Below are 121,896 nucleotides of genomic sequence, written 5' to 3'. Positions count from 1 at the left end.
GGATCAATAGCATACCTGGTGAAAAATGGTGGTTGAATAAATAGGAAAGGACTTTGCCTTTAGAAAAAGAACAGGCACAAAAGTTATTTGAGGGTGAGTTTTCTGTTTTTTCTCTTTCATGCATGTGCTGGAGACCTTCACCTGAGAGAAATTTTTTTTTTATTTATTCTATTTTATTCTATTTCATTTTATTATGTTATTTTTTAATGTGGCTTTGGACTGGAATATTTTGCATTATACTAGAAAACACAATCCCAGCCAATCTGAAGAATCTGTGATACTAGAGAACCGGTGCAGTGATCACTTTATACAAACCCAGAAACAGACAAATAAAGTATAAGGAATTTTAAGTCTAGTTATATAAATGGTTATGTATACACGTGCTCTTTTGTGTTTGTGAGAGACAGTGAGAAAAATCCCTATTTAATTACAGTTACTGGTTTATATTTTGCAGGAAAAAATGCCTTTATTATGAGTCAGAACACCTCCTTAAATTCAAGTTTAAAATGGTTATGCAACATATTGCTATGGACAGCTGCTATGTACACACATATATATTCATACTTCACAAGGAAGCAAAAGAGTGCATATCCAATTAAAAACAAGTGAAAGCAAAAAATGGTTTTTTCAAGGTCCCCTTTAAAAAGCAATCTCTGAAAATGTCTTACTGTGAGTTCATACATAGCTATTTGTATAGCTGTACAAACAGACCTCAGTCCCCTGACAAACAAGCCAGCCCAGACAATGGAAAGCCCTTCTCCTCCCCTCCGATAAAGACTGGCACAACAGCGAGATTTTGGTGTGACGCCACAGTGCAAAGTTGCCTTTCCTGTGACTTCAGGAGTAGGAAATCCAGGCTGGCTGTGTTCCAGTCTTTTGCAAATTGTTTACTTTTCAACTGGGAGAACTCCATACATGTTTCTCAAGGAAAGGGCGTTGACCTTGCAGATGTTGCTTATTTTTTTTCCTATGTTTTATTTGTCTGGAGCAAAAATAAAGGACCAAATCATACTCGTTTCTTGCTCTGTTTTAGTGACTTAGATTGCTCACTGATTGCATCAGTCCCAACCTTGGACAGCAGCTGCGTGAGACCTAGCAGTGGAACTGTCTCTGAAAATGGCAGAAGCCTTAGCATGCGCCACAGCTACTGCTGCTCTTCATTAACTTCCCCCATTATCTTCTCTTTGTTCATGCAAGAGTGAGAAGTCCTTATTTTACCAGCTGCAAGTTTAACAAGCCTCTTCTGCTCCCCAGAGAAAGCATGAGCCATGTTCCCAAGAGAACTTCTTCCACAAAACCTTTGCCTTTGTCCTGAGCACAGACCAGCTTCACGGTGGAAATCTCTACTCTTCCTCACCACCTAGCTTGGGTTCAGGAGGCCAGAGGCCCTGAGGAAAGTGATGTAATTTTGGCATGGAAATAAATCAGTTTTGTCAGTGCATAATTGCAGAGGGAATGAGAGGGTGGGGACGGAGGGCAGAGTGAAAATAACTCTGGTCTTAAGAGTTCCCATTTCTGATCTCCTGTAAACATCTCCCAAGGAGCATGGACTCGGACCCTGAGGATCCACATGTACCTTTCCTTACCTTCTCCTGACTGACTGACAGCTGAAGTGAGAGTGGAAGCCAGAAGAGGAAAGGTGAAGGCAACTCATTTTCTCTTGGAAAAGACCTATGCCTAGAGCTGGCAAAACCTAGCTTTTGCTGAGTGAGTTTGAAGCCAGAAACATTCTTGTTGCTACTGCTGCTGGTATTTGCTGTGACCACCAATGGTCAGAAAGTACTTGCCACCCATCTGTTTTGTCTCAGACGGAGCTACCACACTTGTGACACAAGTAGTGTAAAGTAGTGAACTGGTTTGTTGACACCTTACACCTTCTTCTCTTCCCCTACCTCCTTGTCTTGAAGCAGCTTTTGCTGGAGCTGCTTATGTCTGAAGAGCAAGGCAAGGGATGTCTCTTAGGCAAAAGGTGGGCTGAGGTGGAGGTCCCTTCACCCTCACAATGCAACATGACTGTGGGCAGTGAGCCGCTGCTGTGAGCATGAATTCACCTTACAAATAATGGAGTGCTGATTTAAGGCATCCATGGCTAATAATTAAAGACACAGATCAAATGTGGTGTGTTAAAGGGCAGTTTATCCCCCAGAATTTGTGGGCAGCCACGTGATCATTTCTGGGATTTGACCTGCCTGTAAATCAGATGGGCATTTTTCCATTCCAATGAGTCAACAAAATTATGTTTGGGAGACGACGATCCAGTAAAGGCTTGCAAAAATGAGACCTGATGAGAGTTTCAGTTTGTTCTTTCATTTGCCTTTGATCAAAATTGGTTCCTGCACAGACAGTTATTCCTCAGATATATATTTTTTTCCTCCTGTTTTTGAATATCCTGCCTTTTGCGACATTGTGTGTCTTCCTTGCAGTCTGGAATGCCTTCAGCTGATGAGTCATCTTAGGTGTTTATGCTAAGATGAGACTAATTACCCTCTGGAAAAGCCTTCTGTCTTGACCATAAAGGAAAATTGGGCTGAGTAGCTCAGAGACATCCCTTTTGTTTCCACTTAAGTTAAAGCAAGTAGATGAATGCCTTCAAGCAACACAGCTTGGGAGGGCGTTGTACAGACAGATTTCCAGCACAGCTCCTTTGGTGCTATCTGCACCAGAAGGAGGTTTCTCTCACTTTTGCTGGACTGCAGAAATGCCTGGAGTTAAGTGATGGCATAGAGAAGGGACCTGTCACTTGCATTTGTCCCCATTTAGAAGTGCTTTACAGGCACTCTTTTGACTATGGTGTCTTCTTTGATTTTGGGACTGCCTTTACAGTATTTGTGAACACTTCTCTCTGCACTTGACTTTTAGTTGCTATCATGAAAATATTCAAGCTGGAAAGAGAATGAATGAATAATCAAATGTAAAATTGTGACTTAGTCCAGAATGTCTCTCCTCAGGCTATTAATTTGTGCATTACTAGCATGTGCATCATTAGTGGTTGCACGGTTTTGCAAGTTATTAATAAATAACCAGGATAAGTAATGTTCTTTGCTGCAGTGTGCCATCAGCCCATTTCTTACAACCTGCACCTCAGGGGTAGATTGACAGCGGCTGTTTGATATTTCTGTTTTGCAGATGCTGTAGAGTTTTCCAATGGGAAGGCTGGTATTTTTGATGAGCTTTTGTTCGCTGTTGTCCAATACACAGCAAGCACCATCGTAAGTACATTTTATTATTAATTCTTCACTAGAGAAAGTAGGAAATGCTAATGGTCTTGATAGAGATCAACAAAGCCTGTTTCTTGGACCACTGAAAATTTGTGTAACCTTAAATAGGTAAAAAGCTTAAAGCTGTCCTTTTAAGGCACTTCTAAGGGGAAAGATCTCCATCCAGTAACAAATAGTTGTAAATGTCCTACTAAAGCATGATGTTCATGCTGTTATTCCTGCTTGTTCATCTTTAGTTTATGACATTTACCAGACTGGAAAACCTTTGGAAAGAATAAGTCTCCTTTCTGTAATTGTTTTATACACTGCAGAAAGCAAAGGTTTCACATTTGGGAGAGCTTCAGGAATTTTCTGTACTTACCCTCTATTTGAGGGGTGATTTACATATGTTGATACTGGTTCTTCTAGTAGGACAAATACCTGGACTTGGGAAATAGATTTAACTCTTTGATAAAACCAATGGTGCATGTTAAAGGTCCTTCAAATTGACCTTTATCTGTAGGGCAGAGGTACAGGAGAAGAGATTCTTGCTTTGTTCCCACCAGGATCAAGTGTATTCAAGTAGTTCCCATAGCCAGAGGAGACCATTGATGAGATATTTGGACAGTCAGGTCAAAGCCTCCTCCCCTTCCATGTCAGCCTACCTTTGAGATTATCTCCAGCCCCAAATACTTATTTCTCTTCTTATGAGGTTTTAGCCAGGTGCAGACTCCTGCCTGCAGTCTGGTGTTGACCCCCAGTGTCCACATCAGCATGAAAACTACAGCCCCATAGAAACTTGATATTGGGGTACCTATGGCGCATCTTGAAGCACACTTCATCTTCACAGGTTTTTGTCACACAATAGCACAGGCTTTGTCATCTGTGATGAAATCTCAGTGGAAACAGGGAATGAGATAGTTTTATTCTGAGGTAATCAGATGTGGGAAACACAAGGTGCTGGATGTATTAGGTATATGAAACTGAACGTTATGTCAGTAAAATATCATCACGATGCTTAAAGACCAGATCTGGCTTGTGTCTGGCTAGCTGAGATTATGGGCAGTGAAGGCTAGTGACTATGTCTGTCATGTATTGCATAGGTAAACTTTTAAACAGGTAACTATACTGCTGTAAAAAAAAGAAAGACCCTAGATTTCCGTAGGCTGTGGCAGAAAGCAAGCATTGCACTCTCTTTTCCATATGTGAAGACAGGTCTTATGTAACCTTTAGCTAGAGCCAACAGACTCAGAGTGGGTGATGCAGTGACACTTTTAGAGTAAAACCCCTCCAATGCCATTGAGAAAATACAGTTAACACAGCTGAAAATGAAAACTTTCTCCTCAACATTCAAATGTTTGAATGTACATAGATGCCAAACCTGCCTGACTAATGAATTAGAGAAGACAGTTAATAAAGATCAGGATCAAGCATTGCATAAAGGTAGATGTAACTGAAAGACAAGTTTCATCATTCATTGTAAACTAGTGTCGTGGTTTAACCCCAGCCAGCAACTAAGCACCACGCAGCCGCTCACTCACTCCCCCCATCCGGTGGGATGAGGAAGAAAATCGGGAAAAAAGAAGTAAAACTCCTGGGTTGAGATAAGAACGGTTTAATAGAACAGAAAAGAAGAAACTAATAATAATAATGATAACACTAATAAAATGACAACAGTAGTAATAAAAGGATTGGAATGTACAAATGATGCGCAGGGCAATTGCTCACCACCCGCTGACCGACACCCCGCCAGTCCCCGAGCGGCGATTCCTCCCCCCACTCCCCAGTTCCTAAACTAGATGGGACGTCCCATGGTATGGAATACACCGTTGGCCATTTTGGGTCAGGTGCCCTGGTTGTGTCCCGTGCCAACTTCTTGTGCCCTGGCTGGGCATGAGAAGCTGAAAAATCCTTGACTATAGTCTAAACACTACTGAGCAACAACTGAAAACATCAGTGTTATCAACATTCTTATACTGAACTCAAAACATAGCACTGTACCAGCTACTAGGAAGGCAGTTAACTCTATCCCAGCTGAAACCAGGACAACTAGAAACATTAGAAAGTATTTTCACACATGTATAGGTAAAAACTATAAAACTTTTAAATGTTTATTGAAGACTGTTCTGTTTATCTTTGCCAAGATGCCTGTGTGTGCATGAAGACTCAGACCACCTAAGATCCATTTCACTAATCATATGGAAGGAGAGAGATGATTTTTATTCTGTTTTCACAGTACACCATTATTATTATCAGAAAAAAAAGTAAATTTGAGTTTCATTTGAAAAAAACATACCAGTTTTATTCCCTTATTTCTATACCCCACCTTAAATTTATAAATATAAGAAAGAAGAAACATTTTTTTAAAAAAAAAGTTAAAAAAAGAGAAAGCTTAGCCAACCCATTCTGATAATGGTAAGATCATTTACCTTTCATTTTAGAAGTCTTCTGCAGAATAATAATTTTCCAAAAGCAGCTTTCTTGAGCTCAGAACTGTTCTTTATATGTGTGCCATGATAACATTAAGACATAGCTCTTCACACAGTCGTCTGATTTTTGAATGTAAAAGATACTTGAAAAAAAGAGGGCAAGAATGATGATCTACATTTTAAAGGTCATGAAATTAATTACCAAGAAGCACCTGAGCAGACTTAAGAATAAAGGAAAGTAATAAAGAGAAAAAAAACTAAATCGCAACCAGTTTAGCCTCCAACACAGCCCTTGGTCTCGCCTTCCATGGTCTCTCATTACAAGCATTTCACAAACAGTGACATCTGAATGAAGATCAGCTACTTGAAACCTCATACATATGGTTGTATAGGAAATTGATACCTCCTGACATATTAAAGCATAAGCTGGCATAATATAGGTGCTAGTACATTAAGATACATGACTTTGTAGCATCAGATAGGTATTTATGAATATCCATTCATTGTCTCTTAATGCATGGCCTGGTTTTGTTTCCAGAATGTTGAGTTTATAGAACTTTCTCTGAGTTAAACAAGGCTATAAATGTCATTGGCAATCCCTGGGATATATTGCAGGGTTTTTTCTCTCCTATCTAAAGGGTCTGATCTTTTGTAGGACCTAAATATGATGGGTCAGAATTTGGGGATCAGTCGGACAGAAACTGTCTTCTTTTAACCTCTACTCTGATTAACAAGAGGGATGGACTAGGTGATCTCCACAAGTCCCAAGCTCAACTATTCTATGAGAGTCTGGTTTTTCTTTAAAATTTGTGTTGGTTGGACATTCTTGTGTTATGCAAAAATGAGCCTACATAGTGGACAATCTGTTTCTATGTTGTTTTAGATATCTTATTACTGCCCCAAATGTGGTGCATCTGGGCACACACGAGACAGTAACAGTTCAAGTCCATGGAGCACAGCGCCCTGTGCAAGTTACTGCGTACTTCAAAGATGAGGCAAAAAATCAGCTCCTATCAGAGAGGATCATCTTTAACCTTAACCAAAATAACAACTACCAAGAGATTAAAAAAGTAATGGTGAGTCTACCATCATAATGATGTAAATGTTTTAATCTGGTGATAAAAGACACATAATCTGTGCTAGGAATATGTTGGAACAGAGACAACACTGATCCCTAGAGATGGATAACAAAACACCAATTCCAGTGAGCAGCACCCTATTCACCCAACCAGCTAAGAAAACAATGCCTAGTATAATTTCAGTGGTGATTGTAAGTGCTGTTTTGTGCCCAACAAGCAAGCTCAAGTTTTTGTCACATGGTGATGAAAGATCTTTTCATTGCTGTAGATGAGTGATGAAATTAAAAACATTTAATTGTTTTATCACTGTTTGTTGTTCTGCTTCACTTAAACTAAGACTGCATTCATGCCTTCGGCATACTGGCCGTTTTTACAAAACAGGAGAAACCTTTAAAAATGCGCAGTCTCTCAGACCAAAGCCTGTGGTGTTTCTGCAAAGCTGTAAGTTGATTAATTCTTCTCTACGTCCTGCTTTGCATCATTTACTTCTGACAGTTTTCTTTGAAGTCTAGCAGCTTTTAGTTCAGGAGTACTAGTTTGGACTATTTGGCTGGAAAACAGCATACAGCAAGACTCAGTTTAGCTCTGATTGATTACTCCCAAAGCTAAAAGCTGAGCTTTCAAATCAGGGTCTTCTTGAGCATGATGTTTAGAAACATTGTCTTAACCTGCATGAGGTAAAGCTTTAATCTCATAGCCAAGATTTGAGCAAGTGAAGGATTACAGGATGCTGCTAGAGCTACCAAATGACATGGTAACTGGAATTTAACATGCATGTAGACTGAAGAAAGTCACTGGGCTTGACTTATTGCCATTAGACAGACGAATGTGTATTTCTGTGTCAGAAAATGGGGGATTAGATAGTATTTCTACTTAGAAATATTCACCCAGTAAGAAAGATATAATTGAGTATCTTCTATTGAATGGTGCTAATAAAATTATTTTAGCACTTCAGCTGTTTTTGGGCCTCAGCTGTGTGGCTCCGAAGTTACCAGGTTCATATCTGACTCTGTAAGGTTTTTCCTTTTGCCCTCTTCAGGTCAATCCAGGGACTCTGCAACAGGATCTGTTCAAGAAGAGTAATCAGCCATATGTCCTGCTAGTCACCGAAAGCAGGGACCTTTATAAGGAGACCGTTCAAAGCACTCGCATCCTCCTGTCTTCCAAGAAAGGCTACATTTTTATTCAGACAGATAAGCCTATATACACACCGAGTTCCAAAGGTTAAAATACAAATGCTGCATTTCAGATGTTGAATATAGACATTACAAGGGCATAATTAGAAAAAGTAATAATGACTTGATCCTTCCTAATGTAAATCCTTCTCATTTAACCCCAGCTATCTCTGTCCTTACCAGCCAGTCCAGATTTTAAACTTGCCTTCTGCAGCCAGGGCTTCTGCAGGGTCTGCACCACACATTGCAGCAACCCACGTGGAAATGCCACTGGAGTAAAGAAGTCATTCTGTCTTCTAACAGGAGCCAGATAAAATCTGCTCCTTTTTGTTCAAAAAGCTTAATAATGACTTTCCTTTGGAAAACAAAATTGTGAGAAACCTGCAAAAAACCTCCTATTGCTTTTGCTTACAACACCAGCAGTAAGTATCCTTTGCACTTTAAGACGGCTGTTTTGTTACTTAACAATTTAGTCAAGCAACAACAGAGGGAAGTCAAAAAAGTTCTTGAGTTTGGTTGCAGGCCTTGACTGCAGAAGGAATAAAAAAGTGAGTGAAGCTCCCCGAGTATTTTTCAGAATTTCCTTCAAAAAGGTATGTTTGGTCATTTAATATGCAAAGCCTATGGAAGAATGCAATTCTGTTTTGAAATTTCTCACATTTCTTTTCATTAAAAGAAAGTGGTTTATCCCAAATTCAGTAACTCAGTTTAGAGTTTGTAATAATTACTATCTAGAAAGGCCAGAAATAAATATATGAACACATTTATTCTTCTGTTAAACAGTAAAATACAGGATCTTCATTCTGGACAATGCTATGAGGCCAACAGATGACACAGTTACAGTTGCTGTGCTAGTAAGTATACAAAAAACACTGTTAATGAGTGCTTCTCAGCACAGGAACTATGAAAAACTTCCACAAAAGATCCAAGAGTAAAACTATAGCTATGACTCCTTTCCAGAAATCAGTATTTACACATTGTGAGATATGTCTAGTCATTTTTGGCCAATGTCAGGGGCACGGAAGGAAATGTAACATGTGAGTATTAAAGTAGGAAAGTAAGCAGAGCATTTTCTCTTCCTTAGGACTAGTATATGAACTTGAGCTTTTGCATGTAAATATTTGACACCTGGTGCATAATTTTATGTTTGTTTTCTCTCTCTCAACAGAATTCAAAAGGAATGGTGGTTAAAAAGTCAGACCGAAAAATAAAAACAGTGTTCAGTGAAAACTTCGAAATACCTGACATTGCCGAGTACGTTACTCTCGTGCCTTGTGCATTAAAACAGTTCACATGTCAAAATGTCTCTTGCAGCAGAACTATCTTCAAGCTAAAAACAAGAGTCTTGTCTGTCCCTTCCCTTCTTTCTTCTCTGCTTCCATGTTTTCCTCTCTTCTCTTTTTTTCTTACTGTGTATTGTCTGCTTTACCATTTCTTTAGAACGGGAGGTGCACTAAAGCAGACAGTTTTGCTCTAATCACACCTGGGAAGCACCACAGCACGCTGTCAGAGTGTGACAGCAAGGAACCAAGTATGATTGCTCTGGAGCCATCCCTGGAGCCTCCTGTCCTGCTGGGGTCTACACCTGAGCCAGCCACCCCACAGTCCCTTCTCTGAGACTGGAAAGAAAGTCACATATTTAGGCTGTGATTCATCTGACCTGTTTTAGACGCCTATGTCAGGATGAGATGTACCATGTCTCAGCACTGTCTGTTTCTCTGCATTGGCTGTAGAGGAGCCCAAGGGGACCTACGCAAGTGAAAGACCTCACAGTGTAATGTCTAAAGTGAGGAGGACTAACCCCACCACCTATTAGCAGGATCAAACCATCCAGATTCATCCCCCTTACCTGTTGAAGTACTTAAGATTTTTAACTGCTTGAATTACCATTCAAAATTGTCTTTCTCTCACCATGGAGCACACAGGTTGAACCTATGGTTAATATGTTTTTACCTTTAAGCACCTCATCTTGGAGAGATAAGCCCAGAATTTAATGTTAGTATGCTACAATTAGCAACATTTATCCTGTTAACGAATAATTTAGCAAACTGCTTAAATATCTGCTAAACCGTATGACTACATGATTTCAAACTGTCAAACTTAATATTCAGTGTGTTCCTGCATGCTAGATTGATTTTGACATCACACTGAAGATAAGCTGTAAGGAAATATATGATGAGTTCTCTATTTCTGAGGGCTTTTCAAAGGCAGTGCACGTTACATGTGGTTTGCAAAGAAGTTATCTTGCAGTTCCTCATAAAGTCTTCCTGAGTGTTTCCTAGGTCATTTGGCAGTAGGTTGCTGGCTCCTCCCAGCAAAGAGAAAGCCATTAATAAATTAGTTTGGGATGAGATCAAAGCAAGGAAAATATTAGCATTTAGGGATAATTTAAATATATTAGCATCATAAAAGATCTGAGGAATCCTAATGAATTATTTTCTGCTGAATCTGAACTTTAGGCCTGGGACTTGGAAAATCAAAGCCTGGTTTCGTCAATATGAAATGTCTAATGTTTCTGCTGAATTTGAAGTTAAAAATTATGGTAAGAGACTATTTAATTTGCATTATAAATACGTGAAGTCATCACTATGTGTTAAAAGGTATAATGCAGTGATTAAACCTGGCTGTAGTTAGGTACTAAGGACAAGATTCACAGAGTTTCAGTGCCTCATTGCTATCTCTGATGCACAGAAGGAGAACTCTGGTTTTGTGTGCCTTCCACTTATATTTGAAAAAAAAAGTTTTATTTATATACACACTTAGTAACTTTAATATTTTTCACAAAACATCCTTTTTTGGAAGGGCCCTCCTGCTGCAGAAGAAAATGGAGATGAGCTCCATTTTAAAATCATTGCAATTCTGGCTAAAGTTTTCAGTGAAAACTAGAATGGAAAAAAAAGCTACCTATTTTCTTTCAGTAGAATTCAGTTTAGAAGTTGATTAGCGTTGTTCCTATACTCAGAGAAGCTTTTTTAAAAAAGATAAGGGCACTGTGGAAAAAGTAAAAATGTAGAAATTTAACAATATGGGGTAAGAAATGGCTTGATTCATTTGTGCTGACATTATGCTTTCTTGTAAAATTTTGTGGGGTTTGTGGTTTTTTTTTCCTTAAAGGCAAAAGAAAACCTCAAGATTATATGAAAAATCTCAGTTTAATGAAAGTGATTTTGCCTTAACTAGTAGATGTAACAGAATAGTGGTGACTACTGCATTCTCTGCAAACACCTATATCCAAGAGCAAATTACTCTGGCTATACTTGCAGTAGCAAATAGTCTGGCTTTATAGGAGTGAATTACAGAGTGACACAGCTGATGCTGAGGACCTCATGTTCACTCTCAACCCATTTCAGGGTGGGTTTAGTTCAGACTGGTTCTAGTCCAGGGCATTTAATGCCCATTAGCAGTTAGGGCTTATCTTCTGGCTTATTTTCATTGTAAATAAATCAATTTTGTGGGCTCAAAGACAGGTCCATAATGTGAAGCAAAGCAGAATAAGGGACAATGATCAGGAGATTTGTTTCAGAAGTGCACTGCTGATTCAAACTAAAACATCCTCTCGGTGCAGCTGCATCCTCTCAGTGGGTGTTGCCACATACCAGGAGTTTAAGGTATGTTTGAAACTCACAAGTCATGCCTTTTTGTCTTCTTTTTTTCATGCAGAACTTCCATCTTTTGAAGTCAAACTCATCCCACTTCAGCCATACTACCACATCTGGGATGAAAACTTTGTGTTTGATATTGAGGCAAAGTAGGTGTGCTCACAGCGAGCCTGTTTTAGAAGGCAGATAAGTAGATAATTAACTTTGCAGCTTCTTTCTTTTTCTTGTCATTAACAGTTAACCAGCTTCTGGCTTTACTTGAATCTGACTTTAATCTTATATACTCTCTGTTTGCACTACTAACTTGAGACATCAGTGTAAAATGCTACCTGGGTCTACGTGGTGGTGATCAAAATGGAACAAGATTTTCTGAATATTATAGTTTGCTAGTAAAAAGGTGACTATTTAGGATTCTCCTTTGTGTTGCTAGGTAAGGTTCCAGGCAAACTGATAACTTGCTTTTCTTTATACTTTTGGTTTAAACATTTAGAAACATTCTAAAGCCTCAGATGTTGCTATTTAATGTAACTCAAGTGGAGATGGATACAAGTTTGAGTATGAAATTTTCTCAAAGCTAATGACATTTGGAAGTAATAAACTAGTGCTTATTTGAGAGTAATGATTTTATGCAGAAATGCTTTCAGGTGAATAAATACAGTTAATCGGAGGAGTTTCCATGACCATCACTACAGACATGTGCATTACTGCACAGTAGTGCAACACTGATCTGGATGAGACATGGCTACAAAGCTCTCAGACTGGCCAGACCATGAGGCAGGGCTCAATAGAGAATAAAGCACACCTGATCCCATATCAAATTAGAATGGCATCAAATATAGAGTAACTTAGAAAGTCAGACAATGAAAATTTAACCCATCAAAATATTTTGAATACTTTAGAAGAATCAGACTAAACCTAGATTGAATAAGTATTTTGTGCTCTGGTGTTTTTGATCCCACACTGACAGATCTGAATTTGCTGTATGATCTAACAGTGGCTTATCAACATATATCAAGCCTTCTTGGCTGAATTTTCAAGTTTCTTAGGAGTGAAAATACTAACAACTGCTTGTTAGGAGAATGTTCTTCCTTTATTTACTACTCAGCTGGAATCCAAAATGACTACAAGTACCTTGGCCACCTTGCACATTGGGAAAACGGAGAGAGAAATGAAATAGTTCTCTGGAGCCTCAGCATGTATTTCCTTTTCACTGAAGTCACCACTCATGCAACTAGAGTTGATGACTTTGGTAGGATATATTTATATGAGATTTGTTAAGTCCAGGTTCTACATGCCAGTCATTTAAGTAAAGTGGTTCAGTGTGGCATTAGTTCAGATGTTACAAACTTGATTTAGAGTTAGATTTTAAATCTGTTTTAAAGATGACTTGGTGCAAAAAAAATCATGTTATGAAAACAGTATCATATTGATGAAGAGTATGCGAAGTTCCTTCATGAAAAACAATGTACTAGAAACTGGCTAAAACAAACTTAATACTGCACTTGAACAGAAGTTTATGTTTTCTGAAGTCAGAGAACCTCTGTGTGAAAAGTTAGACATCTGAATTAGTCTCCCTATGCTGACTAAATTAGAGCTTGATACCTTTTTTTTTTTTTTTTTTATGAAGAGGAATAAATTTTATGGAATGAGAACAGGCAGCTGGAGGCAGCTGGCCTTCTCTCATAGTTGAGAGAAATCTTTTCAGTTTCAAAGGAGTGAGGAGACTGACCACCTTTTTGCTCATGTATTATTTTCTTTGTTTCTGTGGATTCCTGATTTTTTATATCTTTAAAGATCAGAAAATAATATTAGCAAATACTATCAAATTGAGTAGGTTTTTAGGATCTTGCCAAACATACTGGATAGTTGATATGGAAGAAATATATTTCCTGAAATGAGGTACTCTGCATTATCTAAATAACACTGAAATAGTTATTCTGTTTATTTCTCCCTATCTAGACAAAAGCTCAGATATATTTCAGGGCAATTTTGATATGTCAGCAGATCGTTGAACACACAGTATCAGCAGGTAATGTCAGACCTTCACTAAGAACAGCTCCTTAAAAAAATAAGTCAACACCTCTTGGCTTTTGAAGTTGATTCATCATGTTCCTTAAGATTCTTTAACACGAAACCACAAATAGGATCACACAGAGTTATTGTAGCTAGTATTGTTAAATAAATACATTTAGTGTTAAACAATGGGCAAATCTTCTGTACAGTGATGATACCCAAGATAGTGGAAAGTTAACTGTGTATATTTTATTAAATAAACAGTATTTATTTTTGAAGCCTGTAAAGCTTATTGTATCTGTTCACTTTTAGTATTTTTACTAATCTCCTCTTGATAACCTTCACTTCTTTATTTGCTTCTATTGAATAATTACTAGCTTTAATCATGATTACTTGATATTGTGATATGAAGGGATATCAGATAACTGACTTTAATATTTTAATCCTTTCTAAAGTTTTCTCTGTATGTTATTGCAGCACTCAATTTTGAGTTTATGGACTGTGCAACTCCTTCATATATACTTTACTACTCATTAACATCATAATTATTTAAGAGGAAAAAATGGGTTTGAATAACTGGATACCGCTCTTTTGTCTACTGGAAAAGGTCCTAGTGATGCTACACAGGCCTCCCTGACTTTCGTCAAAATCAACATATGGAATTCCTGATAATTGAACTTATTCCTCCAAACTGGTCATGCATGTAATGAACAGTTATTTGTTATATTGACTGTTGTTTCCCACAGTTATTACTTCTGGCATTTTAAGCAGTTTTCATAAGAACTGCCTCTCAGTTAGTTTCATTGGTATAGATCAGTGCTGCTGATCAGGTCAATTTGAAAGAGGCTTTGTTGAAACAAAACTAAGCCATTACAGAACTGAGATGAAGCAGGATTTCCACAAGCAAAAGACAATACCATGGCCATGACAGGTCTCATGTAGCATGTTACATGCTGTGCTACAGGAGGGTGCCATCTGCCAGGGTTTCCGTGAGTAAGGAGCCTGCCAGGTGCAAAAACATGCCCTATCCTCTCTCTCCATGACCTATATGGAGATTTCAGGGGTGTTCTGGCCAGATATCTATCTGGCAAATATTTCACTTACAAGAGGTCCCTATGCTATACTGCCTAAATCCACAGAAGAGATGTGGGGTGGAGGTTGTCTGCCTAACGCAGGTATTAAGATTTCGGCAGGTAGGATCTGTCTCTGGAGGTCTTCAGAGGTACCAAATACTTCATATCGGTCCCTGAGACAATTCTCTGGCTCCCTATTTTAAATGCTCTGCTCATGAGGTGTCTTATACAAATGAATTAGCTGTTCACCCAAGCTAAATAGACTGGATACCTCCCTTGCTCCCTGTGAAGGGGATGAGTTGCATAAGACCTCACTGTGCAACTAAGGTTCTCATTAATTTGTAAAAAAAAAGTTTCAATTACTCTGGTGTACATTTTGTCAGATGATGTTTCCACATGTGATTCTGCCAATGTGATTTACTCCATATATTTCTCTGCACTTGAAATTACCACTTTGTACACAGACCAGTAAAAGTCTTCAGTTTGAGTTATCAGTGAGTGGGACTAATTTTTGGTTTCAAGCTGTTAGTTACAGATGGGATGCCTGCAGATATCCCAATTTTATTTCAGCATAAAATGATCAGTCTGATTTATGCTTGCTTTTTATTAATGTTATGATTCAACTCCTCACTATTCTTCCTTCCAAAGACACTCATATGGGAAAGGGATTCAAGGTGCTGCATATGTGCGATTTGGCATAATTGATGAAAACGAGAAAAAAGTCTTTCTTCCAGGCCTGGAACAACAGCTATCTGTAAGTACTGGAGTTCAGTGGAACTGTTCTGATTTATCCCAGGTGAGCTGAATATTGTCAGAAATTATCACAATATAGATCCCCGTAATACCATAGTCATGCTATAAGCAACAATTTTTTAATTCTAGTGGCAACAAACCGGTAAAGTGTTGTCACTTTTTTTTTTCCCCACTTTTGTTTTAGATTCAAAATGGAAAAGGAAGAGTTACTTTAAATACACCACTTCTGGAAGAGAAATTAAGAAAGAGTATTTCCACTCTGGAAGGGTTTCATTTATATGTGGCTGTTACCACTGTAGAAACTGCAAGTGAGTACACTATGCTTTAGCTGATACAGTCTGTAATATTTACATTGATTTTTCTCTAGTGTAATTCTTTGTGTGGGAAATCTTGTCCTGCTGGACCAATCTTCACTGCAAAGCTTTCTCTGCTATAGTACATGACCACCTCTTTCATCTGACCCCCTTCTGTGCACAAAATTAATCTCGGGTGGGATTCACTTAGCTGAACACTAATGTCCAGTACCATTTTAAATGCTCTATGTAGTCCTGTGTGGTCTTGCAGTGCTGGTCCAGAAGTGCTCAGGTCTCCTCTAAGTACTCCCCTATAGAGTCTGTGCCATATTAAACAGCACTGTGAGGATACCCTAGTCCCTCTGAAGTGGTACCAGACACCTGTATGAATGCAAATAAATTGGCTCTCCTTGAGATCTTGTTTCAGCACTTGCCCCAGCCACATCTACTCCTTCCATACATACAGTTATTAGCTGAGCTTGGTATCTTAGCTTGATTTATACCTCAGGTGGCTAAGCTGTCAGTCTAAATATAAGGCATATGTATTACAGCTGCAATGTGATGCAAGGGAGGATCTAGCCCTTGTGAGTCCTGCTTGTCCTGTTATGCCTTCCCACAGTTTTATCAGCCTGTGATACTTGCATGTGCAAAAGTACAATATAGTCCAAATAGCTTGGTCTTGCTGTTCGTCTGGGACATAAGCCTTGAGCATGCCTGTCCAGAACATTTTCAGTGGCTGTTTGCCTTTGTTTTCCTAGAGGACAGCTATTTATTTCCAGAGCTCATTACAGGGGATTTATGTAGATATTTGCTCACAGCAGTGCTAAGCATGTCGAGTAGGCCCTCAGATATCTTAGAGCTACCCACAAGTGAGCACTGCATTGAATTAGATGCAGTCATTAATGGGTTATTTGGGTTGTAGCAAGTGCTATTGTTAGTCACAGGAGGCTGAAGTGAGAGGTGCAACTTCAGTGCTGACCTCTGAAGTTGAATCTGCGACGAAGCAGACTGTTCCAACATGAGCAGGATTTTTCTTGTTCATAGGGAGACTGATCCCTTTTAATTTAGGTATCTGGAAGTAAGGTATCTAGTCAGAGCTCAGGCACTTTGTATAGTCAGTATAGGGAATGGATGGGTTAAACTGCACTCCAGAGGTGTCCCCATTGGTTACAGGAGTCTAGTTACATAGCTTAGAATTACTAGAATGCTAAAAAATCCTAAAAATCCTAAATACTAAGTAGGATTCCTTATTAAGTCACATGCATTGCAGCTGTGCAGTTCTTTAGTATACTCTACTATAGGTACTTACATGCACTATTGCTGCAACGTTTATTGCAAGAGCAAAAGGGGTTGAAAGACATCCTGTTACCACACCAGCATGGTGGATATAAGATCTTGTGGTGTGACGTGGTCTCTGCCACGCTGCGCACGCTTCTTTCCGCCACAGGCAGGCTGCCTTCACACTTGTGTACTTGCTATGTTTGGTATTAATTATATGCGTGACAGGGCAAGGCTGGTGGGCTTTAACTGACACCTCTCAACCTTGGACTGTTAAAGTGGAAAATAAGGATGTTGAAACTATGTCTCTAAATGCACTTAGTTTCAAGCAAGCCATGTAACTGGTTTTTTTTAGAAGTAGTTATGGGTAGTGGTTTAACTAGAACTTAACTAGAAGAATAAGAGCTTTAACTAGAAGAATCTTAGATGGGAAGCAGATGCTCAAGTTGTCTTGTAGGTGCAAAGTTGCAGAAGATGATATTAGGTAATATTAACTCTCCCCAGCAGTAAAAAATTAAAAGAAACCCTCTTTCAGAAAATTAGAGATCTAACATCCAAACCCCCCTACTGATTCTGGGTGACTTTTATGTTGGACTTTGATGAAGCCTTCCCCCAGGAACGAAGCCCCAACAGCTTGGAAAGGGAGGTGCACGGTCGCAGTGGCTCCTCTGGTACCAGCGTGCTCTGTGATTGCAGGCACCTTGTTCTGATTGATGTGTTAGAGGGGAATTTTTACATTGTGAGTAACAAACCACTTTGCAGGTCTCCGTGTCTGAGCTGTTGAGAGCACACACCTGGCAGTGCTGGCTCGCTGGAGCACCGTACACATCACACTGCCCTTGCACTGACCTGTCTCTGGTTGTGTTCCCCATCTGCCTGCACCCATCTCTTCCTCTTCTCAGGGCTGAAGCTCTTTGGGGAGAGATCATATTTTAGTTTTCTTTACATATACTGCTAAAAATCCAGTTAATTTTGGAAACAAATTATGGATGCTACTCCCATAGCAACACATACTGTTTGATATTAACAGGTGGTGAGATGAGGGAAGAGGAACTCGGCAATGTGAAGTTTGTGAAATCTCCTTATGCTGTTGATCTGTCTAACACCAAAAAGTATTTTGTGCCTGGAGCCCCCTTCACTGTTGTGGTATGTAGAATTTAGCTGACTGTGTCCCTTTGCCTCCATAACAAGGGATTTATATCTGCACTGTTTATAAAATCCTTATTTGATCCAGTCAGAGCTCTGTAGGGCAGAGACCTTCAGGAATGAGTCCAACAGGGAGCTACTGTTTGTGTCTGGTGTGTCTTGTTTCTGTACACACAGAGCCTGAGCAGGGAAACTGAAGCCAGAAAATGCTGGTTTTCTGTTCTGGAAGTCATCTGTGCACTGTTGCACTACAAGGTTTTATAAAACACGTAGGAGTCTCTTCCTCACTTCCATATCAAAAGATTAAAATGTATCAAATTAATACCACATCAAATTAAAATTCTGAAAACTAAACCAGGGTATTGTCTTTTTTAAAAACAAAAAGTATTTTAAGTTTTTGAGTTTTTAAACTTCATGCCTTCATGTTTCTCTACAAAGTTTTCCACAAAGAGTTAAAGTTAGAAATTTACATTATAATAGTTAAAGATAAATATCTCTGGGGTTGGCTGAGATCTAATAGATGCTGTGAAAATCTGGGGCAGCTGTTAATCTGTGTTCACAGTTTTTTACCTTAGCTGGAGTCCAGACTGAGACAATTGCTACCCCCTTTTCTCAAAGCTCAAATTGTCAAACACTAATGTGTACAGTTTTGTATTTCTTCTCAGTTTATAAAAATAATTGCTTCTTGTTTGTGGGCATTTTTTAAACCCAGGCATATCCTTGAAGTAACAGAAAAACATTTTTTTCCAATAGGCATCTGTCACTTTGATTGATGGCTCTCCTGCTGCCTCTCTACCTGTCACTGCTACTGTTAACTTGTCTGGAAAAACACCAATGAAGAAGACTGCATTTTCTAATAAAGACGGTCTAATCCCCTTTACATTCGACATCCCTGGAGATGCTCAGATGCTTCAAATAATGGTAAAGAAAACCCAAACATCCATGTTTAAAAATTTACTGCTGAGAAGAGTTCATAAGTCAATTACAAATGACTGTGAAGATCATCAGTTTTCATTAAATTAGCACAGAGGGTGGAACATGATTTCTTAGACCAACTGCACAGCTTTGTCCAGATTGTGTAAGATATGTTAGAAAGACCAGGAGCCTGAGGGATGTCTTACTGAAGTGGAGGACACTCGTGTACATCGGAACTTTGGGAGTACATACATTGGTGGTAGTGGTGCTTTTTGGGGGGTTTGGATGTGCATTTTCCTGGCATTAAAGATGGAAATGGGACTGTAAGGAATATTACCATGAGAAGTGACAAAAAAATGATGAGAAGAAGGTGAAGTAAAAGGTCCTGAGCAATGCAGACAGTAGGCTACATCTGGACGCCCAGAGGTTTCAATTATGTGCACAGTATAAAAAGGGGAAAAAAGCTGCCTAAGTACAAAATCACTTTGTGATTTTGAGCCATCGATTCTTATTCAGAAAGAGCCAAGGCTGAAAAATAGTAAGTGCAAATACAGCAAGAGACAAAATAGGGTGAGAGAATAAAGTAACTAAAATCCTGGGGTTTTATGCCAGGTTCTGCTAATGAGGTTTCAGCAGTGTTGCATCTAATTTCCCAGCATTTTCTGAATAACCTGGCAAGATATGAATTAAGGGTGACCTCTGTACTGTCTCCTAAAGGACACTTTACTCTGTCTTTTTCTTCCCTGACAGGTAAAGGCTGAAGAGGGAAAAGAAAAATTAGAATCACCTGAAACCAGTATCAGAGCTGAAAGATACCAGTCTGCTTCCCCAAACTATCTCAGCATCAGCATCCCACATACTGTTGTGGCACCTGAAGATACCTTACGCATCACCTTGAATGATATTCATCAGTCTGGCAGTGGAAAGATTGACTATTTCTATTATATGGTAAACAGAATAGTAGCATATCAGTAATTTCTTTTAGAAATTATATAACCTAGAACATCTATCTAGTTACTAATACATGGAAAACCAGAGGGGTCCAACAAAGGGCAACTGAGATGATCAGTGACCTAGCACACCTAACCTACCAGACAGGCTGAGGTAAATGGGCTTGTTCAGTTTGGTGAGGAGGCTAAGAGTGAGTTAACAGCAACCTAAAATTACTTGAAGAGGAATTACAGACATAATGGAGACAAAGTTTCCTAGGTGGTGCCAAGCAATATAACAAGGGACAAAGGCTACAAATTTTGTGGAAGGTTCATTTTGGAATAATCTTTTCACTAGTGATGAATGCACTACTAGAAGAGTTTCCCCAGAGAGTTTAGGGAATTGCCATCCTCAGAAGCATTCAACACTCAACTACAGAAAACCACATCTGGCTTAATCTTACACTGGTGATAGCTCATCTTAGAGCAGGCAGTTGAACTAGAGATCTCCACAGGTCCCTTCCAGAAACTACTTCTTTGATTCTATTATTTTTATATATTTGCATATATTTGGGGGCATGTAATATACAAATCTTTGTAAATTTTTCTTCTGAAGAAGGACACATAAGTACAAATTTTAGTCTGCAGTTTCTAATACAGTCTAGAGCAAATAGGTCCGTATGGGCTAATGTTTGTCTGCATAATTATCTGGAAATTTTTGAAAGATACTAAACTAACAGCCTTGAAAGCTGAAATGCTGGAGAGAGAACTTCTATGGTATCTATGACAATTTGATTTCTCATAATCCAGATCTCGTTCTTTCCCACTCCTTCCAATCTGTATTCTTTCCTCATGATAAGCCAATATTAAATATTATTTTTATTGGTCCGATTCCAGTAAATACCTTTGTTTCAGCTATTACAGAGCTGCCCACCTTGTTGTGGGCAGGTCATACATATACATAAGATTTCTGCAACAAGAAAACTTAGTCATATTCTAGGAGACCTTGAATATCTCAGAAAATGCCTTTTATAGTTAACTATTTTTTATGTAATGAATAACACATGATTCTTATATTACCATGGCTCCATATTACCTGCACCCAATGATAGTTAACAGATAGGTCAGTGTTTTCTCCAACAGATAATGTCATGAAGGATCACTGAAGGCATTGCCTGTTATGGCCCTAAATAGCATCCTGAAACTGGGTCTGAAAAGCAGTTCTACAGGTAGAAAAGTGAGGAACCAATCCTGCTCAGCCTGGGACCAAGAATGCAAAGTATTTATTTTGCTGAAGGATACAAATGTGTTCATGGATATATTCCAGTAATGAATCTGTTAAATATGTTTAATCCCCTTCTCCCTCTCTTCATCCTAATTTCCCTTGGCAGCTTATATTTCCCAGGATGATAAGCACCACAGGCACCATTCCCATTTATTTTTAATAGGACTCTGATATGTTGGAATAGTTGTATCCCTAGGAGTTAAATTTAGGTTTGGGGGTTAATTTTCATTGGATGACTTAGCGTAGGGTTGGAATTGCCGCTGCCGGGCTCTGGGAAGGCGCAGTGCTGGGCAGGCAGGGTGTATGGGTGGGGTGGTAGAAGACACTGCAGGAGCTCAGTCGTGAGGCTCTCTCCCAAACTTTGGACACCTAAACTAAGGCAGTGAGGATTTCAGACCAGGCTGCTTTCAGACCAGACAGGCTTTCAGACCATGTCTTTATTTCTTCCTGAGGCCCATTCATTAGGTGTTTGGGAAAGCTGCATGTATTTTTTTCAAGGAAGAGCACTATCAGTCCTGCCACCATGTCTGTTTTCCACTCCTCTCACAACCCAGGAATATAATTAACATAACGCATGAAGAAAGGAATTAAATAGTGAAAGATGAGCTGAAATCAGTTGAGGGCCAGTCTGTGATACTTTATCCTGAGTAATAGTTTTTGGATGAAACCTCCTGCCCCAAGACTTCCATAGCATCTGAAAGATTCAGTACTGAATACACATTAAATAAAGCTGGTCTCCTCCTGGGGGTGATGACCTGTTACTGTAGAAGACAAAAGCAAGACTGCCATCTGGGACCCCCTTTTCAAGCTGTAATACTGAGTGGAGCGTGATAGATTTGTGTTCAAACCCAGGCCACAAGACCAGTGTAGCAGAGGCTTACCACCACACTCCTGCGCTAGAGGAACTGTGTGCTGATCTCCTCTAGGCTACTTATATGCAGGCTGGGAATTGAAACTATTAAGTGCCATTAGAAGAGAATAAATTTTAAACAGAAATGTCCTCAGAAAATTCTATATAGGTATATAAAATTATGCAACATAATGCCCAGTCTAGTGTGTATTCACAATATTCTGTTTGTTTCTGCTTTGCAGGTTGTGGCAAAGGGACAAACTGAACTTTTGGGAAGGGTCCCCTCCTCAAACAAAATAATAAACCTTAAAATCACTGAGAAGATGGTGCCCGCCTTTCGCTTTTTAGCTTACTACTTCATTGAGATCAAGGGCCATCAAGAGATTGTTGCTGATTCTGTATGGGTGGACGTTATGGATGTCTGTGAAGGAAAGGTACTTTCAAAGCAAGTAGCTTCTGTTATTGTATTCCAAAACAAAAACAGAAACATGGGGTATCAGCAGAGCAAGTGCAGGTCTTGTACCCAGTTACGTTCAAGTTGGCACTTCTATTAATAATTCCCTATTAATTTCATAATCACCATGGCTACTTCCTTGTAAACCACAGAAGTGTCTACATTAGATATGCACCAGATCTGAACCCAGTCATGCTGAAGAATTCAAATGTGAGATAGAAAGGAGGTAGTACTATTACAGAGTGGTTTAAGTCAGTTAATTTTGTATGTTAATTAGTCTTTTGCTGTATTTCATGGTGATTTTGTTTCCACTGGAAAATAACAAAATGATGTTGAGGGCCCTAGTTCAGCAAACCCTTTACGCATACTTTTAATTCCCATTGGTACTTAAGTGTTGCTGAAAGGCAGTGTCCAATATCCTGTACAGACACATCTTTTAACCCTCCATGTTCTCATCTAGTGGGAGCTGTCTGCATCTATGTCTTCCAAAACGCAGGATCCCAGGCAGAAACACCACAGAACAGGAACATACCCCAGCCTCTGACTGCTGACAGTCATGGCTGACAGTATTCCCAGCCCAAAGAGTCTTCGCTTTTTAACAAACACGACATTTTTGTTTCAATCTTTTCTATTTAGATTAAAGTGAGAACAGAACAAGAGATATACGAACCAACAGACAACATCAATTTACTTATTGAAATGGACCATGCAGGAACAGTTGCCTTAGCTGCGGTTGATAAAGCAGTTTTTATTCTGAACAAGAAAAATAAGCTTACAGCCAAAAAAGTAAGATATCTGTAAGAAGAAAATACCATATCTACTAGTCAAATGGAATTTTCCATGACTAATTAGAGGATCAAAATTTAATTAATAGATATTAATTGCTTAATCAAAGCTTTGCTAAGCTTGAAAATGTTTTTGCTTTTGCAACTCAGGATGTATTTAAGATTAATTATATATTTAAGATGGGGATTTCCATGCTACAGCAGACAAGTTTGTAAATTAAAAAAGCATTACTTGAAAGCACTCCCCAATTAAAACATCGTTCAGCTTTAATCTCAGTTTCCAAATGCAGCTTGTACCACCAGTTTGTCTTGCTTTTGCGAGTCAAAGGCTACAAGAATTTTTTTTAATATGTATTAAAAACAACACTTTTGCAAGTGTGTACAGTCTATCTACGTTCTTTTATTTGGCAGGTATTTAATGCTATGAATTCGTACGATCTTGGATGTTCTGCAGGTGGTGGTGCAAACAGTGTTCAAGTTTTTACTGATGTTGGTCTTGCCTTTTTATCAGATACAATTAAATCCAAAGCTCGGGAAGGTAAGTGCAATCTGCCCTTTACTTAAGTTGTTTGTACAAGACCACTATAGATCTGGGGAGGCTGATTGCTTGAAAATCAGAAACATTTTATCATGATGTCGTAAAATCTCCCTGGCCTGTGGATTTTTCTTCTTTTGTTCTTCCACTGGGTGCTGGCAGCTCAGATAGCCCAGATCGTGGCTGTTCATCCTCTGGTATGCAGCTCAGCTGAGACAGGCAACAGTGGGCTAGGGCTGTAATGTAACTCATTAAACTGTGGGTCTTATGTGAATGAGATGGGTCCTAAGATGGGTCTTCCATGAATGACCTGAACGATCAGGCTGTTACTGTTACAGTATCATAACCAAGCTCTTCTCTTCCGCTTTCCCAGGCTATAAATGCTTCCAGGTTACCAGACGGCAGAAGAGATCTTTAGATTTTCAGAAGAAAATGGCAGGAATTGGTATGTCTGCTCATCTGGGTGGCCTGAAAGGCATAGCAGCGGGAGGCAAAGGGCTCTGGCTGGAATCTAGGGGGCAAGAAGTGATGGTATAGTAAAGGATACCAAGATATTCATAGTCCTGGTTCTTGCGTGAAGTGCCAAAACCTAGCTTGAGTGTGTATACTATGCCATGTGACCTGATGCATCATCTATCAAAACAACTCAAAAAACAAAACCAAAGAGTAGCCTGGCTGCAAATGGAAATTAATTCACCAGCTTATAATCCCAAATATGAAGTACTTCTTCTAAATATCATGCCATAGAATCAGTCATGGCTTTAAAGTTTTTCAAAATTATTTGTATGGCCAGAAAATTTTTTAGAGATCCTATTTATATCTTGACATTCTGCTTTGAAGTTGTGCCAGCTTTGGTACTTTGTGCTCCAATTAAGAGAAGAGCTAGTATAATATTCGGTCTAAATTTAAAAAAAAAAAAAAAAAGTTTACACAAATTGATATTTCCTTGCCAGAAGACATGATGGCCTGAAGCTGGGATCCTCCTTGCTTTTGAAATAGGTCTCTTTATTCAAGAATGAGAACACTGCCATGGCTATTTCTACCAAGATATCTAATTCCAGTCTGCCAATGAGATGTTTTTAATTCACAGTCTGAATTTGATGAGAAAACTTAGAATAGAATATCTAGGATGCCACAGGGCCTGTGCTTTCCTCCTGTGTTTGTGAACTGCTTTTAGGATGGAGAACAGGTCCCCAGCTGAAGTTAGACTGTTGCAATAGCAATTCACATTAACTGCAAAGAATTACAGGAATGAGCATGATGAACACATTTAATGCTTATTGCTACTTCCACAGCGCTAATTCTGGTCTTTAATTATATTGCAGCCAGCAAATATCAAAACACTGATCTACAAAAATGCTGTGAAGATGGAATGAAATTAAATCCCATGAGGTTTTCTTGTGCAAAAAGGGTAACAAAGGTGGCTGGCTCCCCCAAATGCAGAAACGCCTTCCAGGACTGCTGTGAGAAAGCCACAACCCTCAGAAAGGAGTCAAAGCGGAGGATCAGAGTGGGCTTGGCACGATGTAAAGAACAGTGGCATGCAACTGTCTACAGAAAAATACCCTTCATATGGTGGCAAGGGAGGCTTAAGGGGCATTTAATGCTGTGTGGCTGGGGAGGAAGTTTTCACATCAACATTTCAGTGAGCCCCAGCATAGTGCAGCACCCACAGGCCATTCACAACTGTACACTGTGAAGGTGGAAGTGGGATAGGATAACTTCTTGGTTTGAGAAAAGGCAGGAATCACTTTAGCCACTGTTGGCCCCACAACAGCCTGATGGAGGGGCTGTTGGCCCAGGCCCGCACCCCAGGAGGCTGCAAACAGCAGAGCAGAGAAGGGGGTGGTTGTCTGCGTTCAGGACTCTGAGTGACCTCGGATTCATGACTATTTCATTAGTGGTACTACTGTTATAACACCTGAATACCTCCAAAACACTACCTCATGAGAAGGGGCCACTTCAGCCAAAGACAATTTTGTTTCTTTTTTCCTTCCTTCTTCCCAGAGTCTATCTCTGATCACACAAGAGCTCATGTTACATATTTTCCGTTGAAAGTGACCCCATTCTAAGTGTAATTTCTGCTGCCATTTTTCTCAGAGCTCCCCTTTCATGCTCCGTCACAAATATGGGATGGTGGGAACATCTTTACTATGCATTCCTAAAGGAGAATGTTTTCTTGTTTGGTAGCATGTAGTTACTGAACTTGGAAAGAAGAATTATCCTTTTGTTCAATGACAATCTTTGGTCATTGCTTCTTTTTTTTCAGCTTTTTTTTTTTTTTAATGCACAAGATGGAACCCAGATAGGTCTTTTCATTCAAAGGATTTTTCATGCTGCTTTCTCTCTGACAAACTGACTCCCTGCAAAAGAGTGCAAGGTCAGCAGCTAAAGACTTCTGCTCTTGTTTTACAGACTATGATGACCATGAAGAATTGTTTGATGAAACCTCTGTCAACTTGCGCAGTTATTTTCCTGAGAGCTGGTGGTGGAATTTTGAAGAAGTGAAAAACCCTGGGAACCATAGGTACTGTATTACCTCACTAGATGAATATGTCTAAATGTGTACAGTAAAATGTATATAAATATCAGCTTTATGTGTTATCTGATACAGAGGACTTCAGAATATTTGCAAGTACTTTGTCTCCACAACTGGGGGAATATTATTTTCCCTTACAACACTCAAACTTCAGCAAATGACAATGTTCAAATTTTATACATCTTTCCTAATACATTTTATTTTGTGTTTCTTAGTGTAGAAAATTTTGCTCCTGACTCTATAACTACCTGGGAAGTTCAGGCAATAAGCATATCTCCCCAAAAAGGTATAAGTATTGGGTATTTTATTGGGTTTCTTTGTACGGATGAATAGAGAATGTATATTTTTTAAAACAGAAATACAGTATTATGTTGACAGAGTGAAACGGTCTGTGCTGGAAAACACAAAGTCTTTTGATCATGAGTATACTCCTCTCATTCATGCCATATTTAAAGCCCAGCTAGAATTTAACAGATAGATACATATTTATAAAAACAGCATGAAGTGGGCTCTGAAGGAGGATGGATTATACAGTCAAAACTGTCTCTTATTCTTTCCAATCTATAAACCATCTCATTTTAGCTTCCATATGGCCAGGAAGCCACAAGAAAGGTAGCGGTAATTACACTGCTTTTATTTGAATATTTCTGGGAGCAAGTTCTGGCCTGCTCAGAGAAGCATGAGGGTCTGTGGTCTCTGGAAAGCCAGAGAAGAGAAGAGCACCAGAAGACTAGCAGAGGATCATCAAGGCTGGACACCAGAGAGCCCATGTTCCCAGGTGCTGCTCTCTGGGAGCTCCTGGGGGTTGACCAGGATGATGCAGGAGGGACAAAGGGTCCACCTGGTACTGCCCACTCCCCTTTAGTAAGGGAGGCTCATCCAGGGGTGCAGCAATGGGCATGGAGTGTATTTACAGAAAGTGAGGACAGGTCATTGTGTTTTAAACATGGCCTTTGCAGGAAAGCTGGGCCACATTTCTCTCACAAAAGCTACAAACACCCCTGCCAAATTTTACCTATCGAAAACCATGGCAGTGACTCCAGAGGGCAAATAATCTACCCCTGAGATAGATCTCTCAGGGAAAGAGTTGTAAAGTTTTCTGGATCTGACTGTCTTCCTCTCCTGCCTCTCCTGCTCTTGACCCCAGGGGAGCCCAGACAATGAGTTTTGATTAGACATTTAACTTTTTATCAGCTGATGTTAAGTGTGTAGTTCTAAACTCTGTTTTTTTCTCATCCCAGGATTTTGCATAGCTGACCCCCACACCTTTGAAGTTTTCAAAGACTTTTTTGTATCCCTGAGATTACCATACTCAGTCAGACGCCATGAACAACTAGAAATAAAAGCAGTGGTTTACAACTATCTGCCCAACGATCTCCAGGTAGTATTACCACCAACTGCTGTGCTATACACATCTACCTAGCTAGATGCATGGCTATGTAATAATGTAAATGACCCAGCCACTTTTCAGTGACCTCCTGCAGCCCAGACATCATGCTCCTGTTTTGAAAGTCTCCCCAAGGACAGGATCTGGTTCTACTTGCTAATCAAACTTACTATATAAAACAGATTTTTATTTACCATATTATACAGCCAAATTCTTTGTCTTCTACCCCTTCATTGAAGCAACCAGCTACTTTTTTGCTGCCTGCCAATCTGGGCAACACCCAGCTGCTGATAAAGGAGGTACACAAGATACAGAGGTAAATTATGAGCACACAATCCAATAAGCCACAAAATTCATTGTGCATACAATGCAAAGCCACTTTTTGTCTGCCTGTGACACCTGTCCAGCTCTGCATATGGCCACAGTTGTCACTGGGCTTAGGGCCTCCGTCATCCTCAGGCTGATATTCTTTTTTCATTTCTTCCCATCTCTCAGCGAGCTCTGCTTGACCAGCATCTTCTGAACCGTGTTGAATGGCGTAGAGCTGGAATGTATAAAAATGTACTATCCTTCTTACTTCCCTGTGGCTCAGGGATAGGCCAAAACTATAGTGCGAATTTAGTGTAATGAAGAAATACTAGCTGATTTACCTTCACAGCCCTAGTCAATGAATATAGATGAACAGACCACAGGGTCATAGAACAAATTAGGCTGGAAAGGATCTCCAGAGGTGTCTAGTTCAACGTGCTACTCAGAGCATGTCCAGTTAGAGCAGGTTGTTCAGGGCCTTGTCCAGTCAAATACTGAATATCTCCGAGGAGGGAGACTCAACAAACTCTTTGGACAAGCCATGCCAGCATTTGATCACTTCTTGGTGAAAAAAGTTTTCCCATTTTATAACTGGACAATAGTAAATTCAGGGAAGCAAAATGAAAAAACACTTTCTGTTTTGCAAAATGTCTGCATTGCTATTTCCTTTTTAAGCAAAAGCTAGTCTCCTGTTATACCCATTTGTCATGTCATTTCCCATTCTTATCTAGACATGATGGAGCTGGAGTATTTTTCCTGCGTGGTGATGCACTAAGCCTGATCGCAGGCATTGCCTTGTCCCTGCAGGTTACAGTGACGATGGATGCAGTGAAGGGGCTGTGCACCGCAGAGGCAACAGAGAAGGCTGTGCAGCTGACGCTGGTGGTTAAGGGGAACTCTGCAACACCAGCCTACTTCTCAGTTGTCCCTCTGACTGTGGGAGAAATTCCAATTATTATTACTGCCTTTGACACAATTTCTGGACACAGTGATAGTATTAGGAAGAACCTCAATGTTGTGGTAGGTATAACTAGTTGAGGGCAGGCACTTCATGAATATATGTTTCTCCTCAAATATAACATTCACTGTGTGTGGAGCTCTTGTCAAGGGAGTGAAATCATAGAAACATAAGGATGGAAACAATCTCAGGAAACCTGTTTCTCAGCAACAGTAGAGCTAGAGCATGGGGAAGAAATTTAACCCTGTGGTGGGCTTGTGTATAGTGTACATGGAAAGAATTGTTTTCTGCAGCAAAAAGGCATCCTTCTATCCATGACATAGCAACAACTTCCTTCATGCAGTCAATGCCCATCTTGTAATCTTTAACTTCCACCTGCTTCATCAGCATTTGTAAAAATTCTTTTTCTCTTATGAAGCCAAGATTGAAGGTGTCCATCTAGCAATATTTTGAGAAGGAAATACTCTCTGCTAGTCATAAAGTTAAACCCTATTTTATTCTTTCTAGTTAATGGATCTTCAACCTTAACAATTGCATAGGTAAAACACATACAGGCAAACAAAGATGTTGTATTGATTATTTAATACCTTGGTTCTCTTTCAAAATGATGAAAAGGAGGAGCCTTTTAGAAAAGATGACTCTTGAAAAGTCATTACACCCAAATAGCCCATTGAGGCCTATTTTCAATCCACACAAAAAGAGCAAAATATAAATCCTTGCAGCATTAATGTCAGGGGATAGCCATGCAGCTAAAGATAAGGCATGGGATGCCAGGAACCTGCTGTTGTTACAGACCATAACTTTTCTAGAGATAGACACAGTCTCAGAGTTCAATGGTACACCAAAACACTAAAAGTGTCTGTAAAAATACCTTTATTAAAATAGAAACTGTAGGAAGAGGGGTGTGTGGAAATCAGAAGGGAAAAAAGTTTTAAGTTTCACCAACAAGATGAATGCAGAACTTGGTGGTTTTCACAGATGAGAGGTTTATAAAAGTGAGTCTACCTGTGAACTTCACTTGCACACCTCACAAAGCTGAGAATAAATTTTGAAGTTCAATTTTTCTGGGTTAGTTTTGGCTAAAGGAATTTCATCCAGGGAAATATGTCAATAATAACAAAAATCAGTAGAGCTTATTAGCATTTCAGTTAGGAGACTGTTTTTACCTGGAGAGAAATCTCACTCCAAAATAACTTATTTCTGCCGCTTGCTGGTCTAGTGCAAGGGCAGAGATTGTGGCTTTCACAGCTTAATTTCAGGTGTGAGTGCTTGCAGAAGTTTTTACTTTTCTTTCCTCAATTGTACAGGCTGAAGGTGTTCTACAGAGAGAAGAAAAGACCATTTGCATTAACAGTGGCTGTGAGTTACACAAAAGAATTAGATACAGATGAGGTTTGAGGCAGGGATGGGGGGTGTACAGCCTGGTATGAATATCTGATGGGTGCAGTGAAATACTTCTTAACATACAAACGTTGTTTTGGTTGACCAGAACTTGTCACAGATCTCTTCATCCAATACATAGCAAAAGACTCAGGAAAGAAAAATAATTTCATTCTAAATGTTTAGAATTGATTTGTATTCCTTCTGTGTTTCAACATAGCATTCTTTAAATATTGAGTAGGCATCTGTTTCATTTACTAATGGGTCTTAAAAGGTATTAAATAAAAGCCTCATTTCAAGACAAAAAATATTGCTAATGATTGAAAATGAAATCAATTTAAGAAAGATGAGTATATTTCTTTTCATAAATTTCCATTAATGTTTCTGATAACATTTCTGTTATAATTGCCATCAACTGTGAGATGTTGAATGAAAAGCATGTTCTAAAATTACATTGTATGTTTTTATGTTTAAAGAGTATGGATGTAGATCTCTATTTGCTATTTATTTACAGTAAAGTCCCATACACTGGACCTGAACAGACCATCTGATATGGTACCAGGTTCTGATAGTCACGTGTTTGTTAGCCTGAAAGGTAAATGTAATTTTTTGTCAATAACTTCTCCACAGGTGAGAGACCTGCCCCTTTGTGCTGTTCATTCCTCAATGTCGAATTTCCATTCCCTTCTAGTTTTTCTGTTATGACTCAAATGTTCTGTGCTATATGCCCACGTCATAAAACAAAACGGCCCCAAGGCTGATCCAGTACCTTACCCCTTTCTAATTACTCCTTCTCACTTGTATTGCATATAATAGCTTTATGCGGATCATCCTGCCTCACTGTGCCCAGGCTAACTTTATGGGAAGGCCAGAGAAGGGAAGACTTCACCTTCTCTAACAACCCCACACTGCACGTAGGTCTGTAGAAATCTGCTTTAGAAATAAGGATGCCTGACTCTGATGTATAAGTTCTGGAAAGTTCTGTTTTTCTAAAGAGAAGATTTGTACAATCCTATATTCATTTAATCGAATAATAGTATACATATACGTATACTCATGCATATGTATTTTAAAAACATCTATTAGCAAGTATTCTTATTAATGATAGAAACAGTTTTTCCCAGAAAATGTAAAATATTTCTTGACACAAAGGCTATTGGCTTCCATTTCAAATCCCGGTTCTAAAATATGGGGATGCTTGAATTCATCAAATGAGAAAATTACAGAGAGGGAAAAAAAAATAAAAGTCTGCACAAAATGTTTGGCATGATTAAGGCATGATCTTTTTGCCCTCTGTGGGAGGATCAGGTCTGGTTTGACAAGACTTTTTCAGCCTGAACCTGAAGCATCAGTCTTTCCTCCTTTCCTTGCTTACCTGCCTCCAGTAGCCTCAGAACTCTTTCTCCTCCATGCTTCTTCACTGTCCCAGCCTCCTTTCTTCAGCTTTCCCAGGGCCTGGCACCTCTTCCTTGTTCTTCTCCAGCTTTACAAAGTCTTAAGTAGCTGAAAACAGCGTTTAATAATGAGAAGTATCAGGCTATGCTGGAATGTCAGCCTACAGTTAGTATCACCTTTCTTCATGTTACACCAACCAGGTTTAAATACCATGTGTACTATAGCTTGTGTTTTTTTACAACAGGGAGTATTATGGATGAGCCTGTTGAAAATTGTCTTAGTCTCACTGGAGTTGAGAAACTTATTCAAGTGCCCACAGGCTGTGCAGAGCAAACAATGGTGAAAATGGCCCCTGCAGTCTACGCAATTGAGTACTTGGATGCCAGTGAGCAGTGGGTCAACTTTAATCCTGAACGGAAGGAGGAAGCCATTAACATGATTGAAAAAGGTATGCAGAAGAAAAAACCCCAGAGACCAACTGACACAGTCTTTGTTATCCTTTTGCATTGCACACTAACCATTTGGCTAAATGCCAAAGGAGGGAGCACTGTTTTAACACAGACATGCAGAAATGCCTCTGACAATCTGCAGACAGACATGAGAAACAGAACTGGTGAGGAGGATTCAGGTCACTAATTGCCTACATCTGACATTGTACAGTATTGACATTCACAGTCCACTCTCTCTGTTGCCTAATTTAGAGGTAGAAAGTAAAATCTGAGCTGATCAATGACAATTCTTTTCAGAGCAAATGGACAGCAAAGGCCAGTTGATCATTTTCTCCTAATGTAGATGTGCAAAATAGATCAAGATGAATCATGTGCTAAAAATGCTTATTTCTCCCCGTGGATAATAGACAGTGCTTAGGATGGCCAGTTGGGATGTCAGTATCTCTGCTGGAGGTGTCTATCATTGGCAAGTGGAGTATCACTAAGAAAACTCCCAATGGTAATCATGATATTGACACTTTCTCTTCCACACTCCTGTATTCATTACATGAGCTAGAATGACTCCAACAGCCTTGGACCAACCCAGGGAGGGAGAGGTGTGACCCAAAGCTGGTGTTAAATATACAGCAAAGCCAGGAAGTGGGGGTACATGTACAACATGTGGAAGTGGAGGTGTTCCAGTTCACAGGCACTAACACAGTGCCCAAGAGCTATCAGTATTGTAGCAGGTACAGCTGATCTTTCTAACTGTAGTGGTGTGCACATAGTATGAAGCAATATAATGCACTGGTCTTCATGACCTTCAGAAAACATGTGTCACACGTTTCATCAAGAAAAATAAGGGTATAAATAGCGATTAAAAACATGCTAACACTTGCTGAATGGAGGTTTTGCCTCTTTATCTAAGATAGCCTAAAGTGACATGAGATCCTGCTGATGAGTATTTGGTATTATCAGCAGCATTTAGTCCCTATATTATGCTTTTATTGATTCTCATCAAAGTTCACCAGAGTAGAAAATGAGTTGTGTGGCTATGATAAAGACTTTATCAAGAAAATAGCAGTCAAGATCAGAGGTCACAACTCATGATTTCTAAGGCGGTGTCTGACCCAAGCAATGATGTTTTGTATATTTTTTGATTCCATGCACCATAAAGTCAACAGCTTGAAAAGTTATCAGTAATGGGAAATAAGTTTCCCAAGATTCACTACACAGAAAATGCCTTTTAACTATAGACACATGCAGTTTTCAGGTTATTCTCATGGCTCAAATAAGTCAAACAAGACAGAGCACCTTCTAAGCCTAGTGCCTTTTCTGTGTCAAAGGCCTGCTGACCCAGACATTTCCTCCTTAATGACCCAGTGAACATGTCCATGTACTCTTCTACTAGTCAATACTGACCATGTACATGTTAATATAAGTGATGTAAGAAAATGCCCAAGAAATATATCTATTCTCTGAACAGTTATGTGCTGTCCTGTTCATGCAGGTTATACTAGACTGCTTGAGTTTCAGAAAGTGGATGGATCCTATGGAGCATTCAAAACAACCCCCAGTAGTGTATGGTAAGGTATTTTTCAGTTGTTCGTTTGTTGGGGTTTTTTTCCCAAATACCTCTGTTATCCTTTGATGCATCAGAAGTTTTTCTGGGGGGACGGATTTTCAAAATCTGGTGGCCATGGTGTTACCTACATACTTTTGTCATGGATAGTCAGCCATGTAAGTCTCTGAGCATGTTTAGTCCTTGATGAAGGAGATCTGTACTGAGCCACTGATTATTTTGCATTTGCCACAGAGCAGAAATGTTCATGCTGATGTCGAACGATAACTCACTAGGTTCCAGTGAGTGCACTATATTCAATATGAGTCTATGTACAAAATTAGTATGTTTCTTTTCCTGTCAATATACTCTCCTATAAATATATGTCAGCACAAGTTTGGAACATTTTCTTTTGTGCAGGTTAACTGCATTCATTGTTAAAGTACTCATAAGGTGCAGAGAATACATTAGTGTCCAAGACAGTCACATACGCAACTCGATTTCCTACTTGATTAATCAACAGCAGGCAGATGATTCATTCCACGACCATCACCCCGTATTGGACAGGAATATGCAGGTAGGTCATCCGTATTTAGAAGAATCTGTTGCACATTTAAGGCTGCTAGGGATTCAAAGGAATATTGTGAGTTGTTGAGTAACAAGAAATGTATCTAAAGAAAAGAAATATTTAATGTAAGAAGTGGGAAATCTGTAATGTAAAATGAGGTTGTTAAAAGGTCTGTTATGTCAGAGACACATAGCTAGCACTTCACTACCGTTATCTTTTGTTCCAGTCTTAGATAATTTTGCAGCTGACCTATGCCTCTAGAGCACTTAGAAAATTAATTCTGAGATCTTTGTGCTTGGTAAATCTTTATGCCTTTTATTGCCAAAGGCAATAGAGCCATAGAATTGTAATTTAGTTTTGAAGGGACCTTCAGAGCTGATCTAGTCCAACCTGTGGTCAGAACAGGTTTAGTTAGATCAGGTTGCACAGAACCATGTCCAGCTGAGTCTTGAGTATCTCCAAGGATGGGGATCCTACAGTCTCTCTGGGTAACCTGTTTCAGTATTTAACCACTCCCATGGTGAAAAAAAAATAAAAATCTTAATACCTAATCAGAATTTCCAATTGCATACGTTAGACTACACATCCCCTATAAGTGTCCAGAAACATGAAATCCTTACACCCTCCATGCAACTAGGATATAAAAACAATATGCATCTTCCTAAATTCATTGAAAATGCAGATACCTTTGTAGTGATCTTACACGAAAAAAATCTATTAATTTTATTAATGATCATTATCAAATCACTAGTGAGGCTTTCACCCTCAAAGCCAGTTCCACAGTTGATGCAACATTGTTGGGAAAAAAAAAAGACAGCTCAAGAACTGGCCAAAGGTTTTTTTGACCTGTGTTCATGCTGAGTTACTTATCTTCTATTTTACATTTGCTTCAGGAGCTGTGCCTGATAATTTTGTACAGAGACTTAAGTCTTTCCAAGCAAACAACCTATCTTTCTCCTAAGGATAAATATTTGGGGCTGAGTGAAGGAGAAGGTTGTTGTCAAAGGCTGTTGAAGATCCTAAGGTTGTTTTCAAAGGAGAGCATGAGCAAAAGAATCACAAAGAAGAATAGGAATTAAAATGCAGATCTTCAGGGTATAAAGCTAATGAGGGCACTGTGTTTAGTTTATCAAGAAGAGGAATAAGAAATTATTCTCGTAATGGTGTATAAATACCTTTACAGAAAAAAAGTTCTGTGTGTTAGAGGGCTCTTTATAGGGAGTAGCAGAGAAACGGAAAAAAAACCCAAACACTAGTGTTTGGAAATTGAAGCCATGAATATTCCAATGAGAAATTGTAGATTTTAAACTAGAATTTAAATAATTAAATATTCAATTACCAGCTGAAGGACTTAGTGGGTTCCAAATCTCTTAATATTGCTTAATGCAAACTGGCTGCCATTTTAGAAGATATACTTTAGGCGGACACGAGTTACTGAGCAAAATTAAAGGGTAAAACTACATGGTCTGTGGTCAGGTGGTTTGACAAGAAGGTCATTGACTTCATGAAAAGTGATTTTCTAAATTTAATCATAAGCACATACGTGTACATTTAACTTTTCCTTTTCATGTTTTATCTTTCAGGGTGGCATTGGGTCAGCAGAAGAGGATTTGGCTTTGACAGCCTTTGTAACTATAGCACTGCAACAGACTTTACAGGTCTACAAGTCACCTGATGTGGTAGGAAGCCTGACTGTTTAAGTCTGAAGGCTATTGCACAATTGCATGTCCACCCTACTACCTTAAAGTACTACAAATGAGGAGGTGAAGGTCTGTTTACATCTGTGGTGGATAGAAAAAGATGCTGTGGCCTAATATACAACAAGGTGTTTCAAGCTACGCACTCCATCTTCAATGGCTTTAATCACTAAGCAAAAATTATTAAAATTGTCTCAAAAATGACTGAAGTATTCTAATTTCCTAGTACTCTCACCAGCAGTAACAGTTAGTCAGTCTGAATGACCTTTTCAAATGGATCCATTCTGTTTTCACAGGTACAAGCAATTAGAGGAGTAGTGGCTTACATGAAAAATCAACTTTCAAGAAATACTAACTGCTATTCTACAGTTATTACTGCTTATGCTCTGACACTTGTGCAGTCTGATAGTGAAGTAACCCAGTTTGCTAAAGAAAAGTTAAGGAGCTGTTCTGTTTTTGATGCAGGTACTGGTAATCATTCTTAAAAATTCAGCTAGAAAGTACTTTTCCTAATTAAAGCACTTTGAGCACTCTTACATGAACAAAACATATTCCAGTAAATGAAGACCATTTAATTTTATAGAAGCTTGTATGTATATTTGTAATATACTTAATTATTTAAATTACATAATTAAATATGTCAGTGTTGAAATTGTAATATGTAATTTGCATAATTAATATCACTATAAAGTAACAACTTAGCATTGTGAAGTTTGGATCATGATCTTACCTGATACTGGAATTGGAACAAAACCATGGTAAATAGTCATTTACCTCTTCTGCTTCCCTTGCTGCCTACCAAAGTTTCCAAATCCCTAAAATGCATTAAAAAAAACAATTCCAAGCCAGCTGAGAAAGAAGAAATTTTGATGAATAAATAGGAGTGAACAGCTACATATGGGAGTAGTCCAGACTGGATTTGTGATCAAGAGGGAAATGTCTTTTCAAGCCCACCTGCCCCCCCGCCAGTTCTGAGTGCTTTTTTCCAGCTCCACATGGATGTCACCTCTTCCCCCCACGTGTGTGGCTGTGCTTAATGCTGAGTCAGTTCCTTGTGTGGCTGCGCTGCCGTGCTACTAATTTCTCCCAACTCGTATGATAAATACATTGTGGTTTAATAGCCATAATTTAAGCATAGGGAATATGCTTCTCCTTAATCAAGACTGGACTTATGGGCATAATTAATGATATTTTCTCTTGGGGACCACCAGACACAATGCTACCACTCCATCAGATGGACATTGCTGTACAATGGGGTCATTAGACTGTGATGGTTGGATAAGTCAAAATTGAAAATTGTGTATTCCTTTTTCCATTATCTCTGCTTCCCAACTGATTTGTTGCTCTCATGACAGCATCCATTTCTTGTGATTCCTCAGCTCTATGACATGAAGTATCTACTGTGTAGAACAATAGTCATTTCTGGCAAATGTCTTTACCAAGGGGATTCAAGACTGAGTTTTTCTTGCAGCAAAGCAGCAGCGCTACTGGGGAAACGGCAATGATGCGGTCTCAGTGGAAACCACTGCCTATGCATTGCTTCAGACATTGCTTCTGAAAGACATGGAGTACGCAAGGCCTATTGCTACATGGCTGACGGAAAGAAGGAACTATGGTGGAGGATACTGCTCTACACAGGTGCCTGACCACCACTCCTGGAGGAGTTTCAGGGGGAGGGAAGAAAGCAGAAGGCCCATAAAGACATTTTCATTTAGAATTGAAGGCATCATAACAGTTAATCCTGAACTTCTTCGGTGTATGAAGCACTAAAGATTTTGGCTCATTAATAAAAAATGGGCCAAAATAAAATGGTTATAAGCCAGCAAAGATTCTTTGTCTTTATGAAGACATATGATAATCGAAGGTCAGAACTCCAGTGGTTTTAGGATTTTAATGCTAAAAGAAGAAGCTGGGAAATGAAACAAATAGTCTGCATAGGTAGGAATAGGCGGATACAGGAAACTTCAAAGCAGCAAAAGCCATAAAACTGAAGAATAGCTCCCGGTGACTGATCCTGTCATCTTAGATATTGTTGAAGTAATCTGGCATAATTGTTATGGTTTTTTTATTTCTTTCTCACCTAGGACACAGTGGTGGCCCTAGAAGCTCTGTCAGCATACAGCATACAGACATTGAACACTGCTTCCACCAACCTGACTGTAAAACTGGGAACACCTGGAAGACAAGAAGACTACAGTATTACTCTGACTGATACTGATGAAGCGATTCAGAAGGAGCTAGAGGTACACAAGTTTCAAGGTTTTTTTCCTCAAACAGGAGAAACATTGGATCATCTGCCCTAGGCTTTCTCATGTTAAGCAATTATGATGTAGCTGGTTTATAATATTTTTTAATAATTTAATCTGTAAGACAACAGACTCTTTTTAAATTAAAAAAAAAGTCAACAGATGCTTAGCAGCACACTTTAGAGTCCCTTTCCTGCTTCTTCAAGGACTTTGATGACGTGAATCTCCCCCAGTAGCGAAGAGCAGCCAGGAGCCCAAGTCTTGCTAGGGAATGAGGAATAAGGAGAATATTCTAATATTCAGTGTGTTGGGACCTGTGAAAATGTCAAATCCAGGCTACAGAGGAGAGAGTGAACTTGGAAGAAAATGTATCCTGGGTCCCAGAACAGCAGAGTAAGATGCACCAGCCCAGCACATTAAAAATCTTATGAAACTTGAGGTCTCATAACTGCTTCCATAGCTAAAGGTTTTTCCTACACCAGTTCTGAGGAGTAAAGGCATAGAAGACCGTCAAGATCACAGGAAAACAATAAATCAAATGCTGAGCACAGACTAAATTTTTTTTCTCTCTCTTTGGTTTGCAGTTTGAACTTGGGAGAAAACTGAAAGTGTCTGTACACGGCAGAGGAAATGGGACAATGAGTGTAAGCTGTAAATCAGAAATTTAAAAGTCCAACTGGAATTCTTTTAATGCCTTTTTGAAAACAGATGAGAAAACAGACTGAGATATTATTTGCCATGGCTTCATCCATTGTGTTCCTACCTCCAAATTTCTAAAATTCAGTGCCTACAGACTGCCCTGAGGGGCAGTCAATTTTTCCTGTTTTTAACTTTAAGTCTATGAAACGTCAATGCTGATAGAGGCAGCTGGAGTTTGAAAGACCCCTTTGTGGTTGGGAATGGAGAGTTTGCTCAAAGGTACCACACCGTTTGTGATTTGCACATGGGAACTCTCCAGCTTATACCCACAACAGTCCTCCGTGACTAGTCTGTGGCTCTGGGAGACTGGTGTTTCTCTCTGCACTCCCATGTCCCATCAACATCTGCTGAAGTCTTGGAGAAGTAAATCTCTTGTCATTTAAATGATATTTTTAGTGTTTTGATGTTTGTGTGTTCATCTTAGATATTAAAAGTGTACTGGTCTTCTGAGCTGAAGAACAACACTTGTAACGATTTGATTTTAACAGTGGAAATGGAAGGGAGCCTTAAGTACTCTGGTGAGTGAAATTGGGAAGTGGTTGGGTCTCAAAGGTGACAAGTTTGGCCAGCTGCTAATGATACTTAATGGCTTTCCAGCCTTGGGAAGTGGGAATAAATGAATGAAACAAGGAAAGAGAGAGGCCTCTGAACTCTGCCTACTTATTGTTTCGTTCAGCTTATTAATATTTTTAAATAGTTTAATAACTATCTGAGTGACTGTAGGTACAGTGAGTACCTAACAGATACACAGGTACTAACAGTAACGCTTCTTTGTTAATTGGGAGGCAAGTGAGGTAAACTCCCTTCACGGTGTTCCTGGCTACCATGAGGTGAAACCCCAGTGCAGTTCCCTGGCTAGTAAGGGACCTACCATGTGGCCTTAAAAATTCTTTGGGGCAGATCCATCATAAGATTTTCATACGAGCAAGACTCTGTTTTCCATCCCCTGAAGCGTGTATTCATCATCCTCTCTGCCTATGTCTGCATTTTTTTTCTGTTTGAATAGCTAACTTCTGGAGGCAGGGATTGTCCTTTACATATGTATGCATAGCCTAAACCCCATTCTTAGCTAGATCTGCTGGTTATTCTTACTACAATTATTCCTAAAATTTTAACTCTGAATTAATTAGAAATACTGAGATGGTGTACAGCAGACTTTTATAAAACCCATAAAAAGGCCATGACTGCCCTCTGGTATTTATAATTATACAAAAAGGAGCCAAATTACCAGGTCTTCAGTTAAATTTGTGCATGGCTGATTGTGTCTGTCACCTCCAGAAGCTGCATACTCTGATGAAAACGAAGATTATGAGGACACATTTGCCACAGAAAACAGCGCATTTGAGCCACTGTCTGAAATAGAGTGGTTTGATATCCACAGCAGAAGGAAAAGGGATGTGATCTCTCCCAGTAAATCAGAATCGCTGCAGTACAAGGTCTGTGTCAGGTAGGTCTTTAAGATCAGCTCCTCATTAGAAAATGCATTCATTTTTGTTTGTAATTCTACTCAGTCACACTCTTCATATCCGCAAGCTTGGCATCCAACCTGGTGATCTCTGAGTATGCATACATGGTGAGTCTGCATCCTCTCTCCCATGGCAGGAAAAAAGGTTTCCACACAGTGTATTAGGTTTAGATGGTTTACATAGACCTCAAATGTCCATTGCAGATTCTGCCCCATCAAACTCTGGAGAGACTCTAAAGCACCTGGCTGGCTAATCATTTGAAAGAAGTCTTTTATTAAATAAAGTAGATACAATTGGAATACAGTAATAACACATTTACAGTTTCTGGAGAGATGCTGTTACTTCCTTCATGGTCACACTCTGGCCTCATAAAAAAGAAAAGATGTTTACTACTGTTTGGGGAAGGAGAGGAGGCAGAAGGGATATCCTGTTGTGGCAATCAAGAAGTAAGCAAGGGCAGAGCTAGTGAAAAATAAATCCTCCCATGCAGAGTAATACTGAAACATCTGCTTTTGCTCCCTTTTACAGTGTGGTAAGGGTCACAGAAGCACAAAGTGGTGGCTGTCCTGAGTTCCCCTTCTAGAGAGGTGCTAGTGGCAGAAGCAGGTTTTGCTCCCCAGTATAATTTAGCTTTTCTGCTGACTTTTGACAAAGCCTCAGAGGCAGTGGTTTTTATCCCCCCTCCCAGACAGTGGAATGAACAATGGCAGGGGAGGGCTGGATTTACCCTAATTCCCAGGTTTCAGTCTCCCTAGTTAAACATGTATTCAGTGAATTGTGTTCTGGCTGAAGCATCATTTTCCCCATTAATTGCTATGTAACATTTATCAACTATCAGATCCACTGTTCCGCAGGACACTGCTGAGTGTTAGGGTGAGGCTTAAACAGTAATGTGAAGATCCCTTTATTGTAGTTAAGACACAGGAGAAAAACTGAAAGCACTGACTACCTCACCATACTTGTTCCCTGCACCATGGTACATCCCATATGGGGAAAGGAGGGTGCCAAAATAAAAGTTTCTGAAGTACTGCTAAGTGTATGTAGAATATCTTAGGGTAAGGCAGTCTATGTGAGTGCAGAACAACTTCATTTTCCAGCAATGACACAACTACCTGATTTTTGAGAATGTGGAAGTAGAAAAGATTGGAAGTCCAATATATATACCTAATGGATAGTTAGAGTGATGAGGATTTTTGCCTTGGACAGCAAAGGTGATGTAAATTTGACTTTGTCCATGAAGACTTTGGATAAACTCATTTCCTATCTCCACTCTCTAGTAATAGAGAACCAGACACTTTGTCACTGCTGTTTGCCTTCCCTATCTTCAACAGGGCTTTTATGGGTGGGATGAACTGTCCTTTGAAGGTGATTGTTTCTGCCTGTCAGCTATAAAGAAAGCCTAGACGACAAGCTTAGGCAAGACACCTGGGTTTTGGATGACCGTTTGACTAGTTTAGATGACTAATTTTGCCTCATGACTCTTAATGAGGTAGGCAGCTAGTTTTCAAATTAAAATCCACTTAGGAAAGTTAAATGGAGCAAAATGTTTTGTTTCACCATTAGCAAGCCTGAAGAGCCAAACTCTTCAAAGCAAGCTAGCTGTTCAGAGCAGATGTTCACTGCTGACAGTCTCCCTTATAAAGGTCCACAGGCTCCAATGCACCGAAGATGTCCCTGGTTGATCTCTCTCTGCTGAGTGGCTTAGAGCCTGACACAAAGGATCTCGAACAGGTTAGAAACACACTTGTCTGTGCAATCTTTTATAGCTTATTCTATAGAAAATTTGTCTTTCAAAACCTTTCCAAAGTCCACAGAATAAAGAAGGCCAAACAGAGTTTGGATAGATATATTTTCATTATTCTTGTTCTGATAAAATATTTGCTGAATATATACAAGAAATGAAAAGCTTGTGGTGAACAGAGCTCAGCCTTCTTAGTCCTTTGTAATAGAAATTAGGGCAAGGCTCAGCAGGGCACTTAAATATGTGCCTGTTCTTAACACATATTGCTGTCCCCACCGACACTGTTGTCCCACAACATGTCAGGACAGTGTGTCCTATGCTTGTAAGAGGGAATGCAACCACATCTTTTAGAGGCAGTTGCTGGTAGGGCACAGTGACAGGGAGCTGGGGCACAGCACTCTGCAAATGTGGCAACAGAGTTTTGGGTTCTGGAGCCTGCTTTGTTGGGGGAGGTTTGCCCAGGTTCATGCTCTCAGGGACTGTTTTTTTCAGGGAGGAAGAAAGAGGGCAGAATAAAGCAAACAGCTAAACAAAGCAAATGAGAATATAGAGGGCAGTAGCAAAGGTGTTCCTATTATGCTAGGTTTTTGTTCTGATTTTTTTGTTTGTTTGTTTTCCTGCAGTTGGTGATGTCTTCAGACCAATACATTCAGCACTATGAGTACAAGGAAGGAAAGGTTTTGCTCTACTTTGGTGAGGTAAGCCAACTCAATGATATTCCAATCTCTGCCATTTCAGATAGCATATATAGACTTCTTTTTACTCCTAATTATTATTTTTCACACTCCCATTACCTTCCTGTGATATTTTATTATTGATATACTCCTGTGATATATTATTCCTGTCATATATTATTATTGAGCAGCTCAGTTGAAAGAGGGAGGAGGAGGGGAAGAAGAGAAACATGCATCTTCGTCCTCCACCTTTCTGTGTTCCAGGAGATGTAGTCCATGTTTGAGATTTGGGCTTTGGCCAAAAAAAAAAAAAAAAAAAAAAAAAAAGAAATCTTCTCTAGCCAGAAGAGATGCTTTTCATCCAAGATTAACAAAGTGTTAACTGTTGGTCCTGTAAATTCCACATGGACACCTTGCATGTGAAGTTCAGTATTTCTGGATCAGGATCCATATAGTGACAAACAAATGTAAACATTAAACCCCTAGTTTCTGTGTATATTTCCCCATATTTTGGATAATGACTTCACCCACCTGAGCTGCTTCACCTGCACAGCCAAAGCAGGAGGGTCCCTGTAGAAAGCACACAGAGGGCAATGATTTTTTAAAATATAAGATAATAGACAAATTAAAAAATATAAATGTTATTGCTGTTATGACTGTCTTAGATAATTTGTGTATTTTACATAGGTCAAAAGCTGTCCCTGACCTTAGCATTTTACTAAGGAAAATGTGTATACTGGCAGCCATCAGTACAGGATAGGCTGTGAACCTATATTACACCCATTACTCCAGTGCAAGGTGGCTTTAGGCAAAAGCTGAAAAGTAAACCCCAAAGTAGTGATGATGGAGTAAGTCTGGATCAGACAGTTTCAGGCAGAGAAGACCTGCACACATCTCACAAAACTACCTTTACCAGTCTTAACTCATCCACAAAATCTCCCAGTAAAGTCATGAAAGGAAATGCCTTCTTCAAGTTGAGGATACAGCTATCAGGATTAACTCACCTATGCCATCAGAAACAAGCATTCAACAGCTAGTACAGGCACAAATGAATAAGGAACTGACTGAGGAGAAAGAGTTAGTTGACTCATCATAACTATTGTTCCTTCTTCCTCCAGCTCACAAGCGGACCAGAACCAGATTGTATATCATTTGGGGCAAAGCAGATCAATCCCATGGGCTTGGTTCAGCCAGCAAATGCCATCCTTTATGATTTTTACAACCCTGGTAAGGGCACAGAAAAATTATATATAACTGATTGAAAGAAAGAAAAAACTCCAGTCTATAGAAAGGTGGTTTTGATGTAGTGTGTGAAACCATGTGATTTTGTTGAGTGTTAAAATAACCTGCCTTGAATACTGTCTTCTACTACCATGGCTTAAGATCATCTAAATAGAGATCCTCAGGAAGGGTGCATTATTCCAAATGGACTGAAGATACAAACTTTTACACTCATGGATTTTTAAATCAGGTTTCCTGAGTTCCTGTTTCTCATAGTGCTTTTAAGCACGTTCCACTCACATTATCTTTTTGGTCAGGCTGTCTTTCTATGCATCTAAGATAGGCAGCCTTAGAGGTTTGGCTTATGCACTGATTGCTGGGGGAACCAGTCTCATTCCCTGTTCAAAGAAGGTTAAATGCAAATCATCCTCATTTGCCAGAGTTATGTAAACAATATTTGAAAATTAGGTCAAATCTCTACTTTGCCTGAAGCTGAGGGATCCAAGACAGTTTACACTAGGTTTAAACTGCTAACTATTGGTGATCCTATCTCATTATTCTGAAACAGTGCAGTGCTCACTGTAGCTCTGTGGTCTAAAGATGCTTTTAAGATGGATGTTTTTCAGAGGAAAGGAAAAAAAAGGGAAAAGTGTAACTTTTAAACTCACACACACAAAAAAAAACCCAAAACTGTCATGTGTATGTCCCCAAAAAACCCCAACCCAGACCCACTACAACCCCCAAAACCCAGAAGCAAAAACCCAGGTTGTTGCCCAGCTGAAAGGCAAGGTGACCCCTGTACTCTACGTGCCTTGGCTAAAGGTCTTTTTGGACTGCTGATGTGCATCTAACCCCTTAGTGCTCTGGTTTCTCTGGTCCAGGGGAGAGTTGATCTGCAAATGTAGTTTCTACTGCATAGGCTTTTCCACTTGAGCACTCTGAGACAAGCCATTTTGTTTCTTCTCCACAGACAGAAAGTGCAGTGTATTCTACACTGCTCCTAAGCACAGCGCCATGCTGTCAAAGGTGTGCCATGCCAATGTTTGCCAGTGTGCAGAAGGTAAGGCCAGTCTAAAAGAAGATAATTACTTCTACAAACCATTAACATGAGAATTGTTAAGCCCAGAAAGGACCATTACAATTATCCTAATGCATAATACAGGACACAAAGCATCCTCTAGTATGTTCGGTACCAAATAGAATATTTTTTTTTTTTAAGATATCCAGGATTGATTTGACAGTTGAATGTAATGTATATATACATGTGCACACGTATGTAAAAACCCTCTACCGCACCTCTAAGAAAGTTGTTCTGCCTTTTTATTTTATTCTCTGTTATAATGTTGAGTGAATGAGCTTGTGTAAACTATATCTATCTAAATATCCATGCCTACAGAGACAGATATATTATTTATTTTCTTCACTCTAGGTGCCTGCCCAAGACAAAGATCAACTTTCAGTAAAGCCATAACACAAACCACACGCTTTAGTTTTGTCTGCTACCACCCTATTATGGATTATGGTAAGGCAGGAAAGACAACTGTCAATTTAGTTTAGACATAGTTCTTTTTAATAAAGATAAATTTTGGGGTTTTATATGCCCAGACCTCTCCTGAAATGAGTTGGGTTTTGTATCTGGCCTAGGGGCTGAGGAGATGAAATGAAGCTGTGTGCTATAGCAGTCATCAGGGGGGTGACAAGGAAAAGGAAAGGCCTCAGAAAGATGCAGTGGGATGCTGGGAGAAGGAAGCATGGACAACATTATGTTACATGGTTTAGAAAAGACCTGTGGTGTGAGCACCACCATCCCCTACATCCCTAATGTTACAGAATGGAGATAAAAGAGTAGGCTTTGCATGGCATGCCATAGCTCAGCAGCTCTTTCTGCAGAGCTAGACAAATATTTTCTCCTTTGTTAATTTGCCTTTCTGACCTCTTCTTTGGATGGAAAGATGGAAGAGCTACTGAAGAAAAAGTGGTTCAGCAGCTTTGGTAAGTTAGGTGCTAACAGAATGACAGGAAAAAAGTGAAAACGTAATCATATAGGCACTTCTTTTAAAACAAATACACAAACAGTATACAAATCTAGAGGTTGTTGATTCATACCTGACTTTCTATAAGCATATTAGGCATACAGGGTTACTATCCTGTTGTCTTTCATACCTCCATGATTTGTGAATAGATGGTACACCAGCCTTTATATAGACATGTGGTAAAAGCATTCCCATTTTTCAGTTTTTTGGATGAAATTTCATGTTTCCATTTGGCCTCACACAGTTGTTGTCTGTTGCAGCATATGAGGTGGAGCTTCTCAATAGTACACAGAAGAATGTTTTTGATTACTATGAGGCCAAAATCCACAGAATCCTTAAAGCCAGTAAGTATCAAAGTGTTTGGCTCCTTTTATTCACCTGCAGGAAAACTAGGTTGATTAATGTTAGCCAGTACGAGCCATGCAGATGCCTTCTCTTGCTGTAGAAAGTAGGGCCAGATATACTTCTACACTAGGCTTGCAAGAAGACTGATTTCTTGCATGGTTCATTTGGTGCAGCTACCTCACTGTTCAGTTCAGCTCAGGGGTAGGTTGCTTTGGTTCACATTGTGGAGCAATCGCAGAGTCCATGAGCTTCAATCCTTTCAGATGAAAATAAACCAGAAGACACATTCCAGATGCATTCCGTCCATGGCTCCAAACTGGAGCTAGCCTAAGATAAACCCTCCAAAAACATGCATAGTGTGGATGTTAGGTCTTCTGCATCAACAGTTTCACTTTATAGACTGCTGTTATTCAGTCAAATTTTTTTCTACTGTGGACATATCCACTGACCTCTGTTTTGATATAAGATGAAGAGCTGAAGTACTTGTTAATTAATTATTAAGCACTTGCAACCCTTGCAGAACAGGCTAAGAGTTGTCCACAATGACTTGCCTGAAGCCAGTGAACAAAGGAAAACTAGAACTTTGATTTAATAATTGTGATAACAACATAAAGAGTACTTTCTGTTTCTTTAGATGCAGTGTACAGATTTGCACTGCTCTCACACAACATCCTGTTGCAGGCCTGCCATCCCAGCTGTCCCCATGTCAACTTTACTTATCACCAATATCAGTGAACACTGATGTTCTTCAAAGTAATTTCTGGAGAGGCTGTCAGATGACATCTCAGACTTCAACCACTGTGGTATCATGTGGTTGTCAGTATTGAGTTTGGCAGCCAGATATTGCCTTTAAAAAGCAACTTCAGAGATTTCAAAATCTTCCCTCTGCGGAACAGAATAATTATCTCAGTCCTTAGATCTTTGCCCAGGGGACTGGCGATGTCACCCAGTACTTCATGCCATATAACTTGTGATCTGTGCCCAATGTTCAGTTCCTGTCAGAAAATCAGGTCCACGCTTTGTGAGTCCAGAGACAGCATTGGTCATACCCAGGATGTTCCATAAGCAGGGAAATGATAATGTACTTACTGATCAAAACACTGGCTTTGGGAAGATTACAGTACCATGATGGAAAGTTTCATTAATCCCTCCAGAAAACCTATAGGATCTAAAAGGATTTAGAGCTCTGGGCCACAATGCATTTTGTACAAACAACTTGCAGGCAAGCACTGGAAAGATTTTGTTTCTTGGCAGCCGAGAGAAACATCCTTTGAATCTGAAGTTGAAGGAAAGAGATTACTTCTCCCATTTCCACCTCCTTGGTTTTGGCCCCTTTAAAATGCCCTTTGGTTTGTGCTGTATGAGGCAGTTTATGAGCATCAGTAGGCAAAGAAGAGCATTTCAGCAGGCTTGGGAAAGGCTGAGAAGAGGCATGAAGCCATGATGATGAAGAAAATGCAAGGCATTGCATCCAAATCAGCTCATGACTGAACTACAGTTGCTATCTTTTGTATTTTCTGGGGCTGTTTTGAAAGAGGTTGGTCTTTGTTGCCATCACCAAGGATAGGTGAGAATTAGTAGGGTAAATTACCATTCTCTGGACCCCTGGCATTATTTCAGTATCAATCCTTGCAAATAAAGGGTTGGTTCAGAAGACAGAGGGACACACTCATTTGGGTTTGGGAGTCAGCAAAAGAGAATCTTGCAGATATACACTGCTCAGATTACTTTGATTATTAATAGAATTAGTGCATGCGTTTTGGATGGCTAATGTTTATGCTGTCCAATGAGTTCTTTAGGGGAACAGCATGGCCCATGCAAAATAGCACAGAATCCTCCCCCTCTCCAATAGATTCTAAAATGTGAAGTAATTGGTTCCCTTCAGTTCTGCTTGGATACATTAGAATATTATATTTTATATTTATTTTTTTTAATTGGAGATTTCGAATTGGAAATTACACAATAACCTATTAAAGTAATAGCTGCAATGCTTATGATCCCCAGAGTCTGAACTGTGTTAAGCCATTCGTGAAGCATATGAACTGAGAGACACCATGGTAATTTAAGCACAATGAACCTGAGGCATAACACCATCATTTTCTCAAGTAATTCTCATCCATCTTTGCATTCCTTGAACAAAATGAAAATTCAGTACAGCATGTAGCATAGGAACAACAGAAAGGTCTTGGCTTATATGAGAAAACCTGTAATACTGTATTATTCTTTGGAAGAATGCAAAACAGCATACAATACTGAAGACTGACTTTTCTCTGGCCTATGTAAAATTAATGTAAAATTAATGCAAGTTTTAACTAGGAAATAGATGAGGTTCTTAGTGCTAGGTTTCACAGATTAGCACTCTACATCAAATTTTCTGAAATCTTATTAGTGTTAAAATATCCTACTTCAGGTTTTTATTATACTTTTAGGATTGAATACTAGACTTTCCATACTTGTAATATAGTACTTTAGAAAGCAGAGGCTGCACAAGGTTCTGGACTGTGATGTTTTACCTGTAATTTAAGCTGGTTTAAAGTTGAATTTGTCACCACAGTTGTGCATGACATTTCACATTATAGTTAGAGAGTAAGAAATTAGAATACTGCTGTTATCTGCTTTTTATTTTTAAAAGGACTTTGAAAACTGTTGTTCTCCCCAAACAACACAGTATCCTCATGACATGCATTAATGCAGTACGTTTACAACTCACCAATACTGGTGAGTAAGCCTCTTTCCAGCTCTCATGTCATTGCAGTATGTGAGTACCCTTCTCCTCTCCCTTGGATGCCCACTTCTGTAACAGGCAGTGCAGCTCTTAAACGAATAATCCTCTGGGCCAGAATCCAGACCAGAATCTTCAAAGTTATTTTAATGTGGAGATCACCAAGCACGTCCTACATATCAGCTTCAGAGGAAATAGCATAAAGGCTACATCAGTGAAGTTCAGGTCAGGTGCACTAAGGAGAGTGAGGTTTTAGTACTACCTGCTGCATTGTTGAGCCTTAACACATTTTAATTTAGTTTGCTAGCTTTTAAGACCTGAGAAATCTGAAATGTAAGATAGCATGTTTTCTTTCTCCTTTGACTTTTTTTTCAATCTCTTGGATTTAAACAAACACCATAAAGCCTGAAAGATCTCTATAGCAAAACAGCTCCTTCAGTAACTACTGAGGAGGCCAAGACAACCAGCTAAGACAGAAGTGGCTTTTTGTCAGGTAATGTTAAAGGAAATATGTCCTACCATAGCATGGTTATTTACTCTGGTGTCAAGCCAGAACTCTCAACTGAAATATTACCTTGGCTTAGCAGTGGAGTAAATGACCACAAGGTGTTGTGTCCTGCGGGCTATGGTTCTACTCTTTATTAGAAAAGTTCATGGGGTTTTCTGTTCTCATGCCACAGCCGCCGATGAAAGCATCCAAGTGGGTGCCCACCGACAGTTCCTAACGCGCTCCACATGCAAGTTAAACATGGTTGCTGGCAAACGGTACCTCCTCATGGGGAAAGATGGGCAAACGGTTGATTGCAACAACAAGTAAGTGCAATGGTTTCTGAGCCGCAGCGGCTGCTATTGCTATTTGTGGGACAAATTCCTTAGGGACCGATTCTCCTGGCAATACTAAAATGCGAAGAGTAACTTAACTAACTCTCTAGGCAAAAGGCAAGCTGTGGGGAAGAGCTCAGCCACCCAAATCCATCAGCTCATCTATATGTGCAGAGCCTGGTTCCCACACTTTTCGGAATCAAAATGTAGCCATCACTCCACTGGGTTAAAAACTCACAGCTAGAAAAGGAGAATGGGAACTGCTACACAGTTCCATCTACTGCAACTTAGTTCCATCTAACACAACTTGTGTTTGCAAAAGAAATGGGTGGGACTGTGGCTAAAAGCGGCTCTCAAAGCTTCTGTTACATCATGCATGTAAATACGTCATTCTTCTCATTTCTTATTGGGAATTTATCTTCTCAATTCTCAAAGAAATTTATCTGAGGAGGAATTCAGTCTGACTATTAAGTAATCAGTGAGGAAGCCATCTTAAATGTTTAATTTCCCTGTGAACTGCAGAAAGGTAGTGCCTTTGGAAGGTTCCAGGAGGAAGACCTTCTCAGTCAAATTGTAAACATAACTTCCTAAAACCATAAAAGGTCCCCTCTCTCTGTCTTTATATGACACCAATGTGAGTGTTTAGGTCAGGATGCCTGCTTCAACAGATGCCTACTAAAGACCAAAGACTCCATGTGGAGGTGTAACCTCTAAAGTCTTCTCCAGCCCAGCCATAAAATGCCAGATGCTACATGGCCTCTCACCACAGAAAATTAGGAAACATTTTGAGATACTCTGTTGTATCTAAACACCCCTTCACTGTGTCCCATTGGTGTTCACTAGGGCTTTTTGTGCTCCTCCAGAAAACTCCAATAGAAACTTAGCCCAAGATCACCTGGTGTCACTCAAAACACAAGTACAGCCAGGTTTGTCCCAGCTTGGCACTGACTCTTCCTAAACTTTATTCAAAGCTCAGTTAACCTGCTGGTAAAACTAGGTTTCAGGCAAGTTTCTTGGCTAGTATAACTCATCTTGATCTCAGAGATGCTTCAGTGAAGGGATGTGACCCCACGAGGTTTACACTTTCCTCTTGCTGCAAGTCAGCAGTAGTGTCTCACCTCCTTTACCCGTCCCACTTGCACTCAGGATGCAGTACTTCCTTGATGCACAAGCCTGGGTAGAGAAAATTCCTGACGACAGCGAGTGCCACACCACCCTGCACCGGCAAGCCTGTGCTGACCTGCAGGACTTCATGAACATCCCTGACAGCCTGTGCCTCTTCTGAAAGATTGCTCTGCTCCCCACATACTATCCAGGTGAGTGCGACTCAGCCTCTGCCTGAATTTTTCTTGCAAAGTCTGTACATCAGAGTGGCACTTGAAACATTGCAGAGCTGCTTCTGTTGCTATCTGTTTTGCTGACTGGGGTATTTTCTTGTAGATGGGAGGGGAGTAATATAACGAAAATTGCAGTTACTCTACTAGTTATTGTGGTTTTGGTCCCTGACACTGGTGAAGAGGGAGCAGGAATTTGTCTCCCTGATCCATTATACAACAGTGCATTTATCCTGCAGGGGATCAAATGAAAAAAAATATTGTGCTTGCAGAGCTGCTTAATTGCTGCAGTCATTGTCACTGTACATTAAAGAGGCCAAGAAATTTGCATGGGTCAGAAAGAACACTCGGCATTCATGGGCTTACCAAGTATAGCCTGTGTTATGCTGCTGCTGAAAGAAAAGAGCTCCTAACGCTCATGCTTCAGCACTTCAGTGAATTTCTGATTTTACTTGTGAGTGCTTATGTAGGGGAATGAATGACTCCACTTGTACCATAGCAGGATTCCCATACATGCTTTTGAAGCTGGAACTGGAATTGGCCCAGCATCACGGATGGGCAACTGGACTGGACGTGTTTTGTGCCTGACCCAGGAGTCCTGCACAGGCTAGTTAGTGCTCATAGCTCTCTGGTGGCACAGAATTGTGTTTTAATTGCCCTCTGTAGTCACATGTTTTTCAAGCTTTTCTTTTTTTTAGAGTTTAATTAATTTGCATTACTTTAAAAAAAAAAAACCCTGACACAATCTGTGGTTGCATTTTTCTAAAGCACTGCTACTTCTGTGGCTATCCAAACAGTTCTGTAGTGGAGATGCAATATTTGTCAGGGAAAGGTGGGGGGTTTACTGCCACAGTTATAAAGGCTTCCACAAATGGCAAACTAAGTTGGCAAAGAAAAATAACCCCCAAACTCAAAACGTCTTTTTTCTTAGGATAAGAAAGAGTCTGTAAGAAATGTTTTGATAACACTGTTACGTAGATAACTTGCCAATATGGGGTTTACTTCTTTAGATTGCCAGCAAAATTCCATTTGGCAGTCATGTCTGAAGGAGAGAAGAGCTGCAATAAAAAGCTGTGTTTGCTGAACAGGTCACCATCCTCAGATGCTCATACCACTGTCTTCTTGCCAGCAGCTACTGAGTGCAAAAATTTGCCACCTGGACTGCTTGTGTTACACTGTAGTGAAAATAAAAAGGGCCTGTATCAACAATATGATAATTAGTAGGTCCATGCTGATCTGGTTAATCTGGAGTCAAATGACCCTATTGCATAGGAGGGGCAGCAGTGACCCTTGTGTGGAGAAGACACTACACAGCACCAGCACCTACCAGAACAGCCACTCGAAAAGAGCCTTCAGATTCACAGCCCGTCACTGCCCAGCTCTTTTTGAAGGCTGTAAACTCAGGTGTAATGGCAGCTGAACTCAGCTATCAGGCATGTCCCCTGCTCAGCTGCCAGGCATTGCATGGATGGAGGGTGGGGAAGGCTCATTTTATGAAAACCTGCACCACTGCTTCGTGACATCTGCATGGGAGGACAAGAAACCTCCTGAAAGTGAAAGACACACACTTAAATTAACATAGGACAATTTGTTTTCCTCAAGGCTTGCCGCAGCTTTCAGATTTAGGAAATGTGACTGTAATGCATGAGCATATATTCTCTTCCTTTTATTACTGAGCTTATAAAAATGTCAGTGATACGGCAAAATCCAGCTGAGGTCAGTAAAGCAAGTACTAATTTTTACTCATATAAGATAAAGAATAGGGTGTTCCACTGATATACCAATTATCCAGTAATTCTACTAATAGTTGAAAGAATACCTCTAAAGTTAGAGGCCAAATCCTTCTTTCCACTCCACAGCAGGACTTGAGTTAAATACCAGCATCTGACCCTTTTGCTGTGTGGACTACATCAATTGCTTAGAGGTTCTTGCTTAGCAGACAATTCACCAAATAATTGCTACGCTCAAGACTCTGTAAAATGTGGTAAAAGCACCATTAAAATTTCATATTGGGTCAAACATGCATCTTTACATGTTTTGTTCCATTTCACTTGGAGATGAGTCTATGCTGAAACTGCTTAGTGGCTGAACTTTGCAAATGCAGTCTCCTAATGTGAGAGCTATGTGAGGTTATTAAACTATTTTTACTCCTAGTTTTGGTACGGAGGACCCAGGCATGCTTGTACTTTAATTCTGGTAATGTGGAACCCCTTGCTTCCTAGGAAACCCTTTAAACCTCTGCCCAAGGAGCCAGCACAGAGCAGTCTCTATCCCCCTCTATTTTTCTGCCCCAAACTCTCAAGCACATTTATGGGGAGAGGAAAGACAATGGTGGAATTATTCTCTGCTGCCAAGGTTGTTAAAGTTTGCAGGTAGTGCAGCTGAAGACCTGCTGGAGACTCAGCCAGCACCACGGAGACCTGCTTGAGGGCTTTAGAAGCATTCTTTTTCCCTCTGCTGCCACAACCTGCAGAGTAAGAGAAATAGAAATGGTGCTGTGATGCATAGTGGTGAAAATCCACCTTTACTAGAAGGAGAAAACAAACAGGCACCTGGATGCCTGGGACAAGGATATGGGAGTTTGAGGGGGTAGACATTGCTGTCGATCACACCTTAGCTTTTGCCTCTCAAGCAGAACTCTGCTTCAGCTGCCATTGGCCTCTGCAGGGCCATGGGAATCCTGACATCTTTGATCTCTGCTTGGGCCATTTTGACTGGTGCTGCTCCATGGTGCTGTCGAGGATAGCCTTAGGGACAAACACAACCCACCACGAAGAGCACAGTGATGGCAGAGAGTACGCTGCTGCTTGGACAGAAGGAAAGGCAGCATGCAAACCTGCATGTGGCAGTACATTCCCCCCCCCCGCCCCCCCCATCCCGCCAGAAGGAAACCAAACTTCCCCAGGCAGGGAGAAGGGGAAGGAAACCCTGGAGGCCGCAGGCTGAAATTTGAACTGGCCAATCGAGACGCGCCAGGTACACCGAGGTGACCCCTCCTGTCCAATAGGGACTAAATGCCCACAGGTGGGATTCGACAGGGGTATAAAGGGGGTCCCGCCGGAGGACATGTTGGAACCAGTCCTCCTCGGAGCGGCGGGTCTGCCCTTGGGGACTCCCCCTCGGGTCAGGGCACCGCCCGAGGTAACTCCTCGAGGGAGAGAGCCCTCAGCTTTTCGGTGAGTGATACGTGCGTTTTGAGCCATCACTTTAAATCTTGGGGATTCTTAAGTCGGCCGTGTAGTATTAATTCTCTTTACATCATTGAGCCCGTGGTTTTATAAAATGTTACCAGACTTCTAACTAGCTTTTGCTGAAGAATAAATCTGAGTTTTAACACCTGTTGGATTTGGTTAGTCGTGCATCTGGAACACTGCACAACAGAAAGACGGGCCCTCCAGGGGCACCAAGATCCAACGTGTGGGTGTACAACGGGTACCGCAACTTGATGACACTCTTGCTCATCAACACTGGTGTCTCCTGTGTGGCTTCCCTACTGCCTCCTAAATTATGATACCCATTCTTTCTCTAGGTGGGCACTTACCAAACTTCTCCCTTTTACACAGTAATACTACAGCAACTTCCTAAAACAGCACAACACTGTAAAAGCACACTATGGGTGAAAGACACAGCACAGCCCTGCAGCACTGGCATGCTCTTCTGGGCTTAGGCTCCTGGGCACTACTGCAATCCACGTCACCACCATGACCCTGGTTCTGCTGACGGCTGCTCTCCTGCCTGGAGAGGGGTACAATCTCTCTTTGATTTGGCTATGCCTTGTCTCTGACTGAAAAGAGCAAATCAGGTGTTGGATTTCTTCTCTGCTCTCTCCTTGGCTGCCAAATAAAATAAAAAACCCCAAAACAAAACAGATGGCATTTTAAAGCATAAAACAACTCGCTTCTGTACTCTTAGTTGTTATTACAGGAGAGACAAGCCTTGCCTTGATTAAACCTCAATCAAGGGTCTGCTCAAGATAGAGCTTCCCACAAGCAGCAGAGTTCTTTCTCACCACTTGCAGCAGCCTCTGAGCAATGACTAAACTGATTTATTCAAGACACTGGATAATTTCAGAATCTTCATTGCTTTTTGATAGGAAATAAGTCTTCTACAAGAACATGGGGAAATACCTTTGGAATAACTCCTCCTGACTCTAAGCAGTGAGATGCATAATTGAAAAAAACATAAAGGAAAATGTTATCATTGTTGAAAAAAGAAAGAGAGATTATTTCTAATTTGCTACTCCTCCGAACACATCTCCGTGCTTCTCAGTGAATTTTGAGGGCCAGAGTTACCTGGATACTGTGTGCAATCTCCTCCTGACTTGCCAGGAGCAGAGCCAAACTCTGTGTACCCAGAGTGTTTCCTTAGGGTTGTCTGTGCCAAGAGGAAGGTAGCTGAGTGGACATCAGTGATGCTAGCAATGGCACTGACAGCACTGTGGATCCTGTAGTACACAGCCCCATTGACAGGTAGTAATGGCACCTTTCGTGAGAATCTGCGTTCCAGAAATGTACAGAATTAGAGAAGGATCCAATAAGACATCCTTTGTCAAGGAAGGGGAATAATTTTTTTCTCCCTTAGTGAGGCAAAGGCCCTGATAATTCAAGGAAACTAAGAATTTCTTTTGATTTCTTTGTCATTCCTCCGAGAAATTACTTCAAGGAAGCTATCCAGCATCACCAAAGTTTAAAATGGGGGAAAACGTTGTATAAAGCCTTTAAACAACTGTTTCAATAGGAAGTGAATCTCATAACTTGAATTAATGTCTTCTGCAATAATAAATGATGGCCATCCTCTTCCTTTCTTGTAGAAAAGGCCATTAATGTTTTTATACATTGCATGCAGTTTGGAAGATCTGTGCTACTTCCCCTTAACTGTGTATTTGTAAGAAACACCAGAAAATTATAACAAAAATTAAAAGCAAAGTTCAAGAAATTGTGAGAAGAAACTCTGAAAAATATTTCAGTATTCATAGAGGTGTCATCTTTTGCCAGACAAGTCCCCTGTGCTTCAGCAGGCAGCTGGCCTCAGCGGAGCGCTAATGGTGCTCCACTATCTCTTCCCTCCTCAGCATCTTTAGCCTCCAAGTAAATGCTTCACAGAAGCCCTGCCAACCACTGTAGAAGCTTTGCCAAAAGCTGCTAAGCCTTGTAAAGCACAAGTACTGCAACCACCTTCCTTCCAGTCTCCCATTTCAGGGGAGCCATTTTTCATTCCACCACATGCACCCCTGCAGCCTGCACTCTGAGAAAAGGCTCTTTGTGATTACAGAAAGATAATGGTTCAAGAAACAGCTCCTGGGGAACACAATGGGCAATCCTGGGGGCCAAAGGGATCCTGGGCCCATCTCCTCCTCCTCTGCTCTTCCTGTAGGGAAGGGCACAGCAGTGCCAACTCATGAGCAGAAGCATTGTACTGCAGTGGGGCTAGAGCCACATGGAGCCAAAACTTTATCTGGAGGACAGGAATTGCTCAGCAACTGATTCTTCAGATTAAATTCCTCAGTCAATATTTGTCAGTAAAATGCCTAAAGATACGCCCCACCACTCCTGCTTGGATCCGAGTTTTGTGGATGATTGCTAATTCCTGTTAGTTTAAGGAGATGTTGCTTAGGTGCCCAGAGCCACACAGAAGAGCTCTGCACCTGCCCTAGCTGCTCTCTGGACTACATGGCTATTATTCAAGAGGAAGGACAGTCCCTGAAAAGGACTTTTTCCTTTTATTTCAGCTTCCAGTTTGCCCAGTTTCATTGCATAGAGGTGGTAGCTGCACTGATGCAAATACCTCATGTTGTTGGGTTTGGTTTGTATTTGTGATATGTAACCTGATCCTAGGTGACTCTAACAAACTCTGTATCAATGCAGAATGTCCCTGCCCTGACACATTTACTATTTTCAGAGCAGAAGACATCTAAAGGGCTGGTAGCAACAAGCAGTGCTGTAAGTGAGGTGCAGGGAGAGTGGTCACAGTCACTCAAAAAAGTCTGTGGCAGACCTCAAGACTGCATTTAAACCTCCCTGGTTCCCTGCCAGTGTCTGCAGCATGAGCTCAACCTTCCGTTGTCCAACCTACTCAACAGCAAAGTCATACATGGTATCAAGGTCCTCAACCTTCTGTGTTGTGCTGTGATAGGGGGGTGGCTTTATCTTCTCTTCGGAAAAATTAACAGCCTGCAGGTAAAGGAACTGCAGCAGAGAGGACTATCTCATCTCCCCCAGTGCTATGAAGAAGGATTTCATGGATCTCTGCAATTCTCTATGTGGTTAGAGTGCACCATAATAAAATAAAAACAGTGCATCTTAACAGAATAAAACTGCATGCATTCACCTAGTCCCTTTGCTTTCTTAGACAGTGTATGTCCCAGACAAAATAAAACAACATGTTCATATTCTCTGATAACGTAGGAAAATATTTTAAATTTAGAATTTTACAACTAATTCTATTGCCTCTCTCTGGTCTGATTTTTTTAATCTTTGGCATCCATATTAAATGTGAAAAAAAGTACAAATAATATAGGAACCAAGAAAGCTGCAAATCACTAGGCATTTTACATCTTCTCCTCACCTTATGCTTTGCTGGGAAAACTCAGACCTTGGCCCTGCAAACAGGTTACAAAACAGATCAAGTATGAAAGAGTTGCCACTGATCTAATGAGGCTACCCACAACTCTCCCAACATCAGTACTACACTCAGAGGAGCTGTAGGCAAAGTATGTCTCACCTCAGATTAGCTAACTACTTCGGTTAGTGTATCAGGACTACTCAAGGCCTGGTGTTCAGGGCAATCACCCTGGTAACTCATCCCTAAAAATTGCTTTAAATTAATCACCTTATGCCCATATCTTGAAGGGGCATTTTGTGGGTTTAGGTTATACAGTCACTCAGCGCAGGGACCCATGTTCCCATGCACTCATGTTAATCACTAGTGTTGGCAGCATCCAGTATGAGTTCTGCAGAAAAGTTTGTAGATTTATTCTCCCAGTGTTGTAAAGCAGGGAATTTTAACTGATGATGGAAGTTGAGATTGGAAGAAATTAAATTATTAAGTTGTGGTGGTACAGAAAGTCAGTGGAAGAACATGGATCTCGGTCCCAGATCACATCTTCACTACAAGCCCTTATGATTTCCAAAAAGTGAATGTGAAGTGCCTTGTCTTAACAAAATCAGTAAATCAATAAAGATAAGTAACAGTGATGATAATAAAGCACTAGCTTGATACATGCCCAGATGGAAATCGGAAAGGTAATAAGGACCAGGAGGAATGAAAGGGAAACAAGGATCCAGCCACAGACACCAATTCCTTCCTGCCTGTCAGCTATAAAAAAAAATAAGGAAGAAGAGCAATGAATGCAAATTTTGAAAAGAGTTGCCTGAGGGATGTAGACCTAGCCCAGTGCAATCGTGAGGGACTGCAAAGTCCACAGAGCCTCACTCCTTCTTCCTCCCTCCCATCGCTCACAGAAAACCACAAAAGGCCTAACCAAATATCCAACCTTACGGCCTTTCTGCCCACAAGGTTAAAAGGTTCAGAAAGTACATTTTGTAACAGGAAAGAAAGAGGAAAAATGAAAGGCATTGCCAAAGCTGGGGGCTGTTAAGGAGAAATAAATCATTGGGTGGAATATCCATGGATATGCATCTCTGTCAGTGTGCCATGGCTGGGGCAAAAAATGTAGTTTGTATGGAACAGGTATTAAGGAAAATGAGAGAACTCCTGCTGTCTTTAGATGAACATTTTGAGGAATATGGATGGACCAGTTCATCCACTGGGCCATAAACTTCAAAATCAGTGCTTGTCAAGATACACGCCCATGCATTTTGAGCAGTTTTCTCACTGCATTCAGCTTGTCTCATCCCAAAATTTCACTATAATGAAATTTCATTATTTCATTATAATCAAAATATATCAAAATAATTTCATTATTTTAGTGCCTGAAGCAAGGCAGTAGTGAGTTGTTGTTCAAGTACTAAAAGTTTGGGAGGCTCTTTGCAAGGAAAAGGTGATCAAGGAGCAACTGCCCTTTGAAGAGAAGGACAGGTGGAGCTGCTGAGGTCCTCAAAGAAGAGGCACAGAACAGACCAAGGAGTGAAAACAGGACAGTCCTGTCATCAGGACAGAGTGCTGCAAGGTCAACTGAATTTTGCTAAATGCAGAAATGCCTTGGATCAGGAGAGTCACGGGAAAAGCAGAAGCAGCAGGCATGCGGGCTGGACTAGCCCCAAAGGGCTGCCTGGCTGCCACATCTGGGCCAGAAGAGGATTTTTGCAAGCATGAGCATCAGCAGACAGGAAGCTGAACACCACAGCATATGTTTTCCAACACAAGGTGAAGAGGCAGGAGAGAGGGATGAAGGCTCAGAGGTCTCCTCAGAGAACCTCCCCCATGCTGATGGAAAGATGCAGGGTGTTTTGGATATGCTGATTCAAAGGTCTAGGGTAGCACTAGGAATTTCTGACATCAAATAAAATTCATATGCAGATAAAAACTGATAAATAGAAAACTACTCATTTTATACTCTGTGAGAAAAAACTTGTCACCGCAGTGAAACAGCATGAGACTACCTGATCTGCAAGACACAAGCTAACAAACAGACCAGCAGATCAGGACTGACAGGTTTGCCATAAAACCCCCAGCAGCCCGGGAGAAGGAGACACAACACAGCCCTTCTGCAGCTCCTTCCTCTCTTGGGTACCCCTGTGCATAGCTGGGCTGCACCTGCTGGCAATGTTAACTGCAAACCTGGGTGTTACAAATAAGCCCTTTGTTGCTCACAGTTTTACCCATCCTGCTCCCTGAGAGCTGGGCACAGAATTGCTGCACCAGGAGCCCAGCTTTCTTTCTGATCCTTTCCAACACTGTTATGTGAAAGCCCTGGTTGTTCCATGAGGTATCATCAGCCATTCTGCCATAAGTGGTATGAATGATTTGAGGAGCTCTCCTCAGTAAATTACCATGCAAACCTTAAGGCCATGTGTATAAAGACAGGACTTTTAAGATTTAATGTGAAAATCTTTAATGCTTTCACTGCTGCTTGTTTGCCACACAGTGTACTTCACACTAACACTAGTGGTGTGTCAGGCTACAACAGGTACATGAAGCACCAGCAGTCGAGCATCTTTTAATCAGTGGAAAGAGATCAAGGAAACTCACGGAATGGCCATAATTCATAATTCTTAATCCAAAACTTGGGGAAATTAATCATGGAAGGATATTTTGTTCACCGGAACTCAATGTTTTATACTCTATTTCACCTAAATTATTAGCTTACAGAAAAATGCCTGAAGATCTTTTTCTCCAGTGCCAAACTTGGTTATGAAGAACCTGCTTGAAAACAATTTTGCATTGTAGCATCATCTGCCATCACCCACCTGAGACCACTGTGAAGATACCCGGTAGGAATGACACACTCCACAGACGGGGGGCAATGGCTGGGAACAAATGCCCACACTCTGCAGATTGATATTTGAGCAGCTGAGAAGAGGTAGGGGGCCAAGATGTCACTTAGCGCCACTATGGGCAAAAAGCACACATCCAAAACTTAACAAAGTACAACTGAACCCTTCTCCATGAGAACTGTCCTAGAGATCCTGATGCCAGGTAAAAATGTAGATTCCAGTGAGAAAAGCAGGATATGAAAAGTATGCCTTCTTAACAGTGAATCCTGACTTAGCTTCCCAAAACCCACCACAACTGTTCTCTGATTACCCCAATTTTCAAACCATTTAACCACAAGACAAATGGAAGAGTCTAGAAAAGCACAATAGTGAATAAGCATCAGTCACAACCCAACATATCAGTGACCTGATTTTGCCATGCCTGTATATAGATTACAAGAGTTGTAACCACCAAAAAAACTCACTTGGGTCTACAGTCCAGAGCAAACCAGGAGCTGCAATGCACTGCAAAATGTGAAAGCTCATCAATCAGCAGTTGTGGAAAAGCTTCAAGACACTCATAAGATTCACTTTATTTTTACTTCATGCACTCATCATGGTACATCACGAACACACTTGATACACAAAATCACGATGTGGGTGTCAAACTTGAAAAGCAAATGAAAAGCTCATGTCCAAGTTGTCTTGTGAAGAATATAAAGAACTGCAGGCAAAAATCTCCCAGGTCTCCTACAGCAACAAAGAGATGGAATAGACTCAGCCTCTTGTAACCACTACGTACCCTCCTCCTTTCTACAAGCACCCAAATCAATCCTGCCAAGACACAGGCTTGTCCCACCACACCATCCATACTTATGGCCAGAAAATATGATAAAAACAGCACACATTGCCAGTAACAACTTGGTTTGGCATCAGTTCCCTTGCTTGGAGAGCACCAACTGTTCATCATGCCAGTCCAAACACATCAACTGTCTTTCTAGGGCTGAAAAATTCTTCTACCTTCCCTAACTAACTCTCATTTTAACCTTTCCACTTCATCCCTACATACAGAAGGGTATCAATAGCTGAATCAGGGATTTTAGTCCCTGGGGTCATTTTGCTGGAAGGTAGATGCTGACCCATGGTGGCAGGGCAATAGGAGGCAATTTGCTCTGTCACTCACAGTGGCAGAGTGCATTTTCATCTCCAGCCTACGTGGGAGACATGATAAATGCCTGGGATCAAATGTACTTTTTTTGTTTGGTTACTTTTGCTCCTTTTTATTATGAGAAAAAAACCACATATATACACAAAGCAAGGCTTACCAATTAGATGCTCCATGTTGTTTTTCTTGGGCACCTCTCTCTTGGGATCCATCCCATTCGAGGGAAGCTCTGATCCCCTCACAGATGAGACAGCAGCATACCTTGAGACTGCACAGTGCTCATGCAAAGTGCTGAAGAGACAGGCAGGGTGAGAGAAGGAGAAATCCCCACTTGTATGAGAGCCCTTTGGGAGTTAATTACCCTGGTGAGGAGAGGATTACAGAAACAAAGTCTTGTGGATCAGGGTTGTCTCTGATGTAACTCCATGGTCTTCTGTGGCCATCTTCTAGCTGGGGATGCACTTGGCCCAGCTGGTTTTATATCCCACAAAATCCAAGCTGGAAATTATTTCTGTTAATCAGTAATATCTGTCACCAGAGAGAAAAAACAAGAACAAGACAAGACAGAAAGACAAGATAAAGAGAAAACAAGTCCTATGAGGACCAGCTGAGGGAACTGGGCTTGTCTAGCCTGGAGGAAAGGAGACTGAGGGGAGACCTCATCGCTCTCTACAACTACCTGAAAGGAGGGTGTAGTGAGGTGGGTGCTGGTCTCTTCTCCCAAGTAACAAGGGATAGGACGACAGGAAATGGCCTCAAGTTGCACCAGAGGAGGTTTAGATTGGATATCAAGAAAAATTTCTTCACCAAAAGAGTTACCAAGCATTGGAACAGGCTGCCCGGGGAAGTGGTTCCATCACCATCCCTGGAGGTATTTAAAAGACGAGTATATGTGGCGCTTAGGGACATGGTTTAGTGACGGACTTGACAGTGCTAGGTTAACGGTTGGACTCGATGATCTTAAAGGTCTTTTCCAACCTAAATGATTCCATGATTCTATAAAGCCAGAGGGTATGGTTTGAATACTGCTCCTCTGCTGTACACCTCTTAATATTATGGGACTCGGCTACTGTTCAGATCTCAAACACTAGCAACATAAATAATTGTCCAGGTGACATCCCCATTCTGTGTAGAGTATCTCATCACACACTTCTTGGTACTGTCCATCACTATAGGTTGAACCCTGTTGTGCTAGATAACCTAAAAACCACAGCAGAAGCATTTCAGCTCCAAAGTCTTAAAATTTTCCCCCAAATAAGAATATTTTTCACAAAACAGTTTTTAATACCGACAATCAAACCAAGCATAGCATTTCAGACTAGGCCATTTCTGAAGGCTGCAGCAGCAGAGAGCAGCCTTCTCAAAGGACACAAATCTGTTGCTTGTTATTTGAGGAAAAAATGAGACGTGGCCTTTCATATGTAATTAATGAGTTTGACATATAGCTGCATTAATTATATGGCTGTTTTCTGTGGGCACCCATCATCTAGAATATCTTTGAAGATCTGGCTCCAGCTTCATTTCAGTCAAGTCTTCATCCCTGCCAGTAATCACATTGGCCCCAGTTGGGTCGTTCAAAGCTGACTGCTCCCCAGAAAATCCTTTCTCAGCTTCACAGAGAGGAGAATACACCATTGAATGGATGTTTTAAATCACAGTAAAAACCGGAAGTACAAACAGCTGGCAAAACTGGGATTGACATACTTATTGCAACACCCTTCCAAATATGTAACAATATCCATTTGAAGTAATTTGTAGCATTTTCCTCATTATTTGGCTTCTCATGCTGAGCTGCAAGATCAAACCTGTTCAGGACAGATGCCTACCAGCAGGGCAGCAAGGGTGGACAGTTAGAAGAAATATGTGCTTTAATTATTTCAGAAGCAAAAACATAATATGCAAAACTACCCCAACATCACCTTTTTTTAGAGCAACTCGGTTTTGTTGAAAATAACTTTATTCCAAGCCATTCGAATGCCACAATCTACACAGCTGTTTATACCATCAGATAAATGAACAAAACATATTGAAATCTAATAGAAATAATTGCTTCCTGCTGTTTATTGATAATTCCCTGAGGTGCCTGTAAATATATCCCTTGAAAGGTGACTAAAGCAGAAGGTGTTTTTCTTTTATGTTCAGGAACATTGCTGTATTAGTTTCTCCTTGTTAATTTCAGCTGCACTTTTATTTCCCGTTTCAAAAATTTGAAGTCAAAGGCAGGGCAATCTTAGTCCTTTCTCCTTGGGGCTATATAGGGGCATGTGGATAACTCATGTCCCAAAGTGCTATAAAACACTCAGAGAAGAAAATACATGAGCGCTCTGGAGCAAAGCAGTTTACAAGCTGCAAGTTCACTGGTGCTGCACAGCCTGGCGCAGCCCTGTATCACAGAGCAGTAAGACAAAGAAAACCAGTTTGAGACCAAAGCCACTTTAGCAGGACTTACTGACTTAGAAGCAACATTAGATGAAAGCGGTTCGGGTCAGTGGCAGTTCAGCTATTTCTGCAGGGTGCTGATGTAGCTAAAGCCTTCAAAATTCTATTCTGAAAGCAGCACAAAGGCTCAGGTCAGGCATGATGATTAGGTGCTTACCTGTAAGCAAGGCCAATCTCCAACAGTTCTCTGCAGCAACTGCTACATTTGCAAATAGCACCAGTCCTTTACAATTTCCCTGAAGTCTCCAGTTGCTCCCACTTATCTTATCATCCAATTGCAGAGACTTAATCCTACAGACCAAGCACCCACTTCAAAGTTTGTTAAAACCAGAACGGGAATTCTTACACACAGCCATTTCTGAAGAGTGCCAATTCCAAAGGTATCAAAAAAGTCATCAGGCAGTCCTCACATGAGATTTGCATATAACAAAGCTCTAGGTTTCAGTTTGTCTTCTTCTGACCTTTTTTAGGCCCATAATACTTTCCTTCCCATGCTCTGGGCTTTGGCCACTCCCTAAAGATTTCTCAGTCTAGTCTTTTCCTGGCCCTGAATTCTGCCTAGGCACTAGCCTATTTGCTTCATGCTCATCCTTCCTTTCCCCCAGATCAAAATTTAGTAGGGACAGGACATAGAGAAGATCTACAGTAGCATCCTGTTGCTTGTAGAAACATCCTCATATTGATTCTCCCCCTCGAGAAAATGGCATCAGCTTTCAATAGCTGAAGATGGGGAGATGACAGGAGGCACCCCTTTGGCTATACTTCGCTAGAGCATGAGTAAATACGAGAGACAGTCAATCAATGGGATTGCTCCCGTCTCAATCCAGAAAGGAAGGCCATCTGCAAGAACATAAGAACATTCATACCGTGGCAAGTTTCCTTCCACGCCCAGCCAAACTCACAACACTGACTTGCAAATCAGAGGAGGACAGAAAATTGCTCTGTTTCTCTCATATTCACTACAACTGCAATGAAAAGCATTTGAAAGAAATTATTGAAATCTGTATTTGCAAACACAATCCCAGTATGTTCTTAGTTGTTCCAAATAAAGATTTTATTTCAAAGAACACTTCACTACACCTTATCTTTGCAGTCTGTCAACAGAGCTAAAATATAGCAGTAATAGGCAACTTGAACAATGAAAAAATCATAGTTAGTCCAGAATTAAGTCATACAGCAACAGCCTTTTCCCAGCACAGGCTGAGTGTAAGATGTGGCATGGTTTGCCTCACGAGCAGACTTTTACTTGACTTTTAAAAAACGGTGCTCAAGTAAGCATGAAAGAGCTCAGGATAAATCACACCCTTCAGAAATTCCAATGCTGGGTCACAGGAGTTTGCTGCAATGCAGAACATAGACTTTATTCCTGAAGTGGAAAACATTAATAAAACCCAATTTTACATCAGGAGAAATACCTAAGGAATTGAAACTTACCTTAATGCTAACCACTGGAAAGTTCAATTTACAAAATCCTGCTCAACATGATTCGGCAAGAACAAGAGAGCACATTCTAGACAAAAAAACTTGACAGTTTAATGCTTCTTAGCCTATTTGTTCACTTGTCTAACACTGATGGTGAGCTTCTAGGTAAAACTACACCAGCTGTGCATGAAATACTCTTTTCTGGGTAAAGGTAAAGCTGCTAGACACCACTTAGCAAGTACACTGTTTCAGGAAAATACTATTTAATACAGTGGATATTCACTACTTCTCATCTGTTTTCATTTGGAGAAACAGGGCTTCACAGTCTCTTAGGTATCTTTGAGTTGTCTGATGTTCAGACAGAAAAAACCAACAACCTACACCCCATGACCATTCAACAGAAGTTTTCAGAAACAATCTAATTATTTTTTCATAGAACAATGAAGAACAGCTGATGTCTGGTATTTGCTTTTGACTACACAGTAATGTGAATTAGTTTAAACTTTGATTGCTTGATAGGGAAACTAGGACTCAAATCGGAGATCAAACTCAGTAAGGTTACAAAATGCTTACTGACTTTGAACTATTTTACATTCACATCTATGGGACAAAAGCCAATTTGCTCTTGAGAAGATATCTGTATTATTATTTTCTCCTTCTCCAACTGATTGACAAATCTACAAAGAACAAGTCATGAAAAGAATGTGAAGGAAAGTATAATGAAAGATGGTAGAGATTTTTTCCAAAGATTTCTTGAGTCAAGATACAAGGCACTGATTTTAAAAGCAGTTCAGAGTGGAGAATCATTAGAATTCAACAGGTTTCACAAAATAAAAAAATGTTAAGAGTGTAATGTTTTTATCTTTAGATTTAAAGTAATATGTAAATTTCATTATTAAAATGCAAGACTACCCAATTGTTGACAAAGTATTGAGGACACTATTTAAACTTTTTATCTAAACACTTCATAGGATAATTCTATTGCCACTCTTCAGGAAACCAGTTTTATAATTCAGTATATAATTCTGCATCATAAACAAACAGCATAATCAAGATCAAACATTAGGAAGTGTCTTAGTAAAAACAAGTTTATTCATCTGTATTTTAGGCAAATATGTAAATAGTCAGCAAAGCCTTTTTGCCATGACTGTAAACCTTTTATTTAAAAAAGTTGTGTTAAAAACCAGTACAGGAATTTCTGTTAATGTTCTAAAAAACTTTGTTCACATCTTGAAAGAAAATACATTAGCAACATCTCCCAGCAGAATTCATCTTTAAAAAAGTAAAACTCTAGGTGCAGAGCTTTTCTACAGTATAGTATCCTCTACGTTTTCATTTAATCACAGGATTGAATACCATTCATCTCTATTGCCTCTAGGACATCATCAAGAGTTTATCTTAAATAGATGATATTCAACGATGTGTTACACATTGCCACAGGTTCTAACATTATTAGAAGAGTGCATAACTGAATTTCACTAACAAAGCAAGACCTTTCTCTATGCTGCGTCATAACCCTTCCTAACCAATACAGTTAATTTAGCTATATGCCTTCAAAATCATGTACGTTTTCCAAGGAAAAATACTAAAAAAATCCATGGTCCAAATTCTGCTCCCACTTATATTCACAGGATAACATAAGCACCATCAAGTTGTGGTTTATAGCCAAAAAGCCTATAGAGAACCAGTGAGTTTCTGAGTATAAGGGAGAGAAGAACTTGACCCATGTCTGTAAACATTCACAAAAGTCTGCAGTCAAAAGTGCCGGATAGGCAGCCTATCCGCAGTACAATTATTTCATTCACAGAGAGGTGCAGGGGCAGGGAGAATGTTATGGAACATCATTTTAGAGGCAAATCAAAATGCTTTTATGTACTTTGGAAAGACATACTCTCAGCTAGCTAAACCATACTCCAGTAAAACACAATCCACTTCTACCCAAATACAGTACAGCATCATTTCCTAGCTCTCCCATTCAGATTCAGACAAAGGAGTACTCAATTCAGCAGCAAGCCCATGACAGTATTTCAGAGCATAAGAAACCCCCCACATCCCTCTGATCTAGCCTCCCTTCACATACTGCTGATGCTAACAGGAGATCCTCACACATAGGAAGAAAAGATCTGAAGAACCATAAACTGACCTTGATCTATGCACACACAAGAAGTGTGCATGTAGACAAAAGATCGTCTACAGCTTTAAGTATCTAGTTTCAGTCTAGATCTCATTCTATATTAACCACATATACCATAAAACATAACAGGATAGGTGCTTATACACACTATTAAGTATACTTGTTCTCCCTGTTTAGTTTGACAGCCAGTTGTTCTATTTACATAAACATGTTTGAAAGTTACTGATCGTGTAAGACACCAAACATTCAACTCATAAGCTAAAAGGAGAGCCAAGGATGCTCAGCAATTCACAGGATCAGACCCTGAATCAATTAAAGGCAATCACAAATCAGGCTTGATATCTGACACAGCCTCCTGGAATCTTTTTACCCTCATGTTTTCCCCCTCTTTCCCCAATTCAGACCATGTTCCCACTAACGCAGAGACAGCCTTCAAAGTGAATAGGATCAGGCTCTGTCAAGCAACCACTGCAGTCTTTAAAAATGTCTGGTATTTATTGCCATCCACTCTGGGGCAGACTGGTCTGCAATGAAAATGGTGTTCCTGGTGTTGACGGATAGTTAGCAAAACCTTCAGGCTGAGCTGTATAGTTCTCCAGAGCAGAAGCAGAATGTGCCTTCAAGGAAGAGAAGAAGTTAGGAAACAGCACTGATGAAAACAAACAAACAAAAATCTAAATCAAGAAAAATTTCAGGCACAATACCAGTCCTACTCAGACTAAAACAAAGTATAATCGGAAGTATGCAAATAACAGAGATGAACAATGCACCTATATGCAGATGTTAAACTGTAGTGCAACTACTGCTCTGAAATACCAGAGAATGAGGAAAGCAGTCGGATTAAGAGGAAAAATACAGAAGTGTTACTGGCATTTACTTTCCAGTGGAGTAAGCCACAGCTGATTTGGAAGACATAGCTTGATCAGGAGCTGTAGTATTTCACTGACTTTGAACTTTATCTTCATTGCTCAAGTAGCTAAGTGTTAGTTTTAGTGATTGGAACTTGTAAACAAGAAAACTGACGTTTCCTCAATGCAATCTGCGCACACAGATTTCTACAGAATAAATAAATACTCGACTTGCAAAAGCAGTACTGCCTAGATTAAGTAATTTGCTTCATCGATCTATTTCCTCTGACATTCAAAAGATAGCTGACGATATTCTGCATATTGAACAGTACTTAGACACATGCTCCATTTCAAACACTGATGTGTCACTGAAGAGAGAAACCATTAATTCAAGACACTCAACTGCCTCTTCTAGTATTCTGTAGAGAAGGACAAATTTCCTATCAGGATCTGTACAGAGACCGTTTTTAACAAAAGGCAAACTAAACATCTAAATACAAACTCTGATGATAGTTTCAGTTAACTTATGTAGGCTCATGACTGAAACAAGTTTTTTCATCAACAAGAGAGATGATGAAACTACACACTACCTAAAGCCACCTCAAGCTTATATTACAGCAAATTGCATTTGTGGCAACTATCAAGAGAAAGGCACAACCACAACAGACACAAATTCAAGACAATCTGATCATGTGTGTAGAGGCACATAACTCATAACAAAGTGGTTTTCCACAGAAAACTTTAAGTGTTAAAATGTCAGACTGGAACTGAACACAAATTTTGCAACTATATGGTCAGCTCATTAGATTTAACACATACCTAGCAAAAATTTCACTTGCATGTCTTTTCTTTCCCTCCTCCCCATTTTACAAAGAGTTTTCAAAGTGGGTTTAATCACATTCGTAATGTCCAGAAGCATCATACATTGGCCTTGAGTAAGAAGTTAATAAGTTGTTCTTCTTACAACTGATCATCCTTGTATCAGTTCTCAAACAGGTTAGGGGTTTTAATCACTTACTGACTTAAACTAATCCTGAGAAGTTAACATGCAAGTACATGCTCAAACAATTAGTGGAAGCAAAACAGTATTAACAAATAGGCATGTTACCTGTAGTAGTGCTGACTGTGCAGCCGCACTATGCTGCAATTCCTGCAAGGAAGATTGTGCGGCACTTTGGGGAAAGCCAGGGATACCAGGGAGAGATAAAAGACCAGGAAAAACTGCGTTTCCCGGTGTCTGTAGTCCAGAAGTCAAGCTGAAAGAATGTCAAGATGCGGCTGTTATTAGGAACATCTGCATAATGTTTCATCCTATGTTTCTCTCTCTATAAGCTTATGTCTATATAAATTAGAAAAGCACCTCTTTTTCTAAACCTCATAAAGGCCAGAATTTCCAAACAGAAGCCCAGTCTCTACCCACCTACAAATTATTCATGCACACACAAACCAAGACTGTCTGGAGCACACCTAAGAAAGGAACTTGGAAATTTTTGTACCTTGGCTGTGCCTACAGTTTGCACACACAAATAAATTTACAGACAAAAATTAATGCTGAGTACTTCCTTAAAACATAGGAACATCTAAGATATTGTCTGCTATTACCTGGATGTGTCAATGGATGCCCACGTGGAATGCATTCTTGTAAAAGCCTAGGAGGTGCCAAGTATCCTCGTCTGGGAAATAAGATCACTCAGCACCTCACTGGATTAGACTAGACTGTCATAACGGGGACTACTGAGGACAACCTATTTAGTAACTACTCTATCAGTTTCTAAAGATAGGTGGAAATTTCCTGGTGAACTAACTTTAAAAATTAACTGTAATTTCTAACTATGAGTGAAAATAATGTCTATACCTAAAGTAAAATCAGTGTTTTCCTCAAGAGAAAAAGAAATGGTTCTGATCTCCTTCAGAAACAGAAACATACCCAGCCTGTGCAACAAGTGCAGAGTTGAAGTTTGAGCTAAAGGCCGAGGCAAACCCTGGCAGGACCGGAGCCGGAGATGGGGCTGTGGCAGCTGCCGGCAACGGTGCAACTGCTGCTACTGCAGAAGATGCCTGGAGGCCAGGGAAAGAAGGGAGAGCAGGAGTGACAGAGGGTGTGTTAGAGACAGGAAAACCAGGGAAGGATGGGTTTGATGATCCCAGAGGTCCCTGGGCAACAGAAAAAAGGGAAGGGACGGCACTGGACAAGTTAAGCGAGAAGGGTGGAGCAGAGACTGTTGCTGAGGCGGCGAGTCCTGAGAGTACGGCGGCAGTGGAACTCGCATGAGGGGCAGACACAGCTGAAGCAGTTGTAGACGGATTAGCTAACAAAGACCCTGGGAGAGTGACAGGTGGTGTAAGTGCTGGATTACCAGTAAAAGCAAAGTTACTGGTTAGAGATGTAAAAGGAGGAAGGCCATTGAACACAGGGGCAATGGGAGCAGAGGAGCCATGTGGGGCGAGGGACATGGAAGCCAGAGAACTGGAATTGTTTAGAGGACCACTCAAAGAGGAGAGACCTGATAGCACTGGGTTCAGGGAACTGGGTAAACTGACTGGCACTGAAGCTGCTGAGGTGTATGCACGCCCGAGCGCTGACAGTCCTATAGTGCCATGAGAAGGGCCAGCTGAATGAGAAGGACCTTTGAAGGCCGAGAGGGTAGGACTCATGGGTTCTGTTTTGACCAGAACTGGGATGCTTGTGGCAGTTGGGGCTGATGAGAGCTGCTGATCAGGGATAGTAGGACTTGTGCCATGCAAGAGGGAGGCTGATGAGCCACAGTTGACTGGCATGATCGATGGTGAAGTGGTTAAAGGTGATTGTGCAGGCAATGTTGGAGGAGTGGAACTAGAATTGGCTACAGATGGGGATGGAAGACCTGGGAAAATGGCCAGCCCAGGTGTGGAGGAACGCTGCGGGGTAGGGGTGGCTGATGGAGTGTAACATTTGTTGACAGAGGAAGTGGGAGGGTCAGAGTTTTGATTAGCAAGAGCAGATAGAGACACAAGCTCACTTGTCATAGCAGAAGGTAAAGCAGATGAATTGATTAACGAGGTGTCATTTGATGTCAGAAATCCCTTTAAGACAGACAAAATTGGGTTAGGCAAGCTAAGTGAACCAGGAATGGAAGTGGCAGGAGAATTAGCAATTGTAGATGGAACAGGACTAGAAATCCCTTGGGCATTGGGCGGCAAGGACAAAGGGAGACCAGCAAAAACTGATGACAATGGAGTGGGATTATTAGCGGAAGCAATTGAAGAGGTTGCAGAAAATGGGAGGCCAGCAAATGGTGCAGTAGCAGATGCGAAAGCTTCACTAGGCACAGGTGTGGCGCACGGTGTGGAAGAACCTTGTGGAGCTGGCGTAGCAGTGGGTATAGAAGCCAGCCCAGAAAAAACTGCAGGGATAGGAGTAGAGGTTGCACTGTGAACAGATGTGACAGGAACACCAGGCAATGAAAGAGATTTGATGACAGTAGGGGTTGGGGTGGATGGCTGAGATGTATGGATGGAAGAGGAGACCTGTCCTGGGAAAACAGGAAGGACAGGGGTAGACATGTTCATCCCAGAGACGAGTGGAGTTGCAGGTGCTAATGGATGGCTTATTGCCTTGACAGGTGATGGGGTAGGGACTGGAGTAGCAGCAGGTGTTGAAGGATTAGAACCATGAGGAGTAAAGAGCTGATTCGCTTGTGCAGAAAAAGCTGCAAAGAAACAAAACTGGTAAGAATACTTGAAACTGTCCAAAATGTTTGAAATCAACACAAACACATTTTATACAGCATTTCAAAATATGATACACAGGCAATAGCTAACATACAATGTCTGTATATAAACAATGAACACTGGAGCCTATGAAAACAAAACAAAAAGGTACATAGAAACACATCACACAAGTTGTACATCATGTAGGCTGCCACTCCTCTTTAAAACACTTTGTGACATCTGCTACCTCTTCATGATCTCATGCAAGACAGTTAGATACTCAAATATACTCCATAAGAATGTCTTAAGCAATACAGGCAAACTCCCTCCCTCTGGTCCCTAACACCTGGCAGTACCCAAACCAGACCTAAAATTCCATCAGCATCAGATCACCTGGGCTCCTCTGCATCCACTCTCACTGAAGGTCAGAATTTCCTTCAGAACCAGTTAATTCAATGTATCATGATTTCAGAGAAGTTTAGTCAACAACTGAAGAAAGCTGATTTCAGGTGCTGGTATTTTTCTTTCCTTCAAAATCAGGTCATTCTCTTCACTGTGTTTCCTTCAGATTTTGATTCTAAGAAGGTACACTTTTAAATTCATGTATCACACTACAGTATTAAACTAACATTGGCACTTGACCTTATCAACAAGTATTTCTGTAGGTGTCAGGTGTCTATAATTGAGGCAAGCACCTGCCACTAGGAATATCAGCTTCTATCAACCCTACAAAGTAGGTCAAAGAGACATCAGTCAAGCTGGAGGAAAACAGGCAGGCACAGGGCAAATGGGGATGTGGAGGTTGGTGGAAAGAAGCTGCATTTATGAAAATTGGCATGTCAAGAGCCTTGATACGCCTCTATCTAGTTTCCTGTGGAATATGAATGTGTTAATTAATCATTCCTCTCAAACAACACTCATGCTTTATTTTACTTTTAAAATGATCTGTTCAGCTGTAAGCAAATCACTGATCCAACCAGTCAAACTCATCACCCATAAGTCTGTAACAACTTAGCTTTCTCTCTTGCCCAAATTCTACATATACACACACAAACCCAAAACTGGAATTGTTAACATCTTGGACCTAAGTTGATATGACAAACACCTGTTTTATGTATTTTGAAACTCTAAAACCAGCAGGTTTGCAAACAAACTATTTCTTTTTACATATTCTTTTCCAAAAACCTAGTCCAAGATTGCTCAGCTCTGGATTGTGTTCTTTCCTCATCCTGTTTCCAAGCTGAAGACTCTCCTAAAGATCACTGTTGTTAATCCTGACAGCCAAAATAATTACCAGAGAAAAACAGCTGCAATAGAACTCAGAGCTGCTACTGAATATCTCCTCCTAAGAGAAGATTTTATTCCTTACACTGTATTAATTTAGCTGTATAAACTACCTTGTAAATACATGCACACTTAAAGGGGTATATATGAATAAAGTGATTAGTTGAAACAGCAACATTTCTGTAGAACCATCCCTGGGCATAAAGGAGAAAAGACAAGACAAAACGTAACTTTTTTCTTTTTTTTCCCTAGAAATAGTTACAGGAGCTAAACTTATCATGGTCATTTTATCTATTTTGGGTGTTTGTTAATATGCCTGACTCAATAGTCAGTAGATTCTCAATTTCTATTTGCAAACCTAACAAAGTATTATCAAAGCCTTTGTGTAAGTAGTTCATAATGGGATTTATTATGATTTGTACTAAGTGTACAAAGTGTACAAAGTACCAGACAAGTAGAGAAAAAAAACCAAAACAAACAACCTCACAACTCTCTCTTCTGCAAAAAAGAACTGGATTTTAAAGGGTATGACAAAAGTGCAGGTAGACATTGTTGGATGTTAACAGTCAGGGATAAGACATTCTACACATGGATTTCAACAAACTATAAGTAAAGAATCTCTCTTGTATTCCTAGCTTCCCATTGCAACTGATATATGAAATTAAAATGTGAGTGAATTTTTGAATAGATGTCCAGAGTTTTAACAACTGCAAAGATATTACTGAGTGCTTCAGTGCCCTACATTGCAAAGCATATTTTGATTTAGTTTTTTGCATTTCTCCCATACTTATATGCTGAAGAATATAAAACTTTAATGAGCTGACACAAAAGGCTGAATTTTAATGTTTCAACTTCTAAGTGCCAAATGTCTGAGATTATTTTTTTCTCAACTCTCAAGGGATCCTATTCCAACAGTAGTTAAATACTTGAGAGGCTTATGAAAATCCCACTAAACAAATAAGTTGTTTACATTTTCTGAACAAATAACAAAGATACAATCAACCCAAAAATCTCCCTGTGGATTTGCAATTTACCTTGATTTTGGGAAGGTTTTGCCTGGCTGGAAAGGTCCTCATTTTCTAAACAGAGAACAACAGCTTGTTATTTAAAAGCAAATGAAACTCCAGCAGTGAATGATCCATTCACAACAATGAATTAGAAAAATACCATCAGCATTTTTTAAAGGTATGCATGTTTTACCTGAAACCACCTGATTAGCAGTGTATGGTGGAGGAGCTGGTAAGCCTGGAGCTATGACATTAGCCATTGGAACTAAGCCAGCATTGTTGTAAGCACCTAAAAGAAGAAATGCAATACACGTATCAGTTGTCAGAAGAACCCATATCTAAATGAACCAGTAAGTGTCTTCCTTTAAAAGAACATTTTCAAGATTGTAAGACATTCCTTCACCAAAAAGCCAGACCAGTTAATCATTCAGGCTGGATGCCGGCTTTTGCCAATGTCTGCCTGAATGACATGCATTGTGATCCAAATTTTAGTAATGGCAGTTCTCTTGAAAAGCTTTTTCAGCCAGGTTTCAATTGCTTTCAGTTTCATTTTGCCTGAAAAACTCAAAGGGGAGGAGTGATTCATAGTGTCTGCAACATCATTTGTTCTTTTTCTATTCCTAACTTAAAGGCAGTTGCTACTCTTCCTTTAACATTAAAAACTTGACAAACAAATGAGCCAAACATACATCAATGACCATGACCATGCCTCCAACACTAGTCAGAAAATTCAGAGAAAAATGTCCCATCTCAAATATTTAGTCTATCATTCTTCAATATATCTTTAAATGTTAAGAAATTCAAGTGAGTTAGCAAATTATTTTAATATAAAATACCTACTGTACTTGACATTTTAAAAAATACCTTTTTTCCTCCCTTATTCTTTGGAGCAACTCAAACTGTTGTATTGCTGTGGTATACAGTTCTGATGAAGAACATCAGAATTTAAATCACAGGAACATAAATACACTTCACAGTGGTCCTAAATGAGTATTTTAAGAGCATAAGAACTTATGCTTCATGGGAAAAGGCAGCACTTGAACAAATGCAGTAATTTGTCACACACAACTCCTTTCTGATTTCACACTTTCATAATAGTTCTACCTAATGTTAAGATTCCTCGCATGACAACTCTTGGCTGAAAATCAGAAAAGCAACTAACAATCATTGCATCACCCAGGAAGGAAATGTTAAACCAATACATGTCAGAGGCAGAAAACAAAACATCATTCTGACCGTTGCTTGAAAACAATCACACTCAATAGTTTCAGGTCAGCATCTGCAATTTCATTAAATACATTTTTATATATATATAAACATATCATCAGTCACAAGAGTTCTTTTAAAAACCATGCTGCATCCTAATAAGGCCCTGAAACCTCAAAAGCCGTTTCATATCCTAAAATGTACCAATACTCACATCCAGTCACAGGCCAAATTTTGTGCTGTAACTTACTTTGGATAGGATTTATTTGATACAAATTTGAGCTAGTCTGCAAGCTTCCTGTACGCTTTCTGGGGAGCAAGTCATTTCTAGAGCACAAATCATCAGACTTACTTTAGCCACTAGTAGTGCTCATTTTTCCAAACTGACTATAAAGAGGCTTGCAGACATCAAGTTAGTTACATGACTCGCCCTTCAACACACATGCTAAGAGCTCTACCACACTTTCTTATCAAATACCTTAAGAACTCCCTGAAATACCTAACATCAGTGAAAAGCAAGCTTCCTTACCAGAGCACTCCTTGCTTTGCAGTACAGAATTGCAAGATTTGGAAAAGGTTTCAGCTCCTGCTCAAAAAGACCAGAGTCTGACTACGTACGTACTCTAACCTCTTCTTCCAAAGAAACGGCAATTGCCTTGCTCCCTTCCAAAAATGTCTGGAATCAAACAACTGATGCAGCAAAGCAAAGAGAGAGGAGTTTATGAAGAAAGACTCAACCTTACCTAAGGCACAAGGCTAGTAATAGTCAGACCAAACACAGGAAAAGGCAATCATTATGTCCCCTCTGAGACTGAAATCTACATGCCTAAACTTTTCTTTTGGGAAACTGTTTTTCTCTCCATTGTGATAGAGAGAAAGTAAAACTGAAGGCAACTGAGAAACAGATTACCTCTTCAACTGAGAAACAGATTACCATTCTTAAGCAAGTTCCTACATATTTCCACCCAATTCAGGCCTGTGCCTGACCATATCCTAAGTTTGGTACAACAGCAACAAGTCAACAGACTTGTCAAGCCAAAGCCCAAACTTTGGTCAAACATTACAACAAAGACACAGCCCTAGTCTTGTCTAACATGCACAATGCCTCCCATAAATGAAATACTTTGTCATCAGAACAGAATTGTGAATTTTCCTTATGACGCCAATGTTAGAAAAAGAAGACAATATATTCCTCTTCTTATCAACTCTGCAGTCATGACAGGAAGAGGTAGAAACCAGTACCCAGGAGTACAAGTCAATTTCAGATATGACCATGGTCAGAGAAACAGACACTTGACACTTATTACTTAAAAAGCAAATGGGTGAAACAACAGCATCAAGCTAAAACACATAGAAGCCTTACTTGGTGCAATAGTTGCATGTGGCCGACATGGTGGGATGGGGTATGGAACTGGTTTGTGTGGATTGTAGGTTGATGGAGCCTACATAAACAAAAAACAAACGGAAGAAGCAATAGTGAAAGCATTACCTACTCTTTCTCAGACAAAAACCTAACATTCAGATAGTACTACAGACAGCTGTACTTCACGGGAAAAATATTTTATATCAAATTTCTTCATAATACCTATAGTAACTGCAAATATTTCACTCTTTCTGGAAAGAATGAAACAAACATAACTAGTATACCTTTAGATTATAATGTAATATTGAACACAGGTGGGAAAGGGAACTCCTTTCTGCCTTGTAGTCTTCACACTCTGCAGTCTTGGACTGACTTCTCTTTTTAAAGGTTTAACAAACTTAAAACTAACAAATACTTATGAAGGTGCCTGTCCCTTTAAACTAATACAGCTTAGGGGGAAACATCTCATAATAAAAGCAAAAATAAAACATTTGGACAATACTTCAAAGCAGTATCAGGTTCATTGAAAGTTTGTCCCACATGCTTAAAAACTTTGAAATACAGACCAGCTGTTTTGTTAAGAAACAAGAACCTCCTTCTAAGGCACTGCTGTAATTAAAATTTCCAAGATGTTCTTATGTTCATGTGCGAAACCCTCAGAGACTGTAATAAAAAATTGTATATATTGGTATCTAAAACTTCCACTAGCTCATGATGGACTACTAGAAATGCTTTTAGTTTTCTCTTCTGCTACTTTAATTTAAATTATGCCTTCCAATGCACACAAATTGTATCCACTAGAGAATCCTATGGCCCACAGATATAAACTACAGCTTCTTTTCAAGTTAAATAAAAAAATACTAGGTCATATTATCTTCATTATATAAGTTTAGCTTTGTTTAAATTGCTGCTCTACAGTCTTCTTGCAACGTAAGAGCATTTTATATCAATGCCTTATTGAATTGGCTGGTGGTTGAATTTTTTCTTCTTAAAAGTTTCATTTATTTATTCATTCATTAGACATACTGGTTTGGATGGTCCAAGTATACGGGCTGCTATTCCCTTTCCTTCATTAGTACATTCTTCTGTGTCCTTTTTGATAGGGGTTCCCTGAAACAAAATAAAATTAAACTATTAAGTATTAATTTAGAAGTACATCTTGCTATGGAATTTCTCCCATTTTTTTTTTTCTAAACTGCATTTGCATTTTTTAATATTCTGGAAGTGATATTTAACAATGTTTGTTAGGAAAAAGAAACTGTGTCCCAGTCTTGTAAAGAGCATTCCAATAGCTTGATTTGTAACATGGAGCTTTTGTAAAGAGATGCATATTAAACGGTCCACGTTTCTGACATAATTAGAATTCTGCATTTTGACTTGTAGTCATGGTAACTTATATTTTGCAGTCCCTTAAGTGTTCACATGAAATACTTAACATGGTTGTTCAAGAACTGCAATCAGATTAGCAGTAGTACTGTAGTGACCATATTAGGTCATCTTCTCAACCTGCCAGTAAGGCTCTTCGCACCTCTCCAGATTCCACCAAATATTGCTGAAGTTTACAATGTTTTCCTTATATGAACAATGTCTTATTTATGCAGTAATCTTTACTTGAAGCAGCACAGAAAGAATGGGCAAATAAAAATAATACAAGTTCCCTATAAATGTGTAATACGGTAAAAAAAAAACAAAACACCCAAAACATTGCTTTTGATTCAACTCCTCCTTCCATGTATATGAATACTGGTTTGGGTTATACTATAATGAATCCTAAATCAAGGATGCTGTGAAAAGGAAAAGCATAGAATCACGCTTACTGGGAAAATTCCATTTATGCGGCTTGGTTTGCCCTTGGGATAAGGATTGCCAGGTATCATGCCACAGGATGATATCATAGCATGAGGAGCCTTGCAACCCGTTTTTGAAGCCTGCAAGGTAATCAAGAAAGGACATTATTTACTATCAAATTCAATGCTTTAGAGAAATGAATTACTATTTCATGACATTTAGACGGCATGAGTCAACCTGCATGGAACAATTCAAAACTTTGTCTCAAATCTTCTTCCCAAATAGTCCAAGTACTGTGAGGTTCTGCCAAAGTCCCCTTTATTTGAATAACTCTACTTGGACCACCTCTGCTTCTACTGAACTTGGGGTTAAGCACTTGGTGTTCTCTAAAACAAATGCAGACTGTTTCCTGCAGCACTGGTTGCAATTCTGTGCCCCTTTTTCCATACGATCCTATGCCTGACAGAAACTTCCCCTTTTTTTGCACATGTATTACATAGCTCTTATCTTTTTGCAGCTGCTTCTTTCAGCTTGCCTTCCACCAGGAGTTCCCAGCGGTCTTCATGGTAAGTCCTGACCCCACAGTGACCATAAGGATGGAAATAATACTGTATTTGACAGAATCGAGGATACTAGAGTATCTTGACTACCTGTTCAAGAATTCTTCTGCATCTTTTCTTCTCTGACATATTAATTCTGAACAGATCTTCAATAAGGCGATAATTCTGAGCATCAACAATGTTGCTATAAATAAAGACATTGACAGGTAATTACTGCCATTCCATATGCTTATCAGAAATAATGCACTACTGAAAAGTGATCAACACTTGTTCAGCCAGTACCCAACAGTACATTAAGAAACTATAATTAATTCAGATCATAATATTACTATTAAAGTAAAAACCCTGGGCTTAAATATGGACTTCATACCTGTAAATGAAACATTGTATTAGAATTAAATATCAATATGCAACGATGGACAATGATGGCTAAACTTTATGGCAAAAATAACTACATTGACAAAATGAATTTTGCATCACAACAGTTCATTAGAAAGCTTCAATTGCTACTAGGATACAATTCCCAGCCCAGCAGAAAACCAGCAGCCACTCAGTTTGCCACTGTTTCTTGCTAGACTGGTAGAGAAACAAATTTTCATCTTATTTACTCTGGAATGAAAAAGGTGAAACTCCTGGCAATTCTCTCCATGTTCTGCAGAGCTAGTGAAACCCCTCACGCAGTTCTATAAAGTACCCTTCCTTTCTCCTTGCTCCTCTCCCAAAAATAACACCAACAACAAAACATGCAAGTACAAGGAGCCTAATGCCCAATTCTACCTGCATATTTCAAAACTCTGACCACATCACCTTTACTTCTGTCAAATATTACCTGCCCCATCCAAACTACTGGAAATGCAACAAAGCCCCAAAAAGGAAGACTTCTCAAAGGAGAATATTAGCAGAAATGGAATCAGCAGAATGTTGAACAAAGACATGAAAAACACCTCAAAGAATGGTATTAAAATGTGAATGAACTTTCAGCTTTGTTCTCTAGTTTTGATTAGCAAAGTAAGTAGTACACAGATTTGGGTTAGGATTTCTATATTATGTCTCCCTTATTATGCTCTTGCCCTGTAGAAACCCAACAGCTCAAGAAGTTACCACGCTCTCCCCCCGCAACAGCTGAAGTGCAGCAGCTAAAGAGTCTATGAGCTCCAGTCTCATTTTAAGAAGCAAACCAGGTTAGTTTAATGTGCCACTGAACTTCCTTTATGCTACCCTGTTTTGTTTTGGTCTGAAAGAGATTAGGAGCATTCACACAGCTTCTTAAAGCTCAACTCCAAAAGCAAGATCATGTCTATATACTCAGTCTTATTTGTTTTATGGATATTTATAAAATGAATTTATATGCCTCAAAACGTTCAAGCTGGCTGTAATATACAGCATTCATATGCAAGGCAGACATACTTCATGCAAAAAAACCCCCACCCAAAACAGAACAACACTTCATATAATAAATCATCTGAACCAGGCAGAAAAGTTCCAATATAAACATGCACAAAAGGTAGATCCTTTGAAGCGGCTGTGTTCAGTAAAAAACCCCCAACTTTCTATATAAACATACATTTAAAATATCTATACATCTTTTATAGATATTAGATCTGTAAATCAAATATGTCAATTTAAGAGATGTATTTACTTAACTCATTTTTACATACATAATACTTAGGGAGGGTTTTTCAAATGCAAAAGGGTCAATTCCCAGAATACCCTGGTCTCAAGCCTTTTACATTTCAGTAAGCAGAAATAAGCTTAAGGCCCTCTTCACTGTCTACAAAATTTGAAGACCACTGTAAAGATACTGGCAAAGTGGCAGTTTTCCAGCAGGCAGAAGCCCACATAGCAGCATGCTAAAGACTCAGATGAACTACAGAATTGTGCACAATGTCTACTTCTAATTCTTCTTTTTACAGCCCCATCAATAATGGATTCGTGTTTTACCTTAATTGGCCACAGTGCTTCCTTCTAGAGGTATCTTAAGTTTTATATAATGAAACATTAGTAAAAACAAAACAACTTAAGGAAATATAATATGAAAGATACTTACGAAGCTAAGATTTCAAGGGCAATAAGTTTATCTTTACTGAATGTGAAGCAGTTGAGAATATTAACCATTTTTGATGCTGGAACTGCCACTATTTTCTGACGAGTAAGCAAGAAAGAAAAAAGTGTATATAAAATAAGACACTACAATTATTTTAAACCCAGAGTGCTTTATATCACGTATTTCACTAAACATTTAATATTCTCTCCCTCCCACTGGCAAGGAGGCTCTACACACTAAATGCTGAACAAGGAACTGCAAAAAGCTCTTGCCAAAAGCAGAGAAATTAGGAAAGTTAACAAATTAAAAAGGTCTACATCTATTCTTGTGATACACAGGAAAGTAAAAGATACTTTAGTCAAAAACATACCCTGGTTAAAAGTATGACATTTCGTATTTTGATACCATTGAAAAAGAAAGAGATGAAGAGGAAACTTTGAAGATTAAAGGGCAGACCGACCCATCAGTTGCAAGAGTAGACATCTCACAACTAAAATAAGATTAAGAGGGCAAACGTACTCTACAGGATTATGCCACAAGAACTTACATGTTGTAAAGCCTTTATTGCCTTGAGCTGTGGTTCAGCCCAGGAAAAGTATCTCAGTAACTCGACAACCTGCAACAGAAGGGCTTTCAATTAATCTTTTATATATATTAAAAAATCATGCTAACAGCATCAATATGATCCTTCCATTTTGGAGTACAGTGGTATACTGCTAAAAAACATGTGTCTGCCTGCAATATTTGATTACAGTAGTGCCTACCAGCATCTAATGTTCTTTTTACTTCTAAGTAGGCACCTAAAAATTCTATGTTATGAGATGAAGTTTTTCTATGGAAATATTTAAAATAGATACTTACTCCTCTCTATATATTTGCATATATGCAGAACAATTGCCACAGTATTAGAATAAAAGAAATTAAATCTTTCTGGAAAAACTTATCAACATTCAGTATCTCAAACAGCATAGTCACCAAACGTACACAAAAAAACCCAACAAAACCCAAAGAAAAGAAACAGGAAAAAAATCTACATAGTATCGAAATAAGTTGGATACTTATTACTACATGCCAGTTTAGAAAATACATGCAAAATAATCCTGAATTCCATGATGATAAATTTCTCCAATTTTCCCACACAAGAATGAAAATGTAATGATTTTGATAACAAAACAACCAAAACAACTTGGAACTCTTTTTAACAGTTTAATGCTGATATAATAATGAGGAATTAAATCTCCTCAGTTAATAAATAGAAAAGCTAATATGATCAGCCTTAGTATGATTGAAGACATTGTCTTTCTGCATTACTGAATACACAAAACCAATAGCTCCCATTAAACCCATGACTGTTGACTTTTACCTGTTCACTAGAAAAGTATCCATGAACATATTCAATAGCTTTTAATTTGTACTCAGTCAATACAGCCTAGAAGATACAGGGAAAAAAAGATGCACAATTAGTCCCTCAAAAATTATAATTATAGCACAACCATCTGCTAGACTCATCTATTAATCTAAGAAAATCTGAACTAACAAAGTGACATTTGCATCAATTACACTGCAATATTTCTAAGTAACAGTATACTCCTTAGATAATTGAGAGAACAATGAAAAGCAGAGATGTAAATAAATTCTTAAAAATTACTCTTTATTTCATTTTGCTTTTTTTGTTGTTGTTTAAAACTGTACTGAGAGATCATCATCACTCTTCCTTTTGCCTCGAAGGTTTACATCAACTTTACGTTAAACAAGATAATACAGTTGATTATTCATACAATCTCTTTGTATGTTCCCTGTACAACAATTGGCAAAGCATCCTACTTCAGTGAATTTATGAAGAGACTGGATAACAAGTCTGTACAGACAGAATTAAATATACAAGAAAGCTTGCTCCAGATGTTGATGTTGTCTTATCATTACCCTCCCATAATTCAAACCTTAATATGCAATCATACAAAACAAAGCAAGCAGAGTAGTTTAACGCAGTACTGGCCACCACTTTTGACTTAGTGGCAAGATAGTTTTGTTGATAACCACAGGGTTCCTCCCTCTCCTCATACCCAGCTCACTGATACAGGTACAAGATGTAAAGAAGACAGGTAACAGCTGAATTCCTGCCCCTAACTGGTGCAAATGCCTTTCTTCCCCAGTTCCCCAGGCCCCCATCTATTGTTAGCTCTCACGCTTATTCTCAAATCACCTCCAGCTTCACCCACACACCCATTCCTATCTTCTTCTCAACAGCCCTAAAACCTACGCCTATTCCTTCTTTTTTTGTCCTTGTCCTACACACAGACATGAAGTTCTCCATCACTGCAACCTGACTGTGAGTGGCACAGGTGCACAGAAACCCACTTGCATACTGTTTGAGGCAACCCCCTTCCTTTCTGTACCACATTGAGACCAACACTACCAGACATGCTGAAGTCACAGGGGAAAAAGAACTCTCTTCATGCTCATTTTTTCTACTCTCCCTTCCTTCTCTTCACATATTTTGGGAAAAAGCTGGACGTCACACAGCAACTTCTTTACCAAAACAAATGTCTCTTCCTCCTTAAATCAACAACGGAATGACTTTATAATAAGAGCACAAACAGAAAGCACTGCTAAGTATATTTGGGGGTGGGGGGCGGGGAAACACACAACCCCCCAAACTTTTATTTTGTTAATAATCATAAATATATATGGGGAAAGATAGAACTAAGCTACACATTAAGACGTTTAAATAATTGTTCCTGCTAATTGTAGGACTGAAAATGGAATACACCAACACAACTGCCTTGTGAATCTCATAATAAAGAAGGTTCTACCACAGAGCTAGAAATGAAGTTTAAACAAAGACCTAGCAACAAAGACACAAAATAAGCATTTGGAAAATGAATGTTATACAGCAACAGCACAGCCATTATTAACACAGCACAGCACTGATCCTTAGATCAACAGTAAGTTAGGTTTACAGGAATACAGGCAGATAGCATACAAGAAACATAATTGACTAAAAGCACATGTCAAAACCCTTTTGTCTGAAGTCTTTAGTAATCACAGAGCGTATTCTGAAGGGCCGCACTGCAGTAGTAATATTTGAAACATTACTCCCTCCCACCATCAATTCTCAGAGAAAGTAGTCACATGCAAGTTGTTCCCTGATTTTTTTCCCCCAGATTTTCTATAATACTTCTTAGGTTGGGAGGGAAGTCCACACTCTGAAATATCTTAGGTTGTCACATTTTTAGCTGGTCATACAGCATGGAACATACCTGTTTTATAAAGGAGAATTTATGACCATGACCTTATGCAAAAATGCTAGCAAGTGCAGTTGTGATAACAAAGACTCATCCTGGGGCTTTTGTGCACAGCGTTTTATACTCCAGTACGTTCCAAAATAATAATACTACAACTGCAACCATCACTGCGTCTCATGCTGAAGAGAAGCTGAATGGAAACTCAACTCTTTAACAGCCAAGTCCAAATAAAGGAAATTACCTCTTCTAGACAACCCATAACAAAAAACACCTATTTACAAAAATGCTAAGGATTCCTTTTCTGCCATAAGGCAATCTTATCCGAAACAAGCCCTTCGTTTTCACACAAAGACAGCTTTAGCAAGACATGTAACTGTTCTACTGTGACACTTGTATCAACTCTGCTTAACTACAGCAAAATACATCATCCCAGGTTTGTACTTTCCATGCAAGACAGGAACTATTTATCTCAGATGTCCTGATTTTTAGTATCTCTTTTTCCACTTCCAGCATTTGGGGAACTGTCCCAACCACCAAACTCTAGCTTTCCTGTTAAAAGCAGGCCTCTGCGCAGAAAGAAACAAAAGAGACCTGCTAGGCACCAGGAAGCCTAGGTTTGTATCTCTGCTTCCCAACCAGTAGTTATTTTTCTCAGTGAGTTTTTAACAGGATATGCACACAGTTCAGAGCACGCATCAAAACCCAGGATTTTACATCCTGGAGAGGTGTGCACATACTCCTGAACTGTGGGAGATGTGATTTTGAACAAGGACAGCTGAGTGCAGCTTTGAAATCAGCCCTCTCATGTCACATTTGCGTGTTGCATCTCCTAAACCATCATATAAAAGGTGGATACCTCACACTGTAAGTCTCCGTTTCCAGTCATGCCAAGCGAACACAGTAGCCCCTCCCCCCCAATGAGAGATACTTGGCTATTTTGGCTTTTCTTCCTCATTTTCCTTGACAACGAAAATGCTGTGACAAAGTTACTCAAGTGCTTATTTCAAATGAGGGCTCTTTAAGCACATATTGTTAGCTCAGTGATAGCAGTCTGGACATTCAATCTCAGTTTTCTGAGAAAATAAAAACATCTCAAAGAGAACAAGCATGTCACAACAACTTCACACTATTACATCCGACATGCAAAAACTAGGATACACCAGCAACACATAATTACAGTTCTTCACACCGAGGTGAAGTTTAGTCTTTATTGAGTCCCAAAGTGCTTATTAAAGAATGCAAACGCCTAACCTGGTGTGTTCAAGAGGAATATTCTACCATCAAATGGTTAAACTGACATGCAAAATGCAAAGTTACCTTTCTAATTTCATCCAGCACGGTTTCAAATGATTTCTTATCCATCTTTATTAGTTCATTCAATGCAGATATTTAAACATGGAGGAAAAAAAAAAATTAAAAAAAAAATCCAGGACAAAGACTTAGTCTTTAAGCATACAGGATTTTTTTTTTTTTTTTTAAAAAAAGCAACAACAACAACAAAAAAGCAGCAGCAGCAGAGCAAGAAAGGCAGCCTTGGATCTTCTCGGCCCCCCGGAATTTGGCGCTGACGCCTCTGCGGTGCTGGACACAGCGCAAGAGACAAAAGCGGACCGCCGGCTGCTGCTCGCCGCCTCGGCGGAGACCCGCGCCCGCTCACTGCGCGTTCCGAGGCTGCTCCCGCCGGCCAAGGAAGGCGAAAGGCTGGCGTCGGAGAGGCCGCGGCAGCCAAGGCCGCTTGAAGCGGCCGCGCAACGACCCCGCAGCAACGCGACGCGGCGCTCCCCTCAGCACGCGGCGCCGAGGCCCGGGCCGCCCGCGCCCGCCTGCGGGGCGCCTCCACGCCCCATAGCTCGCTGCGCCGCCGCCCGTGGATCCCGGCGGTCGGGGGCTGAGGCGCTTCCGAGGGGCCGCCGGGGAACGCGGGGCAGCGGGTCGAGGCGGCCTAGGCGACGAGGGCGCGGCGCGCAGCCCAGAGCCACCGACGGCGCGCCCCACTCAGCCGGCCCTGCCTCTGCGCTGTCGCGCTCCTGTGACATCACTGCGCGGAGCCGAAGGCCCTGCTCCACGCTGGCCACAACAACGATGCCTGCGCGGAAACGGCGGAAATTCGAGCCGGACTCCCCCTCTTTCGGCTCCTAGGCGTCGTGTCGAAACATTAGACGCTTCTGCGGGGCATCGCTGCGCCCTCTCTAGCCTGTCTCTGCGCTGCGCCGCTCGGCTCGGAGCCGGCACGACCTCGGGCAGCCCGGCGCTGGCAGAAGGGGCGGGGGGGGGGAGGCCCCCCCCGCAGGGGAGAGTTGGTGCGGCGGTCACGTGGCTGCCGTGGCAACGAGGCTCGGCCGCGGCGGCCCCTCCCCGTCCCGGCCTCTGCGAGGCGGAAGCGGCCGCCGGGCCCTTGCTGGCCATGGCCGGCGCCCCGCTGGCCCTGCTGGCCCTGCTCTGGGGCTCGCAGGTAGGCGGCGGCCGGGGCGTGCCTGTCTTTCGTGGCCTAAGGGAGGGAGGGAAGGAAGGAGGGGCTGAAGTGCGAGCGCTTTGCGCAAGCCCTCCCGTAACGGCTTCTCCCCGAAGGCGGAGAGCCGGGACTGGGGCCGGCGCTCCGCCGGGAGGAGCGCGCTCGGTGGCGGCGGGGACGGGGCCGTGGTGCGGCCGCAGCGCCCGCCCGTCGCCGGTCTGCGGGGGGACCGGCCGGGGCGTGGGGGTGCGGTCGGGGTCCCGGGGCCCGTTTCGTTGTGGTGCCTTCCGCGCCTCTCGTGGCCTTGGTCGTTCTCGGCGGGGGCTTGATCCTACGGCGTTACAGCCCTTCTGAAATAAGTGCGTGTGCTGGGTGATTCTTTTTCAGGGGGTTGCAAGCAATACGCTCTGCTACTTAATAATCTCTGGGTGAATAACTTTGCACATCTTACTGTGGGATTTTCTCCCTACTTAATTGCTCTCGGGTTTCCTTCATGGTAGTCCAGTCCTTATTAAGTTGTTCGTAGTTCTGTGCCATCAATTTACCCCTGCTTCTGGCAAGGCAATTAACAGAAACGTTAGATGGCCCTCATGCTTCAGGGTCACCACTTGTTACTACTTAGTTCTAGCCTGATCTTTCCGTTCCAGTGCTTTGCTTGCAGCAGCGCAGCTGTGCTTAGCTTCTGTTCTGCTGGAAAAATAGAACAAAAAGGTGGAAGATATTTTTTTTTTCTTTCCATTATCCCTTTAAATGTATACATTGACCTGAGTTTTGCAGTTCCTGGTATCTTACGCTTCCCCATTTCCAAGATACAGTTTTCTTTCTTGACTTGTATTTTCCCTTTATTCTGACTTTTCTTATATTCATATCTTGAAGTGGTTATTGATTCTGTTGCATTTGGAACCTTCCCTCCTGTTTTCTTCATTTTGGAGGGCAATTTACAGATTGTAATAGCAACTTAAACATAAAAAATTTCAGGGTGTGTTCTTCGCCCTCTAGCCAAAGGCCTTCATCGGCTAATTTCCAGTTTGTCGAAATTTTCCCGTTTGCAGTCCAAAACCCTAGCTACAAGCCTATTTCTGTTTATCTATCTTCTTAATTTAAATTGAATAAATCAATTTATGATGCTTTGGTACACAGTTGCTTTCTCCTGCTGATTATTCTGATCCCACCATCATGGAATTTAACTAATGGATATTTATTTTGAATTTTCAGGTTTTAATAGCATTTGATTACTTCTCTCCTTGGAAGGGACAGCAGCAGATGTACAAGCTGGACATAGGCTGGCCTAAAATTCCAGAATACTTCACTGGCCAAACATTTTGTGTTGCTGTTGACTCTCTTCATGGTTTGGTCTATGTGGGACAAGTGAGTGAGAATAGTATATTTCTCTCCTTGTTGTTCTAGTGTATTTTTGCCTTTAAAGTGTCTGGTTTAGATTGGGATATGTGTGTGTGTGTGTGTCTGTATGAATAATTATTGTAGCACAATTAGTGAAAATATAAGTATAGATATCTCTGCTATATCCATTTTTTAAAGCAGTTGTGGCACCACACTTGTTTGTGCTTTTAAAAGCATTAAATTTCTGTGGTATGAATGCATGATCCAACTTAACTGAGTTACAGTAGCTTCTTCTCAGTTAACTGTAAGGTAAAATGTGATTCTGGGGCAACTGAATCTTCCACTCTTTCAGCCTTTGTCCCATGAAATCAAAACCACACAGTTCTTTCAGCCAGTTACAGTAACTGGAGTTCAATTATTTGCTTTACCCAGTTCCAAGCATTGGTGTCTCTAGGTCACAGGTAAGACATTCCCTTCACGGAAAGATGTGGGATTTAATTATAAAGCACAGTATGAGTACTTGAGTGCCATGCAGCTAATAAGTACGGTTACAGTTTTTCATGCCTCTTTACACTTGGCATATTTTTCATCAAGAACATAAAAACACAGTTCAAAATGAAGACCAAGATAGCTGCAGGAGCTTGGCTGCTCTGAAAATTGGACTCTCTGTGATTTAAGTTGAAATACTAGAATGAGTGGAAGGTTTCACATGCTAAAATTAAACCCTTCTCTCTCTTTTCTAGCTGGAAAAAATGACATCTACCAGACAATCTCAGGAGATTATTGGGATTCATGAATTGTTGCAAAACCTTTCAAAGAGGAATTTTCAGAAATAGGATTACTTGCTTAATATGTGTCATGTTTTAACCCCAGCCAGCAACTAGGCACCACGTAGCCGCTCTCTCACTGCCCCCCTCCCAGTGGGATGGGGAGAAGAATCAGAAAAAAAGTAGAACTTGTGGGTTGAGATAAGAATGATTTAATAACTAAAGTAAAATAAAATTTAATACTATCAAAATATAAAAGTAATGAAAAGGAGTATAATAAAATAAAAAAACATAAAGCCCAAGAAAAGATAAGTAATGCACAATGCCGTTGCACACCACCAGCTGACCAATGCCTGAGCAGCGATCCACCCCTCCTGGCCAGCTTCCCCCAGTTTATATATTGAGGATGATGTTCTGTGGTATGGAATATCCCTTTGGCTAGTTCAGGTCAGCTGTCCTGGCCATGCTCCCTCCCAGCTTCTTCTACACCTGCTTGCTGGCAGAGCATGGGAAACTGAAAAATCCTTAACTTGGGATAAGCGCTACTTAGCAACAACTAAAACGTCCGTGTGTTATCAACATTATTCTCACGCTAAATCTGAAACACAGTGTACCAGCCTCTAAGAAAATTAACTCTATCCATGCTTTCTTAATAGACCTTTTTTTGCCTTTTCAGAGAGGAGACAATGTACCAAAGGTACTTGTATTTTCAGAGGAAGGCTATTTTCTTTACTCCTGGAATAATACAGTTGAAATGCCTCATGGTATCTTTGTATTGAACACCGCAACAGATAGTTCAGTATGGATCACAGATGTTGGAACAGGTATGCATGGTGGTGATAGGAGAAGTATTAGGTGGGGAAGAAAATGCTAATACTGCAGATATTACTCTACACAACTCATTTAAGTCTTTCAGACAATTCTGACACAATTTGTGCTTTCTCTTGCTGTGAACAAACTTTTCATATGCTGCACAAAATACTTTGAAGGTTCACAAGTTGTGTTGTATGTCTGCTTATAGCTTCTGAACTTGGTAAGTAAGCACTTCACCCCGCCCCTAGGAGAAGTGTCAGGGGGGAAAAAAAATAATCTTTTGGCTAGGCTTACTGTCTGTCCTAGGTATGGTGACCCTGACACAATGGATGAATATTATTGTAGCCCATGGATTTACTAACACACAGTCATATTCTCACTGTAGAATTTTGTTTGTTTGATTTACTAATATCACTTGCGAGTATCAGGAGATTTTCTTTTTTAATGTTGGTAATCGGTTGTGTTACTTACGTTTTGTTTTGTTAAGATGCTTTTGCACTTTTTTTTCTTAATTCAGGGAAATATGGGCACACCGTGAAACAGTATAGCCCTTCGGGTAAACTTATGCAGATCTTGGGCACGCCAGGTAATGCTGGTTCAAGTTTGATTCCCCTACAATTTGATCAACCAGCAGAGATCTTTGTAGAGGAGAGTGGAGATATCTATGTTGTGGATGGGGACGGAGGAATGAATAACAGATTGCTCAAACTATCCAACGGTATGGAAAAATAAACTTCTGCAGTAGCTGACCATTGAAAATTGAATTCTAGATAACACAGCTTGAGAGTATTTTTAAGTGAGGACTAGGTAGAGCTGTCATTTAACATTAGTTTGGAGACTTTGTTGAATGAGATCCTGTTTTATTGCTTGTCACTTCAGGAGAAATCTAATTGTTTATGAAACAGTTCTGTTTATGAAAAGAGGTTGAGAGAATGAGTTTGTTCAGTCTTCAAAAGAGAAGGCTAAAGGGGATTCTTATTGCTGTCTTCAAGTCAGTAATGGGAGGGTATAGAGAAGACAGAGCCACACATTTCTTGGAGATGCACAGTGAAGAATGAGGAACACTGAGTAAAAGATGCAAGAGGGGTGAATTCCAGTTCGATTTTTGGTAGGAAACGATTCAGAGTGAGGGTGATCAGACCGTGAATAGTTTGCCCAGAGATGGTGTGCAGTCTCCACTCTTGGAGACACTCAAAACTTGATGTGTTACAAGTAACCTGATCTAACATCAGAGTTGGATTTGTTATCAAGGCTAGTCCTGCTTTGAGAAGCAGGTTGGACCTGACGCTGTCTGGAGATCTTTTATACTTAAATTATTCCGTGATTTCAATGAGCAATTTCAATTGCTCATATTCCCCAGTTAAATGATCAGTTGGTTAGGGCAATGAGTGAGGAGTCTGTGCATGCCTACAGTTGGGAAAAAGTGGAGGAGCTACCCTTTCTCCTTTGTACTATCGTAAAACAGTTGGTTTCCTAATATCTAGTTTGCAAAATGTTAAATTTTTAAAACTCAAAACTGCCAGGTAACAAACAAAAAATCAATTTAGTAAACAAATTAGTATCATTAGCCAACTATTTCTGGTTTTTAATTTTTTTATTTTATAATACAGTGCTTAACAGAGCCTTGGACTATGGCTCTTGTGTACCAGTAGCTACATTTCTGTAACCATAATCCCGACACCACTAATAACAATCCAACAGTCACTGCAGTAGTTCCAGTATTTCTTGGGTTTATGTACCAGGAGTACTGTGTTTAAAGAGTTTGAGTTTAGAAATTTCACCTTTTAAAAATTACTCAAAGTAACTTTGCAAGGGAATGACTTAAAGCTGGTTTATTTGTTGTTTTCTTACTGTGATTTTTTTTTTTTTTTACTTACTTTTATTTTTCATGGTGCTCACTGTTTAGATTACAAAGAGATATGGCTGACTGGAACAAATGGGACCGGCATTGGTCAGTTCAAGATTCCTCACAGTGTAACAGTGGATCCTTTTGGACGGGTAAAGAATAGAGGGGGAATTTTTTTTTTTCATCTTCCAATGGACTTGTTTACATGTATTTGAACCAAACAAATTGTATTTCTTTTTTAATTGAACTGTTGTGAACTGGGTCATTTTAGGGGGGGTTACAGTTTTCAGTGTGATAATGGTCATGAGCTGAAGTTTCATACTGCAGATCCTACTGAAGTAGTGGCTCCAAGGTTAACAAAAGGGTTCTGACTGGTTACATTGTCAAAGTCCATTCAACAGCAGAGTGTTTCTCCTGCAGTTTCTAACAGGTTGCCATTGTGAGAGTACAGGAGGATTATGTTCTGTAATAAAATATCTACCCAAGCACTTACATTTCTTCAGGGCACTTTAATTTCATATTTGGAAATTCTGAATAAGCTTAAGATGATAGTAAGGCTCTAGCTAGGTTGTGGACATCCTTTTCTACATGCAGCTCCAGACATTCAAGAGTCTACTTCTGCCAGGTGTTAACTGTAGTCTGGCTTTTGCTCTGCTGCCCTTGTAGAGGACTTATGTGATTGCTCCTTAATCTGTTTCAGGGAAAATAAGATTGCTTAAATCACTGGTTTGAGCTAATTCTGCTGATGCTGTCTGAACCAGAGTAAGAAGTGTATATAAAAATCACTTCCCTACCAAAACTGGCAGGGTGGGAGGGAGAAGGGGAGGAACATGGTTGCTTTGTGTTGAAGGGTAACCATAAGTATATACATTCAAAGACAGCAGTTGCGATGGTCTACAACTTTATTGCCAACATAGTGTTGATCGTCAGCCTAGGTAAAAAACTAATTGTTAATTCCTAAGAAATCGAAGAGAATTCTGTAGTAGTGTTTCATTTAAGTGATGAAAGATCTTGTGTCAACTTGTTCATGGCTCCCTTTTGCGTGATATCCCAGAAAACTAATGAAATTTACTTACCAGATTGACAGGATGTCAACTGTTAAAACTTCAGTCATTGTAGTACAAGAGATTGCAGATGCAGTCGTCATAGGCCTGGATCATGAAATAAGACTACCTTTGAAAAACAAATTGTTAGAATTAAATAGGTGGGAATATGTCCTCCCTGAGAGGGGAAAAAATCCTACTAAATATATCCATATCATAGCCACAAAAATGAAGAGAGGGCACTGATTTCTCTGTTAAAATAGTATAAAATAATTTGTGTATGTTAACTATGTGGCAGTTTTGTTTTGTATCTGGAAGTTGTATCTACTTACATAGTTTTGAATGGGGAGGTACATTCTTCCAAGATGTACTTTTTTTTACTACAGGATACTTTGCTTGTGTAAGAAACTAATGCATTTGATTTGTTCTGTTTGTAAACAGCCATGATTTTTGTTCTTAACAGGTATGGGTTGCAGATAGAGACAACAAAAGAATCCAAGTTTTTGATAAAGTCACAGGGGAATGGCTCGGGTCTTGGAGCAGCTGTTTTTCAGAAGATGGACCCTATTCTGTCCGGTATGGTTGAACAGTTCTTCTAGAAGCATGTAATTACATAAAATAAATGTGTACTCTTACTGATGAATTAAAATGTTGATATTTAATGCCTGATGACAAGGAGTTAACCAATTTAACTGATAGGGTGCTGGGCTCTAATCATAGGCAAAGATCTGCACAGTTTTATCTTGACAGGGAAATCCTGGCTTTATAACAAGACCCATGGATTTGAGTGCAGGATTGGGAACTTCATTTTAAGGTTGTTATGTGTTGTTGACCTTACTGGTGCAGCTTTTACAGGAAGAGAGATTGTCTTGAATGAGCTTTCTGTAGCATAATCTGTCTCAAGGACCAGCAACATGTAGAGCAAGGCTTACAAGTTAATTCTCAATGTTTCACTGCATTTAGTCTGTTGTAGCCTTCAAAAAAACTTTACTATTAAGGAGATTTTTTTGTTTGTTTAAAAGTGCATGGTTGTGTTAAAATGTCATATGGAATTCATAGTTCAAAAATACATTTCTGTCTTTCACAGATTTACTGGCAATTACAAATACTTGATCGTAGCTCAGCTGAATATCAACCGGTTAGCAGTCTTGGCAGCACCACCAGTTGGCTCTATTGGGGACTGTGTTATGGTCAACACAGTCCAGCTGGCAGATGAAACCAAACCACACCTTGTGGATGTAGACATGAAGAGTGGAGCAGTCTATGTTGCAGAGATTGGAGCCCAGCAAGTACAAAAATACGTACCCTTAAGCTGATGGTTTCCCACAACTGCTGTGGCACAAGAGCTGTGACATATAAGACCTATGACCACATTTCCTTGAGCTCTCTGTAGCTTGTGTTTCCTTCAACAGGCACAGAACGTGCTCCCAGAACACTAGAGCTAAGAATCTGTCCTAGCTGTTCTGCAGTCCTGGAGAAGTACTTGGTCTTGAGCTGTCACTCATTTTAGTAATGCTGTGGTGCCTTTTGCTTTTGTTGCTGGCAACTGTAAAATGACTTTGATAAGCATCTTAATTTTATTATATAAAACTTTACAAACACAGCTGCTGTTCTTAAATGTGTAGGGTCATCTTGGCATCCTCTACTAAAGCTTGTGTGTGTTGTTAAATGAAGGTCAGAACTGTCTGAAAGAAGTGTATAAATGATTTCCTAGGAGGCGAGCTCCTCATTTTAATGTTTCTTCTCTTGGGTTTTTTTGAATCATTGTGCTGATACTGCCCAACACTGAATATAGGGATGTGTTATGATGTTGAATAAGATGCTGTGGGATGCCAGTGCTGATACTGGCACCTGCCTTAGGTGGTTAATGATATAAGCGTTGAAATCTTAAGTTTTCATCTCTAGCTAAAGTGGTAAAGTCTGTAATAAGCTTAAGTTAAATCAATAATCAGGCACTTGAAATTAAAAGTATGTGCACAGCAGCCAAGTACTGATTCTTAACTAAATCAATTCTTAATCTGATTTGATTTATATCAGCATGAGTTTTCTGTTCCACAAGATTTCATAGTGGTACATATTGAAGTTCAACTCATTTTAAGTTCATCAAGATAAACAAATTGTGATTTGCTAGGAAAGTCTTAATCAGCATTAGGGGCTAGGAGATGCATGATTTTCTCCCAATTTTGTTGAAGCTCTGTCAATTAACAGAAGTGCATCTGTTTTGATTTGGCGATTTTTAACTGTTTTATATCCAGAATTTGGACTTCATCAACTCCATTAATGTCTAGAGTTAAGTTTCTTATGCTATAGCCTAGGAGATGTCTCGATGCTTTGTCCTAAAAAATGCTGTCTTTTTCCATTCCCAGTCCAGAGTGGTTCTGTTTTCTTTACATGTTGCTACAAGATTTTAAGTTAGTTCACTTTATAAGATAGAGGGAACGGGGTATAGGAAAATGGGATGGGGAAAATGGCATGGCAGAAATGAGACAGTGAATAACTGATTACCTCTGTAAAGCTGTGGACTCACATTCTGTTATTTATTTACTAGCTCTTCAAAACACTTGGGAGGATTTTTGCTGTTTTCACACACATATTTTACTGTGTGGACTGTTTTAATGCTAATTACCAGCTAAAAGAGACAATTTTTTTTCTACTTCCTTAGGGAATATGGGAAGTAGAATTATTCTGATGGGAAACATCTGCTTCAGTGAATGTTATCTAAAGCAAATGCTTCTTAATTTGGCAGGTTTCAACCTATGATCACAAATTTGTGGGTCAGCAGATGGAAAATCTGTCCAGAAAAGTCAGATTCATATTTTCTGTGGAAATTAACTCGGTTGTGGAGCCTGGATGGCCTGATTTCAGTACTATTTGAGGTTACTGCACTAAATGTGAATGCTTTGTTGTTGGCTATAACCACAAGAACAAAAGCAGATCTTGCCTGGCTGCCCACATGCAAGCTTTAGAACCAGAACTTCAGGTATATACACTAGCAAACATGGTCCATTATTCACATGGTCTTGAATGGGAGCTAGTAAGCAATATTTATTAGCTGAAAAAGTAGCAGTACTTCTGCTAGACCTAGATGGATAGGTCTACATTGCTTTACAGTGTGTTGTATGGATTTTCTAACTAGTTCTTCACTAGCTCAGGGATCTCTGCTCTGTGTGCAATTTAGCTATTTCTCACCCACACAAGGTGGATTTCTTTTTAAAAATATTACTATAATATCATTCACTATATTTGAGTATATCTTGGTGCAAGGGGTCCGGGCACATCCATCATTCCTTACCACATCCTCCCCTTATTTATTTATCCTTTGTCACATCCATTTGAAACAGAACTCGAAGCTTTCTGGGAACATGATCAGTAAAGGAGCAGTGTGCTTTTGGATGTGGATGAATAAGTTACTTTTACACAAGTTTCTGTTTGCTGCGTGGATCTGCTTTCAACTCTCTTTTTACATGGGCTTTTGCAGCCCCTAGAAACGGGGAGCATTCGTCCAGTTTTGTCTGGATTTACTGAAATAGGCCATGGTACCAAAATGTGCTTTGCCTCTAGGAATTTGGGTATCTGTGATAAGAAGGGGTGCTCATTATTAAATAGTATGAGATGGTTAAACTCCTTGTTACCTCTGCGTCTGTGACCAGACTGAGAAAATGATTGATTGTACACTAATTTGCTTATTTTTCTGGAGGTTTTCTTATGTATCGTCTCAAAACTGATTTCTGAAAAACTATACTAGGATAATTTGATAAAATAAATTGAGAATTTCCCATTATGAAAGGCTTGGAATCTTTATTTCTGTACTAATATCAATACATTCCATTGCAATGGATTACTTTGCTAAATATGGGGTCCTCAGCACTTTAATAAGGTATTTAATAATATCTGATACCAACGTTCAAATGTAATCTAAAATTCCGTGCTATCTTTATACATTACTATTTCTGTGACCCATCTCTTTTACATTCTAATATGTGTACCAAAAAAGACACATAAATCTTTCCCAGATGTTTTCCTCTGAGTAATTAGTAAAATGGGATGATGAGTTATGTAAATGTCAAGTATATAAAAAAAATTAAACTGTATACCCTTTTGATGCTAATAGGGAAATTAAAAACAAACTAACAGAACACTTCGTAATATAGAATCCGGTTTTATTTCCAGAAAAGATTTACCAAGCAATCTGTTCAGTTTTTAGAAGATCAAGAAGGGACTTCTCTCTGGGTTAGAAATACTTACACAAGAAGAAAAGTAACACACTACAGTGCTAACTAGACAAGAAAGGTGATTTCTGAATATGGACTTGAATATGCCTTTTTCCCTATAGCTGCTGATCTGAACTAGTTTGGCTTCAGGATTCAGTAAGGGCATACAGCCTGCTGGTGTGCAAAGGGGTAGGGTGGAGAATAAAGATGGGCAGAGACATGTGGCATCTATTATGCAGGAGAAGTTAGCTTGAAAGGAGGATAAGAGTTTGCAAATACCATAAGGTTTTAGTGTTGAAGGTGCTTTTTTGACTAGAACATATAGTCACAAAGTCAGTTCATTTGTCTTACTGAAAATCAAAAGGTTCAGCAAAGGAGGCCGGAGTTGCCCTTACTTCAGTTTGGTCAGCTTTGATGTTCTGCCCAAGGGGCATGCCCTGGCTGCCTGTGGTACCTGCCCACTGTCCCAGAGATGAAAAGCACTATACTGGCTGCATCAGGTAACAAAATTGCAAAAACTACTACATTTTTCCATAACACATCATCACCCATGGTCTAACATGAATGTGAGGTAGCACAAGCATAGGCTAATTTTTGTTCAAAGATTGGAGCACTTGGAAAAACCTTGAAATTAAAATGAAGGTGCTCTTTCAAACATTTTAATAATTTCCATCAAGTCAACGCTGATAGTTGTGCTGGTTCGTTCTCATGTGCATGCTTGCAGATGGAACCAGCAGGCAGATGACTTAGCTTCCAAATGGGGCCTCCTTATACAGCCCAGCTGCAATGTTCATAGTAGTGAGTGACTGGTCTGGAAGCAAGTACCCATATTATCTCTACAGGGATGTTGTAAAAGAGAAAAGAAGGAAGATATCATCATATTAGGTCATGTTCTTCCAACGTGTGTATAAATCTTACAGTGGAAGAAGCGGGAACCTATGGGGAAACCCTGACAGCACTGGAGTGGCTTATGTTAAAAAAGTCTCTTTTCTTAACAAAGCATTGCAAAGATGCAGCTTACCTGAAAAGGCAGACTCACCGACAGCTTTGGAGAGGCCACCTCTAAAGCAGAGCCAGCCACCAGGCTGTCCTAGGAAGACTACCAGGTGCTGTGAAACCCATTGTCCTGGTTTCAGCTGGGCTAGAGTTAATTTTCTTTCTAGTAGCTGATATAATGTTATGTTTTGGATTTAGTACGAGACTAATGTTGATAACTGTCCTGGTTTCAGCTGAGATAGTTAATTGTCTTCCTAGTAGCTAGTATAGTGCTATGTTTTGAGTTAGGTATGCGAAGAATGTTGATAACTCCGTGCCTCGGGCGCCCTCTCTCGGAATTTGTTGGTAATCGCACCCAACCTATGGGGAAGTCGGGGGGAACACTCTGTCCCGCTCGTTCAACTCTCCTTCCTCCTTCAGGCTAATTACAGCAGCTTTTGAGAAGTTTGAATATCCCTGGGATGTTCAAGCCAGCATGCTCGTATTGCTATGTCTCCTGAATGTGTTTCAGGTCTTGTTTAGGGCTATAAAACTTTTTTAAGAATACCACTAAGCGATCTGCCCCAAGGCTGGCATGGCATGTGGGAGAAGATGGGCAGGTATCCAGAGAACTTCTCACTTCCAATGGTTTGGAAATTCACTCCCAAACAGCTACAGGACCCTGATGTGATAGAATATTTGAAAGAAAAATGTGGTGCCTATTCCAAAGAGGCACAACTTACTGCCCTGTGCTGGGCCCTGGCCAGTATCTACCAAACACTGCTTGATATTATGCAGCATCCTCAGGGGGAAAGGAAGGGAAAACAGACTGACAGGCACTGCGGCTATTCTAACCCTCATGACAAGCACTGCAGCTACCCCAACCCTGGCGCCAAGCGCTGCAGCTGAAGCAGAGAACCAACCTGTGCTGGTGTCAGTCACCCCTATACAGAAGAAGAAATACATGGAGAAATCATTTTACTTAGTGACGGATGAAGGTGAACCAGGGTCATCATGAGAACAGGAGGAAGAGGCAGAACCCGAGATAATCACCTGATCCCCATCCCTGAGTGAGCTGCGAGATATGTGAAAGGATTTCAGCTGCTATCCGGGTGAGCACATTGTTACCGGGCTGCTCTGATTCTGGGATAATGGGCCAGTAGCTTGGAATTAGAGGGCAGGGAAGGTGAGCAGCTGGGATCCCTGTCTAGGGAGGGGGCCATTGACAAGGTGGTTGGGAAAAAGACACGAGCCCTCAGCCTCTGGAGGGGACTTCTGTCAGGTGTGAAGATACCCCTTCAAGGAAGATGTTACATGTCACCCAGGCAAGTGGACCACCATGGAGAGAGGTATCCAGTACCTGAGGGAATTAGCCATGCTGGAGGCGATTTATAATGATCCAGATAATGAGCCATTACCCACAGATCCAGATGAAGTCCAATGCACACAACCCATGCAGTGAAAGTTTCTACAACATGCACCAGCGTCGTATGCCAACTCATTGGCAGTGATGTCCTGTAAAGAAGGCGAGGGACAAATGGTGGATGAAGTGGCTGGCCGACTCCAGCAATATGAAGGAAGTCTCTCTTCCTCCTGACAGGCCCGTGTGTTAGCTGTAGAGGAGCTGTCCTGGGAGTTCCAGCAATTCAAAGAGGCTATGTCCTTCTCCCAACCTGTATGGGCCCACATCGCAGCTCATAGGAGTAAGCGTTCCTCTGCTCAAGAGAGAGGAGATAGAAGGTACACACCATGGTGTACCCTGTGGTTTTACCTGCGTGACTGTGGAGAGGACATGAGGAAGTGGGATGGAAACCCCACCTCGAAAACGTGATCTGCAAGGAAAAGCAACGAGAAAAGAGGATTCCTCCTGGAAAAATGCCGCTCTGGTTTCCAGCTGGCAGTTCCCCAGGCAGAGTAGAAGGGCTGAGCTCATTTCCCATCCAGGCATTTCCTGAGAGGCCGGCGGAGTCCAGGTGCTCCCGAGCAGCACCAAAGTGCTGCAAGCACTTGTCTGAGCTGGGTTCCCCAGGCAGGGCTGCCATCAGAAGGCCGTGAGCACTGACTGCCTCCTGGTTCAACAAAGAGGAGCTCCTCACTTTAATGGAAAGGATGTCCTTTACAGGGCAAAGGGAAATGCTGACTGTGCTGCCCAAGGGGGCAGATCAGTGTCTGCTTTCGTTCTGTGTTTAGGTTTTTATTTAGTTCATTAGGAGCCTCTTCTTTCACACCAAAATCTGTTTTTGTGTTTGGCACAAGAGAAGTAACGGGGACATTGTTTTTCCTACAAACGTCACTGTCAGGCTTTTGTGGGATAAAAAGTGGCTTCTTTTTTGATCATCACTCAGCTAGGTCACTGACCAGTGGAGCTTTTCGATTGTGTCTGTTTGAGAAGTAAAAGGTGGCTCCCAGAAAGGCTCCAGACAGCTATCTATGAGGGTGTTTTCTCCCCCAAACCCCAGAAGAGCCTAACACTGCTGCTGTTGCATTTCTGTGGCCCTCCAGGAATCCCCCTGTGTGTGTAGGAGAGGGATGAAAAAAACTCTGGGAATCTGTGCATGAAGGGTGCCTAAATCAAGAAAAGGCAAACCTGCTCATATCATTGCAATTTGGGAGAGAAAGGGCTGAGCTACCAGGGCCACTGCCAGCAGACTGTCATTAGGCACCAGAGTCAACGTTGACTCGAGAGGCCTGGGCAGAGCCCAGACCCCCCTGAAAGCAGCTGCAAGACCTGCCACAAGGTACAGGCCAACTCCTCTGATGCTTCGGGCTCACGCTGGAACCCAAAGCGCTCTAAGCCCCAAAATGCAGCTGCCTCTGCAGCGCAGCAGCAGCCAGTGCAGAGCAGCGTGGGGAGCTGGAGCAGAGGTGGGGGGGGGGGGAAGGGGGGGGCCGGGCCGGGCTCGGCTCCGTTCGGCTCATCTCGTGTCGGCTCGGCTCCGCTCGGCCGTTCGGCTCCTCTCGTTTCGGCTGGGCTCGGCTCCGCTCGGCTCGTCTCGTTTCGGCTGGGCTCGGCTCCGCTCGGCTCGTCTCGTTTCGGCTGGGCTCGGCTCCGCTCGGCCGTTCGGCTCGTCTCGTTTCGGCTGGGCTCGGCTCCGCTCGGCTCCTCTCGTTTCGGCTGGGCTCGGCTCCGCTCGGCTCATCCCGTTTCGGCTGGGCTCGGCTCCGCTCGGCTCATCCCGTTTCGGCTGGGCTCGGCTCCGCTCGGCTCCTCTCGTTTCGGCTGGGCTCGGCTCCGCTCGGCTCCTCTCGTTTCGGCTGGGCTCGGCTCCGCTCGGCTCCTCTCGTTTCGGCTGGGCTCGGCTCCGCTCGGCTCCTCTCGTTTCGGCTGGGCTCGTCTCGTTTCGGCTCGGCTCCGCTCGGCCGCTCGGCTGGTCTCGTTTCGGCTAGGCTCGGCTCCTCTCGTTTCGGCTCCTCTCGTTTCGGCTGGGCTCGGCTCATCTCGTTTCGGCTCCTCTCGTTTCGGCTGGGCTCGGCTCCGCTCGGCTCATCTCGTTTCGGCTCCGCTCGGCTCATCTCGGCTCCTCTCGTTTCGGCTCCGCTCATCCCGTTTCGGCTGGGCTCGGCTCGGCTCGGCTCATCCCGTTTCGGCTGGGCTCGTTTCGGCTCCGCTCGGCTCATTTCGTTTTCCGTTTAAATCGTCAGAAACTACGTTCACTGCAAACCGGTAACTCGCGGCGCAGGTGAAACCGATCTGGCGCGTGCAGCTGTGCTCGCAGGGATGCTCGGTGGCTCCTCTCCTCATCAAAACGGCGGGCTGTGTGCGTGGACACCGTGGGGTTGCACTCTGGGTCCGAGAGCGTTAACGTATTTTTGCTGTTGGAAGGTGGAATGGAGGGTGTGCCTGTTAAATCTCAGGGCGGTCAAAAGCTAGGAGGGACCCTGAGCGGGTTTGGTGGCACAACCGCGGTTTTAAAAGATCTTGCCCGTTTGGAGCAACGGACTGGAAAAAATTATTCCTTTTTTGCAACAAGGCAGTTCACAAGGACAGATGTGTTGCTGTGCTCTTTAGCAAAAATACTCAACTTGGGACGTATAGGTTTGATGGAGCCTTGGCTGTACTAAAGCTTGAGAAAATGTATGTAGGTCTCTGGGTGTGTCACCTGCGTGTATCTAGGAAAGTGAGTTCTAGTGAAAGTAAAGTTGCCAATGAGTCAAAAAAGAAAGGAGAGAAAAAAAAAAAAAAAGGCACGGTTGTCTGAAAGATGCAAAAGCTCTAGTGGCCTGTGTCAACAGCTGTACCGAAGATGACGCAAAAATACTTTTTCCTCCGCTCAGTCATACTGTCTTCACAAACCTTCACAAAAAAAAGGCAGCTTTGGCTTCCTACCCAGCTTTGTGCTAAGGTGTTGGGTTTTTTTCTTCTCTCAGCTGGATGTCAGCTGGCACCGTTTCGCTGTGGTTGCCCTTTCTTCTGCCATGACAGTACGAGACAGAGGGAAAGATTCCGTAGTGGCCTGCAAGTACAACGTACGCCTACGATGTGTGTCTGCGTTTTTGCAAAGGTACTTGCGGTATGGACTTTAACATTGAGAGTGTGCCAACTCTCCTTCTACTTTTTTTTAACGTGAAATATTTTAACAGAAATACTAAAAATAAGTTCTGTTCTGGAGCATGTTACACCTATACAAAGCTTAGTTCCCTCAGTTTATTTTCTCTTCCTGAAAGCATAATCATCTGTTTCTGAGTGCTTGCTAGTAAATGATACTGTGAAAATAATTTTGTACTAAAAGAGGGAAGAAACCGTTCGTAAGAGTTCAGGTGTTCAGAAGAAACAGACTTTGTTTTCATGATAAAAGCTTTATGCTTTTACAGTCAATGAGTTTTTAAAAATATCTTATACTAGTACTCAAAAACGTTACGGGGATAATTAGCATCTGTACTAAAAGCAATCAAGGTCAAAGAAGAGACGGGGGACAAAACAGGACAAACGGGCGTCCCATCTGTGTGTTTCCCAGGCTTTCCCAGGAAGCATTAGCAGCCTTGTAACTAGTGACAGTGAGCCCTGAGGTGTTTTTGATGAGTTACTGCTTCAGGAATGTATTTTTTCCTTTAACCTACAGTGTGTAATTTTGACTTCAGTTGGAAAGAGATTTTCCAAAATGGAAGTCTTTCTCACTCAAAAGAAATTTTGTTTTATGAACTTCCCATCAGAGTGGATCTTCAGAGGTGATTGACTTGACAGTAGAAGTCATCAGTAATGAGACTTTTCACTCTCTGTAAAAAAGAAAGAAAAAAAAAAAAAAAAGTCCAAAGACCCAAGCACAGCCCATCTTCCTAAAGTTGATGGCATCACTGGTCTTTGGTTTCTAGTTGTAATAGTCGAGATAACATGAAAACGTGTTACTCTGCCTGCTTCAGTACCACCAAAAGCATTAGGAAATCCACCAGTGCTTTTTGGTAGTCTGAGGTATTGCAGCACTGGGGATTTTACAAACTGACTTGCATTGTTTAAACTGTAACTGCCAAATAGCTGTAGTATATGATGTGTTAGGTGTATGTAAGCAGTTAGGTATTTTTCTAAACGTTTAAAAAGAGAGGCAACTGAATGTTATGGGGTTTTTTTCCTGTTGTTTTGACGGAGTGCTCTGAAGTACTTTCTTTCTGTCTGGCTTTCAATGGTGCATTTCGCTGGCAGTTCAGTAGCGCCTCTCTTGGGCAGCTCAGCTGGCCAGGTGCCCCTCCGCGTTACGCAACACGCACAAAACTCCCTAGTCCCATTATAACTGTGTACTTTGGAGAGGGATCATTTAACGGTACGAATTCAGAGCTGTGCAAGTTAAGGTAATGGGAAAGGGAAATCAAATACTTTTTACAGTATAAGTATTTTCATTGGATGTATATAAACATGGGCACACCTTTTTAGTGTAAAGTGAATTACTGAGATTTATTCTTTATTTTTCATTTTGCTCTTTGAAGTTTTCCACTTCACTTTCAGCTTTATTCACCAAACAAGCAAGATGCAAAGCAGCAGCAGCAGCGCAAAGGCTGTAGCTGTTGTGGTGGATCCGTAACTGTAGATTCTGATTGTGTACGACCTCGTCCCGCAGCCTCCCAGGGTTATCTCCCTGCAGCAGTGCTGTAAGGAGATGAGGAGACAGTTTTCCAACACCGGCAAGACTGTTTACTTGTATGCTAAGAAGGTGTTCAAAATGGTATCGATTAGCCTAAATGCTGATTTTAAGTGTTCAAATCGCTCTTAACTTTTAGAGGAGGTGGTGTATTTCGAGCTGACCTTTTTTACCTGGAATCCTCCTTTAGCTCAGCAACTCTTCTTGTGCACCCCCAGCCTCTGCTGGTAGGGCTGTATGAGAAGCTGGAAGGTCCTTGACTTAGTATAAACACTGCTTAGCAACAACTACAGCATCAGTGTGTTGTCAACATTCTTCTCATCCTAAATCCAAAATGGCCCTGTACCAGCTACTCAGAAGAAAATTAACTTTATTCCAGCCGAAAATAGGACAACCCCAAACCCCCTGATTCTGGGTCTGCAATGGAAAAATCAAACGACTTTGGGACTCCTGGGAAAGCCAAATCCGCCTGGATTTGTGCAGCTGGAAAGCAAAAACCCCACCCCATTTTCATGCACAAACCACAACCAAAAGATCGCCCCTTTTTATGTTGTGGAAAAGCACTGAAACACACCCCAAACTGAGCATTTTGAAAAAGCAAAAAACTCCCCAGTTTGGGGAAGATTGGGGGTGAAGCACAGGCAGTTTGAGGGGCGTTGCTGAGGGTCCTCCCGGCGTGGATGATCTGGTGTGGATGCTCTGTTGCGGGTTATCCCAGCTGAGTTACCTGCTGTGGATCATCCTGGGTGGACTCCCTGGGGTAGGTCATCCCCACCCGTGTCCCCCCGTGCACCTTTGTACCCTCACCTACCCTCTCCCCGGCGTGTGTTTCTCCCCCATATGCCCCCCGCTGCTCCAGCCCGCCCCCTTCACCCCTGCGAGTTTCTAACCCACGAGAGTGGTTTCCCACTGCACCCCCTGCTCTCCTATCTCCTGCCCCCCCCCCGCTTCCTTTCGCTCCTCCATATTCCACACCACCCCCTCCGCGCCCCCATCATCCATCAGGCTCCAGACCCCTGGTGTGCTGCCTGCACCCTGTTCTCTGTCATTTGTTCTTCTTCCTTTCCTTACAAGTTGTTGTTGTTGTTTCTTTTTCATGATGATTAAACTGTTTTCGTTTCAAGCCACGAGTTTTCTCACTTTCACACTTCCGATTGTCTCCCCGTCCCGCTGGGGGCGGGGGAGCAAGTGAGCGGTCACGTGGGCCTTCGTTGCCGGCTGGCGTTAAACCAGGACACGAGGTGAGTTGCAAACCCTGCCTGGCTAATGCTGGAGGCTCTCTGTGTTCCTCCTGCCATCTCGACGGGCCGTCCTTGTTCTTCATCGCCGCTTTATAGCGAGCGCCTCTCGCTCTGTAAGCGGCAGTACTGGGGCCGTGTTGCAGGCGGCAGAGGGCAATTGTGACACTTGCTGGCAGGAGCGGCAAGGAGTGCGGAGCCACCCTCCTGTAGGGAGCAAAGATGGAACTTCAAGGGCTCTATGGTCCTTTGCTGAGGACATCTAATATCCCGACAGGCCTCTCTGCTTTTCCTGCTTCACGTCTGATTACTTTGAACGCCGGAGGGCAGGGCGGTACGTAACACCGTGTAGCGCCTCTTCGATAAGAGACAAGCCCCCCGCAAGGAGCCTTGCGTGCGTGCAGGATTAGGAGAGCAGCGTTCTGATAGCACGGAGGTGCCCACCCCGACCGAGCCCCAGGGTCGCCGGGCTATCGCTCGCTTGCAGGTGGGCCGCTCGCATCTGGTGCGCTGGGCCGCGGCCTTTCCTGCCGAACAGAGCTGCCCCTCTGGCACGAGGCAGCTTTGGGTCTCTTGTGGCCTGCCTTCAGGCTGTCACCTGAACCAGGCGTTATTTTTTGTTGTAAATCTCTCGCCAGCGTCTGCTGCCTGGCTGCTGTCGCTCCCGCAACCCTGATGCCCCATGCAGAGGGATACAGCAGTCCCTGGGGCTTGCTCCAGGGGACACCCCCCTACCCCCCCCCCCCCCGCCATTTGCAGGTTCCCTGTGCTGCTTCTCCTCTCTAGATAACGGGGTGGGGGGGCAGGGACAGAAGCGGCCGCCCGAATTGTCTGTTCCTTGCACTTGACTGCTGTAAACGCTCCAGCCGCTCGGGTGCTTTTTGGAAGGGAGGCGATGAAGAGGAGTGCCCGGGCTGCGAGTGGGGAGAGGGCAGGGCGACGTCAGCCCTGTGCCCCCAGCAAGGAGTTGCCGCCTGCGGCTGGTCTCTACTGGGCTGAGCTGTCAGTCGCCCCTCACGCAGCTGACGCTCAGAAGAGGATCGTTGCGGGGATGCGGATTCTGCTGCCCGGGGAGCGAAGGTGGGAACTGGCGTTGGGGAAGCGCGCATGCGCGGTGGCGTGAGTCGGTGGGCTCCTGCTGGTGGGCATGCGCAGTGGCACATTGACGTTCCTAGCCGCTGTTGCCTGGCAACTAAAGCACATTACGGCAGCTCGGCATCCGCGCATGCGCACTGCTCATTGTACGGCGCTCGCCGCTGTTGCCTGGCAACCAAAGCGCGACGCGGCGCCTCGGTAACCGCGCATGCGCGGCGTCTCGGTTTACGGCGCACTTGCTGTCGCCTAGCAACCAGAACGAGTTACGGCAGCCCGCCCTAAGAGCATGTTCGATACGCCTTGTACGACGCTCGCCGCTGTCGCCTACCAACCAGAACGCGTTACGGAACCTCGGCATCGGCGCATGCGCGTTGCGCCTTGTACGGCGCTTTCCGCTGTTGCTCGGCAACCAAACCAGGAGACGGCGCCTCGGCAAATGCGCATGCGCGGCGGCTCCCATGCCGTTGCCTAGTAACCAGAACGCGTTACGGCAGCTCGGCCTACTCGCATACGTGCTGTGCCTTGTACGACGCTCGCCGCTATTGCCAGGCAACCAGAACGCGTTAGGGCAGCGCGGCGTCCGCGCATGCGCCCTGGGCCTTGTACGGCCCTCGCGGCTGTGGCCTGGCAACCAAAGCACGACATGGCGCCGCGGTAACCGCGCATGCGCGCGGTCGCGGTTTACGGCGCTCTTGCTGTCGCTTAGCAACCAGAACTAGTTACGGCAACCCGCCCTACGCGCATGCGCGCTACGCCTTGTACGGCTCTCGCGCTGTTGCCTAGCAACCAGAACGCGTTACGGCAGCTCGGCATAGGCGCATGCGGGTTAAGCCTTGTACGGCGCTTTCCACTGTTGCCAGGCAACCAAAGCGCGGCACGACGCCTCGGCAAACGCGCATGCGCGTAGGCGCGGTTTATGGCGTTCATGCAGTCGCCCAGCAACCAGAACAACTTACGGCAGCTCGCAATGCGCGCATGCGCCTGGCGCCATGTACGGCGCTCGCCGCTGTTGCCTAGCAACCAGAACGCGTTACGGCAGCTCGGCATCCGCGCATGAGCGCTGTGCCGTTTACGGCGCTCGCCGCTGTTGCCAGGCAACCAAATCGCGACACGACGCCTCGGCAAACGCGCATGCGCGGAGGCGCGGTTTACGGCTCTCTGCCTGTTGCCTGGCTACCAAACCACGGGACAGCAGCTTGGGAGCCGCGCATGCGCGGTGGCGGCCCCTTGCGCAAGCGCTCTCTCGCCACCTAAGGACCAAAGTCCGGTACTGCAGCTGGGGTGCCGCGCATGCGCGCTGCCGCGTTCTGCCAAGCCCTCGCCGCTGCCACCCCGCGGCCAATGTTCGGTACTGCAGCTCGGAGGCTGCGAGTGCGCGGGGCTGCCCCGGTCCTGCACGTGCCGTCCGACGGTACCGGCAGTGCGGCCCCGGGGGGAAGTGCCGCCGCGCTCGTTGCTTCCTCCCTCCCGGTAAGGAAACGCCGCTGCCGCCCCGCGGGCGAGCGCCGGGACCGCGGGTGAGGCGAGCGATCCCCTCCGGCGGGGGCGGCGGCGGCCGCGGCGGCGGGTGCCTCCTGCCCGCTGGCCGCCCGGGGCCGGCGGGACGGGAAGCTGCGAAGCGGCCGCCGCGGCAGGCTCCCGGTCCGCCGGAGGCGAGCCGGGCCAGGGCAGCGCCGGGCAGGTCCCCGAGAGCCGACAGAAGGGAAGAGGGGACGGAGGCGGGCACCCCCCAGGCGCGGCCAGCGGGCGCCTCCCCGAGTCGCCGGAGCTCCCCCGCCGCCTTTCCCCAGCCCCGCTCGGCCCCTGCGGCTGCCCCCAGCTGCAGCCCCTCCCCTGAAGCCTGTGCTGCAGCCGCAGGCAGCCCCCGAGCCCTGTCGTGAGGGCGGCAAGCTGGCCCTCCGGTGTTCTCGAGTCTCCCTTAAGGCGGGTGCCGTTAGCAGCGGCGCGGGGAAGGAGCGGCGTCCGTCCGCGGAAGCCCCTGCGGACGGAGGGGCTCCGGCCAGGGTGGAGCTGCGGTAATAACGGTCGCTGCTGCCTCTTTCCCTCTGCCAGAGGCCACGCCGTGAGCGGGGTTGTCCGTTCGTCCCCGGGGATGCCGCTGACTGCAGCAGCCTCAGGCTCGCGTGGCCTGTCTCTGCCCGGCCTCCCTCTCCTCACGGCACGGGAGCGCAGAGGGACAGGCGGAGCGCTTACTGGCTGTGGACGGGAGCTGCTGAAGCTGGAGAGGCCACAGAAAGGTAAAGAAGAAGAAACGGAAGGCCATCTGGCTGGCAGCTGCCTCCCGCTGCAGGCCAGAGGGACCCTGCCTCTGTGGGTGTGGGAGGATCCCTCCTCGTAGTCCACAGCAGGTCAGACCGCCAGGGTCTGTATGCGTGACCAGCAGCGCGGTACGGCCACGTAGTGAGCGAGCGAGCGAGGCTACGTGTCTAGGAGGCCTCATCTCGCAAGAGCTGCGAGGGGCTCGCGTGTTCCGTTATGCGGAGGACAGCCAAGCGACTGGAGTTACAGAAGAGGAAGGGAGGAGAGAAGGAGAAAGAAGCGGCTGAACTGGCAAAGTCTCTTGGCAGCGCCAAGAACGAGAGCTGCGGTGAGCCCCGGGCCCTCGGGGCCCCGTCTCCCCTCTTCGGTGTTGCGGTCCCTCCCTGCCCCCTCCGTCCCCTGGTCCCCTCTCTTTCCCACACCCCTGCTTTTTTTTTTTTTTTCCTTTTTTTTTTTTTTTTTTTTCCTTTCCTCCCTTGTACCTCTGATACTGAAAAGCCGGTCGACGAAACTCCCTAAGACTCGTTTTGGAGTTTTAGAAAGCAGGCGTTCTTCACTGCAGCGCCGGATGCACGGGGGATAGTTCCACCTAGTGTGCGTGCCACAGCTTTAGCACAAACAGGTTATATAGAATAACTAATTGCTTATTAATCAGATGAGTATACATATACATAAAAACGACGGCAACCGATTATCATAGCACTGCCTACATCCGATCACGTGCAATGAAGGATCCATTTGAGACGAAGGGCTGCTTTTGCGACCACCGACCCATTTGAAGTTCTTGCTGGCTGTCCTCGAAGTCTTTATTCTTGTCCTTGTTCTTTGATCTTGAAGCTTAACGCAGTTTCAATCGCATGTGGTCAGTTTCAGCATTGTTCCCATTTAGCTTACAGGGGAACATCTAGTCATAAGAGCAAAGAACTGCAAAACTTAGGAGTACCTACCTCTGCTAGTTAATTGCTCGGCTATACTTTTGTCTGTCGTTTCAGTTGTAGCGTTAGTATAAGATTTCTAACCATTATTTACCAAATCTCACTTTTACAGTCACCTAGCAGCAAACCACAGCTGGTACAAAGTATTAAAACCACCCAAATATTTCGACGTGCCATACAGAACGTATGGAAATGTGCTATCAGAGGTGTCCGAGGGGCAGGGGGAGCGCCGGGGGGCGCCCCGAGCCCCGGAGCAGACTCGCTGGCAGGACTCGATAGGCGCGCGACTGACTGAATAGACGCTGGCCGGCCGGCCCCTTTGCCCTCCGGGCTGCGTTTGCGCTCCCTCTGCACGGGGCGAGGGGCTGTGAGGGAGCCCAGGGGAGGAGGAGGAGGTGAGGCGCTGGGGGGGGTCGGGCCGTGCCCCCCCTGTTCCTGCTGGGCTCCAGCTGTTGCAAATGTTCTGGTAAAGAAATCAACATTTAATCACATAGAAGAGTTAGGTTTGATTAAGAAGTAAAACTGTGAAGCGTAACGTATAGGATTGTTAAGTTTGAAACGTAGCCATAGAAACTTTAGGAGCTGTGTTATGCGTGACGCTAGGAACCGTAATATTGTTAAAGTCTGAAACAGCTAACCCTAGAAACCTCACCAGGAAGTTACTGGTTTTCCTACGTTCTGTTTCAGGAAACTAAGGAAACCGTCGTGGACACCAGTTTGCTGCTTGGAAACCCCCTTACCCTTCCCATCTCGATTTGAGTATCGACGATGCCAGTCAGCAGAGCCAAGCGTCACTGACCAATGATTGTTTTAAAATAAGAATATTGATAAGGTTATAGAATCACAGGACCGATCGTTACAACGGTTAAATTTAAGAACGAGCATAGTATGCGTTTTTACGGAAGGAGCTTAGGTAACAATGACCTGACGGGAAAAGCCTGTAAAAACTGATGGATTTTGATACTAAGTGGGACACGCCTTTGGAGGAGCGATCCCCCGTGTCCCCAGCGCTGCGATAAACAAAGCGCCTGCTTCTTAACTTCACGTTGGCGTTAAGGAGTTTTATTCTGGATTTCGGTAACGGTTTTGGCGACCCAGATGGGACCTTGCGAGTGAGACTGGACGGGATGGCGTGTCGATCGAGCTCCGGCCGGCACCGAGGTATTCTCGGGGAGAACCGTCACCCTCGACACGCAAAGCTCCTCGCAGCGTTCCCTGGAAAAAAGGTAAGGCGCTGCTTCTTTGGAATTTGTTTGGAAAGCCTGCCCGTGAGGCGCGGCGAAAGCTTCCCAGGGTTGGGGCTTGGAGGGTAGCCGTCTGCACTGGAAGCTAGGCGTCTGCCCGTAAGTCATAAGCGAAAGCTATTGCTGGGTTGGACTTTGTGTATTATTTGGGACAGCTGTCGTTTGCATTTGTTTGGTATTTGGTATTTGAATGTATATAAGTATAATGGCATTAGCAAAATTGTTTAAGAATAAGAGTGCAGGAAATAGAACTGCTGATGAAAAGTTACCAGAAACGTCACCGCTGGGATGTTTATTGGCACGTTGGGGTGAACTGCAGGAAAAATGGTAAACAAACAGAACTTTGAGTTACAATACTATATTGCAATTCCTGTTGTTTTGTAGGAGAGAGAGTAAATGGAATAAAGTGCCATATGTAGATTTGTTCTTTTTAAGTGAACGTATCGGGCGGGGACCGGAGGGGAGTCTCCCAGCAGAACCTCTGGTTACAGCTAAACTGGGAGAACAGAAAATTGAATGTGAGTTGACACTAGAGTCACCTTTTCAGTTTTAAATACCTCAGAGGGAGAGTTAAGTTTTGAAGAAATTGGTGGTGTTGGTGCAACAAGCGAACGAGAAACTAGACCCTTCTTTAAATCTTTAACAGTGAAATTAGGAAAGCAACGGGTCACTCGGCAGTTTTTGTATGTGCCAAATTCTCCTAAACTCCTGTTAAGGAGAGGTCTATTTGAGAACTTAGAGGCAGAAATTAAATTTAAAAACGGAGAGCTTAAAATTTTAATTCCAGAAACTAAACGTATCGAAGCAGCGGCTTTGTTGTTAACAGGATGTTTACCGAAAGCAGAAGATTATACCGGTCCAAGTGTAATGCTGTCATTCCAGTCATCTGGACTGGGAAGTTCCCGGTAAATCCAAAAAGCAGAACCTGTGAGAGTTGATTTAAAGCCAGGATCGAATCCGGTAAGAATGAAACAATACCCCCTAAAACCGGAAAGTCGGAAAGAGTTAGTAATGGTAATACAAAAATTTTTAAGATACAAATTGTTAATAGAATGTGAATCCAGATATAACACCCCGATCTTGCCTGTTAAAAGGCTGATGAAAAAGATGATAGATTAGTTCAAGACCTCCTCAGAGCAATAAATCAAATAGTACAAGGTATTCATCCGGTCGTAGCAAATCCTTATACTTTGTTAACAGCCCTAACGGAGAAATGAGAATGGTTCACAGTGTTGGACCGAAAAGATGCCTTTTTCTGTATTCCCTTGGATCCCAATAGTCAGGAGGTTTTTGCTTTGGAATGGGAAAATCCTGAGACTGGGAGAAAAACACGATATACGTGGACAGTCTTGCCTCAAGGCTTTAAGAATAGTCTTACCATTTTTGGAAATCAATTGGCACGAGAATTAGAGATTTGGAAGAAAGAAAATAATCAAGAAATCTTGCTGAAATATATGGACGATCTGTTAATGGTAGCTGAGACGGAAGAACAATGCACAAAGTTAACTCTTAACTTTTTGAACTTTTTGGGAATCAGTAGATATCGAGTGTCAAAAGAAAAAAACCCAAATAACCCAGAAAGAAGAAACTTAAATTTGAGTTTTAAAATCCTAAAAGGACAGAGACAATTGGGAACTGAGAGAAAAGAGGCAATGTGTCGTCTCCCCGAACCTAAGACTAAAAAAAATGAATGACAAGCATTTCCGGGAATGGTCGAGTGGTGTCACCTGTAGATTATAAATTGTGGCTTGCTGGCCTGACCTTTACAGGAGCAGCTCAAAACCTCAAACGACGGATTGGACCGATGCCGAGAAAGCTACCTTCCACGAATTGAAACAGGCTGTAACAGGGGTGCCAGCCCTAGCGTCTGCCAGATCTCACGAGAGACACTTGAACTTTTTGCTCGTGAAAGACGAGGTAGAGCTCTGGGTATCCTGGCCCAATATTTAGGGCCAAGTGGGCGAGCTGTGGCCTACTTCTCGAAGCGATTGGATAACGTGAGTCTGGGATGCTCTGGTCGTCCGAGAGCCGTCGCTGCAACTGTGCTACTGATCCAGGAAGCTCGTAAGTTCGCCTGAGGAGAAAGGATTACTGTACGTTTCCCATATGATAACTGTTGTGCTAAAACGGAAAGGGGGGCACTGGTTATCCCCTAGCAGAATGCTGAAATACCAAGTGGTGTTGTTGCTGGAACAAGATGATGTTTACCTAAAAACTACTACCGCCGTTAACCCCGTTGCGTTTTCAACAACTGACCGAGTTAAAGGAGAACTGGAACGTGACTGCTTGCAGGCAATCGAAAGAGTTTACTCCAGCTGACTGGATCTCTGAGATGTGCCACTAGAAGAAACAGATTGGGAACTATATGCCGACGGAAGCGGTTCCATCTGTGAAGGACAACGTTTTATCGAGATAGACAATAACTACTGAGGAGGTACTTGCGTTGCCAACTTTGCCTTCGATGATCTCTGCCCAAAAGGCTGAATTGATAGCTCTTACTCGAGCTCTGGAACTAAGTCAAGGAAAGTGAGTCAACACTTGGACAGACTCAAAGTATGCTTTTGGAGTGGTACGTGCGCATGGAGCGACACGGGGAGAAAGAGGACTGTTATCTGCACCAGGCACCGCCGTTCAGCACGCACAACAAATACTGAAATTGTTAGAAAGCATTCAAAAACCAACAGCAGTCACGATGATGCACTGTAAAGCACATCCGTTAGGTAAGACCGGTCCTAACGCAGGTAACCGACTGGCTGATAAAGCTGCTGAAGAGGCTGCAGAAAAAGGCATCCTAGCACTAGTTCCAGAGAAAGGTATAAAATTGCCTAAAGAAACTCCAAATTATAATGAAAAAGATGAAGAATTAATTATTAGATTGCAGGCTAACAAAATGAAACAGGATAGGCTGTAACACCGACAGGTCGAATAATAGTCCCACCCACAATAATAAGAGAAATTGCCCCACTGAACATCACAAAGTATACTGGGAAACAGAAAGCGAAATATGACAAAGATTGTTTAAACAATTATAAGTGGACGTGAAATGTATATGTAAAATTATCCCCGAACCAGTAATAAGATCATCTTTGGGATTATTAAATAAGGAAATTTTTTAGAAGAATATTAGCAAATTGATTTTATAGAATTGCCTTGGAAATAAGGATATGTCCTAGTTTTAGTTGATATCTTTACTGAGTATGAAAGTTTGTACTTGCAGCTAGCTCCTCTGACCCCAAACTCCCAAGACCTTCTCTAGTAGCTAAAGCTCTAAGATGGGGGTGTATTTGTAGAAAGGATAATAATACTTCACATGATCTTTGGTCCCCTCTTAATAACGGGAAAAATTTAGCTTGGAGTTGACGGCATTAAAGGACAGGTGAAAAGTTCAGGCTTAACTGCTTGGGTGACTAGTGATGCTATATGATCCACTCACCTCTTCATGAAGGAGAAAAGCAAATCGTGGTCTTGAGACTTAATAACTCTATCCTCTCTCTGGAAGAAATCTCCCTTGTGGCCTCGCTCGCGGGTGGACCTGGGGAAATCGAAAAGATGATACCTGGCAATCGCCAAGTCTTAGAACTAAAATCAGACGGGTAATAAAATCTGTATTTTGACCCCAGTTAACACCTCTTCCACATCAGATGACTCTTGACATCTGTCACTCAGTCAAGGCAGTGCCTGCTGCTTCACTTCACCTTGGTGGTGAGGGGTTTGGTTGCGGGTTTCGGTACCACAGCTGCGGGCCGGGGCTGGAGGAGCCGCAGGTGCGGGCAGTGAGAGGCTGATGGCGACGCCCCCTCCCTGGCAAGGGGAGGGGCTGCCGGGGGAGGGGCCGCCGGGAGCCCAGGCAGGAGCGGAGCTGAGCAGTGACCGGGCTGCGGCTGCCCCGAGGGAGAAGGTGAGCGGGGCCGGTCACCCCTCGGTACCGGCGAACGTCGGAGGCGGGGGTGGCCCGGGGGAGGTGGGGGCCGCCTGTGCCGAGGCCGGGGGGGAGCCCTGGGGGCTCACAGGGCGGCTGAGAGAACGTGCGCGCGGGGGTGGGGGGGCGGGGCGCTGTCAGGGCGGCTGAGAGAACGTGCGCGCGGGGGTGGGGGGTGGGGGCGCTGACAGGGCGGCTGAGAGAACGGGCGCGCGGGGGTGGGGGGGGGGGCGCTGACAGGGCGGCTGAGAGAACGGGCGCGCGGGGGTGGGGGGCGGGGCGCTGACAGGGCGGCTGAGAGAACGGGCGCGCGGGGGTGGGTGGGGGGCGCTGACAGGGCGGCTGAGAGAACGGGCGCGCGGGGGTGGGGGGGGCGCTGACAGGGCGGCTGAGAGAACGGGCGCGCGGGGGTGGGGGGGGGGGGGCGCTGACAGGGCGGCTGAGAGAACGGGCGCGCGGGGGGGCTCACCGGGCCCCGTGGCGGGGCTGCGCAGTCGGCCGGCGGGTCCCGGGGAAAGCCCCGAGGAGGACGGCGGGGTCCATGTTGCACGCACGGAGCGGCAGCGGGGCCGCGCCGTGCCGGAGCTACCCGGAGCGGCGCTGGGGGCTCGGCGGGAACTGCTGCTGCGCCGGCGTGGGGAGGTGGGGGGGAACGGAAGCGGCGTCCCCTCGGCGTCAGGCAGCGGGGCAGGCTGCCTCCCGGGGCATGCCGGGAGCTGTAGTTTTCGCGGACTCGGCAGCCGGGCAGCAGCGCGGCTCTCGGGCGCGGCGTAGTCCGACCAGGTCAGACTCAGGAGCGTTGCCGGTTTCGCGTGGTTTTCCGCGGGCTTCCCGCTGCGCCCGCTCCCCGACCAGCCGTGCGGATGCGCCTCCTGGGCGCATGCGCCGTGCTTCGCGTTGGGGCAGCCCGGCGTTCGCTCGCCGGCGCAGGCGCCGTCCCCGTCCCCTGAGGTTTGTGATCTTGGGAAGCCCATGTCCTGGATAGCTGGGGTTGTGGCTTGCAAGCCTGTGACTCCCACCAAGTTCCCAACAAATTCAAACGTAGAAATGGTGCATCAGCCCTCCTCGCCCCCTCCGAGCTGGTCTGTTCTCTGTGGTCACCATTAGTAGCCTCGGTTTCCCACCTGTGGTTCTCCACAAACCCAGAGCCTCGCAGCTCCATGCTGAAGGGAGTGGGGAGCTACACACGGAGAAGGCAGAGGCCCGAGTTTGTCTTTTGGGGATGAGAAGTGGGGAGGAACTGCCATAAATGGGACGCATCCCTGCTTGAGGCATGGCTGTTTCAGCTGTGCACATGGAAAATCCTCAGATACGTTGCATCTAGCCCTCCTTTCCATTGACCCCGGGAGAACTGGCCTCCTGTGTCCCCCAAGTCCATTTACTTCCTGCTGCGGTGAAGTGGCTATTTTTCTTCTTTTCTCTGAGGATTTTGTGGATCTGGGCGTGGGAAGGAGTGCCTTAATGCTGGCTTTCTCAGCCTACTTCTGGGAAGCCAGGCATATCTGCAGATTAGAGCCGGGGGAGTGGCCCAGACGCCTTTTATTCCTCGGAGGGCAGTGGATTTGGGGAGTTAGAGCAAGGCATGCCTGGATGTTGGTCTCCCTGAGGGGGAGGGGGTTTACAGCCAGATGACTGAAAAGCCTCCCCCAGTCACTTCTGGGGAAAGAGTTGCGGGGTGGCTTTTAATGTACCCACGGTATCGATGTGGCAGGTGAGCATACACCCCCCTCTTGGCTGGGGGATCTTATGTGGACGCCTGCTGAGCCAGGGCTGGAAGCCCCTCTGCACACCCTGGAGGAGCTGGGTGCAGACTGGGGACGTGAGGGCAGTCGTGACATGGACACGGAGCGGCAGAGAGTCCTGCTCTTTCAGCAGTTAACGGTGCTACCGCGTGGTCAAAACCTCAAGTGCACCCGTCCAACCGTGCATTCTCTTTCCTGGGGTTTGTTTATGGGACAAATAAACTGCCCAGCACTAGATGAGAAGGTCGTCTGCACTCCACCTCAAATCAGGTGCATCACCTCTCCGTCGGGAAAGAAGTATGGGGGTGGGCATAAAAGGAACAGTAACTCCAACGTCGGGACTCTTTTTGGCTCTGGGCACAGAGCAGGTAACCACAGCGATACAGAGAGGGAAGGAGGTGCCGATGGGTTTGTACCTTGGACTTAAACTGTAGAGGATGATCTGTTCAGGACATCCATGTCATAGAGTAGCTGTTGCATGATTTATACTCGTAATCCAGTTCCTACTTGATAGCCTTAACTTTGCGTGGATTGCGTATTGAACTTTGCAGTAGTTTGTTTGTTTTTACATTTCCTTAAGGTCTAGGCAAAGGTTTAGAAAGTTAGCAGACTTAAGGATAAGTATTTATTACTTTGTCCTGCCACGTTGCCATTTGAAACCTGTTCTGAGTGTTGGTGGTATTCAAGAAATTGGCCGAGATTTAGAGGGTGAATCTGTATCTTTAGGTGTACTGAGCAGAAAAGTACAATGGATCTTTTTAGTTGCCAGATAGCTTTTTTTATCCAGGCGGTCAATTTGTCAAGATCAGGCTGCAGTGTCCAGGGGGCCGGGGAGGGAAGGTTGGTGTTCAAGCTTCTCATTCCTATCAGCGGTGACTCCGCTTGCACCACTAAGTGGTGCTGTGTACATACGCTTAATTAAATTGGCAGCGGCCTGTGCCTGCCTGCTTGTGCAGTTCGGAGTGGTCATTTTGGAGAAAATGTTCTTTTGGCTGCATTTGTTCTCCTGTGATACAAAAACTTGACAGCGATTGGGGGCAACTACTACTTTAGGAGGATTTCTATAAAGTAAGAAATTGCTGGTTTTATTTTGTCATGATGGGCAAAACAATAACTGATTCAAAATCACGTCCACTGCAGCTTATGCTTCCGTAACACACCACTCAACTGATTTCTATGCGTAAATGTCTTCGGAGAGGAATCACAGGTGCCTGCTGTGACTATAGGGACAAGCAGTATGGGCTCACAGGAACAGAACATGCTTTGCCTTCCCATCACCAGAAGAAAGAAAGAGGTGAAGAAGGGTGCTCAGGAGCAAGAGGCTGCAAGGAAGTTGCTGTACATGATCCTTTTGCCTTGCTTTATCTGACAGAAAAGCTGCCTTCTGCTAGTTGGGTCTTGGCTTGAAAGACAAGGGGAGAGAGACTCCCACCCCTCTCCCAGGGAGGGTGCTACTTTTGACTGGCTTGTTCTGACTATGTGATCTGCAATTACAATATTTAGATTGCGTGCTGACAGTCTATACCACTGACTCCCTGAATGGTTTTTCCTTTCTGTCCCCGCTTCCTTCTCCAGCTTTTTTCAATATATCAATTTAAAAAAAAAAAATTAATAAAAATTTATCCTTACATGACCATCATGCGTTGGCTTTGGCCCCAAACACTTTATTTCCTAGAAATAAGTTGAGTCTTTTCATCAGAATATGTAAAAGATTTCTGGCCACTGTAGTACTATTGTATTGTTTGTTTTTTTAAATAAGATTCTGTCCAGGTTCCAGCACGTGCACTAAATTTCTACTGCAGTAGAAGAGAGTCTTAAGCTGAAGAGAGATTTCATGCTTGGGAGAGAAAAAGAGCAGATCTTGACTCAAAGGTAACTTTTCCAAGGGAAAGGTAAACTGTTTTGATTCTTTGGGGATTTTTATTCTGATAGCACAAGCATCTTGTTCTCTCAGGATTTTGTTATCTCTGGGACAAAAAACCTTGGTGTTATGTCACTTCCTCCTTCCCTGGTTGTGTTTTTTTCACTCCTTTCAGAGGAAGTGCTAATACTGTTATAATTTAGGAAGACATTTTTAACTTATGACTCGGAGGTCTGCAGACATCACTGTAAAGACAGTTTCTGTGCATCCAAATGCTGTTAATCCCTTCAAATACGAAATGAAAGATGTGTAACTTGGAGCTGAGAGGTCAGATTATTCCAGATGGGTCTGGTTTACTTTGCATTCAGTGTTCCTGTAGCCTGTTGCTTTGGAAGGTGCAGGTAATAAGCTTTCCAATTGAATAGATGAGCGGTAGTGGTTTTTTGTTTTCCTCCCCTAGAAATGTAGTGCTTGATCAGACTGCACTGACCTGTAGAAGTTGTGGGCACTGTGGTGTTCTCCAGAATGCTACTTGGGCTGCCACTACAAGTAGGTCATTTAAAATAGTAACCTTAGACCTTAAAAACACATAAAAACTTAATGATGCTTAAAGTATAGGGCAGAGTAGTCACCAGGTTAAAATAACTTCATGCTTATGACATGCACAGCGATGGTTCCTTTCAGGTTTTTTGGTGTTGGTTTTTTTTTTTTTTTTTTCCTTCTTCTTTAAGATGGCACTGGTTGCAGTGATCTTCAGTTTTACGACACAGCTAACTGTCTTAGTATGGATATGGTTCCTTTCTGCCTACTATTTCCGTTTACTGGCAGACATAGGTAAGATAGCTCTTTGGAGTTGTGGAGTGCGCATGTGTGTATAGATATATGTGTGTGTGTGTGTGTGTGTGTGTGAATGTGTATGAAAATAAGAAGACCTAAAGTCCCCTCCCCACATCATTAGTTTTTGCTGACCTGTATTTCAGTGTTACCAAGATTTTAAAGTGACCCAAGTATTGCTGTTGCAAATGTTTCCATGTTTGTCTAACTATTGTGATGACATAAATAAAAAGAAAAAAATCAAAACACTAAATGTTTTATTACTTGCCCTATAACTATATAGGTGTTCCCTGTCTAATATCGATTTCTTTTTTCAGGATTCACTGTATTTATTTTTTTTTTTACCCTGTGAAACGGAAAGAGATTTCTGGCTTACTGTTGGCTTTTGATAGACGTTTTATCCTTGGGGAATTGCCCACCAATTAATTCATAGAGTTTGGAATTTAACTGAAGGACATTTTGCATGCCCGTGTTCAAATAGCGATGCTAACAAGCCACCGTACGGTTCATGTTGATAGCTTTATGGATACTTAAAGGTAGGCAATAGTCTTATTTTTTAATAATGCTTAACCTTTTTCTCTTTGGCAAGAACAAGCAAGTCTGCCTGGTTTTGTAGGACTTGCAGCTTTTCCTTAACATCAGACTTTAAAAAGGGGAGGACCAGTAGTATCAGGTACGCCGTTAGGATGGCGATTTTTAAAATACTAAGCTGCGTAACAGTCTCGGGAAGAACATGCGTGACTGGGCGTGAGAGTCTGTGGTACAGCATTACTAACCTTTGCTAAAAAAAGTTTTGAAGAATGAAGCATTTGCTTTATGAACGGTACTTGGGGACGAATTCTGATGCTGCTAAAGTTTATTGAAAAATAGGCACTGATTTCAGTGATGATGCAGGTGTGGTTTCTGTTCATGCCTTAAATCTGAAAAGAAGAGAAGAGAAACCTCCATTTGAAGGAGGATTTTGTATGAAGGGTAATCAAACCAGTAACCTACTTGAAGAACGAGTTTAAAATATTTGGAGCATCGGTTAAAGGCGAATAAGTCAAGTTTATCATATCCTCCTACATAAGCTGTGACTATTGAATACAGTCGGCAGTCCACCTCAGAACTTTTTGGTGTGCAGCTGAAACGTGTTAAGTTGTAAGGCTTCACAGCCACGAGCTGATGGGCCACAGTTCTCTCCGAGCATGAAGCGCTGTAAGTTTTAGTTTCTTGCACAGCAGTGACTCTTTTCAACATTAGTAACTATACAACAGGGTAAAAGGCAAATTTAGTGAAGAATAATGTGTCGTTCTCAGAGTAGCTGTTTGTATTTCACCATGATGCTATAGCAGTTGTGTTGGCCCGTGTCTTAGAATTCGGTTAATCCTCTCCTGAACTCATGTAAACTTTTGGCTTCAACTGCATCACTGGCAATATGTTTCACAATAGAATAATTATTTCCTTTAAAAAAAAAACGGGGGTGGGGGGATAAGAAGAAGGGGTGGAGGAAGCGGCGATAAAAAAAATCTGTTGTCTGCCAGTGCTGTGGGCTGCTCACTCATTTTTCTGTAGAACTTCTGGGCTTTGTTGTTGTTGTTGTTGTTGTTCTTCTACCTTAATGCTAATAGGCATTTCTACCTTTTCTACCTTGTTTTTCAACCTAATGCTAATAGGCATTAGCCTATCCTCTGCACCTTTGGTCATTTCCTGAAGTTTGTCTGTAGTTTCCAACATTAGTAGGTAAATGTATCTATTTTACTTTACAGAGTTTTGATAGTTTTTTAAATTATACAAGAAATTTAAGTCTTGGAACAAATGTCTTTGCTTATTGATTTTTTGTGAGTAGCTGCAAAAATCTTATTTATTAGTTGCCCCTTTTAAAATTAAAATAAAAATGAATGCTATGCAAGAAATAGGTTGCAAGTAACTGTTAGGGTCTTACTACTGCTCGCTGTTGAGAGATCGTGGGAAGTGCAGAGAATTTGTGTTAAAAGTGACGGGCATTTTTCAAGATAGTTTTCCAGGTCTGAGGCGTGCTGAAATATCTCTTTCCTGTGATAGTGTGTTTAGTTTCATTGACTTCAGCGGAACACACAGAATACATTGACTTAAACTAGCTGAGAATCTGATGATAAGGTTTTATACTCTACCTAACATAGTGTTGTGATGACCTGTTCTCTGAACTCAAAATTATGTTTGATGATCGTAACAGGAGGCCGGATCTTTGATCTGGAAATTATGCTGGTAGCGACGTTACAGAATCCAGGCTTGTAACTTCACTGGTTTCTTGCAGCCCCTCAAGTTCGTGAAGGACAATAAAGACCCATTCTCTTTTGTTCTTGTGCTATGATCAGGGATGGAAGTATGACATTGTCAGTTGTAAGAAGTG

The 121,896-nt window shown here is 42.1% G+C and overlaps 4 protein-coding genes across 5 annotated transcripts; 2 read left to right on the top strand and 2 right to left on the bottom strand.

Moving 5' to 3' along the window:
• The first annotated feature begins 3,137 nt into the window (after positions 1-3,137).
• On the top strand, positions 3,138-57,548 carry LOC126048481 (complement C4-like). The gene is made up of 42 exons (XM_049823569.1): positions 3,138-3,209; positions 6,510-6,702; positions 7,745-7,928; positions 8,664-8,734; positions 9,049-9,134; positions 10,340-10,422; positions 11,541-11,628; positions 15,214-15,319; positions 15,503-15,626; positions 17,920-18,035; positions 18,789-18,956; positions 19,701-19,898; positions 22,257-22,448; positions 23,105-23,254; positions 23,665-23,791; positions 24,162-24,233; positions 25,114-25,314; positions 26,204-26,315; positions 26,543-26,613; positions 27,569-27,708; positions 28,831-29,043; positions 30,289-30,340; positions 30,876-30,956; positions 32,001-32,204; positions 33,695-33,770; positions 34,166-34,322; positions 35,897-35,992; positions 36,307-36,475; positions 37,482-37,648; positions 38,095-38,253; positions 38,841-38,900; positions 39,380-39,473; positions 40,234-40,402; positions 42,065-42,152; positions 42,786-42,860; positions 43,955-44,063; positions 45,028-45,117; positions 45,487-45,579; positions 46,351-46,434; positions 49,838-49,970; positions 51,126-51,295; positions 57,042-57,548. The coding sequence occupies exons 1-41, from the start codon at positions 3,145-3,147 to the stop codon at positions 51,262-51,264; spliced, it is 5,055 nt and encodes a 1,684-aa protein (XP_049679526.1). The 5' UTR covers positions 3,138-3,144; the 3' UTR covers positions 51,265-51,295; positions 57,042-57,548.
• STOML3 (stomatin like 3) lies at positions 53,581-66,477 on the bottom strand. Its single transcript, XM_049822715.1, is given in 8 exon segments — positions 53,581-53,780; positions 53,926-54,033; positions 54,036-54,060; positions 55,606-55,674; positions 55,676-55,808; positions 57,553-57,713; positions 58,524-58,627; positions 62,013-66,477. Coding segments are annotated over 8 exon segments (852 nt in total). The 5' UTR covers positions 62,065-66,477.
• A 146-nt stretch (positions 66,478-66,623) lies between these two features.
• On the bottom strand, positions 66,624-86,892 carry PROSER1 (proline and serine rich 1). Of its 2 annotated transcripts, XM_049823565.1 has the most exons (13): positions 86,200-86,892; positions 83,001-83,066; positions 82,185-82,253; positions 81,641-81,735; positions 79,684-79,777; positions 79,063-79,173; positions 78,272-78,355; positions 77,246-77,324; positions 74,870-74,965; positions 74,704-74,748; positions 70,623-72,384; positions 69,804-69,951; positions 66,624-68,464 (listed from the first exon to the last, which is right to left on the bottom strand). In XM_049823565.1, the coding sequence occupies exons 1-13, from the start codon at positions 86,242-86,244 to the stop codon at positions 68,342-68,344; spliced, it is 2,817 nt and encodes a 938-aa protein (XP_049679522.1). In that variant the 5' UTR covers positions 86,245-86,892; the 3' UTR covers positions 66,624-68,341. The 2 variants fall into 2 exon arrangements, with proteins under 2 accessions (XP_049679522.1, XP_049679523.1); XM_049823566.1 differs by lacking the exons at positions 81,641-81,735; positions 86,200-86,892 and having other exon boundaries at positions 83,001-83,021.
• Positions 86,893-87,233: 341 nt separating this feature from the next.
• NHLRC3 (NHL repeat containing 3) lies at positions 87,234-96,930 on the top strand. The gene is made up of 7 exons (XM_049823229.1): positions 87,234-87,334; positions 88,550-88,702; positions 90,119-90,266; positions 90,773-90,973; positions 92,162-92,253; positions 93,608-93,720; positions 94,232-96,930. The coding sequence occupies exons 1-7, from the start codon at positions 87,287-87,289 to the stop codon at positions 94,458-94,460; spliced, it is 984 nt and encodes a 327-aa protein (XP_049679186.1). The 5' UTR covers positions 87,234-87,286; the 3' UTR covers positions 94,461-96,930.
• The last annotated feature ends 24,966 nt before the right edge of the window (positions 96,931-121,896 follow it).

This window comes from Accipiter gentilis, chromosome 19 (assembly GCF_929443795.1).
Source record: "Accipiter gentilis chromosome 19, bAccGen1.1, whole genome shotgun sequence".
Classification (NCBI taxonomy): domain Eukaryota; kingdom Metazoa; phylum Chordata; class Aves; order Accipitriformes; family Accipitridae; genus Astur; species Astur gentilis.
Note: the sequence above shows the minus strand (reverse complement) of the source record. Positions and strands in the feature narration are given on the sequence as shown.

Bases quoted from the DNA above. Each gene is read 5' to 3' on its own strand.
- LOC126048481 (XM_049823569.1), top strand. From the start codon at position 3,145: ATGGGAAGGCTGGTATTTTTGATGAGCTTTTGTTCGCTGTTGTCCAAT. The intron at 15,320-15,502 runs GTAAGTACTGGA...CTTTTGTTTTAG, and splicing joins GCCTGGAACAACAGCTATCT to ATTCAAAATGGAAAAGGAAG. The intron at 18,957-19,700 runs GTAAAGAAAACC...CTTCCCTGACAG, and splicing joins CTCAGATGCTTCAAATAATG to GTAAAGGCTGAAGAGGGAAA.
- PROSER1 (XM_049823565.1), bottom strand. From the start codon at position 86,244: ATGGATAAGAAATCATTTGAAACCGTGCTGGATGAAATTAGAAAG. The intron at 82,254-83,000 runs GTAAAAGTCAAC...CTTCTGTTGCAG, and splicing joins GATACTTTTCTAGTGAACAG to GTTGTCGAGTTACTGAGATA. The intron at 79,174-79,683 runs GTAGTCAAGATA...ATTACCTTGCAG, and splicing joins GCAGAAGAATTCTTGAACAG to GCTTCAAAAACGGGTTGCAA.
- NHLRC3 (XM_049823229.1), top strand. From the start codon at position 87,287: ATGGCCGGCGCCCCGCTGGCCCTGCTGGCCCTGCTCTGGGGCTCGCAG. The intron at 87,335-88,549 runs GTAGGCGGCGGC...TTGAATTTTCAG, and splicing joins CCCTGCTCTGGGGCTCGCAG to GTTTTAATAGCATTTGATTA. The intron at 90,267-90,772 runs GTATGCATGGTG...TTCTTAATTCAG, and splicing joins GATCACAGATGTTGGAACAG to GGAAATATGGGCACACCGTG.